At 45.9% G+C, this 144,179-nt stretch overlaps 1 protein-coding gene across 1 annotated transcript; it reads right to left on the minus strand.

Annotated features, from left to right (window-relative positions):
- Positions 1–729: 729 nt before the first annotated feature.
- Positions 730–106,334, minus strand: ACER2 (alkaline ceramidase 2). The gene is made up of 6 exons (XM_069239259.1): positions 105,731–106,334; positions 58,889–59,003; positions 52,548–52,689; positions 30,577–30,714; positions 22,988–23,125; positions 730–5,370 (listed from the first exon to the last, which is right to left on the minus strand). The coding sequence occupies exons 1-6, from the start codon at positions 105,836–105,838 to the stop codon at positions 5,184–5,186; spliced, it is 828 nt and encodes a 275-aa protein (XP_069095360.1). The 5' UTR covers positions 105,839–106,334; the 3' UTR covers positions 730–5,183.
- Positions 106,335–144,179: the final 37,845 nt, after the last annotated feature.

The following is a 144,179-nucleotide window of genomic DNA, read 5'->3' on the forward strand; positions in this document are numbered from 1 at the left end:
ACTCCATTCAAATGTTTCTCTGAATATCTTAGTAATACTAGGAATACCCTCATCCCTCACACCACCAGGTCTAACACCATTGTATCCACCAACTCCCCAGCTCCTAAACAACTATTGCAAGTCATATGTACCGCTGATCCATCATTCGTGGTCACAATCACCTATATGTGCAGGAGAAATCAAGCGACGGATGATGAGCGTTTTTTTGTTTCTGGTTTCATCAAACCGTCAATGTCCTGTCCCTCCCTTTAATTAAATGACTTATAACAACAAACGGTGGTTGTGCAGGAGCTATGCCATTGGGCGGTGAGTAACTTACCAACAGCAGCTCTAATGGTGATGATCTTCAAGGAGAAGCAGGTGGTAAATATGTTTGTATTAAGGGTACATATCCAATATAAATCAGGCCTACTGTTTGTGCCTGCTGGTCCTTTTCAGCCATCGAACTGTACGTGACAGAAGAGATTTAGAGCCGCATTACGACCTTGGCAGAGGGGATTACTCTGTCACAAACGTGACGGATATCTGTCCGCCGTATTACAAGTTTTATAGGATATAATGCAACTTTTAATACGGCGGGTGGGATATCCGTCACGTTTGTGACAGAGTAATCCCTTCTGCCAAGGTCCTAATCAGACCCTAAATGTCTACTTTTGTGCTCAGACTCTAAATACCTTCCTCAAACTTACTTTTTTCGTACTGTTAAAAAATTAAGACGACTGCAAGGAGTAACTGCAAATACAAATATTTTATTATTTTGATGCAGCTTCACAGCATTGCACATAATACGTTAATAAGGTGTACACACAAAGGTGGCCATGTACCCTCTGAGATTTTTGACAGTTATGTAACCACACATAAAAAAGTGTTCCATTATACAGTGTTACTACAAAATAGACAGGGAACAATAAAATGTTCTATGTCTTTTACATGCTAATGAGGCAACAAACAACTCTCTCCAACTTTAAATGGCAACAACCAAAAAAGATTAATGTTGAATAATTATACTGAATAAACCGAATACTAAAATGGTATAATTGGGTGTCATAATGTACCAAGGTTCACTTTTCTTGGTGTTGGACTTTATAAAAGGTTTGTTTGTTACAACATCAAGGTCAAGTATATTGATGTTCACCTGTACAGACGCGCCAAGAGCAACTCTAGCATATTATCAGGGTAAGTATATATTGGGGAGTGCAAATTTACTATTCATAACTTCACATTCTGTGTCCTAGAAATATTTTGATTGTTCACCCTGGGGGGCAATATTTAAACTTCAATACTGTGGTCACCACTGTAAGTCTGGTTGTGCATGTCGCTTCCAATGCCTGGCTTTTAGCTTCTAAAAAGTGTACTAATATTGAATCTTGTACATGGAGGTCTGCGCCGTGTTTTCCCCCCTCAAGCAGTTATTCTGCCCTCCTTTAATGCAAGACCATAATGATTTAAACACATTTTCCGTCCAAGTTTAGTTATCAATATTATAAGCAAATACATCAAAATTGCTTCTTATTGCCAAGTCAGTTTATAGAAGAATTCTGTATAGTGTTGGTAAGGATGACTTTCATTTGAAAGACAAAATGAGTACCAAGGTAAAATATTACATAAAGCTTTGATAGCACAAGGGTCCTGGCTTCAGATGGATTTCCAATTACCGAACCATATGACTAAGAGGGTTTTGAAATTTTTTTAAAGTACTGACATTATATCATTCTCAAGTGAAATAATGTGTTGCAGACTTCGTGGTTGATATCTGGCTCATTTTAGTATATTATCACAAAGCAGCAACGTTAAAAGCAGTAAGCCGATGGTGGATCATAGCAGAATAAAAACCCATCCAGGTTAAAAGTCTGCAGTGTGCCGTTCAAAGTTTATGCGTAGCAACTTGTTTGCACTCATTTTGCAAAAAGACATCAGTGTGAAGCCGGATATGGGGCCAAGACTCATTTCGCATTGTTGTATTAAACCATGAATCCCGACAGTTCATCATATGATGCACTGAATACGCTGTATGTGCACAAACTGTATGAAGCCTTGCAAGGAATGCATGTTTGGTCATTTCTCGTTTGTGCATATGCTAGACCTCACAAGTATCCAGGGCCTCTGGAACTTTGCGATTATGCAGCTGCAGCGTTTTCTGCATAATAATTAACTTGCTGCTCTTTCCTCGATACCCACCACCAGTTGCATAATTTGTAGATTTCAAAACAAAAAGGAAAATTGTTTCTAACTAAAACAGGTCAAAAGTTACTAAAAACGGACCACCCATGGTGCCAAGCAGTGGCTGACCCTTTGCAAATTTTAACTAGTCTAATTTCAGCTGCTGATTACTGTATTCAAGGACTAAAATGATACTAAACAAATGAAACATTTTACCAGACAGAATTAATGTGTGTTAAATTGACAAAATGATACTGCCACAGCTTGTGCTGCAAGATGCCACAAATTTACCTTCTCCCACACCATAATTTGGTTGACCCTTCTGCATAATTTGGTCACATTATTATTTGGTCCACCATTCATGCATAGTACTAGTGGCCCTGTATATAACTTACAAAACATCCCTGGTACCTGGGGATTCTGTGTGGTTGCTTTGTACACGCACAGTTTGCTCTTTTTAGAGATGCATGACCATGTCCATTGGCACAGCACTTATGCCTTTCAATTTAAGTGTTGCTTTGTTACCTCAATGAATGTCTTGATATCGTTATCAAGGCCACTGCTTGATTCCCTCAAGACACTGTCTATGTGCATGATTAAAAATCCCAAAGACTGTACCTCGTAATTGGCCCAGTTAATCCGGAGAAGTCCATGTTCAGACCTGGAATTCGCCTAAACCTCAATGCCGATTTCTTTTATGTCCATTATACAATCTACTCTGCCTCATCCAATTCAACTGAGAGTTACAGTCATAGCTGCATCTACCCGAACCAACTAGTCTCTTTTCAGCTCTCTCTTGGTAGGCTAATGTGTAGATAAACAAAAAATAATAAATGTCTTACTAAACTCTTCCAGGTCCCAACTATCACTCTCAATGCAACTATCGCTCTCCTTCATTAACCATCTTTACAACCTCCTCTATTACTGACTGACTTTATGCTTGTCTTTGATCATGTACAGTGCTCTGCTGCCTTTTGCTAAGGTTTGCTTTATAGAATACCACATACATACATTTGAGACGTGGTAGTGTGAACAGCAGCAACAGAAGACTGGATGTAAGTAATGCAGAATCCACACTGGTAGCTAAATAAAGCAATTTTATGGCTCTGCATAACAGAAGAAAATGTCCTCCTTCTCCCCAGTTGCTACTGTACTTATCTATACCTAGATCTATGTAAAAATCTACACACACCATGCAACTAGCCATTCATCTAGTACCCCCATTACTATTTAAAGTGCTTTGCTGCTCCCTGTGGTCAGTTCCGTGTGACAAAATTCTCCCAATTAATATCAGAAATATATGTTAATACCCTCAGTATCAATGTTATTTTGTTACCAGAAATTTCTAGCTTTCAAAAGGATCAAAGACTAATTTTGTGGACAGCATACGATTCCTTGTACTTTTTAGCCCATTTGTTGGTGTCACCCCGTTTGAACTAAAACTCACATAAAAAACTAATTCTAAATATTCAATAGCTTGCATTTGGGATCTGAAAACCCAACCTACACTAGATGAGGCAAGATTAAAGTGATGGAGGGTTTCTGCGGTTTGTGAGATATTTCTGGAAACACACTGCACTTTTTAAAAAGACAAGAGTAAATCTCACTTGTTGCATGTTGGTGCTTTAGCAAGGAAGAATTAAGCTTTCCAGCTCAATCTGTAACTACTTCCGTTTTTGAGCAAACACTGCCCGGTACATTGGTACAGAAACATACAATTATGGGTAACTTACACTTTTGAGTAGGTTTACACTTTTGAGTAAGCTTACTACTTTTCCGTATTTGCAAACTGCACTTTTTAGTGAGTTACACTTTAGTAGTAACTTACACTTTTGTAGTAAGCCCAGCACTACCCATGTCCAACCACTGGTACTGCAACACACTCCCACAGAAAATAATGGAGGTAGGGACTTACTACAAAAGTGTGTGGCTACCAATGTGTACGTTACTACAAAAGTGCAGTTTGTGAATAGGACTTTACAGTACGTTTTGTAGTACTACTGTAATATTACAAAATATACTACAAAATGCCGTTGGTGAATCAGGCCCACAATGTGCACAAAATTCTGTAACCACCACACTTGCATACCAGAATTGCTCACTCTTCCACTAAACATGAAGTATAAGGAATACCATACACTAAAATTCATACAAAGAAACAAGATGTAGAAATTACAACAAGTCTCAAACCCAGGACAAACTTTCACGCAGTACATCAGAGTGACCCTACACTTTATTCCAGCAGGGGAGAGTTGATTTGTCATGATGTGTGACGGTTCGCAGTCTTTAATCCAATCGCAGGTTGTGCACTGCAACAGTAGTGACCATTACCGCTTGTCGACCAGGCCAACTGAGCTGTTGGTAGAAGAAATGTATTTGCTTTTAGTCTACAGTGACACCAATGTACTTGGAATCCCGATGTCAAACAAAGGTGTGGCAATTTAGAGCAATCACAGAGGGATTTTGCACGCAAAGAACTCGCCAGGAGCTCCATCAAAAAGGCTAGGGCAAAGGGAAAAAAAACATATAGCATACTACGCTGTACCCAAATTAAAATAAATACATAAATAAGTAAGCCAGAAGTTCCCAGTCACAGACACCAAATGTTCCTCGGCTCAGAGAGTGAAGCCTGCACCCTCTGCACATGGGTCTAGATCTGCAGGACTACTGTGCAAAGAGTTTGACAGCACCAGTCGATGATAGTTTACTTTCTCCTAGGTAAGACAAATTGTCTCAGATACACATGAGCAACCATCTCCATGGCTACATATAAAATCATAGTTTAAAAACGTTTTGAATAGAGCACTTGGTTGTGCTCCAGAACACTGTTTGCATGTGCATACAAATCATCTATTTTGCTGGTAACCGATAAGTACAGAAAGAAGCACTGCTTCTTTGGACTTAGAATTTATCTCAACAGTAATTTGTACGAGTCTGAAAAATAAATTAGGAGCCCAGTAAAGTTATGCATTGAATGATAGACCAGTCTTGTAGAGAAGATGAGCTGGAAACAGAGGAGTACTTCAAGCCATCTTTAGTGGTGATTTCTCATCGGCGCACAGGAGGGTGACGTAAGGCACGCCAATAAAAGCCCACTTTTCACTGGGCCAGAACTTGACAACAGGACCTTGTTCTGGGATCTCAGAGGCAGCGTCAAAATAAGCAAAGCAGACAACGCCAAGGTAAGCTGCGAGGCAAATGAAGAGGTGCCTAAAGGAAAAGAACAACAGGTCAAAAGAGTCACATTAACAGTTCTCCTTCCACCCTGTCAGTAAATTATCAGTTTTGAGATTTCCCTCATTTATGCATGCAGTGACACGGGTGGTGTAACTTTAGCAGTGGCCATTTTTCCCAAGGTACCCCGCCTTAATACAGAGCTTACAGATCATAGGAACAAAAACATGTGTGTTCACTGGCCGGATTAGTAGGAATCACTCACTACAGAGGCCCTTGTAATTTTACCCATTGTCTCCTGTAATCAACCACCTTCCTGGGGCACTGAGTTCCATGAGAGGACAGAAAAGACTGACCATGAGGCTTTTCAACCTCCCACTAAAGAAATGGCCACTGTCTTCCGCTTCACAGTCTCTTCAAGGAACATACAATATCAAGGCCATTAAGGCACATGCAGCGAATCCTTTGATGGTCTCTGCTTTTGTACTGATTTTTTTGCAACAGGTTACATTTAGAAAACCATAGAGCCAATTATGGAGAAGGTCTGTCTTCTAAAACGAAACCTTTGTTCCTGAAATCAAACTGTGAAAGGGCCAGTACGTGATGAGATTAGGAATTAACAGCGAGGTAAACTGGTTTACTACACATTGTTGTGACGTTTGCTGATCTGGCCCAGGTGTTTTTAGATATGCATTTCCATGATGATAATAAATATTGTTATACATCTGCCTCAACAGTTTTAGCCTTTTGTTAATGTGGCAGACGACAGGTGCTACCAGTTATGTGGAATAACATTCTAACGGCTGTTGTTCTACGGATTATTAATAAGGGTGTTTACTAGAAATTTTCCCAGTGTTAAACGTTGTCTAGTGTTGCTAAACAATCTATGGCTTCATCTTTAATTAATCCAGAAAAACCACTAGTTGACATGGATTTTTGCTGCCTAATCTCTAGAGCTGGGAAAATAAGCTTGTTGAGTCTATGTCAATGCGTTTACTTCCATAAATGACTTACACTGAGCATCTAATTTTAGTTGACCTTAAACATCTACATGTTATGTGAAAATTAATCTGTCTTTACTCTTCTTTTGTCTTCTATCTTAGTCAAATAGTAACAAGCCAGAGTCGTCTGATAGCTGTGGACCAAAGAAATTGATTAGTTACCAGTAACAAGCATTTTGCAGCTTGAAGGTCCTCCAGAATCGCATGCTGTGCATTATTTCTCCATCCGTTGGTTGGGTCCGGAAACTTTGTAAAATTCTAAAACTCTTTCCTTCAGGCCATAGATCATAGGCAGCATCGAGAAGACTCACTGTGACATCAAGCATAAGACCACAGGGAGGTACGAGGGTCACATGTGAAGCTAGAGGAGTTACAAGTTACAAAACTATTGTTACAAGTAACCAATTTGTTTTGCAACATGAATCTCCTTTAGATTTACATACTATGCATCGTTTATATAGGGGTATTAAGTATAAGTGGAAGATGGAAGTGAAGTCTGGGTGGATGCAAATAGTTGCTTAAGCATACTTTGAACCACTTGGTCCTGCCTCTTTGATTGTATTTTTACTGCAACAGTGTTTGGTAAGTAAGGGGATTGATGACCATGTGGCTGCTGTGCTCCTGTAGCCCACTTTTCCTTGCAAGTTATGCCTTTGGCCTTTTACCTGTCACAGCGTAGTATAACTTTATAGTTTAGACGATCCATCTCGCTGTTGTTCCCATGCATGTAGGTAGTCCCTTTGCAGCACAAAATACAAAAAAGTTCTTATCTTCTTATTGCATTAGTCTCATGTAAATAATACATGTCTGCTTTCCTAACATCTACACTCTCATTAGAAGTTAGGCGGAATAGAACAAAGGCCCTCATTACAACCCTGGCGGTCGGTGGAGAAGTGGCGGTAATACCGCAAACAGGCGGGCAGTAAAAAAAATGAAATTACAAGCATGTCGGTGACCGGCATGCAAAAACGCCACTTCTCCACTGCGACCGCCAGGGTGGTAACGAACGCTGGGCTGGAGACTTCAGTCTCCAGCCCAGCGGCCGTCACTACACCGCCGGCGGTATCATGACCCCGCATACCGCCATGGATTTCGTGGGGTTCTGTACCGCCACGAAATCCATGGCGGTAGTCATTATCAGTGCCAGGGAATATGTTCCCTGGCACTGATAGGGATCTCCCCCATCCGTCTCTCCAGAGTCCTCCCCCCAAACCCAAGACCCCCCTACCACCCTCAAAGGTGGTAGGACCCCCCTCCCCACATCCCCCCTACATTGACACACACTCCCTCACACAACTACACATACATGCACTCATACACACAGACATACACACAGACATACACACAGACATACATGCACATTTTCCATACACACAACACACCCCTGCATGCATACACGCACTCACACACCCCCTCTACACACTCACATGCACACCCCCATGCACGCCCACAACACACAACACCCCCTAAACCCCTCCACTAACGGATGATTACCTTACCTGGTCCGGTGATACTCCAGGAGGGAACGGGATCCTTGAGGGCTGCTCCGCTGCCAGCTCCCCGTCACCAGAACACCGCCACGCCGAATCATGGGACGGGATTCGGTGGGCGGTGTTCTGGTGATGTGGCGGTGGAGCAGTCTCCACTTCACCGCCGACCGCCAGTATGGCTGCTGGCGGCTCTCCGTCCGGAAAAGGGCGGAGGGCTGCCAGCAGTCCTAATACGCTGTGCAGAAAACCACCTGCACTGGTGGTCTTCAGCACGGCGGTACCTCGGCGATCTTGCAAAAAGACCGCCGAGGTCCAAATAAGGGCCAATGTGTTTACTGTACGTAGTAAATTCTTTTACCCTGGGTGAGGTATTTACCACATATGGTGAACTTCTCCTATTCCATTTTTAACTAGCAAATGAGGCTTAACATGTGGAATCAGTACAGGTTTGCCTTTTTCATAGGTCTTTTCCACCAATACATTTTGGCAGGAGAAATAATTGGACTATTTCTCCTCAAGTATGTGATTTAGAGGGCTAAATGCATAAGGAATTGACACACTTTAGTCAAACTCAGTTCTGCTCATGCTGCCATCGTTTGGAAGTCCAGAAGGTTAGGTTGGACTGCCAGACTGCCAAGGTCCCAAAAAGGCCGCCAAGTCGACTGTCTCCCACCTGGTGTACTGCATTGTTTCTGCTACCCTAGTGGCGCTATTCCTGACAGCGGTGGATCAGTGGGGGGCGAGATCAGAAATACAAGGTATATGCAGGTGTGTACATTTTGACCAAAAGGTACACAAATGCATGACGTGTAAAAATACTTTGTGCATGTCCCATTCCATTCCTGAAGACTGGGCCATATATGCCCAGTCCAGTCAATAGCAGAAAAAGGCAAATCGTACTTACCTACTTTTTTTGGATTTAGGTAGGGGTGAATTTGATCCTGTAGAGGGGGGGCCTGGGTGAAGGGGCCTACGTCAGACTGAAGGGAAAAGAAGGAAATGGGGGAGCTAGCGCCCCATTTCCTTCGGTTCCGCCGTTTTGAAGCAGGTGGTCTCCCCGCCACAGTCGGCTCGATAGAAAGGCACACTGTAATGTGAACTGTGGTACCCTTGTCTATGTACTGCCCTGTGGCAGCTGCTTTTACCCACCCGCCATCACAGTGGTCCGCGGATGGTTGGCGGTGTCAGCAGGACTCCGGCGGTCTCTAGTTCAGCAAACCTCCAACATTGTAATTCGGCTGGCGGACCGCCTACTAAGCAGTTGGGGATTCAGACACTGCAATGTCATCAGTGATAAGACCACTAAACTCGTAATCAGGTGCTTAGTTATTCCTGTTGTGATATAAACTCATCACTTGAAGAAATCACTCTGCACATATTACATCACTCATGACATGTTCTATTTCATCATTGATAACATCAATGCAACATATGAAATTGCATCAATTATGACAACTGTGCATGGCGGGTGTGAGTGGTAAAGGGAGGTAAAGTTAATTTTAGGATATAGGATGGGTAGTGGTAAAGGAAGATGGGTAATTTTAGGGATGAGGGGTGTGTAGAAGTAAAGGAAGGCATGAGAAAGGTTGGGAGTGAATTAAAAACAGAGGTACTCTCTGGAGGGCCCTCTAAAAAATAATTAAATATAAATATTAGGGGTTATGTGTGGGTAGTGGTAAGGGGAGGTATTGGTATGGGTAATTTTTGTGTTAGAAAGTTTAGCAGTAGAGAACTTATTGAGAGACTCGAGGATGGATTGCAGAATACCTGTCTGCACAGCATTTTTGAAGTCTAGTTGTGACCGATTTCAGCTTCATCTGGTGTTAGAAATTAGGACTTTGTTTTAGATCAATTAGATGGAAGTTTGCCACATCACTTATTTTGCCACTTTAGTTACTTTGCTTATGTAAGATAATGAGAGATCCAAACCAATTCTGAGTGAAGTTACAAATGGCAAGAAAGATGGTGAGAATTTTGCCATGATCAGTTGCTTTAACACATCCCGATTTAAGCTCTTCTGGATTTTGTAAACAGAACAAACTCAGCTTTGAGGATTTACAGTCAGGACATCTTTAACCATGAAGCACTGTAATTTAGAAGCACAGAGTAAATGGTGGAGATGTCAAGCAATGAGGAGTTTTTTTTTCTAGTAAATAGGATTGTAATTCACAGGTTTCATCTCATGTTCCTTCATATATTTCAACTAGAGATTCCATATACAAGTTGAAGAGTTGTGGACAATAAAGAGGCTTGTGGCAACCTGAAGGGGATGGTAGTTGGCTCAGAGATATTATCTTCAATTTTCCACTTTGAGATTGGTTTTATAGGAAGGAGGAAAGCCAGCTCAGAACTTATTCTCAAATTTCATTTTTTTTATTTTTTAAGAGGGAGGAGAGTAGACATTTATGGTTGCCAGTGTGAGATCTAGTAGAACCAGGAGGCAGGTGTCACCCCCATTCAACAACCTGTGAACTTCATCCAGAATTTCTTTTGATATAGTCTCTATGCTATACCCTGCTTGGACGCAAGATCCATTAGAAGAAATGTTGCACTGTTATGTAGACAGTTGTGTTAAACAACGTTTTTCCATTGTCTTGGCCAACAATGGCAGGCTGGATAATGGACAATAGTTGGACAGAGAGACTGGATTTTTTAGTGGTGGGGTGATGTGACCACATTTCAGCGTATCTGGTATGTTACAATGTTCGAGGGATGGATTATTCATATCTCGCAAGCATAAACAAATGGGGAGGGGAGTTTTTATGATGGTTCATAGTAAGATAGGTAGATGTCTCTATAGCAGGAGGATGGTTTTAGGTTTTTAACAATTGGTGGTAACAATTTAGTATTTGAAATCTTGTGAGAGTAACCACTGTGTCTGATGGTTAGGATTCTGTTGTTGGTATAATCTATGAATTATTTGCTTTTGTTCATTGTCCTGCTGGGAATGGATCTGGTGATCAGAAAGGTGTTGGAATGAATGAACAGAAACTGTAGTCTGAATGGGTTTGTACACTGATCCACTGCAACAGTAGGAAATTGGCTTTGGCCACAGAGATTGATTGCCTATATTTTTTGCTCACAGATTTGAGTTTAGTGAGAAGTAGTGATGATTTGAACAGACTTCCACCCTTCTGATGCAGTTTAGGTCATTTCAGTACCAGGGTTGGGAAGGTTTCTGACAAAGTTGTTTTCGTATCAATTGAGTGACAGTGTCCACAGTGAACAGGTCTCAAAAAGTCATAAAAATGTTACCAGACTTGCAGGGCTAGTGACTTAAATAATCTACTCGACCCATCTGTAATGCTCTTGACCCATAAACTGGTTTCACATGATGTAATCCTAGGAAAATATTTTAATTTACTAAGACACCATTTTCTTATGATATATGATATCACCTTTAAATATGTCAGTGTAGCATGTCTGCTGTACAAAAAAAACTTGTTAAATAGGCTATATGTTTGCTCCATATATAATACAAATCTAGCCACATATAGGATACCCATGACCACCGACTTGCCTCTTAGTTCATTAACAGTATTGTCATTGGGGCGGGGAAAGAATGTTTCTCTAATCATGGTTCAAAACTATCACCTTTAATGTAACTAAAGAATGAAGTGGTAGTTTACTGTCATTTATAATGGTCACATTTTATAATAAAATAGCCACAGAATTCCCAAGTGGCATGCGGTTTTACTGCTAAAACTATGTACTGTACAAACAGTAATGTATGGAAATAGAATTTCTGCAAATATTTGTATTTTGGACATCACCAAATAAAGTGTTCTGATTTGTCTAGCTCCTATTTAAATTATTGTATCACACTTCTGAATTACAAAATTGTGCATTTGTAATTCCTGATATATTTTGAAATGTTTGTACTATTTATTTGCACCATATTTAAATGTTGTATTTTAGAAAATAAACTGACATCCTACATCTTTTTGTTTCACAATGATTGTCAGACAGCTCACTTTACAAAATCCTCTAACTGTAGTAAGAGAAAGAAACAGTAAACATTTTCAGGATAAAAAAAAGACGAACTGATATCTGACCTCTGTCCTTGAACAGACAGCAAATGTGTCAAGATGAAACAAGATTTAAAGGGATCTGTATTACTCATTCCTTTTCTTAATGATCAGAAACCTGTTCCTTTCCAGTTCAAGTTCACTCACCAGAATGGACTAGTAGGTCCTAGAAATAGCTCCACCTAATAAAATCTCACGCCCATAGCGAGTAGATTTTTCTAGGCCCGGTGAAGAAGCAATATTTTCACAAAATTCTCCCATGAAGTTTATAGTAGCCATGTGTAGGTGGAGATGCAGCTTTTGAGTGATATGTACTTCTAGGACACCCACAGTAACATTTTTGATACCCCATTTACATTCTTTTTGTGGTTAACATGTTTTACTGTGTAGTGGGATGGCAAGCAATATTTGAGCAAAAGTCGAAAAGGGGAATGATTAGACCAGTCTACCTCGATCTTGGAACTGCTTTGTGAGCGAGTAGGGAGGAGTGTTGATAAAAGACATCTAGACGTAATGGGGGTTGAGATAATTAGAAGATTTTTTACTGTAATTAAAAGTTTTAAAGTAGTGCCAGGTGATTGCTTGGGGTGGGGATCCTACCTCATGTGGAAGGATCAATTTTGAGGCATCGCTTTAAGTGATCATTATGTAGGAGTTGTGTCATTCCTTTTTTAAAAGCATGATTTTAGGATGGTAAAATTGTAGGCTCAGAAGTAAAGTTGTCCCCAGTTCTGGGAGCTGCTTTTGTCAATGCTTACCTTGGTGTTTTTGTGTTTGTTTGATTCGTTTATGAATTTTGAAAGTGGGGTTTTTCTTTGGTTTTCGAGCCTCTCTGCTCCCCAGAATCATGGACAGCCATTCTGGGTTTTTGTTATGTATAGCTTTATAAATGATGCTGTCAGTTTTCAAAACGTAGACATTTTCTATAGGAACCGCATCGATCTGAGGACAGGAGTGAAGTGTTCATATTTTGGGGTTTTATCAATTTGTAAAGTTAAGGCTGCAGCTTGAGAAGTTCCAGGTCCTTTTAGTTTGAATTCTGTCAAGAATCATGGGAAATGGTGAAAGCAACTCTGGGTCAGGCTTAAAATAAAATGTTTTCAATGAACGTATCCTCTGACCTTTAATATGGAAATATGCACTCAAAAACGTATGTTTAGTAACCCCTGGTATGGAAAATCATCTCGTAACAGTGTACACTAATCTCGGAAGACCCAATCTAGGATTATTGGTTACCTGTAGGACTTCTTTCTAAGGCAAATAAATAAACTCACCATACAAGGTCAGTGCTCTGGTGTTTAACAAACATATCACTATCAGGGAAATCAGTATTGTGACTTCTTACATTTTAGGTCTTGCCTAACACAATGCATGTACTCTCTCTTGTGAGACATGATACCTTACAGCAGTTTTAGAACCCAAACATTGCTTCCCATTGGTCGGCTTTACAGTCATTCTAATTTCCTTCCTTTATATTTGTCACCTTCAGTAGACTTTTCATCCTCTTCTTGTGTTTGTGCATCCCCTGGAGCAAGGTCCCACTATACCTGTCCTTTCACTGCTTCCTTTTCAGGCACTATGTTATTCTTTTTGTTTAAGTACTATACGAAAGTGCATCACTGTCTCTCTCGAGTACTTTTCCCTCTTCTGTGTTCCTCTTTCTTGGTGTCCCTCAGTTGCTGTTCTTGCTTCCTCTTCGCCCACCTTCCCTTGCAGTTTTTTCTTTCCCCCCACCCCTTGTTCCTTTTCTACTGCCACCCAACCTGTCCAACCTCCACTGGCCATTTGCATCCCTAGCCCATCCTGCCACCCTCCGCTATTTGTTTGCTTCCCCACTCCAGCCTGCCCATGTGCTTCTCTGGCACTGCTCGCCCACACTCTTGGCCATGCGCCACACCCACCTTTGAATGTATTCTTCCCTAATTCCCCACCCGCCCTCCATTGCCTGTGTGCTCCAACAGCCCCTCCCTCACCCTTTGTTGTCAACTTGCTCTCCCAGCTCCTACTGCCCACCTTCCATTGTCAGTTTTCTTCCCCAGTATCTCCTGCTCATCCTCTATAGTCCGTTAACTGCCCCAGACCCCCCCACCCACTCTTCATTGTAAGCTTGCTGCCCCACCCCTTCTCACCCACCCGCCGCTGTCAGCTTGCTGCCCCCGTAACCTCCCACCCACCCTCGATTGTCAGCATGCTGTTTCATCCCCTCCGGCCCAACCTCTGCTGTCTGTGCGCTCCTCTGGTCTTCTGCCCACTTACCCTCCACTGTCTGTGAGCTCCCTCATATCCTCCCACCCACACTTAATTGTTAGCATGCTGCCCTAGTCCCTCCACTCTTCATTGATAGCTTGCAGCCCAGCCTACCGCCCATCCTCTGTTGTCAGCTTGCTACCCCATCATCTTCCACCCAATCTCCATTGTCAGTTAACCTTCCCGATCTCCATCCGCTAACCCTCCATTGTCAGCTTGTTGCCCCACTCTCCCCTGATCCCTCTTTGTCTGTGTGACCCACAATTTCTCACCCTCCGTTGTCTGTCTGTCCCCAGTCACTCCTGCCCACCCTTGTAGTGAGCTTGCTCTCCTAGTCCCTCCTCTCCACTCTTCATTGTCAGTTTGCTTCCTCAGCCCCAACCTACCCACTCTCTATAGTCAGTTTGTTGCCCCAGCCCGTCCCACCAACACTCCATTGTTAGCCTGCTGACCCATCCCTTCCAGCCCCCCTCCACGCTCCTTATACTCCTCCATTCTTCCACCTGCTCCCCTCCATTGTCTGTGTGCTCCCTCATACCCTCCCACCCACCTACCATTGTTAGCTTGCTGCCCCAAGCCCAACCTCCCACCCTCCACTGAAGGCTTGCAGCCCACCACCTACCTTCCATTGTTAGATTGTTGCCCCATCCCTTCCTACCCCTCTCTGTTGTAAGCCTGCTCCCCTATCCCCTTCCGCACCCACACTGTTTTGTTTTCAGCTTGCTTTACCTGATTACCATAGTTATCTTGCTGCCCCAGTCCCTCCTACCCAGTCTGTTGTTAATGTTCTTAACTAATCTCACTCACCGGCCGTTGTTCCTGTGCTTCATGGTCTCTCATGTGTTCTCGCTCTCTCCCCCACCCACAGCCTTCTTCACCACCCTCCATGTTGCCTTGTCCCTCAACCAACTACCGGTTTTGGTTTTTTTTATTTAAAAAAAAGCACATTAGCGATTAAAAAAAAAATGATTAGCCATGCTGCATAGCACCTACTCTGCTTTCGAGCATTGCAATAAAATCATTGCAAAGCCAATAGCTCTCATAGGTAAGACCTACTGTCTTTGCCAATGCGTGTTTCCATTTGTTGCATTTGTATACCAATTACACAAAAGATTGGATGAGGAAAAGTATCTGACTGTTAAGTTGAACATAAAAACTTAAATTGGTATTGTGAATTACTTCACTGCTATATAACAGATGTACTTGAATGCTACGGGCCTTATCTTCAGCAGCAATTAGTCATTATTACGTTTAAAGCCTTGGATTACATTCAACGTTAGCCTCAACCTTCATGCAACTAAGGGCCTTTACGTTTGGCAGATGAAATACTCTGACAAAATGTGGAGAATATCCCGTCCGCTTTATTACAAGTGCCAAAAGTTTTAATGCACATGTAATGCAAGGGACAAGATGTCTGCCATATTTGTGATGGAGTACCCATAATGTTCCTATGAGAATTAAACTCTCTCTCATAGACAACCTGCATTGTAGTGTTATAGATATGTATATCTGTAATGTTGGACTAGTAGATACTGTCTAAAAGGACTAGTGGAACACCTACGTACTAAAGAACGTGCATTGTAGAACAGTGTGCATCCGATGACAGCCGGTGTATGGAAATTCTCCACTGCCTCTCTGAAAGTATTCTTTGATGGCTTCTTCCTAGGGAGACAGTGTGATTCTTTGTGCTTATGCTTATCCCTGGGGCATTTTTGGACAGGTTTTGAAGTAGTTAAAAATGTACCTTAATTGGTACACACCTGACTGTAATCATGTTTTATCGCCAACAAAATCCTGTTCGTGTTCCGCTACAATTGCACGCATACGATTTTGTGAGCGCAAGAATTAGGGGGAAGCTTAATTAAAACCATACGCATGAGTCACTTCATTTACCGCTGGAGTTGGAGAAAAGCATACATGAAGATCTCAAGTCAGTTAAGGAATAAGGGAGTGTACCTGATTAGTACTTGGTGTAGCAAAAATAAATACTGGAAAAAAACGAGTAACCTGCAAGATTGCAGAGAGATACTCAGTAGGTTCGAAGACTTCCTAAATGGCTGGAGTGGAATGGAGACCTCTCCATTCTGCTCACTCACATCAGCAGATGATTGTGTTGTCCATGAACACAAGCATTTCTTTATCTTGGAATTTTCAGAGGAAGGGGTGAGAGACACTGGAATAGCTATCAGCTTAGTGAGGGAAGTGATCTGTCTTCCAGAATCAGGAGGGCTTGAAAAGAGCACCTACCCCGTGACTTGCAGGATTCAGAATGTGTTCCTAAAGTAAATTTAGGTAGTGCCGTGTTTTGATCATGATTGACAGATGAATAAAAGAGGATTTTTAATATCTGTGATTGTCGACAGCAACTAGCTATTTGATATCAAGAGTGAGAAGCATCGGACTCCGATAGCACATAAAGACAATATCCTTTCATGGTCATCTTAGAAGCTCATGAGTCCTGACACAAAGGTAATTGCCTGGAGGGACGCAGAAACCCCTCCACCGAAGGAAGGTCAACATTCCAAGGAGAGAGGCAATGCACTGCCCTTTGGCACTACACTTGAAGGCCGCTAAACAGCACACAGTTTATAATGAAACCCTTGATTGAAAAGGGATTTTAGCATGGCCGCCTGCTTAGCCTAGTTTGCACTATAGGAATGAGAGCTGCTGAAAGGGCTGCAATCGTGGTGAGAGTTGTTACACCCTAAATATTCTGCAGTAATGCACACGTTTTACAGTGAGCAGCAACAAGACTTATTACGGTGGTGAAGCTGTGCTTACTGTCAAATGCAAGGTTCATGGCAAAGGACTGCCTCAAGGGTTCATGGTTCATTAATCCCAGCCTAGCAATTATGCTTGAGAAACGGTCAGTTATAAAAAATGCAGAAAACTAGGACACTAGTAAGACAGGTAAGATCTAGCTAGTAACAAATTCAATGGCTTTGCAATACCGATGACAACATCGTTTTTACAGTAATCCTGAGGAGTGAATAAAGTGCGAAGCAATTTTGATGGATACTGGCACCATAATACTGCAAATTTAATTGCACAATAACTGTGTATTAAAAGGCTACTCAGTGCTTAGATGGAGTGTTCTCCCACATAATCTATGTAAAGTTCAAATCAGCCCTACGTCTGGTGCCAATTTTACACTTAGTGGTTGTAATTGCATCTTCAACTAGCAAAACAATGCTGATAGCTTAATATAAGGGCCCGCTATTTATAACAAAAGTATTTCATTGAGGGAGTGACTATTCGCATGTGGCACCAATGTAGAATAGAAATGTGTCAATAATTGCGCTCATTGCTGTGCGGACATCCTGTCAACACGCACTAAGTTTTTTTCCTATAGTTTATGGATAGCACACTAGAGCACCTATCGCACTAATAGACCCAAAACCTGGCATCTTAAAACAGCCAAATAGGCTATTTGTTTTGCATGGCTTTTTGTTAAGTGGGCTCACTTGCTTAGATACAGTTATAGCCTAGTGCAGACTCAGGGCCAGATTTACTAAAAAGTAAACTATATCTACTAAGATGTTGCACTGTTTTCCTTGTGCTGGCACACTTTTGGCTGCTAAGCGCCAACGCACACACCCTTGCGCTATGGAGCAAGGGTGTCATGTTCTGTAAGAGATAGTTTTTGTACTAGAAGGGTCCTCTTCCAGTACAAAAACTATATTTTAACAGTTTTCCTGCTTTGTATGTGTGCTGTTCAATGCAACATGCATGCAAAGTAGGAAAAAAGCAGAGAAATGAAAACATTTTACCCACTAGGAGGTGTGGAATTTTGGTGCAAATCCATGCCTATGATGGTTTGTAGCTAGGAATTTGCATCAAAATCCACGAGTGGTTGTGGAATGCCCATGCACCGCCATGAATATTAGTACTTTTGCAGTCCTCATTGTGGCCATATTGTTCTGACTTTTTTGGTTGGGAACTGTTGAAAAAAAGCGTTGACAAACCCAATAGATCTGGCTTGCATTTTCAGTTATAAGCCACACCTATTGGCTTTGACAAATCTACCAGGCACGCTAGATTTGTAGTGCAGCATCAGCCCATGAGCTATGCACCCCCTGTGTCATTCACAGCATTTTGCTGGCCTAATTACTGGTCCGTGTAAGGGACAAGAGGTAGTTATCTAACCAGCGCATTATACAAAGCATGTTCCCATTGAGTTCAGAAGCGTTTAACATAAGGCTAAAGCGGGTAGCAAATCGGGGAGTTCTACTCTCAGACCAGGAATGGCCACAAGCATCCATGCACAGGAGGACGACCTAAAAAACATTATGCTTAAGACGGTTCATTAGAAATGCTTGATAAGATCTTAACTAACGCAATTTATTTTGCATAAGATGAGAACAAGTAATGTGCCTCCATGTCCTAGATGCAGGAAGGAGACTGCAAGTTTCTGTCACATCTGGAGGGTGTGTAAACAAAAAATTGTGTGACTGAAACGAGGCGGTAAGTCACACTGCTGCATTTTTTGGGTTGGGACTTGCCAGGCACGCCTTGGTTGAGCTTGCTGGGTGGGCATTGCCAAGAAAAAAGAACTGCAGTGCCAGGTAAAGCTTTTGGCATTGTGGCTGGTATTGTCATACTGAAGACCCCCTATCCACAGGGATGATATAACATCTCTTGGTGGTTCGGATTGGCTGAGTGATGGATGAAAATAGTCTAGTGGGAGAGAGATGCATGAAGGAGGGCCAGCATCACGCTAAGGGTGCACTCATGTCACCTTGAACATTTCTCTCTTATGAGTGGTGAAAAACTGAACTACAAGATTTACAAGCACAATAAGTCGGGTGTTAATGAACGGGAAGGGGTGGTGGTGGTGGGTCATAACACGATATGTGATATTACACAGTAGTGGGTCTATGGTTCTCAAAGGTGGCACCAGTGAATGAAAAAAGTCAGGAAGGGAACAGTTGCTTTATTATCTATGGACGCATGTTTAATATTGTCGAAGGAATAGCTGTTTATTACAAAAACCAATAAAGACATTTTACAAACATTATTTCTACTTGGGCAGTCTTATGCATACCTATAGTCACAGCACATTCTAATGCCATAATTCCCCATGGGGAAAAGACTACAAGAGCTCCCTTTTAAGGAAATACCATTCAGGTACCAATGATTTCCTGGTATATTCATTGCACTGTAAGCCTGATTGGCAATATTTTTCATAGCAGAATAATGCTCATGTCAATTATTTCTAGTGACACCTAGCACCTCTTAAGATACACAGGGCCTTATTTATACTTTTTGGTGCAAAACTGCACTAAGGCAGTTTTGCCCCAAAAAGTTTTGCACCGGCTTGCACCATTTTTTAGCACCAGCTGGGCACCATATTTATGGAATGGTGCAAGCCGGTGCAAAGGGTAGGCTAGCTTAAAAAAAAAATTACATTAGGCAGTTTTGAGTCAAAATAAATGATTCTGACCAGATTAGCATCATTTTTTGACGCTAAGGGGCGTATTTATACTCTGTTTGCAATGAATTAGCGTCATTTTTTTTTAACTCTAATTCAGTGCAAAACTAACTCCATATTTATACTTTGGTGCTAGACCCGTCTAGCACCAAATTTATGGAGGTAAAGTCATTTTTTGGAAGTGGAAACCTACCTTGCCTTAATGAGATGCAAGGTAGGCGTTCCCGTGCAAAAAAATGACTCTATGGCCTTAACACCATATTTATACTCCCATGTAAAAATGGTGCAAAGGAGGGAGGAAGGGTCAAAAAATGGGGCAAAGCTTGCTTTGCCCCATTTTTTAAGACCTGGGTCAGGGCAGGTCTTAGGGGACCTGTGGCCCTATTTCCATGGTGGAACACCATGGAATAAGCCCAGAGGTGCCCTCCCTAGGCCCTAGGGGCACCCCCACCCACACTAGAGGGACTGCGAGGATGGGGGACCCCATCCCAGGTAAGTACAGGTAAGTGCATTTTATTTTTGAAAGTGCCATAGGGGGCCCTGAAATGGGCCCCCATATATGGCACCGGGTGCAATGGCCATGCCCAGGGGACCCCTGTCCTCTGTGCTGGCCACTGGGGTGGTGGGCATGACTCCTGCCTTTCCTAAGGCAGGAGTCATGTGGCATGATAGGTTTAGCACCATAAAATGACGCTAATCTGGTTAGAGTCATTTATTTTTACTCTAACCTGCCTAAAGCCATTTTTTGGTGCTAAACCCTCTTCTTCTATACTGCCAGCCCCACCCGACTAAAGTCATTTTTTAAAACTCTAGCCTACCCTTTGCACCGGCTTGCACCATTCCATAAATATGGTGCCCGGCTGGTGCACAGAAATGGTGCAAGCCGGTGCTCAACTTTTTGGTGCAAAACTGAGTTAGTGCAGTTTTGCAGCAAAAAGTATAAATAAGGGCCAATATTTTGTAAGTTTGCGCCACTTTTGTGTCATAAAATGACGTTAATGCAGTGCAAAAAAAGTTTAAATAAGGGCCTTGGTGCTAGATGGGTCTATCACCAAAGTATAAATATGGAGTTAGTTTTGCACCGAATTAGAGTTAAAAAAAATGACACTAATTCGGTGCAAACAGAGTATAAATACGCCGCAGAGTATAAATATGCCCCTAAATATGGTGTTAAGGCCATAGAGTCATTTTTTGCACGGGAACGCCTACCTTGAATCTCATTAAGGCAAAGTAGGACTCCACTTTCAAAAAATGACTTTAACTCCATAAATCTGGTGCTAGAGGGGTCTAGCACCAAAGTATAAATATGGAGTTAGTTTTGCACCGAATTAGAGTAAATAAAAATGACACTAATTTGGTGCAAACAGAGTATAAATATGCCCCACAGTTTTTGCTTTAGTACACTGTGCCGATGGGCACAATGTATGTTTGGAACAAAAATAGTTTCAGACGAGTAATCGTTCTGACGTAAAATAAAACACGCCCCGTGGAGCAGCCAGACTCTGTACTTGACTAGTTTTGAGGAAATACATTTCCGATAGTCTCTTGCGATACATCCGATTCAATTGATTCTAGGGTTCTTTGGACCAGAAGCCAAATATGCTTTCAAAATGCACCATGTGGCTCATTTATACCAGGAAATCTTAGGCGAGAACAAAACAATGCACAACCATTACTGACAACTGCCTAAGAGGATAGATTTTAAACCTAGTATGCAGGGTAACGTCCCTGTACACTGTATACTGAGCAACGTGAATGAACAGAATGTGAGTTGTGCCATTTAATACTATTTTGTAGTGCAAAATGCATTCTCGGGTTCGATTGTGTCTAAAAATGTACATGGGGACGCATTTTGCACTAATAAATAGCAGTGGTGGCCCGTCCTTTAGGGCAAAGGGGCCACGCCCCCCCCCCACCTTTTACCCCTCATGAAAAGTGTCTGTCGGGCTAAACAAAGGTCAGCCTGACAGACACTCTCCATGTTTAGCTCAGGCAGCCAGGAGCAGACATGCGTGATTTGCGCACTCTCCTGACTGCCTGAGCTGAACTTTCCTGGGCTGAGGAGGTCACAGCTCCTATGGGCATGACCTCGTCGGCTCAGCAAAGGTGCCTCGAGGCCCTCCCCTGGGTGACGAGGAAAGTGTCACCAATTGAAACTCTCCCTGGGCCCTTCAGGTTTAAACCCTGAAGTGCCCAGGGCGAGTGTCAATCAGTGACACTTCGTCACAGAGTGGGGTGGGGTCAGCAGTCTCACTGACCCCATCCCACTCTGTGACGTGGCTGGGACTGCTGCTTTCCCTCATTGTCTGACCTAAGGTCGAGGCCGAAGGTAAGTATGTGTGTGTGTGTGATGTTTTAAATTGAATGTTTGGTGCTTGCGTGCATGTTTGAGTGTTATGAATGTTGTTAATGGATGTGTATGCGTGCGTGTGTGTCTGAAAGAATGAGTGTGTGCGATCTTTTAAAATGAATGTTTGGTGCGTGTGTGCATGTTTGAATGGTATGAGTGTTGTTAATGGATGTGCGTGCGTGTCTGTGTGTGAAAGAATGAGTGTGTGTGTGTGTATAACCCGCCCGCCCCCCTCCCTCCTAAAGCTGCCGTCCGCCACTGATAAATAGCCTCAACTGCTGTGTTTGTAGTTCACATAATTTCATGGAATTTCCCAAAATGTCATTTACTTACGCAAAAGGAACTTAAGCACATTTTTCACACCCCTAATTTTTGCATATTTTCAAAGTTCCCTTGACATTTCATCCATATTACTTATGTTTTAACCAACCTATCCACTCTCGTTTAACGCTGCTTTTCTTATGTGTCATGTGCAAGTCATCCAAAAATGGAGTTGATCACAGAGCAGAGACTGAAATGCGTAGAAGGCTGCACAGCTTTAGAAAAACTACACCGCGTTTACACTCTAAATAAATGTGAGACAATGGAAATTCGATAGCCAAAACGTGTTCTTTCCCTCTCCTGTGTAAACTGCATTACATCTTTAGCAACGTGCTACTATAATCCGATTGAAACATTCCTTTTGCAACTACACAACACGCTGCAAACACATATGCACCCTTGAAGTCCGTCTATCTCGCATGCCGACAGTGAAGCAAAAGAATCCCTTGTGGAAGCAAGAAGGATTTTGAAAAATTATTTTAACAATTGTTTAAGCGGCCTTCAGCAGTATTTTCTAAGGAATAAAGCTTCCCAACTGCAGTGTCACGTTTCCCTCCACAGGCTTGAGATCTGTTACACCTACACCCAGCCACACCTTCACAGCCAGTGGCTGTGATCAGATGGTCATTATTAATGAAGCAGTTTATATTAGTGGCCCGTAGGAGGACCTTTCCTGGCTACCTGTGTAGGCCCGGCTCATACTACATTGAAGCACATCATGTTGAGGTGTGCAGAGGTTCATCTATAAAAGTGTATTTTATGAGAGTCAGAAGGTGGTTACTCACCATACACAGTGTAAATAGGGAAAGTTGAAAGAAGACCAGATTTCACAAAATGCTTGATCGCTGATCCAGCAGAGCAGAGCTAGAGTCCACCAAAATCCCGCAAGTAGGCCTAGCTTGTACACGCGGATGTTTTCGCACCTGAAACATTACAACAGTATTAGGAATATTCAATTTCTAATGACTGTAGCAGAATTATCAACATCCAGTTACATGTCATTCTGGAACATTAACAAAATACAAAATAAATCCAAAGTGGTGCTCTGTTATTTCTGTGGAAAATGGAATCTCGAGTTTGTCTTGACATGGCAAAATCTTGCAGGATTCAGGTTTGCAGAGATGGATGTTGTGGTCAAGCAGTTCCTGGAGAGCCACACATAGAGCTAAGTGTCACCGGCCTAAACGTGGTACCCCTTCAAGTGAAGCTCTCAGCACGCACTCCGCATGCAACCCTAGAAGCTAAACATCAAGTGGTTTTCGATGTCCGGTTTTTAGGCAGCAGTCGAGCCACGCGATAGGTTAGATCAGGTATCCTCGCCTACAGGCGAGGAAAGGGGATCTTCTAGCCCAGGGTGTTAAATGAAGAAAGGGATTGTGTGTGAACATCAGAGCAGAGACCTTGTGTTAATGCCTCACAGAAGGTTGTCTGCGACAGCTACAATGGTTGTGTTAATTCTGCCTGGCATCTGTAAATGGCAAGGTGCATTTTGGGAAGTTTACGTTTTTACTTGCATCCTCTGGTGGTTTGTAAATCATGTACAAGTATTTCACTTTTTTGGAATCCGCTGGGTAGCATAGGTCACCTCTTGCCACCCCTGTCGCCAGTTTCAGGTGCTTTGCTCTTAGGATGTCACTTGTTTTTGCCTTCCAAATAAGCACCCTGTTCCAATTTATATATGAACTCCACTCCTCTGCTGGGCTCTCTGCCACTTTGGTGTGCTTAATGCCTCCCTCTGCTGCGCTCCCAGCCACACCAACCACCTGTGCTGTGCTCGCCGTCCCATGTACATTTTGCCCCCGCTCTCTGTCATCTGCTGTGTGCTCACCCGCCACCCACCACCCCCGTCTACGGTGCTAGCTGCCATCCTACAGTCTTCCCTCATCCATGAGCTATGTCCCATGTCGGATGTGCTGTGCCATCAACTGCCATGCTCTTTATCCCCATCTAACATGCTGTCCCTGCCCACATGCCAAGCCATGCTCCCTCCGGGACCCATTCTGTCCTCTGTCATAAAGATCGACCTCTCTTAGCCCAGCTCCAGCCTGGGCTCTCTTGGGCACTCTTTCCATGCTGAGAGCATCATCCATTCACTCCACCTCACTTTCCTGTCCCTACTGATGTGAACCTGACCGCCCCTAGGCCTAAGTTTAGGAGAGACTGTTGAGGAATGTCAAAGCTCTTTTATCATTAAACTCTTGAAAGTCTCCCCTCCTGCAAATCAAACAGTCTCACTGGACAATTTTCCCCCTCACGGATGAAGAGTAAAAGCAGTAAGCAGGCTCTCTCACTGCCAAGAAAACAGGGGCACTATGTCCTTAAACGCAAGGCGCCATTCAACCCTGCCCCAGTTTCATCATGTAGACACACTGACAGCAAGAACCGAACACTTACACTGAAAGACACAAATCCAAGTGTCTCACAGACTGCTGTGGGCGCAAGAGCATCCTGGACCATCAACAGCGCCCCCCAGATGAGAGGCAGCACTGATATGGAATTTTACCCCTACTAACGCTTTTCACTTTTCATCCAAAAATACAGTAACACAAGGAGGCCCATGGCACCGAGTCAATCTCAAACAGTCCCATTTAATATAAGAACCTGGAAAAGGCATTGGATATAAAGTACAAAAGAAAAGGATGTCACATCTTCATGTACAGCAGTTCACCGCTATCAGTACCATTACCGCAATGGCAACTATTACTACCACTAGTACATTTACTGGTATTACGAATAGTGCTATTCAGTGCCATTCAAACAGTACTACCATATTACTGAAACAACCTCTGCCATTAAAATGAGACCTACTACTGTAATACAACTATAAATATTACCACCTCTATTGCAGTCCCTACTCCTACTTTCACTACCACTGAACCTGCTACTAGGACTACTACCTTTGTCATTCTAAACACTGCTGCAACTACAACTGGTGTCACCACTATTTAGTACCATTCCCACAACAAGAACTTCAACTGCTACCTGCAGTGCTAAAGCTTTAATACTATTGCTAAATTTATTAAACTAGTGCTACATCAAGTGATGCAACTACTGTTACTGCAGATACTACTACTTGTGCAACTGGTACTGGATCCACCACTGCATTCAGCACTACTATTAGTACTACTACCGATAAAGCAACAACAATCTTTCCATACTGAGGCAAACCTGGTTGCCCCATGGTACTTTATATTGTCCTTTTTGGGGTCTATGGAAAAGTAACTGAGTAAATAACTTTATGTATAGGTTATTCTAAGAAAGGGGGTCGATGTAATGTCAGTCTCACAGTTTATACTAAATGGCTGAGGGCCAAAATAAATTTTATAACATTATTTTATATTTGTCAATATTTTAAATAACTGCATTTAACATTATTTTCTACCAATTTTATTTTAAGTCCCTACCTTCATTATTTTCAATGGGAGGGTGTTGCAGTACCAGCAGTTGACGATGTGTAGTGCAGGAGTTACTACACAATTGTAAATTACTACAAAAGTTTGAGTTGCAACAAAAATGCAGTTTGTGAACACCAAAAAGTTGTTAACTTACACAAAAGGGTACACATGCTCAAAAGTGTAAGTTACCTTTGTGAATCAGGCTCAATGAATATAAGTACATCATATTTGCCAGTCACTCTGAAAACCTTAGTGGAAGCTGATATTCTGTTAGTCAATGATTTGAGCAAGGCATACACCTATCGTATGGGCAAGTCATAAATCGTGTAAATGGAAGAGTCGCAGGAACAAACCAAAAAACATATATCATTTAGCAACCAAGAGCACACATGACATGGGTTTAATCCATCATTCTTTCGCCCACCATGCCACCCCAGTTCGGGCCCAGCCATATGCAAATCAGCCTTGACCCTGTTCCCCATGGGAACAAGCCACCCCAAACTAACAGGCCTGGTCCTCCCTGGATCAGAAACAAGCATCCTGGGGCTAATAAGTGGCCTGGTAAGATAGATCGGAAGTCCACCACTCTGGAGTTAACAGTACTGCAAATATCATTATCCCAAGGGGTGCTAAATTACCAGAGATGCCAAATAAAATAGAGATACTATGAAAATCAGTCTGATTTGACCTGTTACTCCCCATTCTCCCCACAGGTTCTGTTTAAGATTTTGTCTGTTTCAGAGGCACAAGTCCGTAAAGGAATATTTGCTGGTCTGCAGTCCCAGCTAACAGCCCCAATGGACAGTCTGAGAATCTGATAATGGATGCTTCAGAGATTTTATACCCGATTTGGAAAGCAATGCTGTTCTAAATGTGGTAGGCTCCCTAAAAAGCTTAATTACAATGCAACCCGGCGGGAAGTTCACTTATCAAATTAACCCTGCCTTGCCAACAGGCTGAACAGCTAACAATGTGAACCAGAACAGAATGCCCTGGGTCAATCAATGCACATTATTTCTCCAGCAGGGCAATGAAATTCAAAGAACAGTTTGGCATGTCAGGCATGACGCATGCAGAGTCCGACACAGACTGTTCCATTCCGGCCAAGTCAAAGCACAGGATCTGTACACCAGTGTTTGGCTTCAAATACAACTTTACTTATTGTAAAAAACTCACACAATAACTTGAAGAAAAGACAAATGCTGGCAGTGGTGAAGTCATGCATGCAATTAGGTTCAAAACCCCTTTAACAAAAGAATTAGAAGATGGGACATTTGCGTTTTTAAAGCAAATCTGCATTCAGGCATGCCTCCAATCCATTTAGATTGTAAAATATTTAAAAGGGAGTACAGAAAACTAACAAATTACATTTGTGAGTCTTGGAAAGTTGTGTGTTAATTGGGAACAGCCTCAAATCTCAAGATAATCAACTTTACCGCTATGTCTGTCCCATAACCAATACTTTGTCGAATTGATATCTTTTTCTGGAAACTTGTGTGAGAAATAGAGAATTGAAATATTATGTGTGTGGCCATAATAAGCCAGAGGAGTTTGTGAGGGCTGATTTCCCTATTCCCAAGCATTATCCGCCATTCGCACGTGCCACACATACAGAACTGTGGGCTCTACTGCACAAAATGGAGTATTCGTCAGTGACCAGAAGCCAATTTAAATATGGAAAGAAAAGAGATACTTATTTGACACTTTCATACATCCAATGTTTGAATCACGATTTGAGACTGTCCGAGCCAAAAAGCGAGAGGTATATAGAGAGGAAGAATGTGTGCACAAGAGAGAATCTAGACCTAAAGTCTTGAAATGTGGCACAGTCCTTCTCCTCTTATTGCCTGCAGGGTCCGTGCTGCTTTGAGGGACACGGTAATTTGGTTAGGGTGCACAGTAATCTTGAAATATGAAGGGCATCATTAGACTAAAAATAAAGACCAGTCCCCCTGGAGCACTTCACATATTATCGGATTCAAAGTAGATGTAGGCTTGGTTGTCCCAGGATTCCCTGAGGAGCCTTCGCCACTCTTGATAAGCTGTTGGATGCTAAAGCCACCAATCATTTGGTTTCCACATGTTAGCATTCTGCCCATGGGGAAGCTCCCATGGTGTCACAGAGGGCAAAATTGGGGTGTGAGACGGAGTTAGGACAGAGGATTGCAGATGAGGAGTGGAATTTCTGTTGTTCTAAAATGGAATGATCTCCTCTAAGTAAGTCGGTTCTGGGTTATTCACTATAAGTTCCTGCAGTGTACATACCATTCTCCAATGAGTCTATGTCAGTGTGGGCTGAGGGAGGAGTTTAATTGCACTAGATGTGCCTGGGGCCTTCTTCATCAAGTTTGGTCCTGTTATAAAGTGCAGCTATACTTGAAGGTCGTCATGGCTGCACTCTCAATTATAGTGAAGGGTAAAGGACCACCAGACCCCAAGGTTGCCCTTGTAGGCCATGTAAAGGACATTGTAGAAACATACATAACGTTTACAATACTAGCTTTGCTAATGGCTAAGAGATTGGTGGCCTGTAGCTGGGGCAGCGGGAGGGCCCCCAAATTTAGGAAGTGGCTTAAGGACTTGGTCAATTGCGATAGAATTATAGGTTGAATTACTGTCTCATTTCATCAGAACTATAGACATTTGGCAACCTTCGAGGATGTATTTGCTGGGCAAATCGGTTGATGCCAGGACCACCAATCCAGATGGAGTGGGGTCAGGGAGCCCTAATGAATGATGTGTATGCTCCTTTTGTGACCTGATTCTGGTATAACTCCACATGTCTGACACATCCCTGGGGTAACATGACGAACCACAGAAGATATATGGATGCTTATTGTATGCTTGTTTGACATGCTACTGTGTACTCCAGGCCCGAGGTATGCATAACTCTCCATAGACTGCTAGAACTAAGGAGTCCTTCCCCATTCTGTTGATGGATTCCCTGAACATTAAGTGCTGCTATCTAATAATAGTGTAATTTACGTACTGCAACGCTAGCTGAGTTATTGTTGTACTGTATTGCTGAACGAAAGAACTGGAAAAGCTACTAGGTCTTTCTGGTTTTGGTCTGTCCTCATTAAAACATTTAAAAAAACAGCTGCAGTGACAAAAAAAAACAAAAAATGTGATTGCTTTCTCCGTATAATGCTTCTACGAAATAAATAATTGAATGCATGATGACGTGGTGAGCTTTTAAGGTGTAAAATGACCCCTTCTGCATTCCAGTGCAAGCTTTTCGTACCGGGCGGAAGGTATAAAAAAAAAGCAGCCAATAGCATGAGGTGAGAGAAAACAGCGCTCTGGGCAAAGACAAAACCTACTCCTTGTAGGTTTCAAAGAACTGGTAACTACAGCTACGCTGTCAAACCACCCAAAAAAGGCTCTTCTATGTCATGCCTAAGCATGTAAAGTTTCTGCAGCCTCATTCAGGAGAAAAGAGAGGGCCTTCTATTCAAGGATACGCTGCTGAAGTGCCAACAACAGGCCTTGAAAACAGAGGATGGAAGATACAACTAAAACAGAGTGCACCACTGTGGTTTCAGCTAAATGAAGAATATTTAAAAACATTTTTAAAAACGTTGCACAATGTTTTAATTGGCACAGGCAGTATGGCACAGGCAGTATGAAAAGTAGCAGATTTGGGCCTGTGTTTTAATACTGCCAATACTTGTTCAACACCTTCGTAAAGGAAAGGAGAAGAGCAAACTCGTTATCGTTAAATTTAATAACTTAGGGTATGCTTGCACAAATAATGGACTAGTAATACAAGGCAGAGGGTGTTTTCAGCTATCGGGTTCCAAAACTCGGGGTTCTTTTTGGTTGTAGGTGACCCCGAAAAACGGGATTAAATCAATTGTTATTCTTAGATTAAACAAATTGTAAAATAGTATTGTAGATTCTTCATCAGGGTACCCTGCCATCTTCTGTATAAAATTTGTATGGGATGATGCTTTGGTATAATGTCAATTGAATTACGTTATTGAAACCAAGTGAATGGAAAATATTATGGCTGACCTTGTTACGCAAAAACATTTATATTAGGAGATTAGATTAAATTGATAATAATAATACCTTCAGGATATCTTGTAGCACGTGTGTAACAAGGGTGAAGGCACAAGCCATTGTCTCCAGGACCCCGGAGCAGAAGCTCGTGCCATTTATACCGCTCTGTCCCACCAAATGGTGTTTAAATCTTGGGACCCTGCCGAGTGCCACTCCCCATCAGAATGACTGTTCAAATTCCGAAATTTAAGATCTCAAAGAGGCAAATCTCACTTTTTTTTTTTCAAACAGCCAAAATATCTCGATCTTGAAATGTAACAAAATATGAGACATATAGCTCAACTACAGAGGTGATACCATTTGAAACAAGAATGGGGGGTGGGCCGTGGGGCAGTTACAGGGCCTGGATAGGTCTGGACTGGCAACGAGAAACGATAGCATGGTACCAAGTAGTTGGACGAGGAGGTGACCGGTGTCAAGTTGTATTAATTGTATTATTCTCCTTCTAAAGGCCAGTTAAAAGAAAATATTAAAAATAATATGTAAAAAAAAAGAAATACAAATAAAAAGCCCGATCTGGAGAGACACTTTTGACTCGAGGCACTCTATTCTGCATTTCGTTCTTGAATACTCAAAGGCAATAACACAATAACCAGTAGGCAATACCAGAAACGCTTCCGTTGCCATGAATGAAAGTGAGATCAGTGAATCATTCTAAAGTCTAAGGGACAGATGTAGCAAAGGGTTTTACCCATTCTGTGTCTATGGGAAAATTCATTGGTACATATGGCCCTAAGTGTGAGCCATCAAAACAACAGCACCATTAACAAAACACACTAACAGCAGCACGGTCCCAAGGCAGCATAAACCAAACTCTTGCAAATAACAATGGGCAACAAATCAAAATTATATCACAAATTCACCCGGAATTCCTATTGCTAAACACATTTTTATAACATAAGCCTGAAACTTACCTTTTCAACTCTGTGATGAGTAAAACTGTGCAGGGCACCCCCAGAGTCATGAGGGTTATATGGTTTAATGCTGGTTTAATGAAGGCAAGAACGGTTGCGATTCCAGACAGAACGGCCACAGCAACCTTAAACCGAGACCTGAAAGCATCATAAAAAAATAATAATGAAAACAATGAAAAGTAGAGTTGTGTTACAGAGAATGAACCGACACATCAAAATCAATTCACATGTTATACATAAGATGTTGTTATATATCTATAAAAGCCCTCTACAGTGTGGGGGCTATCTGCTTACAAGAGGGTGCATTGGTCCCCAGCACGCTAATATATCAATGGTCTACCAAGATCCCTCCTCCAGCTCAGACCCAGGCAGCACACATTTGGTTGCACACTTAAAGCTTTCACCACTGTGTTGATGGAGCAGGAAGACGTGCCCATGCCTAAGGCTGTATGTCACAATATTGACGTCAAGAAAATGTACACCCACACATTTCAACTGCCTATTTTTCCTTGAAAAAATAAAATACTTAAATCTGCAAATTGGCATTTATGGTGCATCTGTGCTTGCAGAATTGTACAACTGGGTATAATTCAGCAGGGTAGAAATATTACAGAAATTATTATTCCGAATAATGTAAGACTTGCATACAGTTCCAGAAATACTCTTGGGCCCTTATTACACAAAGGGCGCACTTTTCTTGTTTATGCCACAGCAAACCTTTAAGTAGGTGCATCATGTGAAAACAGGGAAAGTGGGCTCTATTGCAGAGAATGCACTGCCCTCAGGGCAGTCGCTACCTTGTGCTGCCCTAGGGACAGCACATTCAAGTGAAATAGGGAGCATCTGCTTCATAGTCACTCGGAAACCCGCCTGCACTTTGAGGACGGATTAGCGATCTCTTTGCAGGCTGGTGCAGTGAGTGACTGCCTTCTCCTGACCGGGAAAGCACTACGGATTGAGATGAGGCCCCATGCGACTGCCAGTGGCTGAGCTTAATTTGAGTGTTCCATCCACCACCTTGTTGTATTTGCATTTGGCACCATGTGACTGCCAGTGGCTGAACATAATTTGAGTGTTCCATCCACCACCTGGTTGTATTTGCACTTGATGCCTTGAGTGCTCCGGGTATGCCCAGATGTAGGTCCGGGAATAAATGTGCCACTGGAACCAAGCTAAACCTAGCTGAAGAGCCCTAACTAGGGCCAAATCTGTCCTAAGGTGCTTGTCTTATGGTACAGGGAGGACCTGGCCTGGCAGTTTGGACTGGACTGTTCCCATGAGGAGCAGGGTCAAGGCTGATTTGCATATGGCTGGGTCCTAACTCAGGTGGCATGGTGGGCGAAAAATGATGGATTAGGATGTAGCCCCAAGCTACTGCCAGTGGCTGTGAGTAATTCAAGCATTCCATCCATCACCCACTTGCAAAATCAAAGACAAAATTAACTGGGGCAATTTACTGAAGTTTCTCTATCCAGCAAATATTCTTTAATTCATAATTATTATGGGTTAAAGAGTACGGCCTCTAGAACAACCAGACCTTTATCCAACAACCTGGCTCTTCTCTAAGCCAAGGCAATCTCATTGAACATCCATTTAATCGGCATACTGTCACATAGGTCAACGGTTTGAGACGTTAGTAATAGAAAAATGTACAAAACCCAAAATAATAAAAAAGTGGAACATCCTGCTTCATAAAAAACAGTGATATAGCTTGAAAATGATCACTACCAACTACCCCTTTCATGCAGAATTGCGCAATACATGTCTGACATCTCCCTACATATTTGTACACAATGACTTTTGCCCATTTCCTCTTCCAAAAAATCCCAAAGGGGGTGGTGTGGAGACTAAGCAGCTACAACCAGAATTTTTGTTCATTGAAGCCACTCAAGTCACCATTCCTAACATATTTCATATGTGGCCTACTTCTGCAGTTCCAAGAAATTGTTCCAAGGTTGTGCATTATGTGAGTCTAGTCACTCATTCACCACAGTAGTTATTCAGCCAGTCACAATTATTGGATGTCTTGTCAATAATATTTCTGGTATGAGCAACAGTTCACATCTGTAAACAAGGTCTGTACAGAAGCAGATTAATGGGCAGGAGTTATCAGATGTATGGCACACACCACTTGCCCATTCCTTACAACCGTGACACCTGTAGTACGTTCTTCATGTTATATTACATAAAACCAAGACTAGGGATCACACTGATTGTCATTTGCCCTTTAGAACTCAGTAAGAAATTAAGTTTGTCCACAAAGGGCAGAACTGGGCACATTTCACCTTCATTTGGCAACCAATAATTAAAGAGCCCAGCTGAGTAGTGAACAAGCAAAGAAACCAGCAGGTCTGACCTGCATTTGAGTCCTGACTAAAACGCCAAGTACAGCCTACTGCAGTGAAACAAACAAAACAAAAATGTATTGCTTTCTCTGCACAATGCATCTCTGAGATAAATTAATTAATTCATGATGCTTCCGAGTACTTTTGAGATGTATTGCAATGTAAAGGCACCACAAAAAGAGGGAATCATATTCACCAAACAACCAATAGCGATAAATGTAAGACAGAACTATTCCTCTGGGCGGAGCTCAAAAACACTCTATTTATAAATTCAGAGCTGACAATCCAGACCTAAAAATAAAAGTGACACTGTAACCCAGGCTAACAAACACAAATGATGGACGGAATGCGGAACCAATCAAACATTCACACCCAGTCACAGATCTGGGTTTAATCCATCAATTCTTTTGCTCACCATGCCACCCCAGTTTGGACCCAGCCATATGGAAATCAGTCTCGACCCTGTTCCCCATGGGAACAGTCCAGCCTGAACTGCCAGGCCACTTGTTCTTTTTGCATTTGTCGCCCTAAGTGGGAAGGGTATGCCCAGATGTGGGTCCCTTACTCCCCATGCCACTGGAGTCAAGCTATCCTGGCTGATGAAGGGTGATACCCTTAAACCGGTCCTAGGATGTTTGTTTCCAGTCCAGAGAGGGCCTGGCTTGGCAGTTCGGGCTGGATTGTTTCCATGGGGAATAGGGTCAAGACTGATTTACATACGGCTGGGTCCAAACTGGAATGGCATGGGTAGCCAAAGAAATGATCTATTGAGGCCCAAATCTCTGTACTAGGGGTGAATGTTTGACATTGTTCAACGTTCCGTCCATCACTTGTTCTTTTTTCACTTGTCTTTTTGCACTGTAACCCACAGCACAAAATGCTGTAGATTCAGTTGAGTTACAACACTAGTCGGAAACCTGACACAAAGATCATTTGTTATACAGTAGAAGGTAGCTTGACCCAGTCTCCAAATCCATGTAACCCTTTTTCTACAGCTGCTATGGTTCTTCTAGGAGGGCCACATGACCAGACCTTTTGGCTTCTCACACAGTGATATAAACTGCTGCATGTGCAGTATGCAACCAGGAAAAAATAAAAGCAAAAAAAGCTGATTAATATGTTTCCAAGTAGGCGGCCGAGTTTGGCATAAAATCACTGACACATTTTTTTTTTTTTAAAAGAGGAAACACATTTTCCAAAGTGTCGTGTTTGAACATAAAGCACAAGTGTGAATGGTTGTGTTGGCATAATTCTCATGGATACCTTATCAACTCAGCTGTGTATATAATAATAATAAATGGCCTAATTCACAAAGCAGATAGAAAGGGGAAAAATGCACATAATGAAAATGTTAACTTGTACGATTACACAGCTTCTATAGGGCTAATTAAGAAAGTTCTCCTGCACAAAATATGCACAGTGCAAATATGCTCCCATTAGAGTTTGTACCAATTATCCACTTTTTGTGTGCAAAATGGTACCTCCCTGCTCACCTCTGACTAGGTTGCTCCTCAGTAGTACATTCTGGTTCCTACTGTTAGAAGCAACAGGTTGGTCCAACCAAAAAAAATGGCAGCACGAGCTTGTAAAATGCTAAATAGTGCAACAGTTACAGACATCTGCAGCTCACACGTTTCCGCCCTGATGGACAGGCTTGATCTTTCATCTTTCGGAGACTGCTCAAGTGTGTACCATTGAGTTGCATAATCGCAATATACATCATTTGTGAACACAAATAGAAACATTAGTGCAGTCACTTTGTACGTTTTTTTTTTTCATAATTAATGCCGGTGTTCCTAATTATTTATCACTATACCTTGTTCGCTAACATATTGCTATAATAGATGCGGAATAACTGGAATCCAGTCTGCGTCCGGCTGCGGCACTGAACAAGCACATGTGTTTGCAAAACTCCTGACCCTGGGCACTTGGAGGCTGGGCTTTTCCCATAGGTCCCTTTCTGAAACATCTTGAACACCCCCACTTCTCATTTCTTGTCGTACAGACTAGGCCCAAGGTTCAAAGAGGTGGTATGATGGAAGTCAGGGGATGATGGTAGTTGGGGGGGATACTCATCATGGTAGTGCAGGGGGTCTGACGCGTCTAACATATGGAGCAGGGCACAATACCCGGCTTTTGTGCTTCTCTTTCTAGGAAAAGAGAGGGCAAGAGCACATTTGCTGTCTCTGGCATTATGTTGTTACCTCTGGAACAGCCTGGCCTCAACATGATAGCCCAGCGGGGCGGGCGGGAAGCACACACACACATTCTTTCACACAGAGACATGCACGCACGCACATCCATTAACAACACTCATAACATTCAAACATGCACACACGCACCAAACATTCATTTTTAAAACATCACACACACACATTCTTTCACACACGCACGCACAACCATTAACACTCATAACATTCAAGCATGCACGCACCAAACATTCATTTTAAAAGTTCACACACACTTATTCTTTCACACACACACGCATGCACATCCATTAACATTCATAACATACAAACATGCACACACGCACCAAACATTCATTTTAAAAGATCACACACACACACACACTTACCTTCAGCCTCCGAGGTCCCAGGAGGGTTGGGACTGCTGCCTTCCCTCATTGGCTGACCCCAGCCTCGTCACAGAGTGGGATGGGGTCAGTGAGACTGCTGACCCAAGTGTCACTGATTGACACTCGCCCTGGGCGCTTCAGGGCTTAAACCTGAAGCGCCCAGGTCAAAGTCAATGGGTGACGCTTTCCTCATCACCCAGGGGAGGACCTTGAGGCACCTTTGCTGAGCCGAGGAGGTTACGCCCATAGGAGATGTGACTTCCTCAGCCCAGCAAAGTTCAGCTCAGGCAGCCAGGAGTCTGCGCAAATCGCGCATGTCTGCTCCTGGCTGCCTGACCTGAACATGAAGAGTGTCTGTCAGGCTGACCTTTGTTCAGCCTGACAGGCACTCTTCATGAGAGACAAAAGGTGGGGGGGCGTGGCCCCTCCACCTTAAAGGACGAGCCACGCCTGTGATAGCCAATTCACAAGATGAGACAATGGATCTCTTTTCCGAATGCTTTTCTGCAAGTAAAAGCCCGAAATCCGACCCAAATTGGATTTGCTCACACAGAAATTCTACCTATAGCGTATAAGTTGTTGGGAAGGAATGTAAAACCAGTGGCAGGCTGAGGGTGGTCCACTGTTGAGTCCACCAGCGCAACTTATGGACTACCCACAAATTCATACGTGTGTGGGCTTTCACCAACAGTTGTAAACTGTTTTCCATTCCGAAAACGCCTGAAAATTTTCACTTGGCATGGGTAGGAAAAAGTGTGTTTCAAGGTGGCAATGAAAAAGGACCAAAATTAATAGTGCTGTGGGTGAGAGGATTTCAATAATCTACACAGAAACACAAAAAAATATGAAAAGGCACATTTGCCTCAACTTATAACGTGAAATATGCATGTTACGTTTCAAACGTCGAAATGTGTGAAAGGATTGTCTTTAGACCCTCGGTATCTGATTTTTTCTGGGCTCCTCTCAGTCCCTCGTGAAAGCCAGCAACACTTTTGGGTTCTTTGGTGCTTGGGTGCGAAAGGGCCTGGATGAGTGCAGTCCCTCTCCTGAATCAACTGATTCTTGTATAGGGTTTACAGAATCAAGGCTTTCTGCATATGGTGTGCTCAGTCTAGGGTAAAAGGATTCCTAGTGCACGTCAGGAGATGCCCTGCTCATTTCAGGGCATCCTCTTCCCCAACTCTCAAGTACACTCATGCTCTGCTACGTGGATCCCAGCCGGCGTGACTGGTGTCTCAGAAGTGGAACGGCAGTTTTCTTTTGTTCACATGATGGTCGAGTGTCTTTCCCATGGCTGATGGATGGTGGTACAGTGTGCATGACTAAGGTCAGATGGCAAAGCCAAATTGCGTATCAGTAAAACCCCCTTGAAGAGGGCCGGGTCTGGCATTACGTTTGAGTGCTAGGGCGTTAGTCGACAGGGTGCCTTCTGAACCATGAGAGGGGTTGTATGAACTAAAGGTAAAATACCCTTTCCCCAACACACCTGGGGAAAACAGTTGTTAAAACATGCATCTCAGACACATGTCAGAAAAGATCTGCTATGGCCTTGCTTGTACTACTGACCATTAGGCAGATACATGCAGGCGGATATCTCCCAGTAAATTCATTACTTCGAGTATAAGCCTCTCTCTCCCTCTTCACAGCCCCTGCTTGTGGAGATGCATCCTCAATCCACATGTAGGCACACAACTTTTTAAAAAAAAGGAAAAATACTGTTCATCTAAAATTGTGTCATTTAAACAAACAGTTAAAAGACCTATAGAACAAACTGGCTCTGGCAAGGCCTATCTATGAGAAGAAGGCATTGCTTTTACAAAGCAACAGAAAGAATCTATGATCTGCACGCAGAAATTGTTCACGGAAACAAATGGCCTAAGTGCAACCTACAGGTCAGTTTCTCTACACAATTGTTCTGATTATTATTACAGTGGGTAACAATGAGGATTACAATATAAGCAGGTATGGCAGACTGCTGAAGTAAACCGAGTGGAAAATTTAGCATATAACAACCTTTTCTGAGTGAATAGAAAATTCTTCGGAGGAGAATACTTAAGGTCTTGTGAGAGCAATGAATTCCTACAGACATTAACTGAAAGAATGTATCTATGCAAGTGTTGGCTTCAACAGCTTAAGGAACAGCTGTGATGGGAGTTCTGTTGCCTTGGCCAATATCCCCCACCTTCCTGTGCTTTAGCACAAAACTCTACTACTTGTGAAGTCTTTTAACAAGAATCTAAAAACTTTCCCCTTCTTCGGCAACCTGGAAAACTGTTCCAACTCAGTTCTGCTACAAAATACTCTCCTCGTTGCTAGAACGCACCTCAAAGCGCAGTGATATTTTCCCACTGTACAATTGTGTGCTTCCCAATTCCCCGTTCCTCCATTCCACCCCACATCCTTCCTCTAACACACTTGTTTCTTTTCTGCATGTTGTTAATTAGAAGCTATCTATTACCAATCTCAAATGTATATTGTTCAATTCAGAGCAATATCATGCTATAAGGTGTTTTGAAACAACCTAAAGAATACATTAAAAAAAAAAATACCTTCATAGAAATTCTACCATCCTGCAATGAATAACTTATATAGAGTAAGGATTATTTTATAATTGTAAGCAAACATAACTCCCACCTCTGAAATCCGAGCAGAGTTATTGACTTTGCCAATGCCTGTTTGGTTTTGCATATTTTATGGTCAAAAGCATTCAAACTTGGCCTCCATTAGTTGCGCATGTATGCACATTTAAGGTCCATTAGCTTGACATGTACTTTAATAAAGCATATCAAACAATTCCAAGATGACTGTCCAGGCATCTATCTGAATACATGTGCGCACATAATTCAATATTGGAATGATTTTTATAATTTGAACAAAAAAATACATTCCAATGTGTCCACTTACACACAACCACACAGGTGGATGCATGCAATGTTTTATATTCAAAGTATAACGAACACAATTTCAAGATGTCCGCCGGCACACACACACACACGCTTAAGCACAGCACCCATATTGTAATATATTTTTTTTATTATAATGTCGGAATGCCATTTTTCAATGAAGAATTGAGAAAATAAAGTAAGTGCATGAGTGACACACAAACAGAGAGAAACAATAGAAACGAGCAGCCTGGTAGCTGGGTACTGCTGCCAGACACTTACAAAAACATTAAAACAAACAAAAAAAGATAAAAACGGCAGACAGCAGAAAAGAGAGGTGGGGGAGGAATAGGCAGCCAAACAGGAGTGTGCTTTTGCTGGGTACTCGCAAAATTATTGTAAAAATAAAATACAAAAAGAAAAACAATGAAGCAGGATGGAAAGGGACAGGCAATGGAAGAAACAGACAAGCAGCAGCGAGGAAGCAGAAGAAAGAGTTGAGACCGAGCAAAGAGCAAGGAAAGCCATGCACTTCTATAAAGTGCTAGAACAGAAATGAAAAATAATTCCCTGCTGTAAGCAGTGGAAGGATACAAATCATCCTATCAAAATGATAGTAAAGAAGCATTGTTCCTGGGAAGGGACAAAGAAAAGAATATAGCGGAAGGTTATTGAATCAGGATCAAACAGACAGAAAAGAAAGCTGTTCTATTGTGAGAAAGAGGCACCCCCACAGCCCACTTTATGTATTGTATTGTAGGCAATAGGTGACCCCTCAATTCAATCAGGCAGCTATTATGTATTTATAAAAGGTACTTAAGTGATATGTCAGTTGTACCAAAACTCATTGCATGCTTTCCCATCACTGAGCATCGCAAATGTTTACTCAAGTCAACAAACGCAGCAACATCACCTTCTCTACCTCTACCTTCATCCGCAAATGGTTTTAAACAAACACGTGAATAAAAGTTGGCCGTCTGTGTGCACTCCACTGCAAACATTCCCATGAAATCTCTGTGCATTCTCCTGCACACACTTCCATGCAACAATGTGCACTTCACTGTACACACTCATGCAAGCCGGTGCTCACTGTGGAAGGTCACTCGGATAAACTTCTTATACGGACTCCGCACTGCTGAGAAACAGATGGCAAAGAGGTCCACGTTCATATCCCTTCCTGCCAGGGTATGCCCCGTCAGCCTGACTGGCAACCCGACCGACCTCAAACTAGTCCCTGGAAACTGCTGTGGCGGTGGAGAACATTTCCAACTGACCCTTTAGTCTGTTGACTCAGTGATAATGAATGGCTACAGACTTCAGTGCCAGTAGCATAAAAACACCATCAAAAATCTTCAACAGCCAGGAAGTGCAAAAACCACTGAATTTGACACGCAATGGGCGAAATATCCTGTGGATAATCGACATAAGCGTTCTGTGCCACTGGCCTTTTGTCTGCATTGGACTTTAATGTAAGGATGCGTAACACGTACCAAACTGCTTCGTGTTAACGCTTTCCACATAACGAGGAAGAATGTTTTTTATCACACAACTAGAGCAATAAAGGCATTAAGGAAACGAATGCATGTATGAAAAAGGCTCAGAAGACAAAACGAATGAAGACGATTTTACGATACCTTGATAAGCCCACTAAACCACAAGTAAAGAGTTGAAATCCACTGGCTTAGAACCACTGTTAGGGCAGGGGAGTGCCCCAACCCCCCGCCACCACCCCCTCACGAGCAGCTGCAGCTGCAATCCTTTTACTACAAAACGATAATAAGCTATGTTTATAATCATTTTGTAGTGAAAGGGGTGGGGCACTGGGGTGACGAGCACTGGGGCAGCCAAACACACATGCGCACTGTGCTCTCTCCAGCCCACCACTGTGTTGCTGGTCTGGAGAGAGCAGTCACAGACTCCCAGTCTGCTTGGGAGTGCCCTGCCTGGGTGCTCCCAGCCAATCTAGATGCTACTCTGAGTAGCGTTAGGATTGGCCGCAGGGCAGGAGGAGCGGCGCGGTGGTGGCAGCAGCGACGATGTAGGTAAGTGTTTGATTGTATATAAAGATAATAATGTTTGCACACAAATGTATTAAACTGTGCCTAACATACAGAACTTTTGTAAACATGCGTTTAATAGGTCAATACTAATGGGTTTAGAAAGCACAGTCTTGTATTGAGGCCTTTCCGTGTCACACTATTTAGCTTCATATCCTTTTACTTCCTAATAATCCAGGTGCATGGTTTGAAACAGAGTAAACCAGTGCAGATTTGTATGGCCTTTTTTCAGCATATATAGCACAAACTTGGCCCTTGTGCATTCAAGCATAATGCAACAGACCCAGACTAGTTACACCTTTGTTGTTAGGGTCAAGCCTGCGAGTGCATGCACTAGCTCATGTGTCTTGCTTTCAGGACTCTGTTGTGTATAATAAAGGGCTTGAAGTCCGCCTGTCACTCACCATTTGTTGATTTGTGTGGCACTCTTCTTTACACCCTCCTAGTTCGTCAAGGTATGCCTGGCATCATTTCCATTAGTTCCTCTGTGTGGAGCAGGGACGATGGATTCAACTTAGTGCCCGTCCACTGCTCCTGATGTGACAGAGGTACTGTAATGTTCTTTTAACCTTCTAGTGACCTGCAAACAGAAGGCTCTTGACTGGCAAAAACGTGCCCAGCAGGACATACAGAACTGCAAAGTTTTATTTTTTAAAGATAACTTTCTTTTATTTTGTCAAGTCGTCTTTTCTTACTTTCCTCTCATGTTTTCTTTTGTTTTTGCTCGTGGACGCTCTTCTCAAAAGATGACAATTAACTTGTTTGAAATACTGCCAAGCAACAGTGTTTCTTTATTATGTGTGATGCTTTAACACATAATCAAGCAGTACAACCCAATCCACCCTACTCCAATCCGCTCCACTCGAATCCGCCCCAACCCAACCCAGCCTAATCTGCCCCACTCCAATAAAAAACAATCTGCACCAATCCATAACAATTTGCCCCACTCCAATCCAAAACAATCCAATTTGCCCCACTCCAACCCAAAACAATCCAATTTGCCCCACTCCAATCCAAAACAATCCAATCTGCCCCACTCCAATAAAAAACAATCTGCACCAATCCATAACAATTTGCCCCACTCCAATCCAAAACAATCCAATTTGCCCCACTCCAACCCAAAACAATCCAATTTGCCCCACTCCAATCCAAAACAATCCAATCTGCCCCACTCCAATAAAAAACAATCTGCACCAATCCATAACAATTTGCCCCACTCCAATCCAAAACAATTCAATTTGCCCCACTCCAATCCAAAACAATCCAATTTGCCCCACTCCAATCCAAAACAATCCAATTTGCCCCACTCCAATCCAAAACAATCTGCCCCACTCCAATCCAAAACAATCTGCCCCACTCCAATCCAAAACAATCTGCCCCACTCCACTCTGCTGCTTTCCAATCCAAAACAATCTGCCCCACTCCAATCCAAAACAATCTGTCCTACTCCAATCCAAAACAATCTGTCCTACTCCAATCCACAACAACCTGCCCACACCAATCCATTGTAACCTACCCCACTCCAATCTGCTCCACTCTAATACAAAACAACCTGCTGCACTCCAACCCGCCCCACTGCAACCTGCCCCACTACAATTGCAAACATCCCTCTCCAATCCAAAACAATCTGCCCCACTCCAATCCAATCCACCTCACCCCAATCAAACCCACTTGAGTCTACCACAATCTGCTCCACTTCAACAAAGTCAACCCCGCACAAATCCAATCCACCACACACCAATCCAATCCAATCCACCCCAATCCACTATAGCCCAATACACCCTACTCCAGTCAAATCCACCAACCCCTTTCCCATCCACTGTACTTCAATCCATCCCACCCCACTTCCATCCAACCTACCCTACCCAATCATCCCACCCACTCCAGTCATTCCACCCCACTCCAATCCAACCCACCCTACTCCAATCCAACCCACCCAAATCAAGTCCACCACTACCCACTCCACCTCACTCCAATTTAATCCACCCCACTCCAATACAATCCACTTTAATCCACCCCACTCAGTCCAATCCAGTCTACATTAATCCACCCTAAACCACTCATCCACCCCGCTCCAAACCACATTAATCTACCTCATTTCAACCCAGTACACTACTCTCCAATCTATACACCCCACATCAATCCAGTCCATCCCACTCCAACCTAATCCACCTCACTGAAATCCACCCTACTCCAATCCAATCCACCTCATTCCAGTCCAATCTACCACAATCCACTCAAATCCACCCCAACCCAATCCATGCCACCCCACCCAACCCCTGTTCAATCCACCCTATTCAAATCCACCCCACCACACCATAATCTATCCCACTTAATCCAACCCACCCCACTCCATCCAATCCACCCCACTCTCATACACTTCAATCCGATACACCCCAATCTGATATACCCCACTCCACCCTACTCCAGTTCAATCCACTCCAGTCCATTCCAATGCACCCCACCACAATCCACCTCCTCCAGAGCACCCCACCCAATCCACCCCAACCGATTTCAATCCTATCAACCCCACTCCAATCCAGCCCACCCCAATCCAATCCACCTCCCTCTACCCCCAATCCACCCACTCCATCCCAGTTCAGTCCACCACACTCCAATCCAATCCATCCAGCCTACCCCACTTCAAACCACACCACTCTAATTCACTTCACTCCAATCCACCCTATTACAATCCATCCTACCGCAATCTATCCCACCCATACCAGTTCAGTCCACCCCACCACACTCCAATTCACCCCACCTCCATGCAATCTACCTCACCCCAATCGAATCCAATCCAATCCACACCAATCCAATCCACCCAACCCTTCTCCAATCCAATCCACCCCACTCAAATCAACACCACTTCAATCCACCCAGTCACTCCATTCCACCACACTCTACTCAGGTCCACCCACTCTATCCCAATCCAATCCACCCTATCCGAGTCCTCCCAACTCCAATCCATCCAGTCCACCCCAATCCAATCCAGCCCACCTGACTCCAATACAATCCACCCACTCCAATCTAATTCATCCCACTCCAGTCCAACCAGTCCAATCCAATCCAATTCACCCAACTCCAGTCCAGTTTACTCCACAGTCCAGTCCACATTAATCCACCCTACTCCAGTCGACTCCACCCCACTCCAAACCACCTTAATCTACCCCACTTCAACCCAGTACACCCCTCTTCAGTCAGTCCATCCCACATCAATTTATTCCATCCTACTCCAATCCACCCCACTCTAATCCACCCCAACCCAATACAATCCACCCCAATAAAATCAATTCCACCCACCCCTATCCAATCCACCTCAATCAATCCAATCTACCCCACCATACCCTAACCCACCCCACTCAATCCAGTCCACCGACTCAATCCGATATGCCCCACACAAATCCATCCCACTCTAGTCCAATTCACTCCATGCCATTCCAATCCACCTCAATGTAATCTATCCCAGTCCAATCCATCCCAGTCCAATCCAACCCACACCAATCCAATCCACCCCAAGCCACCTCCTCAGAGTACCCCACCCTATTTCAATCCACTCCAACCCACCCCACTCCAATCCCCATTACTCTATCCCAATCCACCCTACCCATCCCAGCCCACTGCACTCCAATCCAATCCAATCCATCCAACCACACTCCAATCCACCCCACTCCAGTATAACCCACTCCAATCCACCCCACTACAATCCAATCCAATCCAACCCACTCCACCGCCACTTCTATCCAATCAATCCATCCCACTGTTCTCCAATCCACCCAACTGCCATGCAATCCAACCCAATCTACTCCAATCCAAATGCAATCGAATCAAACACGCCCCACCCCAATCCACCCCACCCCAATCCACCAACTCACTCCAATCCACCATATTCTACTCTAGTCCTCCCACTCTATTGCAATCCAATTCACCCAACCCGATCCCAGTTCAGTCCGCCCCACTTCAATCCATCTAGCCCACCAAACTCCAATTCAGCCCACCCCAATCCAATTCACCCACTCCAATCCAATCCACCCCACTCCAATTCAATCTAATTCACTCCACTCCACTGAAATCTAATCCACTCCTGTCCAATTGACTCCATTCTAGTCTAAACCAGCCCACTCCAGTCCAATCCACCCCAGCTCACTCCATTCCAGTCCCCCCACACCACCCCACCCAACCCATTTCACCCCACCCCTATCACTCCAATCCACCCACTCCAGTCTAATCCACACACTCAAATCCACCCCAACCCCATACACCTCATACCAATCCACCCACTCTACCATAATCCAATCCACCTCATACTCCAATCCACCCCGCTACCTCAGTCCACCCCAACCCACTCCGTTCTATTCCATCCCACTCTACTCACCTCTACGATACTTTCTGCCACTAAACTAACTCAACTCTGACTCTCCAATCCTCCTACTCCACTCTACGACATTCAAACAAATCCACACTATGACACTCCACTCTGGTATACAACATGGCAAAACACATTGCCAAAGGCAATAGCTCTTGTACAGATGAGATCTACTGGCTTTGCCAAATGCTCGTTTTTCCTATGGACAGGGAGGCTAAGTTAGGTGAGACTTTGGGCCGAGGCTCGAATTCAGTTTTTAAAGGACAGCTCTAACCACTAGGCCACATCTCCTGCCTTGATGCATGAGCATGAAACCTGGTCCAATCTCATTTGCGTTCTTAAGAAAATAACAGGTCACTCACTCCCTTAATCATCTAAGAATATTGAGGCCGGCTAAAGAGAAGGGTAAGTCCAAGAATTAGGGTTACTCTGATGACTTAGCTTAGTGACTGAAGCTCAGTGTAAGAAAGTCGAAAAAAGCTAGACAGGAGCAGAGTGCCTCTAAAGTGTCAAAATATGAAGAAAATGGCATCTCATATTTTTAGGGCATGTCTTAATGACAAAGTAGATGTAAATTTGTAATCTTTTGTAAACAGCGTAAATATCTTTTTGTAGATGAGTTGTTTGCCAGTATCGTATAAAGCTGTACCCGAATCCCAAATATCTAATTTTATTGTATTTGGGTATGACTGAATCGGTTTCCACTGGCATATTCAAATAGTCTCCCAGAGTGGTATTTGATAATGCAGTGTCAGAAACAGGTGACGCTTTATCTTCCGCAGACACGCTGAACCATTGACAAAACCTTAAAGTCACTCCTGGAGTGATCTGTCCGTCAGCAGAGTTACTGAAGAGTGGCTGCCTATTTTCTATAGCTCCAAACCTACATTTCTGGACAATTTATTTCAGCGTTATTAACCCATACGAATTTTGTGATCGCCTTCAGATCTTTTATGTCCTGTCTCAAACTTCAGACTGGTCAGATGGGGTGGGACTCTCAAAGCAGAAAGCCAATAAAGATGTGTTATTTGACAGCCGATTGTAAAATGTGACTTGCCCATCTCTCTTGGCCATATGGGTCTCAATTATCCGATAGCGCATGTGGACATTTCTAGGTTTACATTTCAAAAATATTCAAATAAGGAGTAAATCTTACGCTCTCAGGAGAGTACAAAATACCTTCTTTATGAAAAGAGATAAAAACAAACCAAGACAAATGGGGGCAGCAGTACACTTCTTGCTTAGGCAGCACTGCAGCAGTAAAAATGGACTTATTACAGGGACTTCCATGCATTACCTTTTAGAATCAATACATACACATCAGAATATCTTTAGAAGGCCCTGAGTAATTTTGTCTGGCAAGGCATAACTCTAAGGGTGGCTAAAAATTATTGCTAACACCAAGAGGTAAAGGTGGTGTGGGTTTTCCAAATATCAGTAGGTACTACAGGATGAAACAACTGAGAATTGTAGGAGAGCGGTTTAAAAAGGAGTCTGACAAATACTGGTTCAGCAAGTAGAGGACAGCTGTAGGTAGAGCTCTACGGGACATGATTTGGTTACCAGCAAACATAGATTTCAAATGTGCATGTCAGTCAGCTCACGAGCACACTTGAGGTTTGGGGCACTGTTGCCTTAAGACACAATACTAAGCACTCCCTATCTTCTTTAACACTTATTCAGGACAACGCAGACTTTACCCTTGCTTTAAGGTTTACATCTCACCTGCACTGGAGAACAGGGGCCTACCAAAGAATATCCAGTATGTTCCTCAAGGGAGACACTAGTCCGTCATTAAGCGCGTCACCTGCAGATGACAGAAGCTGTCATGGCCTCTCACCTAAGGGGACAAATAATTAGCCACATACCAAGGCACCAAAGGGTGGATCACAGGACTATTCAAATTCCCATGTGCTTACATGAACAGATGGTCTAATGCCTTACAACGCAAACTACATGCTAAGAGATGGGAAACATTATGGAGGGACATGTATAAATATAACCTCTGGATGTATCATAAAGAATTGGCCCTAAAAGATATTACAAGACTGTACCGAACACTAAAAACACTTTATAGGATGTTTGCCCATACTGCCACAAAGAAGGAATGGTGGAGAGGTGGGCACACCCTTACATGTTTGGTGGGAATGTCTCGAGATGCAAAGATTTTGGAAGGAAGTCTTGGCGCCGTAGAAGAGATGATAGGTCTACACATACTTCACTTGGTTTTTTTTTCAGGGACTTTCAGTGTTTTTTAACATATAGTAGTTTTTATTACTATACATTAATCCAATCACCAGCCATGTGTGGTGGCAGTTGGCCACAGTGAGTGGGTGTATAAGAGTGTGGGTGGGTCTGTGAGAGGGGGCATGGGTGCCTAAGTGGGTCTGTGAGTGGGTACGTAAGGGTCTGATTGGCCTGGGCTTGTGAGTGGGTGCATGAGAGTCTGACTGGGGCTGTGTGTGTGTGCGCAAGGGTCTCAGTAGGTCTGTGTGTGGGTACATAAGGCTCTCAGTGGGTGTGTGAGAGGGAGAAATATTGAAAGAGAATGAGAAAAAGAGTGAGAGGGAGGGAGAAAAAGAGTTTTAAAGGATTTGATATATCTGATACTTGAAATGAAATATTTCTGCACAAATTAAAAACGAAAATTTCTTTTGTCAATTTAAAATATTAAAATCACCATTAAGTATGAGCCTTAAACATTTGAAGTTGAAAAAAATTAAAGGAGGAAAATCACTAGGGTTACACCTAGACTCGAACCATCAACGCTCAGGGTGAAGGTCTGGGACCGTCACCATTAGGTTAGCTATGTTTTTTTTAATGCTTTTGTTGTCCCCAACAGTCTCTCTGGGACCATGGGGGACCCTCAAGGCCTCCCCTGCAGTTCAAAGTGATTTGTTTGATTTTTTTTTTATTTTTTGCCTTTTAGGGGCTATCTGGGACTGCATGGGGAGCCTCAAGGGCTCCCCCGTGGTCCGAGTCGGCCCACGCCTCCTGCATGAGCTGCCATTGCTCCCCAGGCACGGAGCTGCTTTTGATAGCAGCTCCCTGCTTCCTGGAGCAATGTTTTAATCTGTCTTCCATGCACGCACGCACATGAAGGAAAGACAGATGAACTCTACTTTCTGACAGGGGGACCTATCAGAAAGTGGAGTTATGTGAAAGCAGAATTATGGTGGTTCCCGGAGCTCTAGGGGGGCCACGCACCCCCTGCACCAAATGTATTCAATGCCCCAGGGAGGTGGTTGTCTCCGGGGCTGCGGTTGGGCCACGTGCCCCCGCTGCACCTAATGTATTTAGTGCGCCAGGGAGGTGCTGGTCCCAGGGGCTGCAGAGGGGGTGCTCACCTGCATTTTAATTGTTTCATACCCTGGGGAGGTGGTGGTCCCTGGGGCTGCAGAGGGCTGCACGTCCCCGCAGTAACGTTGATTAAAGGCCCAGGGAGGTGGCAGACCCCGGGGATGTGGGGGAGGCCACTCTAACAAATCACTTAGCCTCTGGGGAGGTGGTGGTCCCTGGGGCAGAGGTCAGCCAGCACATATCTTCATCGCCCCAGGGCAGTCTCAAGCCGAGTCCCAACATGGCTGACAACAATTCCTTGTTGAAGTGTTGTCAATCATTCAGATCTCAGCTTGAGATCGGAAGGGGTCGCAAACCTTCGCGTACCTATATATACAAATTTATATTTCCTTTCATTTCTCTGAAACAAATGAACAGATTTACACCAAATAACAAAAAGGCCTCTTTCTGGACCAAGAGCTACCTTTCTGCCAAATTTGGTGTAATTCCGTCCAGTGGTTCGGCACTATCACTGTTCAAAATCCCTATGGAAAAATGAATAGGGAAAACATGTTTTGGGACCCCCCCCTTTTTCTCGGCCCCCGCTTGACAGATCACCCTGAAACTTTCCAGGCAGCAACTAAAGTGGCATCTGTTGTTTTTAGGAACATTTTGGGAACATTCATCAAACGGCACCTACGTTATTAGCAAAATAAAAAAACGCTTTTTCTATAGAACTATCACTACCTAGTGGCAATTGCCACTAGGTAATACACACTCACACATACACACACACACACAAACACACACACAAACACAGGGAAGACCACATTTTGGAAATTTCAGTAATCAATTTTTGATATTGCCAAGCTGGCATTTGGCACTACAACCCTTAAATGAAGAATAGGGATAATATTAAGTGCCATCCTGTACTGGTGGTTTAATTCCAGCACAAATTTATTTTGTTCCAGACAGGCCTTCTTCAGACTGAGTCCAAAAGGTTATTACCACTAGATCTGGGTTTGGGACTGAAACCATCACAAATGTCAACATTATTTCTTATTAATTTGATTATATATTCCATATCTCAGCATTTGGATAATTTATTGCCAGCCAATGTGATCCAGCCTATTCATCTTTATCTGCTAAGAAAACATTTATGATCTGTGACTCAAGGTCTTAAATAATTGAAATGCAGTCACCCCTCTGTGTAACATATGTTCTAGGTGGCTAGACCTTCCACAGCTCACTTCTAGAAATTACCTATATGCCCATCCATATGCCTTTAGGGGACTAAATGGTGCTGAATTTTTTAAATGGAAAAAATTATTGCGCTTGAGTCTACAGTGAGAACATCATAATTGACAATGCCCTAGTTGATCACAAAATCAGGGGTGACTGAGAGGTCACTGATGTCTGAGACGCAATCTTATACGTTTGTATGGAAGATATTCAGTTGCAGGTTTTCCCTATCTTGCTTACTTGGTTCACTACCTTATTTGCGATATTGAATAACTCGGTAGGAACTATTCAGATGCCGACGTAAAATGTAAATACTCATAGTTAGAATGCTTACATTTCTTCTGTTATGGCTAAATGTAACCTGCTAGGATACGTTTACCTCTCTATGCTTTAAAAAAACAAATGTTATTAAAAAAATAAATAAAAGGAAGACCAGTCAGAATTTTTTTAACAGATAGGTTGTGCTGCCTGATATTACACTGTCAAATAATGACTGAAAGTGGTTGTGTGAAACGTTACCAGTGACCTGTTTGATATATGGAATAAAGTACACCCTGTTGCACATTATAATGATACTGCAAGTCACTGAGGACTGCCATGACCATATAGAGGAACCGAGGTTACTTATCAAGTCCATTTGTAACAAAGGTGGTAGAGCCATCAAACAAGCATCTGACAGGAAGCTGCTCCAAAGGTTATGGCCCTCTTAATGACATAAAAGATGCAGCTATTTCTTTATGGCCTAATGGGTGGTGCCACTGCTGATAATGTACCACAGGCTGGTAAGCAATGTTTAGTAAAACTGAAGAAGAGGCAGTTTCAGGCCTCTCTACTCCATCAAATCACCACTCCAGAATCTTATCCACGAGCATACCTCTTTTTCATCTAGGCATGCCTCCCACAGCATGGTGACTCTCCATCAAATGACATACTCGAAAGAGCCAAAACTAGCACTGACAAAGAAAAGGCAAGTAATTAATTGGCTGCATACTGGGCAATGATAGCTGAAGTCAGTGCCTGCTCTCCAGGAGACCCCATCATTTATTTGGACAAAAGTGGAATCGGCAGCGAGCACCGTATCAACTGCCTCCTGTCAGGCAGTGAAAGTCCCCATGGTAGAGGTCTAAGTGTTAAGTGAGTAGTTGAATTATTAACTTGGAAGGACAGAAATCTAGAGAGGGGGCTCTAATGGGTGGCGTCCAGAAATAAAAAAATAATCTTTCTAAAACTTGGTTTAAATAGCTTCGTGAATTGAGAGGATGCACTAGATATTGGTCTAACCTGTAAGCCATAGGTTCAAACCCAAACCCATTCACCACAATGCACACACAAAGTAAACCACCCCTCCGCAGCAAGGGCAGAATAGCACTCCCCTCCGCAGCACGTTCACAGCACTTATCCACCTTCCTACATACAGCTGAGGAAAATATTTTCCAACATTCTCATTTCGCCCCGAATTTTTAATTAGAAAGTAAGTTCTTTAGAAAAAATATACGTAGCTAGTTTTAGATGGGTGATATGAGAAAAGAACTCTTGGGCATGACCTAGGATGTCAGGTTTGGACACGAGGCTGTAAGGTTTGTAACAAGGACAACGCTTATCAGCCCTAGGGTTTTGTGGATCAGGGTTTAATATGTTTGCAGACTGAATACATACACCTACCTGCCTTGAACCTAATCCCTTCTGAAATTAATGTATAATATTCTCAGAGATAGCAGGAGACCCCTCAATCTATGTACTATACACCCTGGCATGTGCAGACACTGGAAACTGGGAGGCATGCTTTCAGCCCGTAACTTTGAATGAATGGGAGGGCTTTGATACAATCAGTTACATATCAAACGGAGGCTGATTTGTGACCGACTCTTCTCCAGCCTTACCAGTCATTAGGAGGCACTGACTATTCTGAAAATGCAAGTTTTACTGAACAGGGCAGCCCACCTCAATATCCAGAGTCAATGTGTTTCCCAAAAGCCATTTCTCAAATAACCAGTGTCACTGGGCTTCATGTAACGTGCAAATCATATTAAAAAATATGGGTGCAAATGTTAATTTTTTTGCACGCCCATGACAGTGTAAATTATTGGATTCAAGCTCACAGCATGTAAATCCTGGTTGACTGAATGGGCATTTGTTGATTTCTACAAATTCAAATTTGCTTACTTCTGCAAAATGAATACAGTGAATGTGTATCAGTGCTTCAATAGGGAGGGGCAGGCGGTCAAGGTGGTGTTATAAAGGCAAGAGTGGTCATGCAACCTCTTACAAAACACACTTGGTTATTTTGTGGGTATTCATTGAAGTTTCCATGGCATCTCACACACTGAATGAATCCAGAAATCTTTACCTGCAAAAAGGTGGAGAAAGTCTGCTTCAGTGGTGGGAAATTAAGGGAATACCCTCATGTCTACTGGGGTGCAGAAAAAGGGGTTTCTTTGTGAAGAAGTTACTTCCCATTTGAGAAAATAAGAAAATAAAGTTTAATGTTGTGAAACTGCACAATTATACCATTCTCACTCATTAGCATTGTCCACACATTGCCAGATTCAGATCAACAGAGTTAGGCTCAAAACCACTCAGTAAAATACTGTTTGCGCGTGGTATTAGGCGGTTTTGTGACAGTTTGTAATTTTAATGGGGAATAAAGTGTAAGAACAACATCTGAAACCCATTATGGTTCTGCTTTACCTGCACAATTTCCCCCGGGTAGGTCCAGGAGGAGATTTCACATGAACTTGCTTGGAGTGATCACTACTGGGTCTTCATAGTAGTAAAATGTAAACCTTTACACTCACTTTTACAATTATCACTACTAAAAAATAAGGACCTCAATGGGACATCTGTAAGAGCAAGTAGTACATTTCCCGGATGACTACTCATGGTAATTCACAATGTACATAACTTTCCTTAACTACCCTACGGGATTTCATTGGATATAAAGTGAGAACTCTACACTTGATCGTGAAACTCTGAAATGAATACTTTAATAACTTGTTTTTGTAAATTGCCCCTTTGTGGCTTCCTGCTATCTAGGGACAATCTGACTATCGGTTCTGGCCTTCTTGTATGCTTTCGAAAATGCTATCATTCAGCCACTAAATTGGCAACAACTTCTAACAATGTCTACGTTTTAAAATATCACACACTTTTGGCATCACATCACGAGGGTCACGTATTTTGATTCTTCCTGCTATTTTAATTCTTCTTTAATTCACTGCTTTGGGTTACCTGTCATTTCGGAACATTCTTGGAAGATATCTCCTTGGGAACCACATAGCCAAAGCGCACATCAGAACCCAAAGGATGGAAAGCTCGTCCAGCATCTGCCCAAGGAAACTGAGGGTGGCATGGAAGTAAACAGATCCAATTCCTACAGCAAGCAAAAATAGAAGCAGAGGTTATAAACGGACATAGACGTGGCTTACACAATACAAGCGCCAGGGTGTGAAGGGCATGGAAGTACATTACACAAACTCTTTCAAAACTCCACCTCCCTGCCTCTCCACCCATCTCCTTTTGGTTAGCAGATTGGGATATTTCTGATGGAAATTATGTCTGACCAGTTAAACTTATTTTTTCTGGTGTGAAGAGCATGGGAGAAAATTACATAACAAACTCTTTCAAAACTCTACCTCCCTGCCTCTCCACCCATCTCCTTTTGGTTAGCAGATTACTATATCCCTGATGGAAATCATGGGATATCCTGGATATAGTTGCTGGGAGTGTATTTTGTGGACATTTACTAATGTACTATTTTGCAAACACTGTGGTTTCTGGTTGTGTCCTGGAACTAGTTCTTGGTGTCAGCTGCATTTTTTATTTAACCAGTAGAATTCCCCTTATTATATCTCTGGCCTAGATCCAGAAATCTTTTTTGCTGATGCAAGTACTACTGAGGCCAAATGCTACAAGCAACGTTCTTGCTGAGTCACACATATAGGACTAGCTCTGTTTTTCTGAATTGTCAACTGAGTTTGCAGACGTTTTGAAAAGTATTCTGCACATTGTGTCGTGAGTGACAGTTAGAGGTGTAATAGAGGTTGTCCTTACGGAGTTGTGGCTGGGAAAATGCAGCACGAATGATTTGTAAACTAACTCAACCATAATTTTATCAAAATCCGCCAACAATTGTAATCCTGTAACTACCCTTAACTGCACTGCTAAATAAAAAATCAAAAACACGGGCCTATGTGTTTTGCAAAGCAAGTGCAACACACGTCTTCCACGGCATATGTAGACTGAGAATACGTCACATGAAGAAATGTTCCAATAAACAAATAGAACAAAGGAATCAGCAATAATCTTTAAAACATGGATACTGTCTATAACCAAACAGATGTGGTTTTTACATAACGTGAGATTCCAACCATTTAGGATTAGGGAAAATGGCGCACAATTTTGTGTGTACCCTCTATGTATACCTTCCCAAATCTGGAGGCAATGTGTATGTCTAATGTGTTTGTGGATAAGGGAGTCAGTCGTTGAACTCTGCAATGTATAGTCAGGAATGAAGAAATCTATAACTTTGTAAATTAGGCTTATGTAGTCCAATACTGAATAACCAAATGCCACGACTCGATCCAGGATGAACACTTTGCAACTATTCAAACTGAATTTCCAAAGGGAATAAATATATCTAAGTGGGGCGCATGCTTAGAACAGAGAAGAGGGTAACCTGCAGGGCATATGTTTAACCAGGGCAGGGAATGCTCAGTATTCAAGCTTCTAAATTAAAATGGCTATCATAAGGTTGGCCAATAACATTCCTGTGACATCCTGTGTCAGTAAGTATACTCGGGATTCAGCTATAATGTGACATGTCTTTATTATACAGTGATATCAAGTGTTACACAACATTGCTCGAGGTTGTCCCAATGTCCTTAGGTACTTATGAGAACTAGTTTCTCAGCTCAACTGGGGGATGTCAGTATCCAATTACTACATTGGACATTTGCAACAAACCACACACCTCCGGCAGGGAGTGGAAAGGGTGATCATCAATAAGCTGTGGTGGCTTCCCTTTTCATCTTCCTTCTCTTTCCCCCCAGGCTCACCACTGATCCACCCATGTTCCCTCCCACTACACCATACTTACCTTGAAAGAGAATGGAAAATGAGCTCATCAATAAGCTGGTGCTGCCTACTGTAGTGTCCTCCTGACTTGCGGCACAAGCCAGCTTACATAGTTCAGCCCCATAGTAATCTTACCTTATCAGTCCCTCACTATCCCGTTCATTGGGGTTGGAGAAAGCACGATATGTTCTTGATTGGGCTTATTTTAGGGAAAGGATGTTCTGGCCCTGCTCCTTTGTATGGAGGGCATCCTTTTCTTTGATATCTTTTCACAAGATACGGCAACACACGTGGACCCTGGCTACTGCACGGGTCACCCTAGCAGCATTCCTCTTTTGGACAGGTAAGTAGGCTCTGGACTGTGTGCTTGAAGCCGACTCCTTCTTCCTCCCTTTCCTACCCATGCCCTAGAAACAGGAGCTGGCCAGATCCAATCTTGCTCTGGTTATCCAATGAACCAGTGCAAAGGTTGGATTGCCTGCGCTCGGATGCGGCTCTTCTAGGCACAAAGCCCTGCACTGCACTGTGGTGAAGTATCTGTGGCAAAAGTACACAAGGTCTCAAGATGGATTTTGAAGCAGGGTTTAGAATGTCTTGCAGGTGACCTTAAAAACTACAGAATGAACTTGTTGTCTGGAATCATGGGTGGGGCAGGGGAAGAGGGCTTTGAGGAATGGTTCAAGTATGTCCTGGTACAATGTAGCTTATGACAAGTGGTAAAATAGAATGGTGAGTTCCGATATTAGATAATCAACTAATTGATGGGATCAAAATAATTGGTCCCTGGCCCAGAAGGAATCTTCCATTTTTATCCCAGGTTTATCAGTGGGCAGTGAGGCCAGCTTTCAAGTGCCAACTTGTGCTTCTCCCTCGGTTGGAGGTCCCAGGGCGGGAATCCGTACTGTGCCCAGTGCACTTCCCTGGATTGTGTTTTGCTGAGGGCAGCATTAGCTCCCCAGTAAAAAGTGAATTTGCGATGCGCCCGACTTAGATATATTTATTCACTATCATGGCTGTGCGCAAGCCAATGGGGGCTTTTGGGATATCATTTTTGAAGTTCAATTGTGATAGTCATCGGTAGCAGATTTTGAAAATGATTGAAACAGGTGTTATGATCAATATAAGGTGTGCGTAAAAGTTTCAAGTGGCAGAAGGAGACAGCTGGTGGGCTAATTTTGGCATTGAGGGTTGTTTAGGTATTGTATATTGAAGGAAAGGAATACTGGGAGAGCAATAAAGTGTAATTGGTAGTGTCTGCTGAAGCCCAAAGAAGCACATGGAGTACTTTAGAGGCATTAATTGATAGCTATGAAAGATGTGTAGCTGTCCAAAAGTGGCATCTAAGGTCCTAGTGGGCATGTATTGATGTTGTGCTACACAGAAACGTGTATGGCTACTCACATCCAAAGAAATAAATGAATAGCAAAGGTCTTGTAAATCATCGTGCATTCACAGTTTGTGCCAGCATTTTTTGTGCATTTCTGGGCCCTCTACCTTTTGTTTGTTTTTTGGATGCTGGAATGCTTGAAACCTATACCCATTCCACTTGTTGCTCCCTTCTGTTCCTCTTCAGTTCTGCCACTTGGAGGCTGCCAGTGCACATCCCATCACGTGTGAATTGTGTTTCCTTACTCCTATTTCTGGGGCTGCTTTCATCAGTCAATGTTGGTGTTAGGCTCCTCAGAGTCTAATTTACTTTCTCATGGGTCTCAGGGCAGGGGCTTGAATGCTGACCAAATCTAGAAGCCCACAGGATTCTACTGAATGGGCACTGAAAGGTGCATAACCTTACCATGGAGAGAGGAAGATGCAAAGTTCTTTTGGGTGTGCCAAGGGACACATGATGAGTACAATGGGCAAGAGTTTCAAGTACTGAGTGTGTGATTTGTTGGTCTCGAGATTACTTTGGTTGGGTGTAAGGTAGCTAATGATTAATGAAAATGTGCTCATGTTGAGTATATGGGTTCAGCGACTCATCGGGATGTGGTTACTTTCTCTTTGTGTGCAGGACTGCCTAGCAGTCTCACAATTTTATCCTGAGTGAGCTTCCAGGGTGGGCACTTTTACCCTATAGGGTTGAACTCTTCTTTCAAGCCTTTATGAAGTATGTACATGTGGCTCTTATTTAATCAATGGCAGTGAAAATAATTATGTAACAATAAATAGTATATATATGGGTGAGTATAGTCTAATAGGCTACTTATTACAAGTATTGAGTTTGCATAGGGGCAGTGACCTCACGAAAGAGGCTCATGATGCCCATCTCTTCTCTCAACAATGGTAATAAATAACATATTACACTCTGCAAATCTGCATGTATGATTTATGACAGTGCATTTTTTCAAGTGCATTTACTTAATAAAAGGTGTTTAACCAAAAGCAAGTTGCAATTAGTTCAATGTAAGCTGTAAGGTAAAAATCACCTTAAAACGGTGCCCTCCCAATTAAAAGATCTGTTAACCTGTGTGAAGACATTGTAACATACAATCTGTGCAGGAGTAAACAGCATTTTTCACTTGTTCACTTTGCTGTACTGTCACGATAACATAGGATTGACCTTTATGCTGTGGTAATGAATATCTGAATGTACGTTTAAAATTTCAGTTGTTCTAAATGTGTTATTGGGTCATACTGATTGTCACGTCCATGTGATAAAGCGTTATTTGGAGCAAGTGTAGGTATAAAGACGAGTTCAGACATTTTTGGGCTGAGAGGATACTCTGTCCCAGTGGTGAAAGTTTACCCATTCGGCCCAATTAAAGGTTTGCCTGTCTAATTTGCAGTCAGACGGCCCTTAAATATATCAGTGATAGAGACTACTCCGGCTCCGTCACTGATATACTCCGACGATGGAGAAGGGCTGTTGAAGGTTTGGCCATTCCACAGCCCCCTATTAAGAGTGGGTGGTAATATGACCAGATTTACTATCCCTTACTGGACAGTAAGAAAGTTTAAATGGCCCCCACACCAGGGAAGAAAGCTTCCATGGTGAGGGGACTCAAGTTAAAAGTCTGGCGGGTGGTTGTTATGTTTGACAAAGCTGTCTATCAAACTTTTAACTCCTTGAAAGGAACCACTGTGACAGCAGTTCCTGTGAATGACTAGAGTTGTCCACACGTCGGTGGACTACACCTACTAAGGAATACAGGTACTACATCAAGGCGTCAGAGTATTTTACTACATTGCCCTGACGGAATAAATGCCAGACATACCATAATCCAATCTCTAAATCAGTCTCTTTATTACAAAAGTGCAAAGGTCAGCTCCCTGATTTACACTCAGGTAGGCGTTAAGTATATCAGTGACAGAGCCTACTCCTGCTCCGTCACGGACATACTCCTCTGACGGAGTAAGGGCTGGTGAAGGTTTGGTGATTCATTCGACCCCCTATTTAGAGTAGGAGGTCGAATGACCAGTTTTTGCTATCCTTTATTGCTGTGAACATCTGGTATAAGGGACAGTAAGAACATTTAAATTGCCCCAACACAATGAAAGGAAGCTCCCTGGTGAGGGGGGTCATTAGTTTTTGTTTTACAAAATTCCACTTTGAGATTGTTTTTATCAAAAAACAAAAACAAGTTAAAGTCTGACAGGCGGCCGTCATGTTTGTCAGAGCTGTCCATCAAACTTTTAACTCATTGACAGGAACCACCATGACGGCGGATGCTGTCAATGACTAGAGTTGACAAGAGGGCGAGTGGACAACTCTAAATAAGGAATACAGGTACTCCGTCACAGTGACAAAGTATTTCACTCCATTGCCCTGACGGAGAAAATATAATCCTCCGATCTCTAAATTAGTCCCTTTGTTACTATAGTGCAAACGTCAAATCCCATTACACTAACGCTGGAGGTGAGCCATCATGACCCACTCTAGGCTTCTCTGGTAAATCATGGTCCTTCCCCACACGCAACAATAGTAATAAGCAATCCTTATTTCAATCTGATCAAGAAAAGCCTGTCTTTAAACAGTGTTTTCCTGACGATCTACATTCCCATTTTATTTAACAGAAAATAAGTTAAAATAAATTGTTTTCTCATTTTTTAGGAACTTGGAAACAGCCATCATAAAGTGAGAGGTTAAGACACACAAGGGACGGAAGGAAAGCGGATAATGAAACATACGTAAAGCAGTCAGTGCTGCTAATAAAACAAACACTGCGTACAGTTCGAATTACTAGCACAGCCCTTGCTCTAAAAAGATCGTTTTCATACTGGATCTGAAACTTGCAAACAGGAAGTGAAAAACACAAAAGTGTGTGTTGGCAGATTTCCAATGCAAAACAGCCAGCTTCTCTTAACTGATTGACTTCGTGTTCTTTTAGAGTGTTTCCTTTAAGAGGCGTCAGCACTCAGCACATGCAAGACGTCAGAAACACGTTTTCTGCTTAAGAATACAATGCTCAGGAAAAAGGCAAGGGACTTCATGTCCTTTCACTTAAGGTAAACCTCTAAGTCACAATCCAAACAGACAGACAAATGAATCTTCAACTTACCAACTACTACTAGCAGAGTCCATATTATATATATTCCATTGTTGAAGCAGGTTGCATACTGACGAAATAAATACATGCATAGAGGTGGTAAAATGAAAAATAAAATGTTGCTGATCTACAAAAACAAAATAAATAATGCGTCAACATAAGCAAAAGCATGACAGCGCCAACTACAAAATGTATACATTTACAGTACGACCAAAGCAATTATTTATGCACCAATAAGAAACATATTAAAAATGTTATACCATCTTACCTGCACAGTACAGTCTGTAACTTTGGGTAAATTCACAAAGAGGTTTCATGCACCAGAAATAAATCCGAAACCCAAAAATCTGCCCCAGGGTTTCATTAATGATATACAGTAGTGGGGGATGGGTGTGACTCCACCATTTTGCGACAAACAGTGCTCTGTGGCCCTAACCTGGAGATGATACCTTTTAGATTCATGGTTTCAAATCATAAACCCCTATTATGTTCTCAAAGGAGAAGCTGATCTCCAGGACCAGGTAAGGGTGTTAGCCTGTAGTCCTCACTCAAAACTTCAGTCGTATGTTGTTCATGGTACCTGAAACGCAGATGACCTACATAGCACCAGAAATATGCGTCAAACTTATATGGGTTAACCACTATTTTTGGCACCAGCTGTACAGGACCGACTGCTGGCACCGACAAGGGCTTTCCAAGGATGGCAATTTTGCCTCCCTAGCATGTCTCATGTTTGATTTCTTCTAAAAGTAGGACGACTCAGTAGAAAAGGTGTGGCCAGGGGATCCCCAGAGTTTTTGGCGAGTGGTAACATTACATCTCCCAGGCATCTGAAACAAGTAGGTATATAAGGGAAAGAGGCATCACCATCTTGTGGTTGTCACTGGCAAGGAGTGGTAATTCAATTCATCTTAAGAAGAGCCCAAAGAGGCAGACACCTCATCCTGGTTCTTTTGTTAGTACTAATCCAAGACCCATTTCCCATTTTCTATACATTTTTAGGTCAAGCGCACAATTGCTTTCTGACCTGTTGCTATATATCTGTGGGCTTTTGACCACAACCATCTCACGCCCATCACTTTCAATCATTCATGGGCTTGCCTTTCCAAAATCCTGTGATGTCATTGGTAAATGCTTTAAGTTTGTTCCACCTCGGGGTGGTTTTGTTACTGCTTTGCGAATGACCCCCTTACATGGATAACTGCATGATTGACGATATACATCAGCATAGGTGAACAGCTTTTTTCTTATGTCTCTTCCCTTCGTGCTCCTTGGCACTCACAGCACAAACTCCATCAGTGGTACTGAAGCGCTGGTCACATTGTTCACACTGTTATCTAATCAGAGTAATTTCTTTTGGCTCTAGCCTTCACGTGCCATAGCTTTCCCAAAAACACTTATAATTAATAAATGCTTTACTAAAAAACACAGAAATCTGCAATGCGGCTCTCCGGGCACAGCAGGAGAGTTGATACTACAACATTCACTGCACTCCAGAAAACTCGACCGAAATGCTTTGCAAGAATTCTTTTTCACAACATTTTTGCCCATAACTCAGCCTATGGTGGTCCTAGGACAATGGGACCACCACCAAAACATTCAGCATGACGCACTCTTTATGTTTAGTTCATCTCTAGGTACCCCACACTAGGTTAGTGAATACCCCAAAATAATAACCCCTCCCACCATTCAGTACCTTTTTAATCTCTTTTATAACTGGAAGGTTTATTTAACAGCTGGAAGTAGTTTGTGTTCTAAGGGGCTTAGTATTGCAGTAGGCCTGCTACCCTTGAAAATATGTTGGGGAGGGGGGGATAAATACATGGCTGCACAGCATTATTTTCTTCCATTCCGATTTTGTGTTGTTATGCTCTCTAGGGGCTGTTCTGAGCATTACAGTCAACACACTTCAATATTTGCTGCACTCGTCCCATAGTGCTTTGCAGGGCATGCTTTTGCAAATAGTTTTGTTCATAACTCAGTCTGTGGTGGTCCTAGGACAATGGGACCACCTTCAAAACATTCCCCAAAACCTGCTCTGTCTAGATCATCCCTGAGTCACCACACTAGGTTAGTGGGTATCCCAAAATAATAACTTTTCCCACCATGCAGTATCTTTTTAATCTATCTCATGGCTGAAGCTTTTGTTTTACAGCTGAGAGTAATTTGTGTTTTAAGGGGTTTGTTTGTAATATAATTGCAATAAGCCTGCAAGCTCCTGAAAATGTGTAATGCACTATGCCCTCTAGATGTTAAATACATGGCTACACTGCATTAATTATGGTCATTTTCTTTTCATGTGGTTATGTCCTCGAGGGACTAACTGTATGGTTACATGACCATGTTTCTTGCAAATACTATTTTCATTGTGGTGTCCCCTTGGGGTTGTTCTGAGCATTACAGTCTAATCCCAAACATTTATTTCTGATAAAGGTTTTTATTGGGTTTATATGATAATTGTATATGTTTAATTACACTATGACTGTTTGAACACTCGTGGTATATTTGGGTGACCCTTCTAGTTATTTCTCTAGTAACTCGTCAGTGGCTGTCTTGTGTCTTTTATTTGGGAATTGTGTTAGCCAGCCAGCAACTCTGATGGTGGGCTGGTGAAAGTGGTATTCTACTGGAATTAGCATGCCAGATTTAAATTAGGATGCTAAATGACAACATTTTAATTTTTGGCTGCAGTTAGAGGAAGAGGGTAAATGGAAGTGCTTTAGTTATATGCAAGCCCACTGAAAATATGTGACAGGAAAAGACCAAATTATGAAGCAGGGTTGACTGATGTATGTAGCAAGTAAAGACAAGTTATGAATTTACAACGCCAATAGACCTGACTCAAGCAAATGCGAGACCTATTGCATTGCAAATGCCTATTAGGTCTGGTGTTAACCAAGACCTTTTGATTTCACTAAAATTAAATGTTTAATATACTTAATTGTAGGAGCTTTCAGACAGCCCTCACCATACTTTGATGTGTTGTTGTGTCCTTCACATTTTTCATCTGGCCCATACAGTATACTGCATGGAGCAGTGGCTCTGCCCACTTTAGCCACTGGATAACTTCACTGTGAGTAGAAGCATACATCCTTTTCAAAAGGAGCACATCCACACACACATTATATTTATCTTAACTGCCAGGAACTACTATGGCAATGTGTGCTGTCTGAGACCAAAATAAATGGTTGCTTTAGCGAATGTTCCTTAGATTGAAGAGGGCCAGGCGTCTTCCCCAAGAATAATGCTTTGCAAATGGTTCTGATGTTCCATGCCGAGCCCATTTTCATTGGATCGCCCCTGCGACTCTTTAGGCTCACCGATCCTGGGACCTGACTGGAGACAGAGGCTTGTTCCTGTGGACACGACCAGTAACTCACCAGTGGAGTGTATCAGTGAGTGGAGCTCTGTTGCCTTCCCCCACTGCCTCCCTTAGCCAGACTGTAAAGCTGCGTCTGTATGCACGGATCACAGCACCAATGAAGTCGCACCACTACCCATCCTCCTATCAAGTTAGAATGGTGAGTGTGTGCTGCCATCAAATTGGAGGAGCTGTGACAGCTAAGAGGGTGAAAAGCAGACTATCTGGGACTGGGGATGGCCTAATCAGGACTATATTGGCTGGTTAAAGCCCACAGGCTACTGACGAAAAGAGCCACGGAAGGCAGATTGTACCCTTGTAGGGCTGAAGACTCACTATTGCAGCTACTTACGAGTAGCACATACATGCTTTGGCTAAGGTTTTGGGCACATCTGCTGGGCCCTTGTACGGTGAGATCCTTTGGCTCGAGGTCTGCTAATTCCTTTTTGAGGCGCTTGGAGACCCGATTTAAGAAATAAGGCACTGTGAAAGGCAGACTGAGTGAGGCAACATGAGTGATAAAAAGAAAAGAAGGGGATATTTTCTCACTCCCTGGAACAGGGAGACCAGGAAGAGTGGTGGGCTCTTCTGGAGAAATAGATCTATCACCAGGTGAAGCACCCTACTCAAGTCAATTTGTGCACTTCACACAAATCTAGAAAGGAACAAAGATCGAGGCAGCAGCAGAATCACTTTAAACAATGTTAGAAGGGCTTTGAGAGAGTCAAGAATGTGGAACAAGGCCCAGAAGCAACAACGAACAGGGTGAAGACAGTGTCTCAGCTGACACAGACTGACTCCATGTTTATTGATTTAGCAACTTTGAAGGACTGTGAAATCAGCAGCATCTTAAAGTTAGATGCTCACTTGGGAATTAAAGACAACATTCAGAGATGTGCAAACCTTTGGAGCACCTGAGGGTGCCCTTGTCACTCCCCCTCTACGGGAAGAGATGGAGAAAAGACTAAGGGAACTGTTGGAATTACAGGTAGATCAAGAGCATTGAATTGTGAAACTTGCTTACCATCTCACCCTAAAGAGAGGCAGAGACAAATAATTAGCAGATAATACACCCGGATGGACAGTGATGTTGACTCTTGTCTCTGTGCAATAGAGGGAGAGGATCATTTACACAGTGATTCGCAAAAAGACTTTGAAATTTGGCAACAGCAGCTGTTATTTCCAAGATCTATACCTTGACACTGTACAGAAAACAGGAATTACTGAGGGTGCAAGATGAGATTTTGACCAAGAGCCTGGACCCCGAATGGAACAGGGTGGAAAGCATTTCGACTTTCCATGGGCGAAGTCAGAAAGCATATCTTGGAGGCCTGGCCACTGACCTCGTTACTGGTTTAAGCAGCTTTGTGTGGTTTGGGTCTCAGTGCCCTGGGTGGTATGGATGAACCAGTAGCTACTTTTCGGGGGGTTATTCCTCAGGTTTGGGGAGCGTTTCTAATTTGGATGTTTTTTAGATTGTACTGAATCTGATCTGCTGGCTTTAGTTTTCCTTTCTTCGCCAACTTGGCCTTTGGACCGCACTGGAATGTGAAGGGCTAATTGTGAGGAGTTTACCGAATACAGCTTGACGTACATTTTGAGGTTTGGTTGGGGGACGAACACATTCAGTGAACATATTTATGGGGGGTACCAACTGTACTCCAACTTATGATTGTTCATCTTGTAAACAAACAAATGTAATCATAATGAAGTTCTCCGAATACCGTGACAAAACAAAGAAACGTTCTCAAAGCCAAAATACTGGCAGCCAAAGCCAGATCTATTGGTTTTGCCAATGGCAGTTCTGTTTTTGATTCTGGTGAAGTCAGCAGACTCACTGAGATCTCCTGGAAGAAAATATTCCTCATGAACCGAATATCAGATGTGGGAGGGAGAGCTGAGAAAAAGAGAAAGCGAGTCAAGACAGGCCAAGATGTGGGTTTCTTATTCTTGCATTTGAGAGATATCTACAGGACCATCGCTCTAATACACACCTCAATTCAAAGGAAAGGGAGCATCGGCTCTAAAACTCTAGTCACAGAGAACCTTTCCCAAAACTAATATTGTAAGCAATTCTGGTCTGCACGGATCATGCAAAAAAACACAACCAGTTGTGAGGCAAACATAGAATGTGCGTGTGGCAGAGAACATGGAAGCCACACGGAGACACAACTTGACTCTCCTACAAGCTTATTGAGCAAAACTCTGGTTCCTGCTACATTTTGATGCTATCCCACCTATGACTTGTGACTGGGAGCAGCTGGACAAGAGGATACAAAATAATACATTTTCAAAGCAGACAAAGAATATTCATAGCAGTGTCAAAACAAGGTCTGGGACCACCTATATGGTTAGTACTTTGGGAGGTAGTGCAGCCAAACTGCAACCTACACTGTAAAATCATGCCTGCTCAGTTCTTGAATACTCAGCCAGGATTCCACCGATGTGCAGGTGGAAACAAAGAATGTCGGGCGTGGCTCCATGTGGATGCTCACACGGAGGACAGATTAATGCTGGGCACCCTCAGGTTGAAAAAGTCTTCCCATCCTAAAAGAATCGTACTCTTGAAAGATTCCAAGGACCGGACCTGAAATGATACACGACATATCCAACAAGCCACTTCAATCTCCACTTTTGAAAGGAACCTCAAATAACCTAAAAAAAACTTTCATCATATGGTCCCAACTATTGCATTTGTTCTTCTCAAACCCTACGCTACAAAGATGACCTTATCTTTTGGAAGATCTAAAATTACTGTTTACAACTTGTTCTTTGTTTTTCTCGCTATTATTCCTCTTCTCTGTAAATCTTTATGTCACCTCGTGACCTGGATCCTGACGCATACGTGAATAACCCACATAAATAAAGGCAGGCAGTGCCATGTTTTAAACCAATGTTAAAGGAGTCTCGTGTGCCAAACCACGAGTTACATACAGTCCGTTCACGTAGCTTGATTCCACATAACGCCTGTGGCTGAAAAGTTTAACACTAACATTCACTCATGCCTATGCTGAATGGAATGTATACAGGCTGGCAAAACGCTCAAAACTCTAGTTGACTAACGCTATTATTATGAATATCCATTATCTGCAGCACCTTCACTTCCTATTAGTCACAATTTATTACAAACCTTCAACATGTCTTCCCAATTACGTATTTAGTGACTTACGTGTATCAGTATTAAGTGTTGTTCCTCTTGGAACTGCCATCGCAACCCACAACCATTTTACTCCTTTATATACATAGAGAGAAATGCAGCAGCTTTGCATCACACAAAGGTAAGTTTTTACCAGTATTGGCCTGGAGGACAGTATCGTCCAGAAGCAACATTTTACACATGGAGTAAGTATGGTAGTCATATTGACCTCTGAGGTCCTCATTCATGAAAGACGGTTGGATTAAAATACTCACAACGTATGTTTTGGCCACTCGTGCAAACGTTCTTGAAGTAATGTCATTTAGGCTTAGTTTATTGGTGCCCGAGATCAGATAGATGCCCCATTTCATCATGGCACCGACAACTTTGTGTGCATGCGTTCCACGTGCCCCTTCCATTGTAGGCACTAGCCATACTCATTCTGCTGCATGGATTTTCTGAGTCCCCGGTAAAATATGGGCTCTCCCTTTCCACGACTAATAAGGCCTTTTATGAGGTCATTTGTTGAAATCTGGTAGCTATCTGTGGCCATCTCTGGTGGCTCATAAGGCAGCTCCCATTATGAACCTTCATATAGCACTAAGAATGCGTCAACTCCCTATGATGGGGATTTAGGGAACGTCCCGCCTCTCCAATCTAGCCCCAGAAACAAGTTTTGAGTAGAAAAGTAAGGTGATGCATTCGCTCAATTCGCAATACTATGAATGTTGTAGGCTGTCGGAACCCATTATAATGGCCCGGAGAGTGGGATCGGTGGGCTCAGCTAGGAAAACGTGGGCGGGGGTTGTGTGGTGGTTAATTAAAAAAACCTTGAGCTTCAGCAGCTTTTTTGGCTGCTCTGCTCCCTTCCAGGATATGCAACCCACCTAGCATAGTTGCTCTCCCGTTGGTTTTCTTTTATAAGCCAGGAAGAGTATGTCATCCCCCCATGTCACAGGCCCGCGAGGGAGGGGCCCCTCCAGTGAGCGTGCATACTGTTTCTGTGCTACCATCACCTTTCAACTCCTCTAATAGGCTCAACCCTCCCCCTCAGAGTAAGAGTCGTGCGTCTGTCTGGGTTCTTCTGCTCTCCCCTTGCTGTCCACAGTGTCTGATGCAACCTCAGTGGCTACACCACTATTATTTAATGCACGGAATCTCTTGTCTTTGAACATTGCAGGACTTTCTGCTAAGTTCACTGATCCTAGTTGGGTGGAGTTTGTTAAAACTTACCAGATCATTTGTCTCCAGGAAACTTGGGAAGTTAAGCACAGGTTTCTCAAGGTTATACTACCAAATTCTGCCGAGCAGAGCCCTCGGTGGCAGGGAAGGCTCAGTGGTGGTGGGGTAGTGTGGGGGGAGCTGATCATGTTAATTGCAGTGGAGTTGAGTGGGTACATCCGTGATCTGCACTGTGGGGCACAGATGTTGCAGGGGCTGCTGATTTCAATGCCAGAGCCCCGCCTTAATTACCTTTTATAATGCCAGAGTGGGCGTTTGATATGGTCACTAGTTTCTCACGCCAGAGTTTGACCCTGAATGGGCTGCGAGAGAGGGGTTCAGGGAGAGAATGAATTGTGCTTCTGGGGGATTTTAATTGTCACTTAATGTGACTTTCCCCTTGATTTTGATGTTTTAAAACCCAAGTGTTTGCTTTCCGAGGGGCTTCACATTATCCACTTGAAGGAGGGCCTCAAGCTTGGCGCAATCTTGGACTTGCACAACTTGATTTTTGCCCTGGACAATTGGCCTATTCTCCTAACCCTACCATTGTCCCTACCTTTAAGGGGAGGGGCTCTATGTCGATTATGAATTTTATTTTTGCTTCCGCTCCTTTGTTCGTTTATTTCTAAATTTACTATTATTCAAACTCCCTTTAGTGATCATAATCCCCGGAGCCTGGCCCTGGATGTTCCTATGGCTCCTCGGCCTGTGTGGGGTGAGGCTCTTAGGGGGCTTTCCATGGTGGATCAGGGTAGAAGGCTTAATTAGTCCCAGGTGAATCCTCTGTGCTTCAAAGCTTCCCTTTTTGGCAGGTCTGCTCAGCAGTTAGCTACTTGTTTGGACATAGATGCTGCAGGAAGGCAGATTTTGCAAGCATTTGATGGCATTGCTCAGGTTTCCCGCAACCAATTGACAAGAGCTACTTCCAAGACAGGTCCCGAAGTTACAAAATGGTTTGACAGCAACTGTGCGGGGTCCCTTCAGCAGCTGAAAGTGTCACTTAAACAGTCTCCTAGGGATAGGAGTCTAGTCACAGGGTGCAGGCAGGCCTATAAGAAAGCCTTATCCAGCCATAAATCTACCTTGAGGGAGCTGGCTTGGGAGGAGCTTTGTCAGGCTTGCTAGAGTGGGGGGGCAGCTCCTTCTTTTGCAAAGTGGTAAACAGGCCATGTTTTGCAGATGGCTCTGGTCCAGCATTGTGCCATCATATCCCCAAGCAAAGGACATATAAAGCACACTAGTATATTTCCTACCTTAAACACACTGCACCCTGGGGCTACCTAAGGCCTAACTTAGGGGTGCCTTACATGTAGTAAAAGGGAAGGTGGAGGCCTGGCAAGTGGGTACACTTGCCAAGTCGAATTGGCAGTTTAAAATTGCACACACAGACACTGCAATGGGAGGTCTGAGTCATGTTTACAGGGCTACTAATGTGGGTGGCACAACCAGTGCTGCAGGCCCACTAGTGGCATTTGATTTACGGGCCCTGGGCACCTCTAGTGCACTTTACTAGTAATTCAAATATGCCAATCATGGATAAACCCATCAACAGTACAATTTTTAAAGGAAGCACTTGCACTTTAGCACTGATTAGCAGTGGTAAAGTGCGCAGAGACAATAAACCTTCAAAAACAGACCTAAAAAAATAGGAGGAAGAAGGCAAAACATTTGGGGATAACCCTGCAAAAAGGGCCATTTCCACAATGTCTTTTATGCACACTGTCTTACATTTGGAAGGAAAAAAATTAGAGAAAGACAAGGGGCAATAACACTTATTTTTCTATTCTGTGTTCCCCCAAGTCTCCCGATAAAAATTGTACCTCACTTGCGTATGTAGGCCTAATGCCTGCGACAGAAAACGCAACATGGACACAGCATATTTTTACATTGAAATCTGACATGTTTTTTGGAAGGCGCCCAGCTGTGGATTTTGGCCTCTAGCTCAGCCAGCATCTAGGGAAACCTACCAAACCTGTGCATTTGTTAAAACTAGACACCTAGGGGACACCTGGGGTGACTTGTGGGGCTCTCACCAGGTTCTGTTACCCGGAATCCCTTGCAAAACTCAAAATTTGGCACAAAAACACTTTTTCCTCCTATTTTGGTGCTAGAAAGTTCTGGAATCTAAGAGGAGCCACATATTTCCTTCCACCTAGCATTCCCCCAAGTCTCCCGATAAAAATGGTACCTCACTTGTGTGGGTAGATCTAGTGCCCGCGTAAGGAAATGCCCTAAAACACTATGTGGACACATCAAAATTATCAAATACAAAGCTACCTATTTTTGAGGGGGGCGGGGCACCTGAGTTTTTGGTCCTGGGCTCAGCAGCCATATAGGGAAACCTATCAAACCCAAACATTTCTGAAAACTAGACACCTGAAGGAGTCCAGTGAGGTGTGGCTTGCGTGGATCCCCCAGTGTTTTCTTACCCAGAATCCTCAGCAAACCTAAAATTTAGCTAAAAAAAAAAAAAAAGAAAATCACATTTTCCTACATTTCTGTGTGGGATCACCGCACCGGGACAAATTTCCTAACACCCAACGTTCCCTTCAGTCTTCCTTTAAAAATGATACCTCACTTGTGTAGGTGGGCCAAGTGCCTGTGACAGGGAAGAGCCAAAAACATGGCGAAATTGTGAGGGAACCAAATTGGTTCCAAAAGGGCAGTTTGAAAAAAAAACATTTTTAGGCTGACACGTGGGGGAGAATTTTTATCAGTACAGATAAGACAATGCTGGGTGGTAGGAATTTTGTGGATTCCTGCAGATTCCGGAAGGTTACATCACAAAAATGCGGGAAAAATGTGCGATTTCCAGCAAAGTTGGAGGTTTGCAGGGCATTGTGGGTAAGAATATGGTGCAGGTGCATGTAAAGCACACCACCATGCACTCATCCCAGATGTTTCGTTTTCAGGTGTATCTATGTCTTGTGGATTTTTCTACATGGAAGTGTCCCAACTGTAGCTCTCACCATTCCAAGTGGGATGATTGAGAGTTAGACAAGCTCTCATGGCCCAAATGTAAAACCACAACACAAAATAATCAAGTGTCCTCTTGCTTGCCATGGAATAAGATGTTTTAGTGTGTGGGGGGAGAGCTGAAAGACAGTTACTCCCATCAGTTGGGGTGGGGGTATAACTATGCCCATACTGGTTGGTAGCCAACACCCCAATAGTTTTTTTTTTTTTATCCCCTGGCATCTAGTAGGTTTTCTGCCCCTCCCTCCCCAGGAGTGAATCAGTGGTAATTGCCCCATCTGCCCACCAGTGGGCAGAAGAACTTTGGCCCCACTTATCTGGGGTGGGGGTATGGCCATACCCCACCCTCTTGTTTTGAAAAAAAAAAAAAATCTTCCCTGGTCTCTGGTGGGATTTCTGCCCCCCTCGGAGGCAGATGGGCATTCAAAAAATAGCTCGATCTGCCGGCCAATAGTAATGTGCCCCCATGGGGAGTGACCCTTGCCCAAGGGGCTGCTCCGCCCAAACAAATCACACATACACACACACCAAACCTGGTGCCTAAGTGGTTTCTGCCCCCCTCCAAGGGCAGATCGGCCTAAAAGAAATAGGCCGATCTACCCCCAAGGGGGGCAGAAATGGCCTAAAGTAAATTTGACCCCCCCCCCCCCAGATGAGCGACACTTGCCTACGGGGTCGCCCCACTTGCGTGAAATTGGCGCAAAAAAAAAATCCATGGTGCCTAGTGGTTTCTGCCTCCCTTGGAGGCAGATGGGCCTAATAGAAATAGCCTGATCTGCCCCCAATGGGGGCAGAAATGTTCTAAAATAAATTTGCCCCCCAGGGGAACGACCCTTGCCTAAGGCGTCGCTCCCCTTGCCTGAAATTGCCACCAAAAAATAAAAATTCCTGGTGTCTAGAGGTTTCTGCCCTAAAATTTAATTGCCCCGCTGGGGAGCAACCCCTGCCTAAGGGGTTGCTCCCCATGTGTAAAAAAAAAAAAGAAATCCCTGGTGCCTAGTGTTTCTGCCCACCTTGGGGGCAGATCAGTCTAATTAAATTAGGCCGTTCTGCTCCCAAAGGGGAGCAGAAATTGACTAAAATAAGTCCCCCCTGCCCCCTCCACCCCAGGGAGCGACCCCTGCCTCAGGGGTCACTCCCATCTGTAAAAAAATAAAAAATAGGAAAGAATCCCTGGTGCCTAGAGGTTTCTGCCTCCCTTGGGGGCAGATCGGCCAAATTAAAATAGGACAATCTGCCACTAAGGCAGGCAGAAATGGCTTAAAATAAATTTGCTCCCCAAGGGGAGCAATCCTTGTTTAAGGGGTCGCTCCCCTTGCGTGTAACTGACATAAAAAAAATCCCTGGTGTCTAGTGGTTTCTCCCCCGATCTGCCTCCAAGAGGAGCAAAAATAGCCTAAAAACAATTTGCCCCCCACCCAGGGGAGCGAACCTTGCCTAAGGGGTCGCTCCCCACATGTAAACAATAAAATAAAAAATAAAAATAAATGATCCCTGGCGTCTAGCGGTTTCTGACCCCCTTCCCTTCCCCCCCAGGGCAGAGCCAATGCCCCGGTTGGGGGGGGGGGGTAAAAATGGCCTAAAACTAATTTGCCCCCCTGGGGAGTGGCCCTTGCCCAAGGGGCAACTCCCCTTATCCATAAATAAAAAATAAAAATCCCTGGTGTCTAGTGGGCATTTCTGCTGCCTGATCGCATCGCGATCGGGCAGCAGAAATGCAGAGAGAGGCAAAGGAAAGAAAAGCCCTTTCATTTCCTTTGGTGCCTCTCTTGCCCCGTCCACGTGATCGGAGGAGAAATGCTTTTGCATTTCTCCTCTGATCAGCGTGGATCTTCTCCGATCCGCACTGGAAACTCAGGGGGCAGCCTCTGATATCAGACGCCACAGGGAGGTCCGGGTGGGGGCAGGGGTGGAAGGGGAAGCGATTCCCTTCCATCCCTGCCCAGGTAAGTGGGGTGCTTGGCCACTGTGGGAGCGCTAGCGCTCCCCCGAGGGCCCATAGCAAGTCGTTACGTCCTGGGCACCTGAGGGGTTAAGGACTAAAATGAAGGCATGGAGGCATCTCCTGACTCAGGTTTTGAAAGCAGCTGCTCGGTGGGGGTCATGCACTCGTGGTCTACAGCTGTGATTGTACCAGTTTTTAAGAAGGGGGACAATAACAATTCTCAATGTGACCGCCCAATATCACTAATAGTTGCAGCGATAAAGGTTTTCTTAATACATTGCTGTAATGGGAAGATAAGAAAAACATAATGTGTGATGTTCAATACAGTTTTAGGTCGGGTAGATCTGCCTCTGATCAATGCTTGAACCTTTATCTTTTTTATTAATAAATACACTGTGTCCCAGTCTGAATCTTTGCATTTAGCTTTCAAGAACTTGACGTCTGCATTCAACAGGGTAAACCAAGTCAAGTTGTGGGCCTTGCTCACCAAGATGGGGATCGATCTGAATATCATGGCTCTTTTAGCTGACCTACACTCTAATACCTCTGCCTCTGTGTATTTTTCACAGGATGTTGCATGCTCCCGGTCTTTTACCACTAAAAGTGGTGTTCACCAGGGGTGTATTATTGCTCTGTTATTTTCACCTTATATGTGAACGGGCTGGAGTCCGCCCTTCTCTACGTTCATGCGAACTGCCCCAGAGTAGGTGCAAGATTCATTCGAGTTCTGTTATACGCAGATGATGCAGTCCTTATGGCCCGCACTGCCAGGGGGTTGGATCTACTTTTAGATAAGTATGATTCATTTATGGGGGATCTGAACCCGTTCGTTGAAAATCCTATGTTATGGTTGTCGGTTCGAAGTCCACCAGCGCAAAGACATTTAATGTGGCAGACCATTCCTTGGGTAAAGTCTTGGCATTTCCCTATTTGAGTGTTCAATTTGATGCAAAAAAGAACTGGAAGCCGTTAATTGAGGGCAAAAGTTCTGACTTTCTTAGAACCACTGGGTGGATTTTAGTTGGGACCTGGTCATAGAGTGCACGCCTAAACATTTAGGAGGCTAAATGTGTGTCCCAGTTATGGTATGGAAGCGAGGTGTGGGGATATGCAAACTTGGCTAAGACCCAAATTGTGGAGAATCAATTTTTACATCAAGTAGCGCAGTACCTCATTGTACCTCTGCATTCTCGGTGCACACTGAGTTTGGTATTGGTCATGAGATGGACATAGTGACCGTTAGCCCTCTTTTGTGCTGGATCAAGGACTGGACTAGGGAGGACCTGAAGTTGAATCAATTGATCCTTTCCGATTGTTTAGCCCTTGACCCGGCGCACAAAATCCCCTGGATATGTCAAACCAGCTTTTGCCTTCCTGAGGAGATTGGATATTTTTACCGACCCAAACCTGCTGTCCTCTTGTGAATTTAAATGTGTCAAGAGGTTGTTTATGGAGCTGGCACGGTTGGATAGAGAACAGCAGGAGCTGCAGAAACCCTTGGTGTGGGGACGCATGCTCCTGAAGACTGTTCAGGGCATGGAGCCTTACCTATCCAAGGTTCACCACCAGCAAGATATGTTTCTGTTAGCCAGGTTCAAGTTTAACTTGCTTCATCATTTAATGGCTTCCACATCTGGTTGGGCCTTACCTGATTGTAGGCTGCCCTGCGACAGCGACAATAGGTTATCCGCGGGACACCCTACATTTTGTTATGTTTTGTTGTTATTTCACTAGGCCCAGAAAGCAATTTTTAGTCCTCATGTTGAAGGTGTTCAATTTTCCCCAAGTAAGGACGGCTTTGGTTTATCTTCAAATGCTCCCTAATGAATCTGTGATGTTCTCTGTACTATGTTTTTTATGAGCTGCCTTGACATCCAAAAGATTGAGATCTGATTAGTTGTCTTGACATTGTTGTCCTGTGTTTTTTTTTTCTTTTTACTGACTAGCACTTTACGTGTACATTTTTATTGAGATGGTTTTATATCACATGTACTGTATTCTTTTATGGTTGTATTCGTCAACCGACTAAAGATTTTATGATGACAATAGCACTAAGAACAAAAAAAAGGTATGTAGTAAGTTTATGGTATTAAGTGATTTGTTTGAAAGAAAGATTGAGAAATACAATTAGTTTGAATCAATAAGCCCTAAAACTGATTTATTTGAAAATCATTCGACTATATGGAAAAGTATTAAAAGAAATGAATGCCTTCTACATTATTTTTTAATCATGTGGTAATAAAGGTATGTGGGTGCAGTGTCTACTATGACTGGCACATAATTAAAGTAGTATAACTTGTTGATCCTCTTTAAGAAAAATATCAGCTACACCCATTTTAATTATGGTTGTTTATTCTGCCTTAGATGTACTACAGGTTACTTCTCTGAAAACGTGCAGGAGGAAATGGTTGAGACTGAATCATTGTTACTCATAGCTGATGAAGCTGTTTCCCTGATAATTATTTGTGATTTTAATAGTGCTTGCTATCACCTATGCTGTCTTCTAGTAACTCCAGCAGTGGCAGTAGCAAATCTCAAGGGGAGGGGTGGGGACGGAGACGGAGGAAAAAAAAATATATATATATTTTATTTTTAAACGTACCTTACCGCCGTCTCTGTTTCCTGCAGTCTTGCGCTCCTCTTCCCTCCATGTGGTGTCTCAGCATTCACTGGGACACCATCACAGGTTACCCAGCAATCCTGGTGCTGCTTTCATGCTAAAGATAGCATGAATGCAGCATCAGGATTGGTGTGAGCAGCAGTGACTGCCTCTCAGACATAGCCCTGGGGCCTGTGCAGTTTCTCCAGCCCGGTTGTGTACACAGCCAGGATGCAGAAACCTATGTGCGCATGTGTGTTTCCCTGGCCTAACACGGCCAGCCAAACACATATGCATACTTAGGTGCACTCACTCCTCATCCCAAATCCCACCTCCTGTGGCCCAGCCCTGCCCCTCCCTGAACTGCTGGCTGAGCCAGCAGATAAAAAATTTAACGATAGTGGAATGATTGTTTCATTTTTCATCTCCTGGCCCTGGGCCAAGGAGGCAACGCTCCTTCGCCATAGCAAAGGAGCCGCCCCTGAGTATCTCTATAAATCACATGTGTTTTTATAGCCTGCTGCCCGGAGCTCTGTGCTCATGCCCAAACTTTGGCCTTGGGCTTCTGGAAAGGGAACTGAAACTTAAGCATACCCCTGAGCAACATGTGTCAAAGTGAAAAGAATATCTTCTCCTGCTACCATTCTCTGGCAAGAGGCCAAGAACTGTAAAATCATGAAGTCTGACATCTTGCCTGCAAAAAAGGCATTAAAGCTCACTGTGATGTTAGAGTAACTGTACTCCTGCTCGGTACTTCATTTTCTCGTGCTTTCACACTGGGGCCTTCAGCAGCCTTTAAATCCTAAGTGCATAAAAATTCCACCCCCCCTTACCTCATCTTGTTTATAAACAATCCACAGGCAATTCAGTTTACCTGGAACATGGAAGCAGGGAAGTAATTCATGAATTAAAGCGAGGGAGGATTCAAAGTAATGCAATTACCAGTAAGTATTTGAAGCATTACCTCCTCGGCCGCTCGCTTTAATTCCTTACAAAATGAGAAAAAAAAGCATATAAAAACAAGGAAAATTGAAAACTGAGTGATCAGAATTTAATCAATAAGATGTCTCCCAATTATTCCTTAGAGGAAAGAACCTTTGAACCAAAATATCCTTAAAATCCACTTCCTGCTTTGGTATGTAGTGATTAACAAAGGTAGAAAGAGATACCCAAGCCGCAGCTCTACATATTATCTGCTATGGAAGCTCCTTGCACTTACACCAAAGTTTCTGCCATTCCTTCGGTTGACCTACCCTGAACTCCCCGAGGAGAAGGGCTCCCTGTCTTCTTAAAGACCAAAGCAATCAAAGGCTTGATTCATTTATTAAGGGCCTGAACAGTAGGTCTGGTCCACATAGCTAGAGCAAAGATCACAAAAACGGATGAGATCCTAAAATCCAACGTCCGCTCAAGAAAATATCAAAGAGCTTTTTTCAAACCTAGCGAGCGTAAATGCGAAAAAAAACACAGGAAGAGTAAGTTTCTGATACCTGTGAAAAGCAGAGTTAACCTTTCTCACAAAAGAGGAACCTAGAAAAGAATGATTCTGTCATCAAAAACTGAGGAATAGATGTCTAAAAGACAAACGCCACAACTCTCTTTACCGTCTAACCACAGTTATTACAATCAAGAAAAAAAAGTCTTCAGATGCAAGTTACTGATATCCATCAACATTAAAGGTGCAAAGGGGAGTATCTTTATTTGGTCTTGGTTCTTGAGGCCAACAAAACATTCCCAGAAGGGTGGCCATGGTTCAGGGGGAGGTGTCAAATTGTTAAACCTTCTGAATAATCAACGGACTAATCCCCAATTATCTGATAGGTTATCCCAAAAACCATGGAACGCCTTAATGGCCGACCACTGAATCCTTACTGTGGAAGCATTCCAACCCAAGAAAAGCTTGTCTTGAAGGGAAAGAATCTGAATCAAAACTGCTTGGTGATGAACCAAGTCCTTTGTTTCACACTACTTGCCGAAAGTGGTCCAATACTTCTTATATGGTTTTAACAGTAGAAGCTTTCATGGCAGCCTGCAGAGCAAGTGCTACCTCTCCTATTGCAGATATTGGTCTCCATATGGGCCAATTTCTGTTTTACAATTCCCTTATTCATGAACACATTGGAGTACCATGCAGCAGGGATACGCAATGCAACTAACAGTCCAATATTTACATGGCATGGGGACGGGTCGCCATCTAATAAGATCGTTTGTGAGCTCAACACACACACGCTGCAGTGACTCCTTACGTCACTGCGACATCACTTGGATCATGAGCTGGGTCGTCCTTGCACAGATAGTGAGTGACAGTGCATTTTGGCATACCCTGCCCAGATGTCCTGCAAACCTCGCTTTAAGTTAATACAGCAATACAGTACTACATAGGGCCTACCTCACCCCAGACAAAAACAACTGCTAATACCACTGCACAGATGCTGCCAGGTCCCGCTGCCTTCTACCCTTCCGACACATGTTCTCAGTGTGCCCATTGCTTTCCCAGTGCTGAACAGATGTCACAAACTATTCAGCACGATGCACAGGAAATTCCACATTACACATGTGGGAGGTGCAACTGCTAGAAATTATGCACCGGACTAAAAAAAAAAAAAAACAGTAACTGTGCGGTTCATAGACTTGGCTCCTATTCTTGCTAAGAGCTTGATCACCCGCAGATGAGTCACCCAACCCTCCTGCGCTCTCTGTCTGGGCACACTCCATGGATCCCTGGGCTCAAGCTGACAGCTCGGTCTTGCATCGGGAGAATATTAGGGGGCTGTGAAAATACCCTAGCTCTGCCAGCTGGGATTGGAGGGGCCCACGGAGAGAGAGACTCATTCTAGTCTCTCCGTGGGCTCTTTCGGGAAGGCAGGAAGTGGCGCACGGGCGCTTGATTGGTAAAAGGTAAGAGGGGGTGGGCTCGGGGAGGTGGGTTTATAAGGGGGGTAGGAGGGATGGTCGGTCTCTTTCTGCGCTGACCGTGGGGGAGACTGACCCTTAGATTGAGGCGAGTGTGGCGTTTTTGCTGGGCAGGTAGTGGGGCCGGTTTTTGCTAAGGCGGAACAATTGGTGTTACACACTTTTGTGCAATATAATTGAAAGCGCGTGGCTCTGCAGCCGCGGTGCTTCAAGCGAGGGCGCGACCGGTGTCGGCTTGTGGTGCGAGGCCGGTAGCGGCCCGTGGCATTCGCCGCTATAACCGCATGGCGCCATGACGTTGAGGCGGTGAAGGCCGCGCTTTGCCTTTTGGGCGAAGCCAGCCGTTCCGACCTACTCAGGCCTGGGGTCTTGGACCAGGCCTGGGTCAGAATGACACAGCCAACGCAAGCAGCGTCGAGACGGGTGGCGGCTGCAATTGCTGCGTGTGAGTCAGTTGACTTGGATTTAGAAAGTGAGGGGGGGGCCACATGAACAAGACACACATTTGGGGGTTGGAGCGCGCACCACGCCCAGCCCTATACTTTTCAGCGGGGAAGCCACAGATGTGTCAGGTGAAGGGCCCGGGGGAAAGGGGAGCCAGGCGCAACACTGGGGGGAAACAGGCAATATGGGAATGGGTGGAGCTCCGGGTGCACAAGTGCAGGTAGGGGGAACAGCCCTCACCTGGGCCGAGTAGTGAGTGGGCCCCCTTGGACCTGTCCTACCCAAAGGGGGGGCACAGAAGCACTGGGGGCCACGGGGCCCCAGCAAAAAAGAGAGGTAAATTCACTGGGAAAACAAAGGAAGGGACAGCTAGACCCAGGGCAACCATGAGGCAAGCCAAGGTAGCAAGGCCCAAGACAGGTGGGGAGCCAGGGGCCCTTGGGTTCGCGGGGCCGCCAGTGCAGGGAGGCTGGGATCAGACGGAGGCATGGGACCTGGAAGCAAGGATCCGGGAGCAACGCAGGGTGGTGGCCGAAACTGAGGCCAGGTGGACTCAACTGTGCAAGGACAGGGAACTAGAAGGCACCAGGGCTGAGGCGGGCAAGCAGATCACGGTGGTCCCAGATGCCAGGGAGGTACAGGCAGCCAGTTCAGGAGCAGGGAGTTGGGTTTGGGTACCGCAGGTTGAAGGGGCACAGGGACAAGAGGCTGGTGCGGCCAAAGGGAGGGTCAGCGCTGGAAGCCCCAGTGGCGCACACGGCCATCTGGGAAGAACCAAGTCAATGCCAACAGGCGAGGTTGGCAGAAGAAGGGTGATGCCAACCGGGCGCAACACGGCCCAGGCACGTTGGTCCGAAGCACTAGAGGGGTCTGCGGCGGCCTTCTCTACATCGCAGGAGCATGGGTATCACAAGGATGGTTTGCACCATGTGGGGTAAGAAGCAACAGCGGCTATGCCAATAAAGACGCGGGGGCATGTTGATAACAGATGTGAGTGGGGAGACGAAGAAGAGTTGGAATTGGACTATGAGGAAGACGGGGATGATTGGGAAGATGGTGAGATTCGGAAAGAGGAGGTGAGAAGTGTCAAGAAGGGGGGGTGAGGGCACAAGTGCGGCGCAACCTCTTCCTCTGCTTTTGTTTTACAGGACACCGGCGTGGAGGAAGGGACATCAGGCTTACGTCAAACAACGCCACGTGGTAGAACAATGAGGAGAACGCCACGCAACTTGGGGGAAGTGGACGGAGGTAAGGGGAGATGGTGGTCGGTCTCGGGTGAAAGGGGGGGTGATAAGGCTACATGCACAAGCAAATCCATCGGTGTGGGGGACGGGTCAGTTTTTGAAACAACAGGGATAGTCAAAGACAGGACAAAGACACCTCTTCTACAACAGTTACGGCGGCCGGTAGTCAGAAGTCAGGTGCGTGGGGGACAAGGAAGGGGGAAGTCTGAGTAAGTGGCTCCCATAAATGGGTCTGGCAATGCCCCTGGGGTCTCATGTGGCTGACAAGACAAAGGCAAGGATATGGAAACACGAGTACGTAGATGTTTTTAAGCTTCTACATAGGGATATACAGGCCAAAGAGGGGTCCAAAGAGGAGGAAAGGGAATTAGCACGCAGGCCCAGGGTGCCAATTACAATGGACAATTGGACGTCCACTTTCCTTATATTCGCCAGCATGTATTGCGAAAAATACCCAGACAGGGCGATAGCACTTTTTAAATACATGGACCTCATACGGAAAGCACAGATGCATTTCGGGGGTCTTGCATTGCTGAGTTATGATGAGGAGTTTAGGGCTCGGGTGAGTGTAAATCTTGAAAAGCCTTGAGGTGATGTGGACCCGGAATTATGGATGCAATGGATGGCATCGGCACAATCCTCGACATCCACACACACACGGCAAGTGGTCTGCCGATAGTGTATAAGCCTTTTCAGTCCCATACTGCTCAGAGAGGGGCGGGTACGATTCACAAAACCCCGGTGCCCACCACGGGGGCTTGTTGGAATTTCAACAAGGGTTTCTGCTCACGACAGTGTATGTTCAAACATGATTGCTTCAAGTGCGGGGGTCGTCACCCAGTCACTCAATGTTTTTCCCTCACAAGCCCAGCGGAGCAATGGAGGGCGTCCAGAGGATGGGACGCGTAAGGCGCTGCTGCGCCAAAGGGGTCCTATGCCAGTTAGACTAGGGATGCTGCTGCCTTGGTTGAACATCTACTCAGATGCGGTAAGGCTAGCCAGCTGAAATGGGGTTTTCGCGAAGGTTTCCGGTTGGGCTATCAAGGTCCCCGAACGAGGAGATGGGCAGACAATTTGCAGTCTGCTAAGGAGCACCCCCAGATATTGCGTGACAAATTGGCAAAGGAGGTGGCCCTGGGACGAATAGCGGGCCGTTCAATGATTGGCCGAATGATCAAGTGATGATATCCCCTTTGGGAGTCGTCCCCAAAAAAGCACCAGGTGAGTTTCGTTTGATTCACCACTTGTCCTGGCAGGAGGGGGCGTCGGTCAATGATTTCACTGCACAAGAGGACACCAAAGTGGTCTACGCCTCAGTGGATGATGCCATAAGGTTAGTTTTGAGGTGCGGGAAGAAGGCGGAAATGGCAAAATGTGACATACAATCCGCTTTTAGGTTGTTACCTATTCATCCAGCGGACTTTGACCTGCTGGGGATGCAGTTGGATGGAGCCATATATGTAGACAGGGTGTTACCCATGGGCTGTGCAATATCATGTGCTTTATTTGAAATGTTTAGCACTTTCTTGCAGTGGGTATTTGTCAGAATTACGGGCCACCGGACGGTGACTCACTACTTGGACGATTTCTTATTTGTGGGGAAGGCCAAATCCAGGGACTGTGGGCGAGCAATGACAGGCTTCAAAGACTTGCGCAACAGACAGGAGTGCCTTTGACCCCCCGAAAAGACAGAAGGGCCGCTACCAGTTTTGACCTTTTTGGGCATCGAATTAGATGCAAATGCACTAGTGGCCAGATTACCAGCGTCAAAAGTGACGGAAATACTTGAATGCCTGGCGAAGGTGAGGGGCCTGCACAAGATGGACTTGCGAACTGCTCAAAAATTGTTGGGTTATCTCAAATTTGCATGAACGTTGGTGAGGGGAGGAAGGACTTTTTGCAGGCATTTGGGACTATCCATGTCAGGCGCAGTGGATACGGGTGTTGTTGGCTCTGAGGGAGGACATTAGAGTATGGGAAACCTTTCTTAGAGAATTCAATGGGGTACCTATGTCTTTCGGTAACATTGATACAGTGTGGCAGGTTCACATTTTTTCTGATGCAGCAGGAGCTTCGGGCTTCGGTATTTACTGGGATGGGAGGTGGTGCGCTGAGAGATGGCCACAGCAATGGCTGCGGCAAGGGAGGAGTATTACTTTCCTTGAGTTTTTTCCACTATTAGTGGCACTGGCAGTCTGGGGTCACGAGTTGGCCAGCAGGACAGTGGTCTTTCAGGTGGACAACATGACAGTGGTGGATTTGGTCAACAGACAGAAGGCCAGGGATCTCAGAGTATTGCGCTTATTGCACCAGTTTATGCTTAAATGTTTATCTTGAAATGTTATCTTTAGACCTGCACACATACCCGGGGTTCACAATGAGATTGCAGATTCCCTGTCTCGTTCACAGTGGTGACGTTTTTGCGAGTTGGCGTCTGGAGCGGAGTGAAGCAAGACTGCGGTCCCGGCAGACATTTGAGAGTGGGGGGCGTGATGATCACGGTACTGGTGGAGATGTCTTTAGCGGTATCCACACGGCGGAGTTACAGGCTTGCATGGTTGGAGTTTCAATCTTTTGAGAAGTTTTGGGGCAATTTTGGGGCACAAGGTCCACAGGCCCTCGAGGCACGGGCATTACGCTTTGTGCTTTTTCTGATTGAAGAGAGTTTATCCCCAGCTACCATCGGGGGGAAATTAGCTGGGGTTTCTTTTTATGGGAAACTTTTCTTTGGCTCGGATCCAGCGAGCAATGACCTGTTAGGAAGGATGTTGAAAGATTGGGGTAGGGTTAGGGCCTGCGTGGTTAAACCGGCTAGAGAACCCTTTACTTTTGAAATACTGTTGGAGTTATTGCATGTGTTGCCAGTATGTTGTAAGGATGAGTATGAAGTGGCTTTATTTCGCTTGTGTATGGTTTGGATGTTTTTTGGGGCGTTCCGGCTATGTGAATTGTTGGGGGTAGGGAACAAGGTTGGAGTGAAGGTCAAGGAGGTCTGCATGCATAGGGATAGGTTGGGTATTTGGCTCAGGTGCTCAAAGATGGATCAGTTAAGGAAAGGAAAATGGGTATGGTTGGACAAAGGGGAGGGGGTGTTGGCGTGCCCGGTGAGGGAGTGCGTGAAGTTCAGGCACAAGCTACGAATGATGGGAGGAAATGGGGTGTTCATACATAAGACAGGGGGGAAGCTTACTACCTATCAGCTGTTGCAGGTTTTGAGGATGGCCCTGGGGCGGAGAGGACAGTTTGCTTTGGATTTCGGCATTCTTTTAGGATTGGCGCGGCTACAGCGGCAGTGCATTTGGGTTGTGACTGGGCTATAATTAAGGCCATAGGTAGATGGAAATCAAGAGGCTGCGAGCGTTAAGTGAAGCCGTAAGGTAGAAAGGGGCAGGAGGAAGGTGAGGGTGGTTGAACCGTTTAGGGCTGGGGGGGGGGTATAGGTTTCATGACAGTCTTTACAGTGTTTTTTCTTTGTAGGATGTGTGGCTGGGCCAGAGAAAGACAAGATGGCGACATGGCTGATCGGTCATTCCTTCGTTCACTGGGCAGCGAAGTTCGCAGAGAAACAAATTTACGACAGGGCGATGGGACTGCCTAGCAGACACCATGAAGTTTGTTGGTGGCGGAAGAGTGGCATGAGGTGGGGAAGTTTGCTTCCATTTATCACTGCTAATTTGCCACAGTGGGGATGTCCAGACTTATTGCTGATACATCTTGGGGAGAATGACTTGGTGAAGCTATTGGGGCTTAGGGCCAGATGTAGGAAAGCTTTAACGACTCGCAAACGGCAAAAAACGCTGTTTGCGAGTCACTAAAGCCCATCTTGTATGTAGAAATGCATATTGCGAGTCGGAACCGAATCGCAAAATGCATTTCCGAGTCGCAAATAGGAAAGGGTGTTCCCTTCCTATTTGCGAGTCGCACTAGTATGCAATTCCATTTGCGACCGCAAAAGCGGTCGCAAATGGACTCGCAGTTACCATCCACTTGAAGTGGATGGTAACCCAGTCGCAAACGGGAAGGGTCCCCCTGGGACCCCTTCCCCTTTGTGTCTGGCCTAAAAAATAATTTTTCAGAGCAGGCAGTGGTCCAATGGACCACTACCTGCCCTGAAAAATACCGAAACAAAAGGTTCCAGTTTATTTTTCAAAAGTGCAGCTCGTTTTCCTTTAAGGAAAACGGGTTGCACTTTGAAAAAAAAAAACTGCTTTATTGCTTTATTTAAAAGCAGTCACGGACATGGAGGTCTGCTGTTCCCAGCAGGCCTCCATGTCCGTGAGTGCCCTGAATCGCTATGGGGTCGCAAATTGCGACCCACCTCATTAATATTAATGAGGTGGGTCTTTGCGACCCCATAGCGACTCGCAGAAGGTGTCTGAGACACCTTTCTGCATCCCAAATTGCGACTTGCAATTTGCGAGTCGCAGGGACTCGCAAATTGCAAGTCGCAATTTGGGACTTTGCTACATCTGGCCCTTACTGTGATACAGCATATGCAGAGAGACTTGGAGCTGTTGAAACAAAATTTATGCGGGACATGCTTGGTGTGGACGGAATTTGTGCCCAGACGGGTGTGGAGAGGGGCAATTAATCATGGAGCCATTGAGGGGGCTCGCAAAAAACTGAACAGGGCCATGAGGGTTTTTTGCTGGGCTCAAGGGATTAAGTTCCTGAGGCATGAGGACATAAAAGAACAAGACGAGGCATTGTTCAGATCAGATGGGGTGCATTTATCACAGTTAGGTCATGCATATTATTTGACTGAGCTAAGGTTGCTTTTAGAGGAGATATGGGGCGAGAAGCTGTGGTTCAGGGATTAAGTATTAAAAAAAAGAAAACGAGGATGCTTGTTTTTCTGGGTGGGGCAGCAAAACGCTGAGTGGGTTTTGCTGGATGGCAGAAGATGGGGGAGGCTGGAGAGCCAGATGCAGGCTTGTCCACCCTTCCAAGGGAAAAAACAAGGAGAGGAAGGATCAGAGTAAGGGGGGTATGCTACAAGTAAGGAGGGCATGACAGGAATAGGGGTGTGTCTAGGGGAGGAGAATCGAAGAGAGGTTTTGGAAGAAAGAAGGAGGATCAAGGGAACCGTTTAGAGTTGGGGCTTATTAAAAATGGGGGATACAGTTTGAAGTTGATTGATGTTTATGTTTAAATCCTGTCCTAATAAATGACCTTTTACACTAAATATGGGTGTCACTGTATGTGTGTCCCGATGGAGGGGCCCGCGGAGAGAGAGACTCGTTCTAGTCTCTCCGCGGGCTCTTTCGGGAGGGCAGGAAGTGGCGCACGGGCGCCTGATTGGTAAAAGGTAAGAGGGGGTGGGCTCGGGAGGTGGGTTTATAAGGGAGGGTGGGAGGGATGGTCAGTCTCTTTCTGCGCTGACCGTGGGGGAGGCCGACCGTGAGATTGACCACCCACCCGGCAGATTAAGGAGGATGGGAGGAAAGGAAAGACGACAATGTTTTTTTTTTATAGGAACGGGGTAGGGTAGGGGGGGAGAAAAGTCAGTTAGGGCAGGTGGTTCTTAAGGGCAGCAGAAGATGGGGGAGAGTGGAGAGCCAAATGTGGGCTTGTCCACCCTTCCAAGGGGAAAAACAAGGAGAGGAAGGATCAGAGTAAGGGGGGTATGCTACAAGTAAGGAGGGCATGAGAGGAATAGTCGTGTGTCTAGGGGAGGAGAATCGAAGAGAGGTTTTGGAAGAAAGAATGAGGATCAAGGGAACCGTTGAGTTGGGGCTTGTTAAAAATGGGGGATACAGTTTGAAGTTGATTGATGTTTATGTTTAAATCCTGTCCTAATAAATGACCTTTTACACTAAATATGGGTGTCACTGTATGTGTGTCCCAAAATCTGATGGCCGAGCAGCAGTGTAACGAGAGCAGACGACCTCTCAGCCACTGCACAATGATGATTGTTAATTCTACCTGACTGGCGCGTTGCTGTTTACCCATCCAGATCCAGAGTGACGTTTTCATGCTTCATTGACACATCGTTTTTACTCATATACTGCATGGGTACGGCTTTGTTCTAGCATTTGTAGTTTTGAAGTATTTCATCTTTTTATTACTTAAGGAACTGTATGCTTATGTTTGCTCTGTCGCATTCAAATATACCCCACTGTTACCCGCTGACATACATGTCTCTGTGCTCTTGGACCTGGGATTAACGACCGTATACTGTGCAGCGGTGAGTACAATTATTAACTGACTGCATACTAAACTGCATGTGGGAAAAGAAAAATGAAAAATGCACAATAAAAAGATTTTTGGGAAATTAGGGCAAAGAGAGGAAATGCATGGGGTATTCCCCACTCCAAGGACAGGACAGATCACCCACTACCCCCCCCCCATACCCTTCTCCTTCATTCTCCAGCAATAAACACACCCAAAACTGTGGGATGACACAAAGATCTATAATTACCCCCTCTTTCTGGCAAATCATTAAAAATACCCTGGGTTTCAGACAAAATTCCAGAGATGAAGGTATCACTGTGCTCAGATTGTCTGGAACGGAATTCCCTACCACCGGATGTTTATGTACACGATCTGGATCACCATTATATCTTCCCAAGAGAGAATCTGTTCCAAAATCTTGGATAGAGAAACCAATCTTGCAATCACTTTTCACATCAGGATTTTGCCAATATTATTAAAGTGGGGGTAGGGACAATCTATTTAGAAAGGCTTTGTAAAACGAACCAGCAAGAAAACATCTGAAAAATCTTGGGAGACCCAAAAAGCTTCAGAGAAAGATCCTGAGATGTGGGTTCTCAATGTTTCTGGATATGTCTAATGAGTTTGCTGAGTTACAATCTTGCCCACAGAACCAGAAAAAAAAGTTTCCAGCTAACTCCCCCTGAACACACAACCAGTCCACTGTTTTTTGGAGAGGACAGAGAATGTAGCCTTGACACATGGCTCTGAATCTTCTTATGCAAAAACAACAGATGATGGATGGAATACAGAACAAATCAAACATCCACTCACAGATCTGGGTTTAATCCATCTTTTTTTTGCTTGCCATGCTATTCCAGTTTGGACCCAGCCATATGCAAATCAATCTTGACCCTGTTCCCCACGGGAACAGTCCAGCCCAAACTGTCAGGTCAGGCCCTCCCTGGACCACAAACAAGTATCCTTGGACCGGTTTCAGAGTATCACCCCTCATCAGCCAGGCTGGCTTCAATCTGGTGGCAAAGCAAGCACAGGACCAAATCCGGGCATACCCTACCCACTTATGGCAACAAATGCAAAAACAACAGATGATGGAGGGAATGCAGAACAAATAAAACATTCACCCCATTTACAGATCTGGTTTTAATCCATCTGTTTTTGCTTGCCATGCCATTCCTGTTTGGACCCAGCCATATGCAAATAAGTCTTGACCCTGTTCCCCATGAGAACAATCCAGCCCAAACTGCCAGGCCAGGCCATGCCCTCCCTTAACCAGAAACAAGCATCCTGGGACCGGTTGTAGAGTATCACCCTTCATCAGCCAGGGTAGCTTTGATCCAGTCACACAGAAAGCACTGGACCCATGCCTGGGCGTACCCTTCCCACTTAGGGCAATTTTAGCAACACAAAAGTATGAGGGACGGAGTGCTGAATGTTTTAAAACACTCATCCCCTGCACCAAATTTGGATTGAATGCATTGTTCTTTTGCTGACCATGCCACCCCAGTTTAGACCCAGCCACATGCAAATCAGTCTTGACCCTGTTCCCCATGGAACAGCCCAGCCCAAGCTGCCAGGCCAGGTCCTTCCTGGACTAATTTGCATATTGCTAGGTGCAGCACCACTTTTCTTAAATCTGCCCCATGATTTTTTTTTCTCTGGCTTCTTTGCTCCCATAACAGCATATAAGTTGGAAAACAGGCTCTGAACAGATCAACTGGAAAATTAACCACCAACTACTTCCATCCCATTAGGGCCCTGGTTTAGCAGAGTCAGCAATCTACTTGGCAGGTCTCACTAGCTTCCCATCATATATTTTGCCAAAGCTGATAAAAATATGCACTTTATACCCAGACTCTCTACCTGTACCGAGTTTCGGTTGCCGGCTCAAAGCGCTGTGCGGCTATATCCTGCAATGGATAGATATGCCCTTCCAGCGATTGTGGTGCCCCATCCCTCACTTCCACTGTGCGCTCAGTCCCTGGAGGCCCCCTGTTCCTAGAAAAAGTCCACACCTGACCATCCGATGTCTGTGTGACACAACAAGATGAGGAGGTGGTAAGCAGGGCACAGCTTAGTCGGTAAGATCGGAGGGATGTGCGCTTCAGATTTTCCAACAATCATGCTGGTATTTATTGTAAAAATACATTATGCAGAAGCAGGGCACATGAGGGGCTTTAGAGCCAGTAGAAAGGAAGAGGAATGCAGACTGGTAGGGGTATTAAGTAAGGGAAAACAGTATTTTGTGAACTTACCTACATTTTTGAAGACTTTCAAAACAGAGAAGTAGAGTGTGTATGTTTTTGTATGTGTGTATGCAAGAAATTTGTGGTGAAATCTGACAGACACCTCAACATACCGACTAAAAACACCGGTTTCCAACTATTTATCAGAAAATAAATTTGTTAGGGAGGTGTAACACCGCCAAACACTACCTTGAAACTGCCCATGGTGGTTAAGGGCAGAGGGGCTGAACGGGACTGATGGTATCCGAAAAGCATGGCTGCCTCATTTGTAAAGATTTAATGCACGGGGATGAGGCATTATTGACGGTTTTCCTTTTAGAAATTGGGTCTCTAGTTGGCAGAGGTATGCACCCTGTCCAAGTAGGGACCAGAATCCTATCGGGGTAAGTCACAACACAATCCAAGTTATTCTGTGCTCACCCTCTGGTAGCTTGGCACACAGCAGGCAGGCTTAACTTAGAAGGCAATGTGTAAAGTATTTGTGCAATAGCTCATACAGTAACAGTGAAAACACCACAAAAAGTACTCCATGCCAGATTAGGAAAATAGATAATATTTATCTAAATACAATAAGACTACAATGACAAAAATCCAATATGCACAAGTCAAGATACGACTTTTAAAATGTTTAAATGAGTCTTAATCCTTAAGAATCAGTGGTTGTATCCTTTTAACACACAGTACCTGGGATGGCTCAAAAATAACGACACACAAGGGCCACAGAGGAGGAGATGCGTTGAAAAATAAGGCGGTGCATCAGATTTTCTGGAGCGGCACAGACGATGCGTTGTTTCTTTCCACCCTGCAAGATGATGTGTCGATTTCCAGGAGCACAGCCTTAGTTCCTCACTGTGATGCAGGGATATTTTGACACCCAGGGATGATGCGTTGAAAATCCTTGGCGCACTGGTAAGAAGGAGCTACTTATGTGGGTGACACTATGAGTGCTGCAGGCTCACTAGTAGCATTTCATTTAAGACCCTGAGCATTTGCAGTGCACTTTTTCCAACACCTCGCTATAAGAAGTGTGGTGCGCCTCAGTGAGGGAATGCAAGCTTTGTTTCAATGATGCAATCCTTTTGGCACCAAAGCATCAGGTATAAACAAAGACAGCACTTTTGGCCTGGTGTAGGTGTGTGTGTGTGTGTGTCGTGTTTTATTGTACCATTTATATAGCACTCTATACCTCTATGTAGGGACCGAAACGCATTTTCAGATGGGTAGCACACTACACCACGAAGAGAGCATGGCTGACTGAGTGTTGCATTTGTTGTGACCTATATGGGAAGTGGTTTAGTGTAATATGATAATACGTTAATTCTGTCATGTCATTTCACAGTAATATAAATAACTGTTGTTACCACAAACCAAGCCAATGAATTTACCGAACTGTGAAGGATGAAAGCTGAGTCAGCGAGGCTGGGATTCAAACGTGCGACCCGCACTTTACATAGAAATCTCTTCAGGTTGCGCATTACCCGCGCAGATGTTCGTGACGCGTCTTTCCTGGACGAATTCACCTGGCTTACTACTGAAATTAATCTGGCAAAGTGTACAATAGACAACTGGGCAAACCACGAGGGCTTTTAATCCCATCTTGAAACCCTGTCCGAATATTAGTAACAGTGCAGTCAGCGCCTATTGGTAACAGCGGAGTGAATAACTGGAAAGGCCGAACAAAAACCATGCCCACTGGTTCTGTGTTCGCTTGCACTAATTCCCTGGACCTGCAATACCCATACTTCCCGACATCGCTCATGCCTAGCCTACTTGGCTTGGTTGTGGAAGCAAACAAGGGGTCTGTACAGAATACAAACACCAAGCAGCTACTGCGCACCACTTTCATTTATAAATATTCGCAGACTCTTTATAATGTTACAACAGCATTGCAACTCCCACTGCGAAACACTCTCACAGGGGCGTAACTGCCACTTGTGCAACAGGTGCAGTGGCACCGGACCCTGAGGGGCCACTGACTTCTGATAAATGCTATATTTTACTACCCCAGCGGCAGTGAAAGAGGCCTTTTCCTTGCTTGCATGGTGCGCGACCCACGACACCCTTGTCACGCTACTGCTCTTGCCGCGTACTAACATCGCCAGAAGCTAGTCAAACACAGACTGGCGTCTACAATGTCTGCCAGACCTCACTAGCACATTTAATTTACAGTTGTCACCGTCACGAGTCACTAACTTTTAAATGCCCCACGACAGTGACTGACAGCCGTACAGGTCACACAGGGAGTGTAGTAAAAAGCAGCTGGAAGTCCTTACCATGCCTGCTTCTCCCTCCACAGGGGCGCAGCTATCAATGGCGCGGAAGGCGCAGTTGCACCACTGCCTGAGGTGCCCAAGGGGGCATGTTGGCTGCTTCCATACGCACCCCATGACTCTTGCTAGGCCACTGTCTCTCCACCCCCACTGAAGTTCTCCTAAAGCACCTTGAAGCCTGGGCTAAGGGCGTAGGCAAAATGATGGCGCCCCATTCAATATATGACAAAGAGCACCGGAGATTCCTGCCACCGACTGCATAGCTGCTCAGTCATAAACTGGATGAACACAAAAAATCCCTGCTGCCAAATGATAAGGGGACTCTGGCTTGCTACCATGTCCGAGCCCTTCAGTTTTAATGGCTGTGGGTTCTGAGCCAATGTCAGCTTCTTGTGCCCTGGGGCGACTGCTGCGTGGGCTGCGGCGCTTTGGCCACAGTGTAACACGTGCAGCAAGACCTTTACTAGGCAGCCCTCGCTGCTGCTACACTATCAATGTGGGTGAATGCTTGCCAAACACCAGAGAACACTGGCCTTTATACCCCCTGAACCTGCTCTTCCTACCCCTCTTTGCTGACCGTGTGCTGAAGATGAATACTGGATAGGCCCCACAAGAAGAGGTCAGGGGCCAGGGCCAAATTCCTATTTGTCGTGAATATATATCAGCCCAATGGTCATAGAGATAACATGCAACATAAAGTGTTGCTTATACGAAAGTTAACTGTTTTGACAATATCTTTTAGCCATGTTGTAGAGCAATGCGGCTGCTGAGAAGCATTGCTGAAAGTTATAGAACAAGCATTTTCAATGCAACGGGTCTCGCATTTGCTCAAGTTAGAGCTATTAGGGGTGTAAATCGCACTATGTAAAATGCAGCGCGATGGCGCTGCGTGGAAAATAAACAGATAAAGCAGTCCGGACCCCAGGCTCAAAACATCGATCCTATGTTTCTAGTAGTTTACCGGTGCTGTGTAGGTCGGCTAAACACCGGAAAAGGCATGACGCATGACGTATGCTAGCAGCGCATACACTGTCATAGTTGAGACCTAAAAATGACCATACTCACTACATACGTGGTCATATAACACAAAAACACAGAACTGCCAAGTTCAGGTTTTTTTTCACCAACTTAGAAGGGATGTAGCCTTGGGAGCTGCTGGACTTTGTGCAGAGCACTACCTGTGAGGTACTTCTACTCTCGCCCATCTCCCCCTCCAAAGAGGAAAAAACACCTTAAAAGCTTTTCAGTCTGCCTCCAATGTTTTGCAAAGATTTCAAAGTCCATTGTGGACATCGACATTGCAGATCCTCCAAACATGAGCTGGAAACCCTTTCTATGCGGAGGTTCCGACCTCACCTTGTATTCCACCATGTGATGCCGGCTATTCACTGGGTGACCATTTGAAGGGAGCTGATATTGTGTGACGTGGCACTATGGCCCTCATTACAACATTGGCGGTAAATCCCGCTTACCGCCGTGCAGAAGACCACCAACACACTACCGCGGCCGCAGAATTCCGCCACAGCTATTATGACCCACAGTTCGGAATCCGCCAAAATCTAGACACCCACACAAGTCCGCCACTCCAAAGGTCAGTGATAAACTGGGGAAAACAAAACCTCCACGCCAACAGAAATCCGCCCACACTATCACAATCCACGAATCCACGCGGCGGTCTTTCAACCGCGGTATTCCATTGGCAGTACACACCGCCGCGCTCAAAATACACACACATCTCCAAAACGCAGCCACATTGGACAATTCCAAATACACACACCTGATACACATACACACACCACTCCCACACACCAAATACAATATAAAACACACACCCACATCACCCACAAACCCTTATGACAAAATTCATGAACGAAAGCCAGAGAGACAGCACCAGCAAGAACACTAGCATCCACAGGCACACAACACCATCACCCACAGAACTTCCACGCACCTCACACAACACACCACTACATCACCTACATCACCCCATGGCACGGCAAAGACACCCCAGGTTCTCAGAGGAGGAGCTCTGGGTCATGGTGGAGGAAATCGTCCGGGTAGAGCCACAGCTATTCGGATCACTGGTGCAGCACACCTCCATTGCTAGGAAGATGGAGCTATGGCGAAGAATAGTGGACAGGGTCAATGTAGTGGGACAACACCCAAGAAATCGGGAGGACATCAGGAAGAGGTGGAACGACCTACGGGGGAAGGTGTGTTCCGTGGTCTCAAGACACCACCTGGCGGTTCAGCGGACTGGCGGTGGACCCCCACCTCCTCCCCCACAACTAACATGGGAGGAGCAGGTCTTGGCAATTCTGCATCCTGAGGGCCTCGCAGGAGTAGGTGGAGGAATGGACTCTGGTAAGACAAATCTTAACTATTACATCCCCCACCCTACTTACATGCCAGCACATACCCCCACCCTCACCCCCAGCACTCCTACTCCTCACAAATGACCCAAAATCACAAACCACCCATCCCAACACTAAGCCCTGCATGCAACAACAAAGCATGGACACCCATCACTAAAGCATGCCCACTGCACATACCCAAACACCCCCCTAAACCATCATCAAACAAGCCCCCACACAGGAATGCAAGCACTGGGGTACATGGTCACCGACCAATTGCACACCATGCCACACACAGATGTAATAACCATCCTTTTATACCCCTGCAGGACACCTACACAACGTCACCGGACAGGAGGGTCCACACATGTCCACACCACCAACAGAAGAGGCCCACAGGGATGACAGCACCTCTGTCCAACTGGATCTAGATGACCAGCCCGGCCCATCGAGGACCTCGGGACAGTCGGTTCCCATCACACAGTCACAGGCCACTACAGACCTTCCCCCCTCTGGAAACACCAGCACAGCACCCACCCAGCGGGCCCATACCTCCGTCCCCAGGACACGTCAAGCAGCTGTGTGTCCCCCACTAGAGGGAACCCAGGCTAACCCACCACCCCAACAACAGGGACCTGGGGGCAGTGGTAGTGGGCACACGGTCCCGGGGACGGAGGCCCAGGAACACAGGGGAACTGGGAGGGCTTCTGTGCGACAGGGGACGGACAGACCAAGGGAACCCACTCTCCACGAGGCCCTCTCCTCCATCATGGGAGCATACCACCACTCCCAGGAGACAATGGCAACAGTACTGGCCAACTTTCAGAAGAACCAGCGCCTGCAGGAGGAACAGTATATGGGCTTCAGGGAGGAACTCAGAACCATCAACTCCACCCTGGGCACCATCGTAGGGGTGCTGAAGGAAGTACTCAACACCAGGAGGGACACTGTGGCACAACAAGGGGCCCCTGACACTAGCCTGGATGATGAACTGCCCACCACCTCTGCCGGCGCTAGTGCACAGGACGCCCCGCCACAGGACCACCACACCAGCACCCCACCCCTTGCAGAGGGAGAACCACCTCACAAACGGTCCCTGAGATCCAGGAACAAGACAGAGAACGATGCCAAGACCCCCAGCAAGAAAAGAGACCACCCTGATTGTCATCCTACTGTCCCACTTTGTCACCTTGTCCATACTTAAACTTCCCCAGCTCCACTTCCTATGCCCCTATGGACAATGCACATGTGAGACTAATAGACTGGACTCTGCCATAGACATTCCTCCACCATCACCCCTCACCATTTTATTACCCCCTCCAATATTGAGCACTTAAATAAACACACTTAAAGCACAAAACAATCTGGAGTCTATCTGTGATTTCGAAATAGTGTATTAGCAATAACAGTGGCAAAATGTTCATTCAAATGTAATGTCAACATACCTATGTCACACAGCTCTAGTCCATGAGGAATCAAAGCAGATGTAACACAGTGGGACCCACATCTGTGAAATCGTAAGGGAAAGTGACAACTCAGTGACCATACACTGGGTAAAAATGACAGAAAGTAGAGAGGTAGTAGTGTTTAAGTACATGTAGTAGGCAGCTCTGTACACTTACCTGTGTCTCATTGGACATATTGCTGGATCACTGAGTCCCTGTTCATGTCTTCTTCCTCTGCTTCCTCGTCTTCACTGTTCACAGGCTCCACAGCTGCCACAACACCGTCATCTGGACCATCCTCCTGCAGAAAAGGCACCTGTCGTCGCAAAGCCAAGTTGTGAAGCATTCAGCAGGCCACGATGATCTGGCACACCTTCTTTGGTGAGTAGAATAGGGATCCACCTGTCATATGGAGGCACCGGAACCTGGCCTTCAGGAGGCTGATGGTCCGCTCGATCACCCTCCTAGTTCGCCCATGGGCCTCACTGTAGCGTTCCTCTGCCCTTGTCCTGGGATTCCTCACTGAGGTCAGTAGCCATGACAGGTTGGGGTAACCAGAGTCCCCTGCAAATGGTGAGGAACAACTGTTAGACACACACTAACCTGGAGGGATATCCCCAGACCCAGACAACCATTCCCACTGACTACCTTCCAGGTGCTCACCTAATAGCCACACACAGTGCCTCTGGAGTTGACCCATCACATAAGGGATGCTGCTATTCCGCAGGATGTAGGCGTCATGCACTGAGCCAGGGAACATGGAATTCACATGGGAGATGTACTGGTCTGCCAAACATACCATCTGTACATTCATCGAATGATAACTCTTCTGGTTTCTGTACACCTGTTCACTCCTGTTGGGGGGGGGGACCAAAGCCACATGGGTCCAATCAATGGCACCTATGATGTCGGGGATATGTCCCAGGGCATAGAAATCACCTTTCACTGTAGGCAAATCCTCCACCTGAGGGAAAACGATGTAGCTCCGCATGTGTTTCAGAAGGGCAGACAACACTCTGGACAACACATTGGAAAACATAGGCTGAGACATCTCTGATTCTATGGCCACTGTTGTTTCAAATGACCCACTTGCAAGGAAATGGAGCACTGACAGCACCTGCACTTGAGGGGGGGGATTCCTGTGGGATGGCGGATAGCTGACATCAGGTCTGGCTCCAACTGGGTACACAGTTCCTGTATTGTGGCAAGGTCAAGCCTGTATGTTTTAATCACATGTCTTTCCTTCATTGTCGACAGCTCCACCAACGGTCAGTACAACGGAGGATGCCGCCATCTCCTCACATGCCCCAGCGGACGGTGCCTATGAAGGACAACAGCGAGCACAGAGTCAAACAACTCAGAGGTACGTACCCACGGCTTACACAGAACACCATTCATACTCAAAAAGTGGCCTGTATGTGTGTTGAGTCTAGAACTAGGTATGTGTGACGCAGTTGAAAATGAAGCCATGTGGGCCCCTGAAATGGCGGCTGCCTGACCTCTAAAGGCAATGGGATGTGAGGTAACTGCACTGGCGTTGTACACCGTCACGGTAGGCGGTCGAAGACCGCGGCACAATGCTGCATTGGTTAACATTGGACTCTATGGGTCCCAGGAGTCTATGATGATGTACGCCGGCGTTGACGGTATGCAACGCCGCGGACATGACTGCCATTTTCTATCTGTGCAATCACTCAATACCTGATCTTCGACAGGAGAGGACCTACACTGCAAGTGCTGCTGTGACCTCGGTCTGGAAGAGACAATGGCTCGAGTGTCTGGGGAAAGGGCCCCTGCCTTCACATCGGAGGAGTTAGAGAAACTCGTGGACGGGGTCCTCCCCCAGTACACGCTACTCTACGGTCCTCCAGACAAACAGGTAAGTACACTGGAAGCATGATGTATGGGCTATGCCTGTGTGGAGAGGGCTGGATGTAAGAAGGAAGGGGGGGAGAGTGTGGCGTGCATGAAACGACGGTGAATGCATGTGCCACATGGCAAGGGTAGGGATGGGGGCCAATCACTTTGACGGTGCAGTTGGTAATAAGTTTCTCTTCCCCCTGTACAATTCATGTAGGTCAGCGCCCACCAGAAAAAACATATTTGGCGTGCCATCGTCAAGGACGTCCGGTCCCTGGGAGTTTACCACAGACAGAGCACCCACTGCCGGAAAAGATGGGAGGACATTCACTGCTGGAGCAAAAAGACAGCGGAGGCTCAGCTGGGGATGGCCTCCCAATGTGGGAGGAGTGCCCGTTGCACCATGACCCCCCTGATGTGCAGGATCCTGGCGGTGGCCTACCCGGAGTTGGATGGGAGCTTGAGAGAATCACAGCAGCCACAAGGGGGTGAGTACACTCTCATTCTGCTGATTTTGCGCGCAGTGGAGGGGTCTGGGTGGGGGAGGTGGGCTGTGGGTTTCCCTAGGCCAGGGCGAGTTCCGTAGGCAAGGTCCCTCCGTTAGGCAGCCCATGTGGCACCCTACCCCACCTCTGTAGAGTGCCAAGTACACCTAGTCATGCCCCTGTATCATCTATGTGTGCAGATGTCTTCCATAGCCTTGTAGGCCATTTCCCAGGGATTGAAGAGTGGACCCCAAGTGCGCGGCGTAGAGCAGGGGGCTTCTGTGTCTGTCGTGTCCGCCAACGGTAGCAGTAATGCATGCACTCAACATGTTTTTCTTCTGTGATCCCCCCTTTTTGTGGTCTCCCTGTTCTTGTGTGCAGTAGCATAATCAGGCGGAGGAGCAGTGGCACCGGAGAACCAGGGGGCTGCATCCCACATGGCCATTGAGGGCCACACTACGGACTCGGAGTTCACCAGTGGGACGGAGGGCGAGGGGAGCTCCACTGTGGGGACAGGAGCTGAGACCAGTGACAGACTCTTCCTCTGATGGGAGCTCCCTTGTGGTGGTGGCAACATCTGTGCCACCCCCATCTACAGGTACAGCCGTCACCCCCCCTTCCAGCACTGCCCTCCCAGCAGCCCCTCAGCCTTCGCCCGTGCCCGCTCACCCGGGAGGGGGGGCATCACCTTCGCCCCAGCACCTCAGGCCCTGCCCCTGTCACACCTGCTGCCCTCAGTGAGGAGGCCATTGACCTCCTCAGGTCCCTCACTGTTGGGCAGTCTACCATTTTGAATGCCATCCAGGGTGTAGAAAGGCAGTTGCAACAAACCAATGCATTCCTGGAGGGCATTCATTCTGGTCAAGCGGCCCTTCAGCGAGCTTTACAGACTCTGGCCTCAGCACTGATGGCAGCCATTGTCCCTGTGTCTAGCCTCCTCCCTCCAACTTCCTCCACCCAGACCCAACCCCCTGTACCTCAGCCTATCCCAAGCACACCTACAGACCAGCATGCACACACGTCAACACACAAGGGAAGCTCAGACAAACATAAGCACCACACATCCCACAGGCACTCATGCAAGCATCACACACATGCAGACACACCAACATCCACTGCCTCCCCTGTGTCCCCCTCCTCCTCGTCTCCCTCCTCCCTCCCTGTCTCGTCTACACTCACACCTGCATGCACTACCTTTACAGCCACTAGGTCCCTCTCCAGCACACCCACCACCACACCCCGCTCACGTGCAGTCACCACCCCCACTACCATTCACACGTCCCCTGTGTCCTCTCCCACTGTGTCTGTGACGCCCCCTCCCAAGGTACACAAATGCAGGCACACACCCATCCAACAGTCATCCACCTCACGACAGCCTCCAGCGCATGCACCTTCACCCAAAGTCAGCAAACAAACACCTCTTACAACCACCACCTCTTCCTCCACTCCCAAACCCCCTCCAGCTACCCGTCCCAGTGTGTCAAAAAGACTTTTCCTGTCCAACCTTGACCTCTTTCCAACACCTCCCCCACCCCGTCCGTCTCCTAGGTCCCGAACTAGCACCTCAGCCACAACATCTCCGGGACCAGTGGTGCCTGTAGTCACCGGAATCTGGAGTGCACCGGCCACCAGGGCAGCCAGTGTGGCACGGAGCCACAGCACAGACAGTCCCCCAACTGTGAAGCATCAGAAGTTGGCCAATGCCCATCGGGAGAGGGTGAAGACTCCAGCCACCAAAGCCGCTCCCAGGGGTCCCGGTGGGAGTGTGGAGTCAGCTGTGACACCTTCCAAGGTGGGAAAGGGCCACAAAAAGCCCGGCAAGTCTGGGAAGAGCAGCACGGCAGAGAAGACCGCCATCATCCCCGCTGCCCAGGAGGCCACCGCCAGCACCAGCCCAGCTGCCCATGAGGCCACCGCCAGCACCAGCCCAGCTGCCCAGGAGGCCACCGCCAGCACAAGGCCAGCTGCCCAGGAGGCCACCGCAAGCACAAGGCCAGCTGCCCAGGAGGCCACAGCCAGCACAAGCCCCGCTGTGCCATGAAGGGACGCCCCGCTGGGCCATCAAGGACCGCCACCACAAGCCCCGCAGGGCCATGAATGACTGCCAGCACAAGCCCCGCTGGGCCATGAAGGACCGCCAGCACAAGCCCCGCTGGGCCATGAATGACTGCTGAACAGGGCACCGCCGCCTCAAGCACCGCTTAACAGGTCACCGCCGCCTCAAGCACCGCTTAACAGGTCACCGCCGCCTCAAGCACCGCTTAACAGGGCACCACCGCCTCAAGCACCGCTGAACAGGGCACCGCCGCCTCAAGCACCGCTGAACAGGGCACCGCCGCCTCAAGCACCGCTGAACAGGGCACCGCTGAACAGGGCACCGCCGACTCAAGCACCGCTGAACAGGGCACCGCCATCTCAAGCACCGCTGAACAGGGCACCACCATCTCAAGCACCACTGAACAGGGCACCGCCATCTCAAGCACCGCTGGCCCATGATCGGCAAGGGCACTGACGCTACTGAGTCCGTCACGGGGTGAATGAAGCACTCTGGGCACCATGCCCCCTCCAGAACCAGTGGAGGCTGTCATCCACTACCTCTGTCCTTAGCAGGATGAAGCACATCCACTACCTCCGTCCTTAGCAGGATGAAGCACTCTGGGCACCATGCCCCCTCCAGAACCAGTGGAGACTGTCATCCACTACCTCTGACCTTAGCAGGATGAAGCACTCTGGGCACCATGCCCCCTCCAGAACCAGTGGAGAGATCCATTCACTACCTCTATCCTTAGCAGGATGAAGCACTCTGGGCACCATGCCCCCTCCAGAACCAGTGGAGAGATCCATCCCCTACCTCTGTCCTTAGCAGGATGAGGCACTCTGGGCACCATGCCCCCTCCAGAACTAGTGGAGGCTGTCATCCACTACCTCTGTCGTTATCAGGATGAAGCACATCCACTACCTCTGTCCTTAGCAGGATGAAGCACTCTGGGCACCATGCCCCCTCCAGAACCAGTGGAGACTGTCATCCACTACCTCTGACCTTAGCAGGATGAAGCACTCTGGGCACCATGCCCCCTCCAGAACCAGTGGAGACTGTCATCCACTACCTCTGTTCTTAGCAGGATGAAGCACTCTGGGCACCATGCCCCCTCCAGAACCAGTGGAGAGATCCATCCACTACCTCTGTCCTTAGCAGGATGAGGCACTCTGGGCACCATGCCCCCTCCAGAACCAGTGGAGACTGTCATCCACTTCAGAGACTGTGGCTTTGCACTCCCCAGGATGGGACTGTGGGCAACCCACCCACTGTAGAGACTTGACAGACTGTGGCTTTGCACTCCCCAGGATGGAACAGTGGGCGACCCACCCACTGTAGAGACTTGAGAGACTGTGGCTTTGCACTCCCCAGGATGGAACAGTGGGCAACCCACCCACTGTAGAGACGAGAGACTGTGGCTTTGCACTCCCCAGGAAGTGACAATGGGTATGTGGCCCCCTTGTGGATTTGGCATTGTGCACTCAAGCGGCTGAGGTGCCCCCCCCTTTCCCTCCCCCTGAGGTGCCTGTTTAGTTGCTGTCTGATGCCCCTGCAGTGTTCTCTCCGTCATGGTCGGGGATCTTGTGTGGGCCTCGCCCATACCGTGTGGTCCCAGTGTTCCACTGACTTAATTGGAGCACTACCTGGACTACTATGCTTGGTATATATTTTGTACACGGTGTATATATATATTTCTGCCTACTTGATTTTAATATATTACAATGGTTACACTCATTTTCTATTGTCTTTGCATTCTTCCGGAGGGTTTGGGGGGTGTAACTGATGTATTAATATGCATTATTGTGTGTGTTGTAGGGGGTGGGGGTGGGGGTGTTGCGTGGGGGTGTCCCTGTTTTTTCCCTCCCCCCTCCCCTGTGTCCTAGGTGCAGTACTCACCGTGATCTTCGCCGCCGGCGTTCATGCTCCTGGTAGAGGAGCAGGAAGACTATCGGAGGTAGAATTTGGAGTTCCGGGTCCATGGTGTCCTCGTTCCTCGTGGGGTGTGTAGAGGTGAGCGTTTTTCCTTCAGAATTCCTGTTTCCGCCATCTTTTTATCCACAGGGGAATCCGCCCTGGAAAAGGTGGCGGATTGGCCTGTCATAATAGTGTGGGCAGTACATTGTCCTCCGCCTGTCTGTTGGCGGTGACCGCCGCGCAGTTTGTTTGTACCGCCGTGGCGGTCGGAGTGTTAAAGTGGCTGTCTTTGTTGGCGTTTCCGCCACAGTCGTAATTGCAAAAAAAAATCCGCCGGCCTGTTGGTGGTCATACCGCCGCTTTATCGTCGTCCGCCAGGGTTGTAATGACCACCTATGAGTCTTGACAGGTCTGCAAATAGAATCATTGAAACTGCGACGACGCAGAATTTCTCAGATCTACCCTGCAGAGATACCGTTTCTGAAAATTCCACCATCAAGATTTAATGGCTTTTATTTGATTTTTAGTTGACACTATGGGAGGGCTATGGGTATTAAATGCCGATTTTTTAGGAAAAAGAGGCACACTTTGTTTCACATGTTTTACAGAATGTTGCCACTAAGCTTAATAAGGATAATAATTAGCAATGCAAAATAATCATTTGCTGATATTAAGCAGTGATAGACTGATGAATAGCTTGCAGAAAACAAAACTCCTCCACTAATAACCACTCACAACCATTAATACAGAATTAAAATAGAAATTTAAAACAGGTTATGTACATAACCATCAATAACTACTGGCAATTGCTCGGGTAGCATTGCAACATATCGCTCTTTTGCCCACCACACCACCTCAGAATAAACCCAGCCATACACATATCAGCCATGGACCTGCTCCAGTATGAGTAGTCCAGCCCGAACTGCCAAGCCAGGTCCTCTCTGACCCCGAACATAAGCAACCCAAGACTGGTTTCACTCTGACTGGGGATCATCAGTTAGGTGGAGCTTGTGAGCAAAGGACACACGTCTGGGTATACCCTTGGCCACTTAGGGTGTTCCATCAAAAACACAAAAGGTGATGGGAGGAGTGCTTAGAATGTTCTTAGAATAAAGTATAGCTCCTTCAACTAAATCTAAAAGAAATTGTTTTTTAGTGAGAAGCAGTGCAAGGCCCATTTGGAAGAGGTATGGCAGCAATGCATTTACCTGAGCAAGCAAGTTCCGCACAAGCTGAGGTCTTCTTACCTGACTGTTCAGCATAGAAGACAGCAGTATGTGACAACTGAGATTTAGTTAGAGTTGAGAAAGGTAAGAGTATAAGTCTAATGAAGCAAAAAATAAAAATAGATGAGAACAACCGGTCACCCGGGTAATAAATCACTGAGAGGGAGATTCACACATTTGGAGGTCGAATTGAGCTCTCTCTCTATTGCAACAGGCTGCGTGTCACAACTCGTAAGAAAGGCAAAAACTTGACCACTAAATGTAGTCCTATTAAAAGTTCTGCTGTACGCAGAGCCTCTCCAGCAAACTGAAAAGATGGAAGGAGGCAATTGTATCACATCAGGAACCGTTCTGCAGACTGCTTCAATGAAGATACGATGCCACTCTGGAGACATCAGAGAGCTACTATATTCAACTTTTGAAGCCCAGGACTCAACTTCGGTGAAGGTTTGTATAGGTTTTAATCATGTTATTTTTTATTATTTTATACTATTTCAGTCATCACATCAAGAGTTTTAACTGATGTCTATGACATTACTTCTTGTGACGTTAAAAAATATACTAATTAGTTCTCGCTCCTGTTAATTATTACAACACCAGAGCTCTGACCGCATCATTCTTATGACATCTAAAATAGGATATGAAACTTCCTAAAAACGCAAACACAAAGCAGGCACGTCTTCTGTGACGCACAGAACCAAACTGTGACTTATCCTTACAGAGCTCTTTTTTTTATTGTTGCTTTTTATTGCCCAAAGGCGTCAGAGCACTTTACAGGACAGCAGGAGGTAAGTTCTGGTTAACAAATATCATAAAAACAGCAGTCAAAGTGCATTAAAAAAAAAGTATAGAAACTGTGTTGCTGCATGCAGTGGGGGCAGAGCCAGTGAGCATAGAAGCGTGATAAAATGTGCGGCTAAAAAAAGAAAATCTTCTGTAAGTTTTTTTTTCTGTCACCGTCAGGTAGCTGCATATAAAATAACATGTAGCTTAAATGAAAAATACATTTTTAAAAAGTTGCAACTCATTGGGAAATGCACTATAGTACATTATGAAACCTTGATTCGTTAATGCACTGCACAGTCTGTGTGTAACCAGAGAGCCACAGAATCAAGTCTTGGTTGCTGCAGTGGTAAAAAGTGATGTGTTTTTTAGTGCTACGAGGTCGCAGCCCGTGAAAGAAAGCATTGTGAATATGTAATTCATTACTTAAACATGCATTACACACATTAGAAACGAGACAACTACAAAATTAGCAAAATGTTTAAGATAAAATGGTGCTTCCAAAATATAGTAGTTAGTAATGCCCAGAGTGTACCTAGTGCATTGTCTTTACATTACTGTCCCTTCAACACCTCCTAGTGTAGAAAGTGTGATATAAATGCATTTACAATTAAAAGTAAACACTTCACAGCCCAGTTTTTAACTCTTTCCACTACCACTCAAAAAGAATAAATCCTCCTCATCACAAAACTACGAGTGATTAGGTCAAGGAAAGCCAGGGGGAGCTCCAAAGCATCCTTTAGATTTGCAGATTAACTCATACTGCACAATTGCATTTCTTTGCAGGAAACCAGGCACGGGAAGGCACGTTGGCTGTCTGTCCCACTTTGGTTTCACCGCTCAGGAGACTCGATGAATGTCAGATAAGGCATTTAAACTATGGGAATAACCACCCCTGAACAGTTGTCTTTTTTACAAAAAGTAGGAGAAAGATGTTTCATAAATCATAAAAGTATGGGCACGTCGTGCCCCTCCGATCGCGCCCACTTGGACCACTGCATAAAACAACCTATTAGCACCAGGAAAACGAAGAAGAAACAGTTCATACCAGCAAGTACCTTGCAGGGTAACCGCTGGGGCTACTTCGCTAAACACATCATGTATGCCCCAGGTTACCGTTCACATTGCGTATGCCACAGAAACGTCCTGATCAACACGGTTAGGTCACTGGTGTGTAAAGGCCCCCTCTAGTGACAAAAAGCGCCTGCAGACTATTACCACGAGCGCACTGCGCGTCTCTCGAAAGTCACGTGACTGCTCCCAAAGACAACAACAAGGCTGCCGAAGAATGTGTAGCTAGCTGGTTTGCCAAAGGCCAGGAGCAGCCCCTTTGTATATCCAGCTGCCCGCTCCCAAACAAACCGGGCAGGCGTCGCTCTCAGGGCGCCTGGTGAATGGAGCCCTTTCAGAGGTTTTACATATCGGGTGGCTAAATAATTCAGGCACTGTCGGGCAGCCTGCCCTCATGTTGCTCCTTTGTAAACAGCTGCCACGTACACACCTCTGAACATGAGATCACTATACCTGGCAGACAAAGAACCCGCTAATGAGTTTTCAGTGTTAAAGAGTCCTATGTAGCAAAGTTTTCGAAATAAAACAACAAACGTGAAACTGAATCAGATCTTGCTAGACATCTTTGGCGCCACCGGATGGGGGAACCAAATAGCCACGAAATGTATCAAATGGTGCATTGTGTCTTCGCAGAAGGCAACACGATTAAACTTGTCTAAATCCACTCTTTCGGGTGCCGGTGGTATATTGCCTTAGCCATCTCAAGGAAGCCTTGTCAAGCTGTAAAGATAACTCAGTGGGGTCGTGCACCTGTAGAAGATCTACTTGCACAACAGAAGGTCGGAGGTTTCGCATGTTGAAACATTGTTAAAATGCCTTGTAACCCGACTTAGACCACTGTAGGCCCAGGCAGTAAGGGCGCTGTATCACACAGAGATACCTGATGTTTAAGAACAGGTAGCGAACTGCTGCATGGAGAGAAGATAAAACATAAATGCACCACAGAGCAATACATAAGTTAAAAGCATCAGTGAGGTGATATCAAGCAGAATTGACTTATACGACAAAAGGCATTTCAGTACCTCATCCTCAAGCATCCCCATGACTTACAGCTGTAAACCTCTATTTGGCTTCTGGGGGAGCGAAAGTCACAGGCATCCCCAATTAGTTTGCGTTTTTGTGAGATTCAGTGTGGCGCATGCTGTCGTATGTGTCACGTGGAAAATGGTGAGAGGCAACGCAGAACTGTCTCCGTTTTCCATATGAGAGGCAACAGTAAATGGTTGGATATGAATAGATTCTGGATAAAAACATACGCAAAGATGCGTGAGTTGAACTGCGAAAGCTGTCTATGAACCTCTTTTTTAATTATTCCAAAGTTAGCAGCATTTCCAGGATGCCAAATCAATCCTGGCAAACGTCCTTCATGACGAAAAAGTCAATTTGGTCTTTTCTTCCAGGACCAAACGGATCTCTCGTTTCCTCTTGAGGGACCCCATCGCATCTCTGAATTCCTCTCTTTCCACCCTCTATCTTGTTTTTTTAATTTGATCCCCTCACCTCCCGACCTAGCCCTCTTCTCTTCTCCCTCGTGTTTTATTCTGTTTGCTCCGCCCGCTGCCCAGGGGAGTAGCGTCCATTAGTGCAGCGGCACCGGGCCCGGAGGTCCAGAATATTGCTGTATTTCATAATTCAAGCAGCAGACATGGGTTATTTACTTCTTTTCGTTGGAACCAATGACACATAGGCTTCGCTTCTGCGTTCTGACCTTGTCAAATCCTTACTGCCTCTACCCAAGCACCTCTCCCCGTACTTAACCGCTTCTCTAACTATAAGCGCACTGCCTTTGTACCCTAATATCTCCTTTCCACTGGTTTTTATTCTTTCGAATTTTCACACATTTCTTAAAAGAACTGTAGTTAACTTATTTTGGAAAATCAATAAAATTGAGTTTCGCTACCCTCGATTCTTCGCCTGGATTTTTTCTGTGAAATGAGATTGAAAGACTGAACACGTCAGGTAAGAAAGTTCCACAGTTTCCTACAGTACGTGTCCTGCTGCATTTTTGCTTAATTAGCAGATTGTTTATACTTTCTCCAATCATCGGCCTGGATGGCGATCGAGCGCTTACAGCAGTGTACTTCCGAACACTGACCTGTGGGCTAACGTCACTGCATCACAAGTACAAGGGCAACACCCCCACAGCAGAGGAACATCTGTAGCGACTAGAAAGGATGAATGTTGCTCTAAAAAAAGCCCCCCTGCCGTTTAATAGCTGCAAAAAGCCCCACGACTGTGGGGCAACCCTTGTATAAAAAACGTCTAATACTTTGGCCACAAGGGAACATTTGCACTACAATGGTAGATTTGTACTAAATAACGCCTGCGTAGTGTTAATAAACTCAGAAAAGCCCAGTGGTCCAACTTTGCCCGTCAAGACCTTCTGAATGGAATGTTGAATGTTGTTGACCCTTGGGCATTTTAATGGGCCCAGCAAAATAAGTACTAAGAAGGTGAAATGTAAGAGCTTTTTAGGCCTAGAATGTTTTTATTATACTATCACCTGGGCTCAAAAATACTGAGCAGGGCATCTTGTAGAGATGGCTCTCCGCCTGCACAAGCCCTCATCCGAAATATACTAACGATGCTCTACAGTGTACACGTCTTCAGCTGTTCCCCGGCGCCCACCCCTCTAAGCCACTGCTTGTGAACTTGTGTGTGAATCTATTGCAGCGAATCTGCATCGTGCGTCAAAGAGGAAGAAGAGAAGGTGAGACAACGTGACAAGAGGAATAAAGGGTAAAGAGAAAAGTAGAACTGAGAAAGTGGTGAGGGGAAGGGAACAGAAGAAGAGAAGAGCAGAGAAAGTGGTGAGGGAAAGAGTATAGGAGAAGATGAGAGAAGAGAACCAGCGTCGTTGAAACTGAACTGATTACCAAGATAAAACTGATTTAAAAAAAACAGTCGTAAACAATTGAAATGCTAGTACGAAGAGCACGCGAGAGTCTGGTAGAAGGGTTAGTGGCGTGCCGGTTCCAGCAGAGGGGAAATGTCAACACCAGCACATGACTTATTCTTGCTGCGCAGCGTCGGAGAATGAACAACAGCGATGCCACTGCCGTGTGTAACCTTTCTCGGAGCACAGGCCCGGTTCCCTCTGTGACCCGCACACAGACAACCCCAGCGTCGGAGCAGGAGGCACTCACCGTGTTGTAGAATTCGGCTATGGCGGGCACGATGTTATAGTTGCCCTCGCACCAGTCCACCTCCGAGCTGCCGGCCTGCAAGTGGTCCCACAGGTGCTGGGCGCCCATGCTGCCAGGAGAGGCAGTGGTGCTGGGGGGCTAGGAACCGGGGGCACAGGAGCACGACGGGGGCCGTCTGTGGACGTGAGGCGCGTGACGTTCCACCTGTTGTGGTTCTGGCTCTTATGTTTTTTCCTTGTTGCCTGTGAATGCTGCGTTTGGCGAGAGCTCTTTTTAGGGTCAGTGGCCAAGCAGTGAGTGAAGCTCTGGCCTCGGGTTGCAGGCTCTGTCCCTGGCAGTGCTCGGTGCCCCGCTTTATAAACGCGGAGGCCCGGTGCGGGAGAAAGGGGTGGCTCCTAAACAAAGCCCCGGCTCCTCTGCGGCGCCGCCTACCGTGGGAGCACAACAAGAGGCGGGTGCCTCCCGGGGCGGCCGCGCGCTCATTCCTGGACAGCGCCTCACATGACCGCGGGAAACTGTTTACAACTGCGACCGGGTGCGTTTCTCTCGCGGGTCTATGGGACCAGGACATCCTGTCCTTGATGGTGTCCATTGTACCCTGTGTGGGAACCCTAGCTCCTCCCCTCCGGCATTAAACCTCAGAGTAGCGCCTCCTTCAACGCATGATCTCCTCCTCCAAACACACAGCCCCCCAACATCAATTAGACTCCGGTGTCTTTACAGCTCCCGCTCTCACAGTGACCCGCTTCCATATAACTCAACTCCAGCTTTCTACCACGTAAATAACGCCATTTTCATAGTCACAACTCCAAATAACAGCGCCCCATCTCAATGTGTCCCTGTAATTCCCCCATAGACTACACAATAGCTGCTAAGTTTCCCAGGTCTATGCGTGATGTATTAGTCTAAGTTGTTTTCTTTGACTTCCTAGTTTCATGCGATGTGGTGCTCCAGTCGAGATGTTTTATGTGAATCAAGGGATTAGCCAGAAAATTAATATACCCCCCACTTTGAACCAAAGCTCTTATGGCAAAAGCAAGTGAAGAAAATAATTGCCACCCTTCCGAGAGCCTACTTGTCTCTTCCATCAAAGCATCTATCCATTTATCTTTTTATCCTTCAATCAACCCACCGGTAATCACAATTTCACTTTTACATTGTTATCTATTCAGTCTTTCATCCAGCATTCAGTCTGTCACCAGCTTGCCCATCTGTTAGCCAGGGGATACTCAAAGTGCAACCTGGGGTCGCATGTGGCCGTCCTGTCCTTTGTATGGGGCCCCCAATCAACAGCAGCACTGGGCTGCTGTTCTTGCAACTCAGCACAAAAATAAAAAATATGTTAAATAAACAGACAAGCCTTTATTTAAAAGTTAATTGAAGTTAAGGAAAGGAATCAAATAGTCTGTCCTGCACCACTTAACTTTAGGAACACCTTCATTTTAAAAGCAATCTTGCAGCAAATTGTAAAATATGATAAGGTCTCTTCAAAATTCAAAAAGTGTATTTAACTAACATGCAGAACCATTTCACCTTTAGTATATTAGATTATATCAGTGCATTTAAAAGTTTTTTTTTTAAGTGATTGTTTTCAAATATGAATTTAGCAACATTCATTCTCCTCCCACACTGACAACAATGCCAATCGTGATTTAAGAGGCAGGTCAGTTGTTATGTGCACACTTAGGGTGGCCTAGGTTCCTATTATGCATGAACAACATTATCGTTTATTAAACTAAACACAGGAGAAGCTTTTGAACTGCACACATTCTGAAGTAATGTATTTCAAGGTCCCCTTCTATATGATAATGAAGAAAAAGGAGGGAATGTGAAAAAAATCAATTGCCTAGGATCACACAATTTGGTAAAGTGGGTAACTTGGGATTACTCCCAGGTTTTCTGGTTTTACTTTGTGCAATTAAGCCTCTAGATGTATATGCTTTGCTTTCCCTCTACTCAGCTCTCTGCCCCCCCATCCACCGGGCCACCACCCTGCTGGCATCAAGGCAGCCCTCAGTCACATCCCAGACCAAACTTTGGGGCCTTTGGGAAAATGTTTACAAGTACCCATGTGTTAGCCCATCCACATCCAGACCTATCCATCTATCTTCAAGCCTGTCCATCAAAAATATCCATCCTTTTTCTCAGTCAGCCATCTTTTCACTTATCCATCCATCCACCTTTTCACTCACCCATCTTTTCACTCCGTACATCCAGCCATTCTCCCTTTCATTCATCCATCCACCCTTTCCACCCTTTTATTCAGCCATCCATTCTTTCACTCATCCATCCACCCTTCGACCCATCTATCCACTTAGCCATCCATCCATTTACTCTTTCACGCACCCATCTTTTCACTCATCCATCCACCCACTTGTTCACTCATTCGTCCATCCATTCACCCTTTTACTCATCCATCCATCCACTGTTGTTTCCAACCATCCATTAACCCTCCCTTTCACTCATCCATTTATTCTTTCACTCAACCATACTTGCATTCATCCTTTCACTCACCCATCTGTCTACCCTTTCACGAAGCCCATCCATCCATTATTTCACTCATTAATTCATCATGTCATCATCCATCCTTTCTCTCATCAACCATCCTTTCTCCCATCCATCCACCCTTTCACTCATTCATCCATCCATTCATCCATTTACTCAACAATCCATCCACCCTTTCATCCAGCCATCCATCTACCCTCCCTTTCACTCATCAATTTATTCTTTGACTCACCCATACTTGCATCCATCTGTCTACCCTGTCACACAGCCCATCCATCCATCCATCCATATAACCTTTCGCTCATTGATTTACCCTGACACTCATCCCTCCTTTCTTCCTCCCCTTCACATGTACACCCCTTAACTCATTCATCCATACATCTACCATTCACCTTTTTACACACATATCCACCCATCATCCATTCATCCACCCATCTATATACATTTTTACTCATCCATCCAACCTTTTATTCACCTATCCATCCAACCATTCACCCTTTCACTCCTCCATTCTTTCATCCATACATCCTCCTCCCTTTAATTCATACATCCATTCTTTCACATGCTTTAAATCTATCCTTTCACTCATCTAGACACCCATCCATGCATTCAACCACCCTTTCACTCATCCACTCATCCACTATCCATTTACCCTTTCACTCTTCATCCATTCTTTCACTCAGTCATCACCCACTGTTTTTCTCATCATCCATCCATCTACCCTTTCACACATTCATCCATCTTTCCTCCCTTTCACTCATCCATCTGTAGCTCAACCCTTTCACTCATTCATTCATGCATCCATCCTTCCTTCCTTCCTTCCTTCCACTTCACTCACTTACCTTGCTACCCTTTATCCTTAATTATGTGCCTTTGTTTGCTGAGTTGCAGACAGAAGAGGCCCATCAAAAACCGCAACCCAGCTGTAGCTACCAAAGCAGGGGGAGGGGTGGTTGATGACATCCCTGATGAGAATTACGGGATTTGTAGCCCTGTTTTATAATGGAAGAAACAAGACTACTAGTTCCAGAATTCAAGAAAAACTCTGTACTGGAGCAGTACATCACGCATGGGCATGGTAAACTTGTCAGGGCAGCCACTTCCATTGGCCAGCATACAGCTCCTAAGGTGACCACCCGACACAAGGCACATTCTAGGCAGCAACAATAAATATTCAGGATAAACGTAAACGAAAACGAAGGACTAAAAATCCTGGACAAAAGTTACATTTTATAGACACATCTAAAAAAAAAAACACCAGAGAGGAAAGAAGGAGGATGAGAAAGATGGAAAAATGTGATTAAGAGTGAAAGCAGGGATGAAAAAGAATCTGCAAGAGTGAGATAAAGAGGCAGAACGTGTGCGCTGGTGAATTAAAGAGACATAAGGTGAAATCAGGTGGAAGCAGAACTACACAGCCTTTGTATTTGGTACCCCAACCTCTGATAGCTTCACACCCGGGCTTCTCAGCAAAACTTTGAGCCTCAACACTTACTGTATTCCAAATTTAACACTGTAAAGCAATTACACAATAGAAAATAGTTGGCAGACACAAGTGCGAGTTAAAATAGGCTTATATTTTTTGTGTTTTATAATACAAAGCACCAGTGAGCAAACATACATATGTAAGTGGACTTTTATTTTATTTTTAAACCAGCAAACACAAATTATAATAAACATTTAACAGCTGACATAAGGTAAGAAGGATTTTTCCCCCTTATCATGAATGATAGTAACAGAAGCAAACACGCTGGGAGGGACAGCCGTAGTAGTCTCACAAGCACAAGAGTTGTTTGAAAAGAGAAAGTCATCCTACTTGGAGAGACGTCTCAGGAGAGAGGTCTTGCCCGTGTATGACACAGTAAGAGGTGTTTATTATCAATCAAGGGAAACCTTTTAAGCAACCTCAGAATAAGGAAAGATAAAGTGGGCACGGTCCAGTACACACATCATGTAGGTATATCTTGGTCACCAGATCCTCGGAGCCACCAATGCAGAGATACACTAAAGACCAACTAATCGAAGAGCGGTGGCAGCAGCGGTCCCAAAGTCCTCTCTCCTGGGCTTAGGGTTGCAAACTTTGCTGAAAAAAAATAACAGCTAATGTGATTCCCCACCACTTGATCAGAGGCACCGTCATCATGGACAAGTACACAGACATGAGTGAACTGATTCAAGTATTATATAGAAGTAAACATATGATAGCGCCAGAGAGTAGGGCATTTGTGATTGGGCAGTAAGTATGTACCTCAGCTACCACTATACAATACTTTATGCAGACCATCCCATTACGGGAGCATGGCATTCTGACCCCTGCTCCTTTCACTGACACTTTAGTGCATTTATTTAGCTCACTAATTCCAATAACATGTATCTAGACACTGACAGACAGCAACAGGGCCTAAACCACCCCACAAAGGCTGACATCAAAACTTTGTCAACTACTCATACCTGTCAGTGTCTGAAAGTTTTGATTGTGGGCTTCCATAAAGAAAGCAAATATGAACAAGTATTTGCAATGCAATAGGTCTTGCATTTGCTTGAGTTAGAGCTATTGGCATTGTAAATTCATAACTGGACTTTTCTTGCCACATAAATTGCTCAACCCTACCTCATAATTTGGCCTTTTTTTCTGCCACGTAATTCCAGTGGCCCTGCATATAAGTAAAGCACTTCCATTTACCTTCTTCCTCTATCTGCAGCAAAAAATGAAAATGTTGAAAGTTAGCATCCAAATTTAAATCTGCCATGCTGCTTCATAAAAGTTCCAATGAAAGGAAAATCTGTCCAGCATTCATTTCTAAACATAAAGGTAATTATACTTTTGTGTATTTAATATCAAACTCTAAAGCAGCAGCCAGGTTCCAGTAAAATGTTTAAATAAGGATGGAAAAAGCATCAAAAGATTAAAAAAATGGTTTCAGAGTCGGCCTTGGTTTGCCAGAAGAAAGAACATCTTGACATTTGGGCGCATGTTCTTTTGGAAGCCCTTCGCCCGAGGTGTCATAAACTGAAGCAATGTTGCAGGCAGCAGCTTGTAGCTGCCTGGAATACAGACGTTAGCATGCCTGTCACTAAGTTTACTTAACACTCATTTGTCTCAGTCTGTTTTACAGCAGAAATGCAGGCGCCAAAGATGTCCGGTTTACAGTGAGATAAAGATTGTATTTAGGAGATTCCTAATTCAGCCAGCAAACAAACTCACATGCCATCTCTCATTTGATCTACAAAGACATACAAAGGCCTGCTTTTTATTCACAACAAATGTGGTTTAATTTCAAACAGAAATATTTTCCATAAACTGTGGTGTCTTTAAGATCACATGTTCAGAATCACACAAATTTATATCAGTCGCTATATTTATTAATACACCAAATTGCTTGTCTTTTGCTTGATGCTTCTACTTTAAAAGTGAGACCTGCGAGTGTTTGTGCAGTTTTGTGCAAGCATCTGCTGTACATGTAACATAGGACACTCACTTGTGCAAATTCCTAGTTCCCTACCGTTAAACAATAACCGGCTTGAACAAGTAATCAAATAAAAAATGGAGAAGGTAAACATAAAGGGCGGCGTGCCGCGCTGTAAAAATGAAAGGAACTGGAAGGCCTCATATGCTCCACAGAAAAGGGGTAGCACAGGAGGAAGGTGTGGTACAACAACTAGAGCAGACGACTTTAGAACTGAGTACCTGGGTTCGAGTCACGGCCTCAGCTTAACATCACTTAATCCTGACATGCCTACAGAAAATGAATATGTCCTTGTGTAATGTTGCTGGTAGTTATGTAAAGCCTCCAATACCTCCAGTTGGGGGTTGGACTACTCAACAAACAAGTAATTAAATAAACACGCCGGGTAGGTACACTCGGTAAACAGAATCCAAACTAAGGAAGGGTGGGAGCCAGGCAGCTGAGAGAGAGCAGCGAAAAAGGGCGCAGAGCAAGGAAGAGCAATGTGACCAAGATAACAGCTGGGCTTACAGCTAAGCTGAGCGCACGAATGCTCTGCAAATAAAAAGGGAAGCGTCACCAAACAGGAGCAGGAATCAAAGAGGAAAAAAAGCCCCCCCAAGAACAGATGAACACAACAAAGTGTAATTATACAGTTGTTGGTCCCTGCTACCAACGAGAAAAAGGAGGGACAAATAGGCATGACTGACCACTAGCAAGCCAGCATTTTAAATGACACAGACTTGAACAAATGAAATGGCATTAAGCCCACAGTACAAGTATACTTAAAATTATACAAGAGGACGTATGCTTACGCTCGACCTAAAAAATGGCATAAAATGCACCTTGCTAGATCTGCATTAGCTGACAGCCAATGTATTGAATTACATTTGTAACTCCAATCAGCCTAACAGACTCCTTCAAATGCATTCCTGTTATTTTTTCAGAATTTGTACCTCCAAGTAGAGTTTGGTTTTTACAGATGTTAAACAATGTGTATTTACTGTCCATGTACTTTGTAGCTTTCTTTTTCAATGATTCTTTGCCCTCAGGGACAACTTAAGGAATTTTGGGGTCTGGGGCCAAGCATGTTTTTTGGGCCCCTGTTCGGAATGACTTTGAATTTATGATACAATTTAAGCGCTTTCATGCCTTCTTTGGCCAGGTAACTGACAGCGCATAGGCACACTAGTCCAAATATTCAGGGATAGTGGCATGTGTTTGTGATATTATAATAGAACAGGAGCTCACTAATATTATAAATAATCTTTGTAACCCCCCTCTCATTTTTCATCCGAGGTCATGTTTTGAGCTAAAATATTTTTTTCATGGATGTTGCATGGTGTCAAAAAACAAACATTTGTCTGCAAAATGTCTGTAGTAGACTCCCATACATCACCCACATTAACCGGTTGGGTGCCTTGGACGAGGTGATCTCGTCCAAGGCACCGGTTCCCGGGTGCCTTGGACGAGATCACCTCGTCCTGCACCCAGGACACACCCACACGCCCCGGTCGTGGATGGAAGGGGAATCCCTTCCCCTTCCACCCCCGACCCCCCCTCGGCAATCCAATGACGTCAGCGCGCTCACAGCGCGCCGACGTCATCAAATATTGCTGAGGGACACGCTGGAAGCCATTTGCTTCCAGCGCGTTGGGGAGAAAGGACTTTCAGGTAAGTCCTTCTCTCTTTGTGGATTGGGGAGGGGGGAAACAGACACAGGGGGAAAGGAAAGGGTTTTTCCTTTCCCCCTGTGCCTGTTTTCAGTGGATTCCTGCTCCACGAGATCGTGGAGCAGGAATCCCCAATAGCCACCAGGGATTTGTTTATTTATTGGATTTTGGGAGCAACCCCTTGGGCCGATCTGCCCCCTGGGGGGCAAAAACCACAAGACACCAGGGATTTCGTTTTTCACAACTATTTTGGGAGCGACCCCTTGGGCAAGGGTCGCTCCCATGGGGGGCTATTTTTTTTATCCTATTTCACCCCCCCCCTGGGGGCAGATCGGGGTGCGAAAACCACTAGACACCAGGGATTTCATTTTACATATGTATTTTGGGAGCGACCCCTTGGGCAAGGGTCGCTCCCATGGGGAGCTATTTTTTTATCCTATATCGCCCCCCACACCCCTCGGGGGCAGATAGGCCGATTTTTGGGCTGATCTGCCCCCAGGGGGGGAGCGAAAACCACTAGACACCAGGGATTTTATTTTCTTTATGTTTTTGGGCAGCGACCCCTTAGGCAAGGGTCGCTGCCCTGGGGGCAATAATTTTGTATATGCTTCGCCCCCCCCTGGGGCTAGATCGGCCATGTTTTTGGACGATCGGCCATGTTTTTGGACGATCTGGCCCGGGGAAGGTCGAAACCCACTAGGCGCCAGGGATTGTGTGGTGTGTGTGTTTGTGTGTTTGGGGGGAACCATTGGGCAAGGGTCACCCCCCCAAAGTGGGGAAATTTCGTATTGGCTATCTCTGCCCCCCTTGGGGGAAGATGGGCCTATTTTTGTAGGCCCATCTGCCCCCAAGGAGGGCAGAAACCACCAATACGCCAGGGATTTTTTTTCCCCCTTTTTTTTTTCTTTTGTGCTGGGGGTTCCCCCTTTGGCAAGGGTGGCCCCCTAAAGGGGGCACAGAGCTGTTGGTCATTTCTGCCCCGCTTGGGGGCAGATCGGCCAATTTCTTTTATGCCCATTTGCCCCCTGGGGGGGCAGAATCTACTTAGACACCAGGGATCGTGTGTGTGTTTTGTGTGTTGGGGGGGTGGCACCTTTGGTAAGGGTCGCCACCCCAAAGGGGGCACATTAGTGATGGCCATTTCTGCCCACCTTGGAGGCAGATCAGCCTATTTTTGTTAGGGCCATCTGCACCCAAGGGGGGCAGAAGGCACCAAGATGTCAGAGATTTATTTTGTTGGTTCCCTTTGTTTTTTTTGTGCTGGGGGCACCCCCATTCGCCCCCTTTGTCAAGGGCCGCCCCCCCAAATAGGGTACAGAGCTGTTGGCCATTTCTGCCCCATTTGGGGGCAGATCAGCCTATTTGTTTTTAGGCCCATCTGCCTCCTAGAGGGACAGAAGCCACTTAGGCACCAGGGACAGTTTCTAAGTTCTTGGTGGCGGGGTGTTTGTCAACTGGCGAAGTATTTGTATTTGTGATTATAACAGTTTATTTATTCTTTTTGTTCTAGTTCAAAGCTTTTGCTTCCTTTGCTGTGGATCCTTGCGGTTTTGGCAGTAGTTGTCCTGCGGTTTGCATAGTTGCATGTTTTAGGTAAGTGAAAGCAATTTACTCCAAAGGAGTATTGTTGACATGCATGAATGATATGTTTGTAGGTGGTGTACTAAATGCAGTATTATGTGTGAAATTGTCCTTAGATTTGAGCACAATGATATTTGTGTTGTCATATGTCTAATTTGCTTTTTTCTTTTTTCCTTTTAGTGGGATATCATTGGTGATTGCTGTGTCTGTGCAGAGTAGTTGCTGGTGAGTAGCTTTGTCAGGCAAGTGAGTGGTATAGTTTTTTAGTACATAACCCTTTGTGATAAAGCTACACTTTGTTTATTACTTATTTTAGTGCTAGTTGTTGTTGGCAATCCATTTGTTGTTAGTGAGGATCATGGCTAGCCGCAGAGTGACCGCTCAGCAGGTTGTTGGCATGCTCTTTGAGTCGTCTTCAGACCATGATTACGAGACTGACTCTGCATCTGAGGCAGAGGAGGAAGTGAGAGATTCTGGCAGTGAGTTTTCTGTCCGAGAGTATTCTTCCGATCAGGAAGCTACTCTCAGTGCAGATGAAGGGCCTGTTTTAGAGGAGGACATTGATGTGCCAAGAGTGCAGCAGCCTAGGGCTGAAGGGTTTCCCATTAGAAGACCTGACACCTGGATTGCCCCAAACATGGAGCAGCCACAGTTACCTGCACTTACTGGTCTCCCAGGGTGTATAGTCAATCCGGAAAACTTTTTGCCTGTCCATTACTTTCACTTGTTTATGGACGATGTATTTTTGGAAGAGATTGTGGAGAAGACTTATTTGTATGCAGAGCAATATTTGAGGGACAACGCTGCCAGACTTAGGCCTCAGTCTAGAGCTACTCAGTGGGTTCCCACATATCTGGAAGAGATGAAAAAGTTTTTAGGTTTGACTTTTTAGATGGGGTTGATCAGGAAGCCGTCACTGGCTTCTTATTGGTCTACTAGTCCCTTGATGGCATCGGCTATATTTCCTGTAACTATGACACGTAATCGCTATTTGCTTCTTCTTCGTATGCTGCATTTTGTAGACAATGCTCTAGCCTTGCCACAAGATCACCCTGATTGTGACCGTCTTTTTAAGATTAGGCCTGTCCTTGATCATTTTGTAGTTCGGTTTTCAGAGGTCTATGTTCCAGGCAAAGAGATAAGTGTGGACGAGTCTTTTGTCCTTTTCAAGGGGCATTTAGTTTTTAAGCAGTACATTCCTGGTAAGAGGGCACGGTTTGGGATTAAATTATATATGCTGTCAGAAAGCAGTACAGGATATGTGTATAATTTCTGGGTCTACACTGGTAGGGATTCCAGTATTGACCCTCCTGGTTGTCCGGCCACTTTTGGAGTTAGCGAAAAAATTGTGTGGGTACTTGGAAGACGACTGTTTAACAAATGTCACCATTTGTATGTATACCATTTCTACACTGGAGTGCAGTTGTTCAAGGAGTTGTTTAGAGTGGACACTGTTGCTTGTGGCACAATCCGTTCTAACCGGAAAGGTTATCGAAGGGAGCTTGTCTGTAAAAAACTTGAGAGGGGACAGTGCAGTGCCTTGCGGAATAATGAGCTGCTAGCTCTGAGATTTTCAGACAGGATGATGTGTACATGCTATCTACCACCCATGATGAGAGTACTTCCCCTGTGACTGTTTGGGGTCAGGTTGCGGAAGTGCGCAAACCTGCGTGCATTTTGGACTAAAATAGGCACATGGGTGGTGTTGATAGAGTAGATCAGAGGTTGGAACCTTACACTGCTCTTCGTAAGTCTTACATGTGGCATAAAAAGTTGGCCCTACATTTATTTCATTTGGCAACTTTTAATGCTTTTATTGTGTTCAAGGATTGGTCACCTGAGTCAAGGATGACATTTGTTAAATTTCAGGAGTCAGTGATAGAGAGCCTTATTGTGGTGGAACGGGCAAGAGTTCCTAGAGTAGAAGTGGTGGAGGAAGTGGCTAGATTGAAAGATCACCACTTTCCAGATCACATTCCTCCCACTCCCGAAAAAGACTTGCCCACAAAGAAATGTAGAGTATGTGCCCAGAGATCAATCCAGAGGGAGAGCAGGATGTACTGCCCCGAATGCCCTTCAAAGCCTGGGCTGTGTGTGCCCGGCTGTTTTAGAAGTTACCACACTAGGAACATTTTGTGGGAAATACCGTGAGCGTAAACAGCCTGATTTATATTTTCATATGTTCAGTTTCACGGTTGGCATTACTGTCATGTATTTAGTTAGAGCTTTTGTGTTTGTAGTTTTGTACTTATTTTATAATTAGTTAGTGGTTTCTTTGTTGTTTATAAACAAAAAAAAAGTGATGGCGGTGTGCGTGGGGTGGTGCTTGGCTGGCGGTGTGCGTGGGGTGGCGCTTGGCTGGTGGTATAGGTGGTGTGGCGCTTGGCTGGCGGTGTGCGTGGGGTGGCGCTTGGCTCGCGGTGTGCATGGGGTGGCGCTTGGCTGGCAGTGTGTGTGGCGTGGTGCTTGGCTGGCGGTATGGGTGGTGTGGCGCTTGGCTGGCGGTGAGCTTGGGGTGGCGCTTGACTGGCAGTGTGCATGGGGTGGAGCTTGGCTGGCGGTATGAGTGGGATGGCGATTGGCTGGCGGTGTGCTTGGGGTGGCGCTTGGCTGGCGGTGTGCATGGGGTGGCGCTTGGCTGGTGGTATGGGTGGGGTGGCGCTTGGTTAGCGGTGCCAGCCAAATGCCAGTCCACACACTCATCAGCTGGTGTGATTGCTGTATCAGGCATGTGGGCGTATGAAAGTGATGGGCCCTTGACTGGCGCTGTCTGTTGATGCAAGTGTTGTAATGTGCTGGGCCCGTGGCTGGCGGCGTGAATGGTCTTGTGCATGTCATGTATGAAAGGTGTGTGAAAGGACTGTAAAGCGATTCGTGCCTTGCTGTGACTTTACAGCTCACGAGCTGAGAGTCATTGGTTCAGAATTTTGGCCTTTGAGTTATTACCAGTGTATTTCACTTTTGTGAAATCTCTTGTTAATAAAATGTTATCTACTGAACCATCACTCACCCTCATGCCAAATCCAACCAGTATGTGTGGTACAAATGACAAAACCTGCTCCGCTATAATCAGGCGTCGCAGCACACTTGTGACATGCTAGGTGTCTCAGGTGGGACCCCGATGATGAAGCATGCCACCAACTTGGTTGGTGGGTGAGGGGTCTTTTTCACATAACCTAAGTTTGTTTCTTTTCACAATTTTAGTGTTTGGCACATCACAGAGGTATGTGGACACATCAAAATAATATATTACAAAACTACCTGTGTTTGGGGGGAGGTGGCACCTATGTTTTTGGTCCTGGGTGCGGCCTTCATCTAGGGAAACCTACCAAACCCAGACATTTCTTAAAACTAGACACTCCAAGGAGTCCAGGGAGGTGTGGCTTGTGTGGATCCCCCAACATTTTCTTACCCAGACTCCTCTGCAAACCTCAAAATGTGCTTAAAAAAGCATATTTTCCTGACTTTCGTTTGTACGATCACCGTTCCAGCACAAAATTCCTACTCCCCAGTGTTCCCCTAGTCTCCCAAGTAAAATGACACCTCACTTGTGTGGGTCCCCAAAGCAGAGTCAGCCTAAAGATATATAAAAGAAGAATATGTGCTTATCAACTCGCTGTGCTATCCCCATAATCTCTACAAGTTTGTGGCCTTTTTCTGTTGCAGGCATCTGGCCCACTCACACAAGTGAGGTATCATTTTTATCGGGAGACTTGGGGGAACGCTGGGTGGAAGGAAATTTGTGGTTCCTCTCAGATTCCAGAACTTTCTGTCACCGAAATGTGAGGAAAATGTGTTTTTTAGCCAGATTTTGAGGTTTGCAAAGGATTCTGGGTAACAGAACCTGGTCAGAGCCCCACAAGTCACCCCATCTTTGATTCCCCTAAGTCTCTAGTTTTAAAAAATGCATAGGTTTGGTAGGTTTCCCTAGGTGCCGGCTGAGCCAGAGGCCAAAATCTACAGGTAGGCATTTTGCAAAAAACACCTCTGTTTTCTGTCAAAAAATGGGATGTGTCCACGTTGTGTTTTGGGGCATTTCCTGCCGCGGGCGCTAGGCCTACCCACACAAGTGAGGTATCATTTTTATTGGGAGACTTGGGGGAATGCTGGGTGGAAGGAAATGTGTGGCTCCTCTCAGATTCCAGAACTTTCTGTCACCGAAATGTGAGGAAAACATGTTTTTTTAGCCGAATTGTGAGGTTTGCAAAGGATTCTGGGTAACAGAACCTGGTCAGAGCCCCACAAGTCACCCCATCTTGGATTCCCCTATGTCTCTAGTTTTCAAAAATGCACAGGTTTGCTAGGTTTCCCTAGGTGCCGGCTGAGCTAGAGGCCAAATTCTACAGGTACGAACTTTGCAAAAAACACCTCTGTTTTCTGTCAAAAAATGGGATGTGTCCACGTTGTGTTTTGGGGCATTTCCTGTCATGGGCGCTAGGCCTACCCACACAAGTGAGATATCATTTTTATCGGGAGACTTGGGGGCACATAGCATAGCAAAATAAGTGTTATTGCCCCTTGTCGTTCTCTACATTTTTTCCTTCCAAATATAAGAGAGTGTGTAAAAAAGACGTCTATTTGAGAAATGCCCTGTAATTCACATGCTAGTATGGGTACCCCAGAATTCAGAGATGTGCAAATAACCACTGCTCCTCAACACCTTATCTTGTGCCCATTTTGGAAATACAAAGGTTTTCTTGATAGCTATTTTTCACTCTTTATATTTCAGCAAATGAATTGCGGTATACCCGGTATAGAATGAAAACCCACTGCAGGGTACAGCTCATTTATTGGCTCTGGGTAACTAGGGTTCTTGATGAACCTACAAGCCCTATATATCCCCGCAAGCAGAAGAGTCCAGCAGACGTAACAGTATATTGCATTAAAAAATCTGACATTGCAGGAAAAAGTTACAGAGTAAAACGTAGAGAAAAATTGCTATTTTTTTCACCTCAATTTCAATATGGTTTTTTTCAGTTGTTATTTTCTGTAGGAAACCCTTGTAGGATCTACACAAATTACCCCCTGCTGAATTCCGAATGTTGTCTACTTTTCAGAAATGTTTAGGTGTCTGGGATCCAGCATTGGTTTCATGCCCATTTCTGTCACTGACTGGAAGGCGGCTGAAAGCACAAAGAATCGTAAAAATGGGGTATGACCCAGTAAAATGCCAAAATTGTGTTGAAAAATTGGGTTTTCTGATTCAAGTCTGCCTGTTCCTGAAAGCTGGGAAGCTGGTGATTTTAGCACCGCAAACCCTTTGTTCATGCCATTTTCAGGGCAAAAAACACAAGCCTTCTTCTGCAGCCCCTTTTTCCCATTTTTTTGAAAAAAACGAAATTTTCACTGTATTTTGGCTAATTTCTTGGCCTCCTTCAGGGGAACCCACAAAGTCTGGGTACCTCTAGAATCCCTAGGATGTTGGAAAAAAAGGACGCAAATTTGGCGTGGGTAGCTTATGTGGACAAAAAGTTATGAGGGCCTAAGCGAGAACTATTCCAAATAGGCAAAAAAAGGCCTGGCACAGGAGGGGGAAAAGGCCTGGCAGCGAAGGGGTTAAAAATATATTAAAGGAAAATTATATTTAAAATAATCTGTTTTAGAAATATTTAATGTCATCAGTGCAAGAGACTCAGCAGAAAAGAGTTGGCTTTATCAGGGGCCCTGTGAAAGTCTGGGGCCCTGGGCCAGGGCCCACTTTACCTACGCCTTAAAATGTCTCCCCTGTCTTCACCAGGTGAAGCACCCTACTCAAGTCAATGTGTGCACTTCACACAAATCTAGAAAGGAAACAGCAAAGTTCGAGGCAGCAGCAGAATCACTTTAACCAATGTTAGATGGGCTTTCTGAGAGGGTCAAGAATGTGGAACAAGGCCCAGAAGCAACAACGAACAGGGTGAATACAGTGTCTCAGCTGACAGAGACTGACTCCATGTTTATTGATTTAGCAGCTTTGAAGGACTGTGCAATCAGCAGCATCTTAAAGTTGGATGCTCTATTGGGACTTAAGGACAACATTCAGAGATGCGCAAACCTTTGGAGCACCTGAGGGTGCCCTTGTCACTCCCTCTCTACCGGAAGAGATGGAGAAAAGACTGAGGGAACTGTTGGAATTACAGGTAGATCAAGAGAATTGAATTGTGAAACTTGCATACCATCTCACCCTAAAGAGAGGCAGAGACAAATAATTAGCAGATAATACACCCGGATGGACAGTGATGTTGACTCTTGTCTCTGTGCAATAGAGGAAGAGGATCATTTACACAGTGATTCGCAAAAAGACTTTGAAATTTGCCAACAGCAGCTGTTATTTCCAAGATCTATACCCTGACACTGTACAGAAAATAAGAATTACTGAAGGTGAAAGATGAGATTCTGACGAAGAGCCTGGACCCCGAATGGAACAGGGTGGAAAGAATTTCGACTTTCCATGGGCGAAGTCAGAAAGCATATCTTGGAGGCCTGTCCACTGATCTCGTTAATGGTTTAAGCAGCTTTGTGTGGATTGGGTCTCAGTGCCCTGGGTGGTATGGATGAACCAGTAGCCACTTTTCGGGGGGTAATTCCTCAGGCTCAGGGAACGTTTCTAATTTGGATGGTTTTTAGATTGTACTGAATCTGATCTGATGGCTTTAGTTCTCCTTTCTTCTCCAACTTGGCCTTTGGACCGCAATGGAATGTGAAAGTGCTTATTTTGTGATGAGTTTACCCAATACAGCTTGATGTACATTCTGAGATTTGGTTGGGGGAAGAACACATTCAGTAAACATTTATGGGGGGTACCAACTGTACTCCAACTTGTGATTGGTTAACTTGTGAACAAAGAAATTTAATCATAATGAAGTTCTGCGAATACCGTGACAAAACAAAAACAAAGAAACGTTCTCAAAGCCAAAATACTGGCAGCCAAAACCAGATCTGTCGGCTTTGCCAATGGCAGTTCTGTTTTTGATTCTAGTGAAGTCAGCAAACTCACAGAGATCTCCTGGAAGAAAATATTCCTCATGAACCGAATATCAGATGTGGGAGGGAGAGCTGAGAAAAAGAGAAAGTGAGTCAAGACAGGCCAGGATGTGGGTTTCTTATTCTTGCATTTGAGAGATATCTACAGGACCATCGCTCTAATACACACCTCAACTCAAAGGAAAGGGAGCATCGGCTCTAAAACTCTAGTCACAGAGAACCTTTCCCAAAACTAATTATGTAAGCAATTCTGGTCTGCACGGATCATGCAAAAAACGCAACCAGGTGTGAGGCAAACATAGAATGTGCGTGTGGCAGAGAACATGGAAGCCACACGGAGACACAACTTGACTCTCCTACAACCTTATTTAGCAAAACTCTGGTTCCTGCTACATTTTGATGCTATCCCACCTTTGACTTGTGACTGGGAGCAGCTGGACAAAGGGATACAAAACAATACATGTTCAAAGCAGACAAAGAATATTTATAGCAGTGTCAAAACAAGGTTTGGGACCATCTATATGATTAGTACTTTGGGAGGTAGTGCAGCCAAACTGCAACCTACACTGTAAAATCATGCCTGCTCATTTCTTGAATACTCAGCCAGGATTCCACCGATGTGCAGGTGGAAACAAAGAATGTCGGGCGTGGCTCCACGTGGATACTCACACCCAGGACAATTTAATGCACTTTCATCATCTGGCCCTAACGATTGTATTTGTTCTTCTCAAACCCTACGCTACAAAGATGACTTTATCTTTTGGAAGATCTAAATTTCCTGTTTATAACTTGTTCTTTGCTTTTCTCGCTATTATTCTTTGCTCTTCTATGTAAATCTCTCCTCGTCACCTCGTGACCTGGGTCCTGACGCCTACGTGAATAACCTACATAAATAAAGTCAGGCAGTGCCATGTTTTAAACCAACGTTAAAGGAGTCTCGTGTCCCAAAACACGAGTTACAGTCCAATCACGTAGCTTGATTCCACATTACTCCTGTGGTAGAAAAGTTTAACACTGACATTCACTCATGCCTATGCTGAATGGAACGTATACAGGCTGGTTAAACGCTAGAACCTCTAGTTGACTAACGCTATTATTATGAATATCCATTATCTGCAGCACCTTCACTTCCTATTAGTCACAATTCATTGCAGGCCTTTAAAATGTATTCCCAATTACTTAATTAGTGGCTTACGTGTATCAGTGTTAAGTGTTGTTCTTCTTGGAACTGCCATCGCAGCCCACGACCATTTTACTCCTTTATATACATAGAGAGAAATGCAGCAGCTTTGCATCACACAAAGAAAAGATTTTACCAGTATTGGCCTGGAGGACATTGTCGTCCAGAAGCAACATTTGTCACATGGAGTAAGTATGGTAGTCATATTGACCTCTGAGGTCCTCATTCATCAAAGACAGTTGGATTAAAATACTCACAACGTATGTTTTGGCCACTCGTGCAAACGTTCTTGAAGTCATGTGACTTAGGCTTAGTTTATTGGCACCTGAGATCAGATTGATGTGCCATTTCATCATGGCACTGACAACTTTTTGTGTTCATGCGTTCCATGTGCACCTCCCATTGTAGGCACTAGCCACCCTCATTCTGCTGCAAGGATTTTCTGAGTCGCCGGCAAAATCATATTTTTCCATATGGGCTCTCCCTTTCCACGACCAATAAGGCCTTTTATGAGGACATTTGTTGCAAGCTACCTGTGGCCATCTCTGGTGGCTCCTAAGGCAGCTCCCATTATGAACCTTCATATAGTACTAAGAATGCGTCAACTCCCTATGTTGGGGTTTTAGGGAATGTCCCACCTCGCTCCAATCTAGCACCAGAAACAAATTTTGAGTTGAAAAGTAAGGTGATGCACTCTCAATTCGCATTCCCATAAAGGTTGTGGGCTGTCAGAACCCATTATACATTATATAACCCAGAGAGTGGGATCGGTGGGCTCAGATAGGAAAACGTGGGCGGGGGTTGTGTGGTGGTTAATTTCAACAACCCTTGAGCTGCAGCAGCTGTTTTGGCTGCTCTGCCCCGTTCCAGGATTTGCAACCCGCCTGGCATAGTTGCTCTCCCGTTGGTTTTCTTTTATAAGCAAGGAAGAGTATGTCATCCCCCCATGTCACAGGCCCCTCCAGTGAGCGTGCATACTGTATCTGGGCTACCGTCACCTTTGAACTCCTCTAATAGATTCAGCCCCCCCTCAAGAGTAATTTAGAGTTGTGCGACTGACTGGGTTCTTCTGCTCTCTCTTTGCTGTCCACGGTGTCTGATACAACCTCAGTGGCTACATGTAGTGTCTTCCTTAGTAATTATCCAGCCGAGACAAATGCTATGGTCCACAGCCTTTATTGTAGAAGGGAGGAGATACACGTCTTGCTCTCTCACCCGCTCCTTCCAAGCGTAGTAGTAAAAAGAACCATGATGACAGACTTCGTAAAGTAATGGAAGTATTATCTCACAAGGGGTTAACTGATGACATTTCTAAGTGCAGATTTGCTGAGAGTAAGGTTACTTACCTAGGTCATGAAGTGAGTTCCAGTGGTATTAGGCCCAAAGAAAAATTAGTAAGAGCTATTGTTGATGCACCTTCACCATAATCTAAGGATATACATTATGAAATTGCTTCAAGACCAAATTCCTTGTTTCATCACCGTCAGAAACTACTAGCACTTGTTCTGGACTGTTAGGATCTAGAACTATATGTGATGGCTTTTGGTCTCTCCATCTTAAAATCAATGGACCATCATCTGATACATACAACTTACAGATGGCACTTCTACCTTTACATCCAAATACCAATAGACAAAATCCTAATTTGTTGATCTTTTCACCAGTGAAACTTTCCGGGTTCACGTCTGTTGGTTCTAAAAGTGAACCAGGAGCATTTACAAATTTTTCATCCCACACAGAAAGTGAAATGATTGTAAAAGGAGAGCCTGAATCAGCTGCAACCAGTACAGGACCCCCCCCCCAAATGTGATTACACATATTGGTTTGTTACATCCATAACCTTTTACATTCAATACAGCTTTCTTATTGCTAGTATCCGTTCCATTATCAGAATATGGTCTGAAGATTCAGATCCACTTTCAATGAAGCAAGCCACACAACTTTTTCTTTTATCTTTCTTCTTACACACTTTTGCAAAATGTCCCAAATTTCCACATTCAAGGCACTTCACATTTTTTGCAGGACACTTGTCAAATCTTGCCAAATGTGTAGAACTCCCGCACCGGAAACACTTAATTTCAGACGAATTATCTTGGTAGGATATACCTCCTAATTTCTTAACCCCAGTTTTTTTATAAGGCGCTTTAACTTTGCTGCTTCCATTGGAGATTTTGTTCACCATCAAGTTTTCATTTGATGGAGTTATGGCTTTAGCACATCTTTCTGATAGCTCTGCTTTTTTCATTTAAATTATAATGTCTTTCAAAATTGATTCACCTTCAATCCATAATCTCTCTTGGATGTTTTTGTTTCTAGAACACATTACAATCTGGCCTCTAATCAGCTCATCATGTAAATTGCCAAAACAACATTTAACAGCCAGGTTTTTTAGTGCAGAGACATAGGCCCTCATTACGATCCTGGCGGTGGGTAATAAAGTGGAGGTAATACCGCCAACAGGTGCGCGGTAAGTACCGCCAAATTATGACAATGGCAGTGATAACTTCCATAGACAGCCAATGTACCACATCAACCGCCAGGGTGGAAACAACAGCCACCACGGCGGTAGCCGTCAACAGCCAGACGGAAGACAAAGTACTGCCCATCATATTACGACACTGCAATCCTCCATCCTTTTCTGGGGTGGTACAAACGCCATCAAAAGCCTGGAGGAAACAGAGTTCAGAAGTCAAAGGACTCACCATTGAAGACACAGGGAAGAACCACGCCTCCATGGAACTCGAACTGCATGTTTTCCCGATGATCTTCTACGTTATGCTCCACCTGGAACACCAACACCGACGAAGACGATGACAGTGAGTACATCCGCCTAGCACACAAGTGAGGGTGGGAGGAAAACGAGAGTGACACACACACACAACACACACACCGACACACACACACACCATACACACAACCAGCTACACACGAAAAACAATTTGTCCCCAAAAAACAGCAGACTAATGCAAGGACAACAGGAATTGACTAAAGTGATTGTAATCAGATCAACATCCAAATTAATGATTCGATGTGTCAATGAGATAGATATGTACACATGTACACAAAGGGGCACTGCCCAGTCCAATGTTCAAAGGTCCCACATGGCCACAGAGCACAGTCTAAGGCCCAACTCGAATCCTGACCACATCCTGATAGAACACTGCAGGGGAATCAGTTTGCAAATAGGCAGGCACCTCGGGGGGGCACCTCAGCCGAATGCGGGAACAAGCCCACTGGTTCTGGAGGGGGCAACATGACCATTGCTTTATCCTGGGGAGTGCAAGGCCACGGTCTCTGGAGTGGGTGTCTTTCCCACTGGTTCTGGAGGGGGCAACATGCCCATTGCTTTGTCCTGGGGAGTGCAGGGCCACAGTCTCTGGAGTGGGTTTCTTTCCCACTGGTTCTTGAGGGGGCAACATGCCCCTTGCTTTTTCCTAGGGAGTGCAAGGCCACAGTCTCTGGAGTGGTTGTCTTTCCCACTGGTTCTGGAGGAGGCAACATGCCCTTTGCTTTGTCCTGGGGAGTGCAAGGCCACAGTCTCTGGAGTGGGTGTCTTTCCCACTGGTTCTGGAGGGGGCAGCCTGCACAGTAGCCCCTGGTGGGTGGACTACATGGCGTCCGCTGACGGTGATGGATGCACTGTGGTGGTGGTTGGAAGAGGCTCCTGGGAAGCCCCTGCACTCACTGATGGCTGCATGGTGGTGGCTGTTGGAGGAGGCTCCAGGGCAGCCCCTGCACTCACTGATGCCTGTGTGGTGGTGGTTTTTGGAGGAGGCTCCTTGGCAGCCCCTACACTCACTGATGGCTGCACACCCACAGCTGGCGGTGGGGGGCCTGTGACAGCTGGTGGTGGTGTCGGTGTTAGCATGACAGCTTCCACTAGTGTAGAGTGTCTCATCTCCTCCTGTTCATCGGTCGGGGATCCCTTACCCTTCCTGGAAGGAGTGGATGGGATCTTCCCCTCTCTGCCTGGTGGTGCAGGCTCCTTCCCCTTCTTCACAGCTGGTGCAGGCTCCTTCCCTTTCCTCACAGCTGGTGCAGGACTCTTCCCTTTCATCCCAGGTGGTGCTGGCTCCTTCCCCTTCAGTGTCGTAGGTCTGGTATTCTTACCACCACGAGTAGATGGTGCTACCACTGTCCCCGTGGACTGTTTGGCTGAGGTGCTGGGCTGTGTCCTTGGTACCCTGCCCATATGTGCAAGACGGGGGTAGGGGTAGGGAAGAAGAGGTCAAGTTGGGAAATTAAAAGTTTTTTAGGGACATTGGGGAGGGAGGAGGGAGGAGTAATGGGAGTGGAGTATGAGGGAGTGGTTCTTGGAGGTGTATGTCTGCTGGATTTGGGTGCAGGTGCATGGTATGTATGCTGATGTGAGGTGGATGGGTGTTGGGTGTCTGAGTGCTTGCGCTTGTGTCCTTTAGGAGGGGGAGGACAGACACAGTGGGAGAGGACACAGGGGAAAAGTGGATGGATGTTGTGGAGGTGTCCGGAAGTGTGGTGGGTGTTCTGCTTGGTGTGGTGATGCTGATAGTGGATGTAGATGTAGTGCATGCAGGTGTGAGTGTGGACATAACTATAAGGGGGTGGAGGAGGAGGAGGGGAGACAGTAGAGGCTGTAGATGTTGTCGTGTCTGCAACGGTATGTTGTTTGTGTGAGTGCCTGTGGGATGAAGTGTGGTATTTGTGTTTGCCTGTGCCACTCTTATGTGTTGCCTTGTGTGTATGCTTGTCTGTCTGTGTGCTTGGGATGGGTTGGGGTTGAAGAGAATGGGACTGGGAAAAGGAAGTAGGAGGGGGGGATGGTGGAAAAAGGAACAATGGCTGCCATCAGAGAGGATGTCAGAGCCTGAATCAATCCCTGATGGGCTGCCAATCCACCATGAATGCCCTCCGGGAATGCATTGCATTGCTGCATCTGGGATGCCATCCCCTGGATGGCATTCACAATGGTTCACTGCCCTACAGAGATGGATCTCAGGAAATCAATAGCCTCCTCACTCAGGGCAGCCGGGCTCACTGGGGCAGGGCCTGAGGTGCTTGGGGAGAAGGCGATGCCCACCCTCCTGGGTGTGCAGGCACAGGCAACTCGCTGAGGGACTATGGGAGGGCGGTGCTGGTACGGGGGTGGCGGCTGTACCTGCAGCTGGGATGATTACAGAGGTGTCCGTCACCACCAGGGAGCTCCCATCGAAGGAGGTATCAGAGTCTGTGTTGTCCCCTCCAGTCTCCACCGTGGTGCTCCCCTCGCTCTCCGTCCCACTTGTTCCCTCAGCGTCGGTAGACTCTGCCTCCAGGGTCCTGTGGGATGCAGCTCCCTCTGTCACCGGTGCCTCTGCTCCTCTGCCAGACGATGCTAATGCACACATGGACAGGATGACAAAACAAGAAAGGGGGGAGAGAGACAAGGGATACACTGGGTCAATGACTGCACCAACACTACCTTTGGCGTACACAGCACCCTCATGCACAGGGAACAGGCCTACGCACTACGCATTGCACTACCAGTGAAATGGCTAGTCACCAAGGCATGAGGAGGAGCACACACCGGCAACTGCAGCACACCTGGGACCCACGCAACCCTGGCCAGAAGTGAATACTAACAAACTAGTGTTAGACCTGGCAGCTTTTGGTGTGTCTCCCCTGTCTTTTTGCCTTCTGACCTCCTGGTTTTGGACTCTGTTTTAGCTGGTTTATTGTCTCTGCGCACTTTACCACTGCTAATCAGTGCTAAAGTGCAAGTGCTCCCCATATAAATTGTACTGTGGATTGGTTTATCTATAATTGGCATATTTGATTTTCTAATAAGTCCCTAGTAACGTGCCCTAGTGGTGCCCAGGGCCTGTTAATCAAATGCTACTAGTGGGCCTGTAGCACTGGTTGTGCCACCCACATTAGTAGCCCTGTAAACATGACTCTGACCTGCCATTGCAGTGTCTGTGTGTGCAGTTTTAAACTGCCAATTCGACTTGACAAGTGTACCCACTAGCCAGGCCTCCACCTTCCCTTTCACTACAAGTAAGGCACCCCTTAGATAGGCCCTAGGTAGCCCCAGGGGCAGGGTGCAGTGTATGTTTAAGGTAGGACATATACTGGTGTGTTTTATATATCCTAACAGTGAAACACTGCCAAATTCGATATTCACTGTGCAAAGCCTATCTCTCTCATAGGTCAACATGGGGGCTGCCTTTAAATATCCTTAAAGTGGAGATTCCCTTTGACAGTAGATAGAAATGTGGAGTTTAGGGTCTCCGAACTCACAATTTAAAAATACATCTTTTAGTGAAGTTGTTTTTTAAATTGTCTGTTTAAAAATACCACTTTTAGAAAGTAGGCATTTTCTTGCTTATACCATTCTGTGACTCTGCCTGTCTGTGGATTGTCTGTCTGTTTTGCACCTCTCTAGACAGTGACACAAAAGTGGGCAGGGGTGTAGCCTGCATATCCTGATGAGCCATCTGAGCTAGAGAGGAGGGAGGAGTGGTCGTTCACACCTGAAAGGACTGTGCCTGCCCTCACACAATGCAGTCTCCAACCCCCTGGTGTGCGTCTGGGGCCTGGCCTGGACAAGGAAGGATTTTGCAAACACTTAAGACTTTGCTTTGAAGTTTGCCAACTTCAAAGGCAGAACTGGGTATATGAAGAAGACCCAAAACCATGGACTTTTAGAATCTTTCTGGAATCAAGAGGAACCTCTGCCCATGAGAAGAGCTGAAGGAGGAGTACTGTCCCTTTGCTGTGCTGCTTTGCTGGACTGGCCTGCAGTTGCTGCTTCTGCCTGAAAAGAGTGCAAAGGGTGAACTTTGCTGTGTGTCCTGCTTGACAAAATTCTCCAAGGGCTTGGAGTAGAGCTTGCCTCCTGTTGGAAATCTCAGGGACACCAAAGACTTAAGTTTCCTTGACCTGCAGCACTGCGAACTGTGTGTTTTATGCTGTTCAAGAGGAGAAACCACTGTGATGTCGCCAACGACGCCGCTGGACTGCACCGTGACCTGCCAATGCCACACGGAGTCGCATAGTCCTGCTCCGCACCGCGACCCAGGTCTCCCCGACGGCGTCATCGGACGACTTCACCGAGTTGCTGCTCTGGCATCACCTGCTCACACCGCAGCCTGGGCATCCCCGACGACGACGCTCCTGCTGACACTGGCTCCGCTGCCTGCACCGTGGCCTGGGGACACCGCTTGTGAGGTACACAGAGCACCGCCCGTCCCACACCACAGCCCCGGTCGACCGACGCCAGCACCATCGACTCCTCTATCGTCACCAGGCATCCTGCCTGCACCGTGGCCTCCCGCACCGCTGGCTTGGGCCTACTGACGACAGCACTTCCACAACGACGATGACGCTGCCTGCACCGTGACCTGTAGACACTGCACGTCGCACCGCCCTGCTTCACACCGCAGCACTGGTCTCACCGACACCTCTGGATGCCGTCACCGAGCAGCTGCCTGCACCGTTACCTGTGGGCACCGCACGTCGCATCGTCCCGCTTCACACCGCAGCCCGATGCCATCCACGCCGGCGCACCTGACTTCATCAGCCTGGAGTTAGATCTGCAACACGCGTGACCTCAAGGGCCCGACGACTCCTGCACCGACTCCGGAACCGACACCGCAACGTCAGTGACGCCGCTCTCCAGAGCTCACCGTGAGGATCACAACGCCCTGCAAATCCAAGGTACTGTTTGCGGGTCTTCCCGACACCGTAGCTGGCCCGCAACGCCGCAGCCCGTCTGAACTGTTGGTTTTGTTGATCACAACGCCGTGATAGCCCCACGTGGAGCTATCCACTTCAAGGAACTGTAGTTTTGAGTAAATTTTTCAGAATTCATATTTTTCTTACTGTATGTTGGATTTTTATCGTATTTGGTCTTGTTTTATACAGATAAATATTGGCTATTTTTCTAAAACTGGTGTGTTGTCCTTTTGTAGTGTTTTCACTTATTACTGTGTGTTATGTGCAAATGCTTTACATATTGCTTCTGAGATTAGCCTGACTGCTCATGCCAAGCTACCAAAGGGGTGAGCAGGGGTTATCTGAGTGGGTATCTCCCTTATCCTGACTATAGTGAAGGTCCCTACTAAGGGTCCCCACTTGGACAGGGTGCAAACCAACTGCCAACTAAAGACCCCGTTTCTAACATTGGTTGTCAGCGGTGAAGATAGGATTTACATTTGCACTTGACCTAGAGTGATTGGTGTACACTACTACCATATTGCAGACCATTACGTGCCACATACCGTTTTTTGTTTTTGATTTTTTTTCTCTTTGACCTATTTTTGATCTTGAGTTCAAGTGAACCCCAATGACATCATGTCTCAATCAAGAGAATCTTCGGTTGCATCCCAGGATTTGGTTTTTGAGGAGGATAGGTTGGAAACCTATTCCATGAAGGAACTGAAGTCAGTTTGTAAAAACCTCAAAGTTCCGATCAGAGGCCTCACCAAAAAGGAGGAGCTACAGAAGGTGCTGAGGGCCTGGGTAGCAGCCAGAACTGCCAGTGGGCAGTCTGAGGATCCAAATTGAGAGTCTACTGACACAAATTCTAGGAAAGATGTACTGAGGGTGCAGGTGCTGCTGGGGGGGAGGTACCCCCTGTGCCAAGCAGCAGTGGTGGATCAAAAGGACTGACTCCACAGGAGCTGGAGGACAGGAGAGGAGCCAGGAGGCACCAGATTGAGTTGGAGAGATTAGAAATGGAGGCTCAGAGGGAGCAGCGAGCCATGGAGGAAAAAAATATGTTTTTAGACCATGAGCTTAAAGTAAAAGAGCTGGATGTGAGGAGCAGGTCCAGCCAGGATGGCGCAGCAATTCCTCAATGCGGTCAGACAGAATTGTGCATATTCCTAAGAACATAGGGAGAGAGTACAAGTAGTTTTATAGCTTTTGGAGCAGTACGACAAGTAATACGTTCTCGTCAGAAATGCAGAAACTCGGAACCAATTGTTTCCTCTACACTCCATGACTTGCTAGAAAGCATAGCCGCCCCAATAAATGTATCGAGAACATATAAAATCCTAACCACTCACATTGAACATAGACAGGAACAAGCAAAAAATAGATAGGACTGTGTGCTATCAGAACCCCTCTCACAACCCGCATGGAATCAAGCTATGAAAATGATATATGAAGTATCACGCAACCCTCATTTCCGCTACACCCAGTTCAATTACGTGCACCAAACATACCTATCACCCCACCGCATAACGCGTATGTTCCCTCAATCGCCGCAGACGTGCCCTAGATGCGGAACCACGAGGCCACCTTCTTCCACATGACATGGGACTGCCCCCAATCCGAAACATATGGAAAGACATAATAACCTTGCTAGCCGAGTGGACAGGCATTACACTGTCTCCCACACCCGAACTATGCTTACTGGGAATAGGTCAGAGTCCCAAAAAATGGAAACAAACACTCAGATGTATAGCCCTAGCGCTGGTGATGTATAGACGCCTCATAGCTATGCACTGGAAAGCACCGGGTGCCCCAGGCATTGATCAATGGCGTGTTGAGCTGTTGCGATGGGCCAAGGCTGAGGCGCAAACGCTGCAGCTCCTCTTGTTAAAAGGGATCTTGGTCAAGGGCCTAGACACTTGGAATTCCTTCGTGATAGCTATAGAAAGCAAAGATGACAAACGACCTCCCTGAATATTTACTTACCAGGCAACACCTGGCGCTTAAAAGATGCATCTAGCACACTAACACAATCAGATATCTCCGCAAATACCATAAAGTCGTAATCCAGCATACACAAATGCGACACGGCCATGGTGGGGGCGCCCAGTCATATCTCTAATATAAAAAAACATTAAAAAAGCACAGTGGTTGCACTAGGGCTGAGCTAATTGTAAGAGAGAGAACATACGGTTACATCGTCCGCCCTGCATAGACCCACAGCTGTGGCCACTCCCTCTTCCCGGGGGATGCCCCTCCATCCACCCCTATTCACCAAGAGACCTGGTCCCCAGGTTTGCCTTCACTCACCTCTGGGCGGCGTACATGGCTGCACGGCTTAGGCTCAGAGATGGGCTTCCTAGACTATAGGTGGGGGGCTGTGTCCTTTCGCCCCTCTGTCTCCTCGCCTGCCCTCTCCCCTCCCCCCGCGCGTGCTCATCCAGTCCCTGATCTTTTCATTGTGTTCCTCCTCTGCACCCTCAAACTGTTGATTATTATTTTGCATGGTAGGCTAGTATTTCGCTCCAATTGAACACTACCTCCTCAGCCTCTCGCGCACGTGCGCGGGGGCTCCCGCGCCTCTGTGCATGCATGGGTGGGAAGGTTCCTGTACGGGAATAGTAAATGTGGCTATCAAAGGTAAACTGTATTATACTACACCCTGTACTGCATTGTAACTACCTGTATCTTTCTTTTGTGTTACTTGTTGGTTGATATAACAATAAAAACATATAAAAAATAAAAGGGAGAGAGTACAAGAAGGGAGATGACATACAGAGGTGGTTTCAGGGATATGAGGTGTCCATCCATTGAATGGGTCTCTGAGAAGAATTGGGGGGCAGGATTGTGGAACCACTTCACAGAGGAGGGGAGAGACACTTTTCTAGCTTTGGGTAAGGGGTACAACCTCACCTATGCTGACATGAAGGAGGCCCTTCTCACTCGGTATGGTCTCACTCCTAAGAAGTACAGGGATCAGTTTAAGTAGAGGAAGAAAACTGAGTCCCAGACCTGGTAAGAGTGTGTAGATTCATTTTGCAGAGCACTGGATGGTTGGGTGAAGGGCAGTGATGTGACAGATTTTCAGGGGCTCTACAACATAATTGCGTGGGAGCACTTGTCTAGTCTGTGTTTTGCAGAGCTGTGCCAGCACTTGACTGATAGTAGGCTGACCCCAGGAAGCTTGCTATGGTGACGGACCACTGGATGAGTACCAGAGTCTACAAAAAGGTATATGGGGGAGATTCTGCCAAAGGTGGGCAGGGTTCCCAGCAGCAGAGTGGGGGGGACAAGAGTAAACAAAAGGAGTCTTCCAAAGGGCCCCAATCTAATAACCTGGGTAAGAAATCCCACCCCCCTCAGGTGATAAGAAACGATGGGCCTCTGCAGGAAAGCCTGCAGAGGCAGGGCACCGTAAGTGCTTTGCGTGTGACCAGGAGGGTCACATGAAGGGAGATCCCAAGTGTCCCAAGTGGACACCACCACCCAGCGGTGGGCAGACCAAGGGGTGGCCAGTGTAGCGCTTGGGGAGGAGGTGGTCCCAGGGGAGTATGGGGATCCCACAGAAATGACCCTTGTCTCACTAGGTGACGGTGAGATGGTCCGGAGAAACCTAATGCCTGATAACACTAAAAAATACAGACAGTGGGTGATCATCAATGGGCAGAGGGTAGAAGCTCTCAGAGATACTGGAGCCAGTGTGACCACGGTCTGGTGTCACCTAGTGTCTGAGGAACACATAGTCCCTGGTGTATTCCACCAAGTAGTTGCAGTGGACAGCTCAGAGCACCAATGTAAGGTGGCGCAGGTTCCCTTTGAGTGGGGAGGGGTCTCAGGTTCCTTGGGGGTAGCTGTGAGTCCCACCATGCCAATTGACTGTCTGCTGGGCAACGACCTGGAGAATTACGCCTGTAAGGAGGTGGAGCTCAGGTCACACTTGTGGATGTTGGGGTTGCCAGAGTGGGCATGCATGACCACTCGGTCCATGGCAGCCAATCAGGGTGATCAGACAGACCTGGAGCCTGAAACAGTGGCCCAGGTGACTGCCACAAAAAAGGGCAAGGGGTGTGGGAAACCCACCCCAGAAGTTCCCACAGTCTGGGAGGAGGCTGACCTCGAGAGGGAAGCCCCGGCACCTACAGGGGAACAAGTGGCTGAACTGGGAGACCTACCTGAACTGACCCATTGGCAGCAAGAGGGGGGTCCCACCAGGGAGGAGTTCTGCGCAGAGCAGAAGGTGTGCCCTACTCTCATGGGTCTCAGGCAGCAGGCCGAAGACCAGGCAGCTGGTGCTGAGCCCAAGGATCACCTGATATACTGGGATATACTGGGAGAATGATCTCCTGTACAGCGAGCCTAAGGTTGCTGAAACTGGGACAGCCCATGTGCTGGTGGTACCCCAGTGCTTCCGAGCCTTCCTACTGGGTTTGGCTCATGATGTGCCTCTGGCAGGACATTTGGGGCAAGGCAAAACCTTTGACAGGCTTGTCACCCACTTTCATTGGCCCCAGATGAGAAAACATTCTGATGCCTTCTGCGGATCTTGTCAGACTTGCAAAGCAAGTGGCAAAAGTGGAAGGAAATGTAAGGCCCCCCTCCAACCCTTTCCTACCATGAGCACCCCTTTTGTGCTGGTGGGCATTGACATAGTGGGGCCCCTGGACCCCAAGACAGCCCTAGGCAACAGGTTCATCCTGGCCTTGGTGGACCATGCCACCCGGTACCCGGAAGCTATCCATCTGAGGACAGTGACAGCGCCCGTTGTGGCCAGGGCACTGATGGGGATCTTTACCCGAGTGGGTTTCCCCAAGGAGGTGGTATCTGACCGGGGTACCAACTTTAAAACCATGTACATAAAAGCCATGTGGAAGGAATGTGGAGCGAACTACAAGTTCACCACCCCTTACCACCCCCAAAGTAATGGGTTGGTTGAGAGATTCAACCGAACCCTCAAAGGCATTATTGCCTTCTCTTTGCCTACCGGGAAGTACCACAGAAGGGGGTTGGCTTTCGCCCTTTTGAACTGTTGTATGGGCACCCGGTCAGAGGACTGCTGAGTCTAGTGAAAGAGGGCTGGGAGCAAACTCCTAGGAAGCCACCCCAGGATGTATTTAGTTACATACTGTCCTTCCGAAACCAGACCGCCCGCTTCAGGAATCTCGCACAAGAGAACCTTGAGGCAAGCCAGGAGGACATGAAACGCTGGTACGACCAGAATACCACTCTGGTTGAGTTTCAGTCTGGCCCAAAAGTGAGGGTCATGGCCCCCGTAGAGCCTTGTGCTCCACAAGACAGGTGGTCAGGGCCATATGAGGTGAAGGAGCGCAAGAGTGACGTCACCTACTTGGTGGACTTGCAGACTCCTAGGAACCCCTTGAGGGTTCTACATGTGAACCGCCTCAAACCTCGCGTTGAGAGGTCTGAGATAACCATGCTTCTGGCTACAGATGATGGGATAGAAGAGGAGAGTGAACCTCTCCCTGACCTCCTGTCTAGCAAGGAGCTGGATGGGTCAGTAGAAGGCATGGTCCTCTCCTCTTCTCTGACTCTAGAACAGCAGAATGAGTGTTGCAGTTACTGGAACACTTTGCAACTCTGTTCTCACTAACTCCAGTGGTCACCCATTGATGCATGCATGATGTGGACACTGGGGACAGCCTGCCTGTGAAAAACAAGGTTTATAGGTTGGCTGACCGAGTGAAGGCCAGCATCAAGGAGGAGGTTTCCAAGATGTTGGGTCTAGGGGTGATTGAGCGCTCCAGCAGCCCTTGGTCCAGTCCAGTGGTTCTGGTACTCAAGCCTGCTGCACCTGGTGCCACACCAGAACTTCGGTTCTGTCGGGACTACCAGGGGCTCAATACAGTCACCAAAACAGACACCCACCCCATCCCCAGAGCTGATGAGCTCATAGATCGGTTGGGGGCAGCCAAGTTCCTCAGCACGTTTGATTTAACGTCTGGGTACTGGCAGATTGCCTTAACTGAAGGGGCCAAGGAGAGGTCAGCGTTCTCAACACCAGAGGGGCACTTCCAGTTCCGTGTCATGCCCTTCGGGTTGAAGAACACCCCTGCCACCTTCCAGAGGTTGTTCAATCAGGTCCTGGCTGGGCTTGAAAACTTCAGAGCCGCCTACCTTGACGACATTGCTGTTTTCAGCTCCAGTTGGGAGGACGCCCTGCACCACCTCTGGGAAGTGTTGAAGGCACTGCAAGCCGCAGGCCTCACTATCAAGGCCAGTAAGTGCCAGATAGGTGTACTTAGGACACCAGGTAGGGAGTGGCGGATGGCACCCCTACAACCCAAAATTCATGCCATTCGGGCTTGGGCACCCCCCAAGACCCAGACAGAGGTGAGAGCCTTCTTAGGCCTCACCAGGTACAAAAGGAGGTTTGTCAAGGGATATGGCACCATTGTTGCCCCCTTGACAGAGCTGACTTCTAAGAAGCAGCCTAGACAGGTGATGTGGACTGAGGCGTGCCAGACTGCATTTGACGCCCTGAAGGAAGCCATGTGCACGGCACCCGTGCTACTGGCCAGACTTCTCCAAGGAGTTTGTGGTACAGGCAGATGCTTCTGAGCATGGTGTGGGAGCAGTACAGCTAAATGAAGAGGGCCTAGACCAGCCTGTAGTCTTCCTTAGCAGGAGACTACTCCCCAGGGTGGAGGTGCAATTGAAAGGGAAGCTTTTGCTGTGGTCTGGGCAGTGAAGAAGCTAAGACCCTACTTGTTTGGGTCTCACTTCTGGATTGAGACTGACCACAGGCCCCTCAGATGGTTAATGCAGATGAGGGGTGAAAACCCAAAACTGTTGAGGTGGTGCATTTCCCTACAGGGGATGGACTTTACGGTGGAACACCGCCCTGGCAAAGAACACGCCAATGCTGATGGTCTGTCCAGGTTCTTCCATCTTAGTGAGGAGGATTCCCCAGGGGTTGAGTAGTCCCCCCTACTCTCAGCTGGAGGGGCCATGTGTTAGACCTGGCAGCTTTTTGGCGTGTTTCCCTGTCTTTTTGCCTTCTGGTCTCCTGGTTTTGGACTCTGTTTTGCTGGTTTATTGTCTCTGCACACTTTACCACTGCTAATCAGTGCTCCCCATAGACATTGCACTGTGGATTGGTTTATCCATAATTGGCATATTTGATTTACTAAAAGTCCCTAGTAACATGCCCTAGTGGTGCCTAGGGCCTGTGAATCAAATGCTACTAGTGGGCCTGCAGCACTGGTTGTGGCACGCACATTAGTAGTCCTGTAAACATGACTCTGACCTGCCATTGCAGTGTCTGTGTGTGCAGTTTTAAACTACCAATTCGACTTGGCAAGCGTACCCACTTGCCAGGCCCCAACCTTCCCTTTTACTACATGTAAGGCGGCCCTAAGTTAGGCCCTAGGTAGCCCCAGGGGCAGGGTGCAGTGTATGTTTAAGGAAGGTCATATACTAGTGTGTTTTATATGTCCTAACAATGAAATACTGCCAAATTCGGTTTTCACTGTGCAAGGCCTATCTCTCTCATAGGTTAACATGGGGGCTACCTTTAAATATCCATAAAGTGGAGATTCCCTTTGAGAGTAGATAAAAATGTGGAGTCTAGGGTCTCTGAACTCACAATTTAAAAATACATCTTTTAGTGAAGTTGGTTTTTAAATTGTCTGTTTGAAAATACCACTTTTAGAAAGTAGACATTTTCTTGCTTATACCATTCTGTGACTCTGCCTGTTTGTGGATTGTCTGTCTGGGTCAGTTTGACAGTTGGGCTGTTTTGCACCTCTCTAGACAGTGACACAAAAGGGGGCAGGGGTGTAGCCTGCATATCCTGATGAGCCACCTGAGCTAGAGAGGAGGGAGGAGTGGTCGTTCACACCTGAAAGGACTGTGCCTGCCCTCACACAATGCAGTCTCTGACCCCCTCATGGGCATCTGGGGCCTGGCCTGGACAAGGAAGGATCTTGCAAACACTTGAGACTTTGCTTTGAAGTTTGCCAACTTCAAAGTCAGAACTGGGTATAAGAAGAAGACCCAAAACCCCAGACTTTTAGAATCTTTCTGGAATCAAGAGGAACCTCTGCCCAGGAGAAGAGCTGAAGAGCTGAAGGAGGAGTAGTATCCCTTTGCTGTGCTCCTTTGCTGGACTGGCCTGCAGTTGCTGCTTCTGCCTGAAAAGAGTGCAAAGGGTGAACTTTGCTGTGTGTCCTGCTTGACAAAATTCTCCAAGGGCTTGGAGTAGAGCTTGTCCCCTGTTGGAAGTCTCAGGGACACCAAAGACTTCAGTTTCCTTGACCTGAAGCACTGCAAACTGTGTGTTTTATGCTGTTCAAGAGGAGAAACCACTGCGACGTCACCAACGTCACCGCTAGCCTGCACTGTGACCTGCTGATGCCACACGGAGTCACATTTCCCTGCTCCGCACTGCAACCCTGGTCTCCCCGACGGCGTCATCGGATGACTTCACCGAGCTGCTGCTCGCACCGCAACCTGTGGACCCGCACTCCGGCACCGCCTGTTCACACCGCAGCCTGGGCATCCCCGACAACAACACTCCTGCTGACACTGGCGCCGCTGCCTGCACCGTGGCCTGTGGACACTGCTCGTGAAGTACACGAAGCACCGTCCCTTCCCGCACCGAATCCCCGGTCCACCAACACCAGCACCATCGACTCTTGTGTCGTCACCAGGCATCCTGCCTGCACCATGGCCTGTGGACACCGCTTATGAGGGTCACGAAGCACCACCCTGTCCTGCACCGCTGGCTTGGGCCTACCAACGAAAGCGATTCCGCAACGCCGCCGCCGCTGCCTGCACCGTGACCTGTGGACACTGCACGTCGCACCGCCCCGCTTCACACCACAGCCCTGGTCTCACCGACGACGCTGGATGTCGTCACCGAGCCGCTGCCTGTACCATGACCTGTGGGCACCGCACGTCGTTTCGTCCCGCTTCGCACCGCAACCCCGACGCCATACACACCGGCGCACCTGACTTCATCAGCCTGGAGTTCAATCTGCAACGCGTGTGATCTCAAGGGCGACAACTCCTGCACCGACTCCGGAACCAACACTGCAACGTCAGTGACGCCGCTCTTCGGAGCTCACCGCGAGGATCACGATGCCCTGCAATTCCAAGGAACTCTTTGCGGGTCTTCCCGACACCGTAGCTGGCCCACAACGCCACGGGCAGCCTGAACTGTTGGTTTGTTGATCACGACGCTGTGATAGCCTCAGGTGGAGCTATCAACTTCAAGGAACTGTAGTTTTGAGTAAATCTTGCAGAATTCAAATTTTTCTTACTGTATGGTGGATTTTTATCGTATTGGGTCTTGTTTTATATAGATAAATATTTGCTATTTTTCTAAAACTGGTTTGGTGTCCTTTTGTAGTGTTTTCACTTATTACTGTGTATTATGTGCAAATGCTTTACATATTGCTTCTGAGATTAGCCTGACTGCTCATGCCAAGCTACCAAGGGAGTGAGCAGGGGTTATCTGAGCGGGTATCTCCTTTATCCTCACTAGAGTGAGGTTCCCTGCTTGGACAGGGTGCAAATCGACTGCCAACTAGAGACCCCATTTCTAACAACTAGGTTATCTGTATTTGCCATGCAACCATTACCCTTCAGAGGACCTACGCTGCTATGTCTGGCCTAGCCTTAGGGGCACCCACTAACACACAACCACCACCCGGATACCACCACAGCAGCCAAAAGTTGTAATGATACCCACTGTACTCACCCCTTGTGGCTGTTGTGATTCCTTCAAGCGCCCATCCAGCTCAGGGTACCCCACCGCCAGTATGCGGGCCATCAGGGGGGTCAGGGTCCGATGGGCACCCCTTCCTCATTGGGAGGCCATCCCCAGCTAGGCCTCCGCAGCCTTCCGTGCCCAGCATCTCAGGTCCTCCCACCGTTTCCAACAGTGGGTGCTCTGCCTTCCATAGACCCCCAGGCTCCGCACGGTCTTGGCGATGGCACGGCATAATCCCTTCTTTTGCTGGGCGCTGACCTGCAGAGGTAATACATACAGGATAACTCCATTAAAGAAACAGTCCAGCCTGTCACACACATGTCCCACCATACCCACTCCCATCACCATTGGCACACACATAGGCCAGCTCACAACATGTACACCGCCAACAGACAATCCCCCCACCCACCACCCACCCTTACACGATGCCTTTACACACATCTACATGCATTCATGCCACATGCATTGTGCCCACAGTGTACTCACCTGTTGGTCTGGAGGCCCATACAGAAGTCCGTATTGGGGTAGGACCCCATCAACCAGTCTCTCCAACTCCTCAGAAGTGAAGGCTAGGGCCCTTTCCCCAGTCACACGGGCCATGGTAGGTTCCAGACACAGGTCACAGCAACATATGCAGTGTAGGTCTTCTCCTGTGGACGGTCAGGAAACAAGTGAGGATTAAGATAGAAAATAGCAGTCACACCCGCGGGGTGTATAGCGTCACCGCCGGCATAGATCCCCATTGGCCACTGTACCCCATAGGGCCCAATATTAACCAATGAGGAATTGCACGGCGGTTCACGACCGCCTACCATCACGGCGCACAACGTCGGCTGGAATTACCTCACTTCCACCTGTCCCTCCACACAGGACAGGTGGTTGCCATTTCAGGGGGGGTGAACAGGCCTATCGATAATTGCTGTGTCACGGGAGAAATAGGCACATACTTTTAAATTACACTGTCCCAAAACATGCTTGCACGATGTGGACTGCTGTTGTGGTGTAGTTGTTCAAATTGTGACAGCCTACTCACTCTTGTGTCCCTTAGATACCTACTGCTGCAGATGAATAGGAGATGGAGACATACCCCCATGTGCAGACCCCAGGTGGACTTAGCTACACTGGAGGACAGGCATATTATACTCACCTACAGACTTGAGAGGGCCACAATCACAGAGCTGTTCGCCCAGTTGGAGCCTGACCTGATCTCAGGTATCTGTCATCCCACTGGGATCTCCCCTCTTGTGCAGATTCTATCAATGCTCCACTTCCTGGCAACTGGTTCCTTCCAAGTAATAGTGTGCTTGGCAGTAGGAATTTATCATCCAATGTTCTCAATCATGCTGGCAAGAGTCTTGTCCGCCATGGTAAAACACATGTGCAGCTATATTGCTTTCCCCCGGTGGAAGATTTGGCTACTGTGAAGGCTGGATTTTATGCAGTAGGACATATCCCCAATATTATTGTAGCTACTGACGGTACACATATTACGTTTGTCCCCCCCGGCAGAATGAACAGGTGTTCAGGAATCGTAAGAGTTTCCACTCCATGAATATGCAGATGGTGTGCCTGGCGGATCAGTACATTTCCCATGCCAATGCGAAATATCCTGGGTCAGTGCATGATGCCTTTGTCCTGAGGAATAGCAGCATCCCAAATGTGATGGCCCAAACTACAGCAGCACAGGGTGTGGCTTAAAGGTGAGCCTTGGTCCCCACACAGTGTATGTTGGTGTATGCCTCTGCTGTTAGCCAAATAGGATAGTGTGTGGCTAAATGTTGTCCCTCCATACTTGCAGGTGACTCTGGCTACCCAAACGTATAGTGGCAGCTGACTCCTGAGAGGAGTGCCATGACAAGGGCTGAAGAACATTATAATGAGGCACATGGGTGAACAAGAAGGATAATTAGGAGGACCTTTGGCCTCCTGAAGGCCAGGTTCAGGTGCTTCCATCTGACAGGTGGATCCCTGTGCTACTCACCCGAGAAGGTCTACCAGATAGTAGTGGCATGCTGCATGTGCATGTTGCATAACCTGGCCCTTAAACGCCATGTACCTTTTCTGCAGGAGGAGATTGGAGCTGCCCCTTTGTCAGCAGTGGACCCTGAGGACAGTGAGGATGAGGAGGCAGAGGATAAGGATGTGGACAACAGAACATTAGTGATCTGTCAGTACTTCCAATGACACACAGGTGAGGCAGTGCAACTTCACATTTGTATTCTGTGTGGCATTGGCATGCTGGCATTACCCACGTGTTTCCTCTACTTACTGTCACCTTTGGAGTATCATTTTACAGATGTTGGTGACAGGACAACGATGTTGTGATGTGAACACAACAGCCAGCAACAGGTCATTCATTCTATGCTCTCACTATGTACAGTTCATTTGCAATGGATGTAGCTGTTTCAATCTTTACAAATTAGCAATACATGAAATACTAGTAGTGGAGGTTTGTCCAAGGGTGTTTATTGTGGTGTTAATAAATGGAGGGTTAGGTGCAATGGAATGGGGTGATGATGGAGGAAAGTCCAGGGTATTGTTCCAGTCTATTTGTATCACAGGTGCATTGTCCAAGGGTACATAGGAAGGGGAGCAAAGGCAGTTCAAGGTGGACAAGGTGACAGAGTGGGACACAAGGAGGACAATCAGGAGAGTCTTATTTCCTGGCGGTGGTCTTGGCAAGTGTCTCTGGCTTCTGTCTGGGTCACAGGGAACGTTTGGGTGGTGATTCACCTTCTGCAGGAGAGGGATGCTGGTGGCAGCAGAAGTGGAGGGCTGTTCATTTGACTGGCTAGTGGTAGAGGCCTGCTGGTGTGCTGTTGCCTCTCTCATGATGTTCGTCATCTCTGGCAGCCCCCCTGCTATGGAGATCAGGGTTTTGTTAATGGCCTGCAAGTCCTCCCTGATCCCCTGATACTGTCTCTCCTGCTGCCGCCTGTTCCCCCGCACGTTGTCAAGGATCTGGCCCATTGTGTCCTGGGAATGTTGGTAGGCTCCCAGGATCTCGGAGAGTGCCTCATGGAGAGTCGGTTCCCTGGTCCTGGCCTCCCCCTAGCGCACAGCAGTCCTCCCAGTGTCCCTGTTGACCTGTGTCCACTGCCACTGACCCCAGGTCTCTGATTATCTTGGGGTGAGGTGTGGCCAGGTGTCCCTGTACAGGTGGGCACACTGCTGATTGACTTGTCCTGGGGACAGAGGTGTGGGTACGCTGGGTGGGTGCTGTGGTGTTGGTTCCTGATGGGGGAGGCTCTGTGGTGGTCTGTGAGTGGGCTTGGGTTACCGGCTGTCCAGTGGCTCCTGATGGGCCAGGTAGGTCATCCAGATCCAGAAGTCCAGAGTTACTGTCATCACTGGGGGCCTCTACTGTTGGGGGACTGGATAGTGGTGGCACCTCCTCTCCAGTGAAATTGGCTGGGGTATCAGTAGGGATGTAGATGATGTATTATGCTTCAAGTGTATGACATTTGTACTTCCGTAGCTTCCCCTTTATGGTTGGTGTTGCCCTGCCAGCGTGTGCTTGTGTATGGTGATGTATTGTGGTTATGTTAGTTTCCCTGTGCTATGCATGCTTTAGTGATGGGTGTTCATGCAGGACTGGGAGGGGTATCCATGCATTGGTATTGCATGCAGGGCTTGGCATTGTGGTTAGTCATGTGTGTAGGTGCAGTGTGTGGGATGGTGTGGAGTGATGGGA

The sequence above is a fragment of the Pleurodeles waltl genome, chromosome 1_2, assembly GCF_031143425.1.
Source record: "Pleurodeles waltl isolate 20211129_DDA chromosome 1_2, aPleWal1.hap1.20221129, whole genome shotgun sequence".
Classification (NCBI taxonomy): Eukaryota; Metazoa; Chordata; class Amphibia; order Caudata; family Salamandridae; genus Pleurodeles; species Pleurodeles waltl.

Bases quoted from the DNA above. Each gene is read 5' to 3' on its own strand.
- ACER2 (XM_069239259.1), bottom strand. From the start codon at position 105,838: ATGGGCGCCCAGCACCTGTGGGACCACTTGCAGGCCGGCAGCTCGGAG. The intron at 52,690-58,888 runs GTAAGTTGAAGA...TGCTTGCTGTAG, and splicing joins GACTCTGCTAGTAGTAGTTG to GAATTGGATCTGTTTACTTC. The intron at 5,371-22,987 runs GTGAGTAACCAC...CTTTTCCTTTAG, and splicing joins CCCTATTTACACTGTGTATG to GCACCTCTTCATTTGCCTCG.